This window comes from Symphalangus syndactylus, chromosome 10 (genome assembly GCF_028878055.3).
Source record: "Symphalangus syndactylus isolate Jambi chromosome 10, NHGRI_mSymSyn1-v2.1_pri, whole genome shotgun sequence".
NCBI classification, from domain to species: domain Eukaryota; kingdom Metazoa; phylum Chordata; class Mammalia; order Primates; family Hylobatidae; genus Symphalangus; species Symphalangus syndactylus.
In genome coordinates this window covers 22995865-23122855 of record NC_072432.2, presented here as the reverse complement: position 1 = coordinate 23122855, position 126991 = coordinate 22995865, and the positions used below count along the sequence as shown (strand labels likewise).

Sequence of the window (126991 nt, the reverse complement as noted above, 5' to 3'; positions counted from 1 at the left end):
GGCAACAAAGTAAGACACCTTCTCAAAAAAAAAAAGAAAAACCTACTTGAGCACTTAAACAATGAGCATTTTAGTATGTGTTAAGGTGTGAAGATGAATGAATGACAGCAGTTCCTGTTCTAAAAGTGCTTGAGATCCAATGGAGGAGATAAACTGAGGAACCACAACAAAAAACCAAGGTCAGAAGAGTGTAAACGAAGTGCTACAGGGACACAGGTGAACTTCACCTTGCTTCACCTTGGTGTTGTGGGAAGAGGATGGGCACATAAGCACGGTCAGGATGGATGGGGGCACTGTGGTGTCGGTGACATTTCAGCCACAGCCAAGGAGGCTGCAGGGGTTGGTGAGAATCTAGTGTGGCACAGCAGGAAACAGGAAGAGGCAATGTTAGAAAAATAGTTTGGGGGCCAGGTGGGGTGGCTCATACCTGTAACTCCAGCACTTTAGGAGGTCAAGGTGGGTTGATAGCTTGAGGAGGCCGGGAGCTTGAGACCAGCCTGGGCAACATGGTGAAACCTCTTCTTTACAAACAATACAAAAAATTAGCCAGGCACGGTGTCGCATGCCTATGGTCTCACTTACTCCAGAGGCTGAGGTGAGAGGATTGCTTGAGCCTGGGAGGTTGAGGCTGCAGTGAACTGTGATCGTGCCACAGTACTCCAGCCTGAGCAACAGAGCAAGACCCCATCTCAAAACAAAAACAACAACAACAAAATAGGTTGGGGTAAGAATGTCGTGTCCCATTAAGGATTTGGGGGGGTGTGTGTAGCCGGTAGTGAAAAAGCAAGGTTTTCTGAACACAGCAGTCCTTTGGTCATCTGGAAAGGAGGCTCAATGCTGATGTGGAGGAAGGACAGAGCAGTGTTACCCCAGAGGCAGGAGGCCAGCTGGGAACCACAGAGGAGCCTGGGCTAGAGGTAAGAGCCCCCCCGGCCAACACAGATGGAGCGGGAGTGATGAGGGGGGCATCACACCAGCAGACATTGAGCCCCATCCCTTCTGTGGCTTTCCCTATGCCTGCTGTCACACTGATGCAGACCTGTATTTCTCTAGGCTTCTCTCTCTCAAGGCCTCCGGCAGAAGGGGCCCTGCGCTGCTGGACTTCCAGGGTGCATCGGAAGCTCCTGGTGTGGCCCTGAGGATTAATGCCTTCTGCCCTCCCACTGCCAGACAATTAGTCAGCAGGTTCTTCAAGCCATCTAGTTATTTTATTTGAACTTGGATTTTGAATCCACAGACGTTTAGCAGAAGTTCTTTCAAGCCAAAGAGACGCAGAAGAACAATAATAAAATATGAAAGGATGGGGTGGAGGCCCATCTGAGCAGCAGTTCTGTCGTCAACTACTTTTTTTTTTTTTTTTTTTGAGGCAGAGTCTCACTCTGTCACCCAGACTGGAGTGCAATGGCGCAATCTCAGCTCACTGCAACCTCCGCCTCCCGGGTTCGAGCGATTCTCCTGACTCAGCCTCCTGGGTAGCTGGGATTACAAACACGAGCCAGCACGCCCGGCTAATTTTTGTATTTTTAGTAGAGACGGGGTTTTGCTATGTTGCCCAGGCTGTTCTTGAACTCCTGACCTCAGGTGATCCACCTGCCTCGGCCTCCAAAGTGCTGGGATTACAGGTGTGAGCCACTGCATCCAGTTGTCAACTACTTCTAATAACTTATCATTGACATCAATTGTCAATATCATCCCTGATGAAAATGCCTATTTAAATGATACTGGATATGAATTATATTTTAACCTCCTAACAGTCTGTCTTGAGTCACTACCACTGTTGAATCATAACTTCTGCTACAAATTTTGTGTATGAATAAGAATTATTGAGCATTTGAAGAGAGTTACTGAATAGCTTGATTCTTGAGAAAGAAGTCTCTTACCCAGGTCTATAATTCCATTTCGAATGCTCAATTTTTATTTCCATTTATGAGAATTTAAAACTGACAGTAGCTTTCTATTTCCCACCTGTAACGTTCCTCTGGTTCATAATCTTCCTCCACCTTTATTTTTTAATTGAGACAGAGTCTCGCTCTGTCTCCCAGGCTGGAGCGCAGTGGTGCGATCTCGGCTCACTGCAACCTCTGTCTCCTGGGTTCAAGTGATTCTCCTGCCTCAGCCTCCCTAATAGCTGGGATTACAAGCACCCACCACCACACCTGGCTAATTTTTGTATTTTTAGTAGAGACGAGGTTTCATCCTATTGGCCAGGGTGGTCTCGAACTCCTGGCCTCAAGTGATCCACCCACCTTGGCCTCCCAAAGTGCTGGGATTACAGGTGTGAGCCACTGCTTCCGGTCACCTTTACCTTTAAAGATGACCCCAAGAGTGTTAGCACTCATGTGACGTGACCTGTGACCAGTGTTTTTTACCTCCTGGAATGCTCTGGTCACTGGCTGTGGTTTCTTTAGGAGGAAGGCTGTGATTCTCGCTTTCTGCCCACCATGAGTCCAACTCCATGTAAAGAAACAGTTGAGTGTGTTCACATTGTCCTTTGAACACTTCCTGCATGCAGATCATGGCAGTCCCTGTTAATTCACCACTGCTTAAGGAGATAACACAAGTGCCCCGCAAAGACCCGAGGACGTTGGTGGAGTAAGTACACTGGGCGAGTTAGGGCTGGGAAGGGTGACCTGCCCACAGTCCATCTCCCTTCTCCAGCCACATCTTCTTGAATGAATGGGTCCTGGGCCATAGTGTCCAGCCATCTATGTATAGCCTGGCACAAACCAGGTCAATCGGATTCTCACCCTTAGGAATTTGAACTCAGAAACATGGGGAGAATTTGGTAAGTGGAGCTAAAGAAGGTCATGAGTTTGAGTCAGAATTAGAGCAAGCCAAACTCTACGGGCTGGAACCTCTAGTCCTGGCATGTTGTCAATTCTATCTGATGAATGAACAAATAGAAGCCAGGCGGTGAGGGAATAGAAGAGTGAGTTGAGCAAGGAACCTGGGAGTGAGAAGGCTAGGAAAGATCAACAGGGGGAAGCAAGCGTGGCAAGAAAGACCAGTCTTTACAGGGGTCTGAGTGGTTGAACTTTCCAGCTCACATGTGTCCTTACAAAAGGTGGTCTTTGTTCTTTGCAAGAGAAAGGGCTTGAGAATAACACAAAGGAGTGTGTTTATGAGCAGAGGCCAAATACCATTCAGAACCCCATGGAAAATTACCAGAAAATACAGGGGAAAGGATGGAAAAAACTCAAGAGTTAATTAGAGAAGGCTTCTCAGAGGAGGTAAGCTTTGTATCGATCCTTCTGTTGACTCAAAGCGGTAGCTGTATATTGCTACAGCAATTTTCTCTGTATAGTATAATAATATTTCCTTTGAAAAATTGTTCTGGCTGGGTGCAGTGACTCACATCTGCAATCCCAGCATTTTGGGAGGCCAAGGTGAGAGGATTGCTTGAGGCCAAGAGTTTGAGACAAGCTTGGACAACATGGCAAGACCCTGTCTTTACAAAAAAAAAAAAAAAAATTAAAAATTTAGCCAGGCATTGTGGCACGCACCTGTAGTCCCAGCTATTAGGGAGGCTGAGGTGGGAGGATTGCTTGAGCCCAGGGGTTCGAGGCTGCAGTGCACTTTGATCGCACCTGTGAACAGCAAATACATTCTAGCCTGCAAAACCCTGCCTCTAAAAATAATAATGATTTTTTTCAAGGAAAAATAGTTCTAAGAATGTTCATGATGTAGTAAGACACGGAAGATGGTGGAAGAGAGAAGCAAGTTGCGGATACTATGTCTAACAACATCAATGGTACAATCTTTTTGCTTCCAAATATTGTAGTTGTAGGTTTCTACATAAATTTTAAAATCCAGGAAGATACTTGTCAAACTGTTCACAGTGCTGTCCCTAGAGAATGGGTGAAGTGGGGTGGAGAGAGTTTAATAACAATTTTGTGCCTTTTTTTTTTTTTTTAAATCTTTCCTCCACCAATTTGATTTCCCTTACTTTATAGAAGCCAAATAATCAAACTGCACTTCAATTATCCTTTTAATGTAAGTACCTAAGAACAGTGAAATAGTCAAGAGGCAAGCAGAAGACAGGAGACAGGCTTGAACCACTGTTTTCTGGCTGGGTCTTTGGATGGAATTGGATCATCCTCTCCTGCTTTCACAGGAAAAGGCTGAAAAGGGAAGCTTCATCCTTCTACAGACGCTTGTTTTCTCTTCTGCTCCTCTGTGCAACCTTTTCTTACTCTTCTTTTACAAGCGGAATTAAGTCTTCCCTCCTTTCTCAAAACACTTTTTTTTTTTTTTTTTTTTTTTGAGACATAGTCTTTCTCTGTCACCTTGGTTGAAGTGTAGTGGCGCAATCTTGGCTCACTGCAACCTCCGCCTCCCGGGTTCAAGCGATTCTCCTGCCTCAGCCTCCAGAGTAGCTGAGATTATAGGCATCGGTCACTATGCCCAGCTAATTTTTGTATTTTAGTAGAGATGGGGTTTCGCCATGTTGGCTAGGCTGGTCTCGAGCTCCTGACCTCAAGTGATCCACCCACCTCAGCCTCCCAAAGTGCTGGGATTACAGGTGTGAGTCACTGTGCCCGGGCTCAAAATATCTTTTGGATACTTGTAGGGTAGCATAAATGATAAAAGGTTCTTATACCATTCATTTACACACTTGGTCCCTCACAAAACCGTGAGCTCCTGGAAGGCAGACAGCATCTGCCTCTGCACACAACAGTCCCTTAATACGTATTCCTGGAAAAAAGGAATGCACAAGAGAAGTATAAGAGGAGACGGCCAGGCACAGTGGCTCATGCCTGTAATCCCAGCACTTTGGGAGGCTGAGGTGGGCAGACTGCTTGAGCCCAGGAGTTCGAGACCAACCTGGGCAACATGGCGAAACCCCATCTCTATGAAAAATACAAAAATTATCTGGGCATGGAGGTGTGCACCTGTAGTCCCAGCTACTGAGGAGACTGAAGAGGAAGGATCACTTGAGCCCAGGAGGTTGAGCTATGATTGCGCCACTGCACTCCAAACCTGGGCAACAGAGTGAGACCCTGTCGCCTTCCAACTCAAAAGGAGAGAGAGAAGTGGTGAGTTAGGAATAAAAATTAGAAAAAAAAAATTTAAAGGAACAAGAATATGGCAGAGAAAAAAAAAAGAGAAGTAGGCAGCAGAAGGAATGTGCAGGGATTTGATCATGGTTAACTCTTTTTTTATTCCAAGGGAGAGTCAGCTGTCTCCCATGCTGACGTTTCAGAAGGAGAAATCATGTTCTATGAGTCTCAATTCAATCTACTTACTCAGTCTACAGGCTTCAATGTCCTCGCTCGCTCCTCCTTACCCTTGCAAGGCTTGGCTCCAAATAAAGCTACCAGATCTCTTTCTCCATAGCACGGCTCTTTGGGGTCTCAAGGTAAAAGAGAAAAGACAAAGTCGCTGTGGATTACAGAATTGATTAATCTCATGATGCCTGTTGCAAAACACTATGACCCTTTCCAAGCATTCACCACCACGGCTTCATAGATGTGAATGCTACAATATTTCCCCAGCCTTCTCCAATCTGTGGGTCCTCAGAAAATGCACACGCCCTAATGGGTTTCCACCATTAATGAAGGAGACTGGAGAGGACTGTCTGGTATTTGTCTGACCCCAGGGATGGCCTTCAATTATGTCAGAGTCTTCAGCCCTTTTAAGGTGTCATTCGCCTGAATTTTACAGAAAGGATTAGGAGGCAGCGAAGGTTCCTTCATGAGGGATAGAGCAACTAGCGACCTTGGCAAAGAAAAAGAAAGCTATTATGCCAACACTAAGCTACCGGGAGGAAATAATCCCAGATCCCTGACTTGGAGACAAAGACAATGGGAGATGAAGGAGGGTTTAAGATCATCTACCTACCCTTCGGCTGGGACCCGTTTACTCCAATCCTGATTCCTGCCCTTCTAAGTCCTCTGATGAGTGTGCCATGCAGTTGCACTGTGGTAACTGGAAAGACATGGAAGGGGACACCCAGATTCTTTACTTGGATTAACCCAGTACTGATTCGAGGAACTCTGTGCCTTAGTTTGCTCTTTAATGCTGGGTTTAACAGCTTCCTGGTAGGAAACAGATTTGGGTTTCTGAAGCTGGATCCGTGGTGAAAAGACTGAGCCTTGTGGTTAGAGTTCACTTCCATGTAGGAGTGTTGATGCAGTGCTTTTTATTTTAGTAAGCAGAAGATATCATTCTGTTCAGGGGAACACCTGTTCTCCACACTTCCAACTGTCATTTCCTTCCTGCAGGCAGGAAGTCAAAAATCGAGTCTCTAAAATTGTTAGGAAGATCATTTGTAATCTCAAGGTTTGCTCATTGTTTTCAGCGTAGGGTCTGTGAAACACAATGTACAAACTGCCAGGAATGTTCTGGCATATCTGTGGTTTGTTTCCTGTGATCTTATGATGTGCAAAAAGACAGGAGCTAGTGGCAGTGAAACTGCTCTTGGGATGGAGTTGAATGTACATAGAGCCTAGGGAAGAAGTGAAAGTAGGTTCTGGGGCCTGGTTTACTGATTATTTAAAATTTCCAGAGTTCCTGATCATGATACGCAGGCATGACCAAATAAATCACTTGAAGTGAATTTAGTAAGATGATGTTACTATCTGACATAAGCCCCCTTGACCAATTTTATGCTATCATAGTCCAGATTATGCTAAATATATACTATAGGAAAAAGTATTATTTCATCTGTTTGGCTATCAAATAAGCAACTTTGTAAAAGCAAAGATGACAGCCTATTTACTTTTGTAGACCTTTTATAACTGGTGACTCTGTTGTTGCTTTTTCTTTTTTTTTTTTTGAGACGGACTCCCACTCTGTCTCCCAGGCTGGAGTGCAGTGGTGCGATCTCGGCTCACTGCAAGCTCTGCCTCCCAGGTTCACGCCATTCTCCTGCCTCAGCCTCCTGAGTAGCTGGGACTACAGGCGCCCACCACCAAGCCCAGCTAATTTTTTGTAGTTTTAGTAGAGATGGGGTTTCACCGTGTTACCCAGGATGGTCTCGATCTCCTGACCTCGTGATCTGCCCTCCTCAGCCTCCCAAAGTGCTGGGATTACAGGTGTGAGCCACTGCGCCCAGCCGACTCTGTTCTGGAAATTAACAAAATGTATAGGAAATTCTTACTTAAAAAAAAAAATCACGCTCCCTTAAAATGTCATTCCATTAAAATTTCCCAGATCTTAAAAGAGAAAGAAAGTGAATTAAAATTTCCCACTCCACTATGTAGCCATCACACAAATTGTGTGTGTGGTAATGTGTAAATGAGCTAGAAATTTTTAAAAAACTATATTAAAGGAAAAAAGGAAGTCACTTCACTGTTTGCAACAATTCTCAAATTTTATTTTTCAAGGGACTAAAACAAGTTAGCCTTTTGGTATCCCGGAGTAACAAATTTAAGCAGACAAAAATGTAGGTACAGGCCTAATCAATTAGCATAAATTCATCCCAAAGTTCACAAGGATGCTTTAACCTAAATTTCCCACATCTTCACTGTAGAGGACTTGATAAGTTCGGAACTCTCCAATTCTTCCTTATGTAAGTTAAAATATCTTAAAATAACTATTACTAGTCCTGCCCACCATATATTCACAAAGTAAGCAAAAATGATAATTGTGCAGTTAATCTGATCACTGTAGATAAAAGTTAAAATAAAATTTCTAGCCGGGCACGGTGGCTCATGCCTGTAATTCCAGCATTTTGGGAGGCCAAGGCGGGCGGATCACCTGAGGTCGGCAGTGGTGAGCCAAGATCGTGCCATTGCACTCCAGCCTGGGCAACAAAAGCAAAAATCAAGAAAAAAAAAAAAAAAATTCCACTGATCTGCCTGTATGCAGTGCTTCCTAACTCCACTGGGTGGCGCAGGTTTGGTTTTGTTCTGTTTTCATCACAATTTTTGAGTTGATATCTATATATACGTATGTATTTTTTTGAGACACGGTTTCACTCTGTTGTCCAGACTGGAGTGCAGTGGTACAATCTCAGCTGACTGCAACCTCTGCCTCCGGGATTCAAGCGATTCTCCTGCCTCAACCTCCCGAATAGCTGGGATTATAGGCATGCGCCACCATGACCGACTAATTTTGTATTTTTAGTAGAGACAGGGTTTCACCATGATGGCCAGGCTGGTCTTGAACTCCTGACCTCAGGTGATCTGCCTGCCTCGGCCTCCCAAAGTGCTGGGATTACAGGTGTGAGCCAATGTGCCTGGCCTTGAGTTGGTATTTTAAAAGATATTATAGGTTTGAAATCTTCCAACCTAAATTATTCCTTTTTAAAATGTAGGCTATTAAGTTGTGAGTCTTGTGGAAGATAATACACCGTCTTGAACTATGTAAATTTGGTTCATTTAGTTTGATATTTAGTGAGGTACGTCAGAGCTCATCTCAAAAGCCACTAAGATCAAAGCCCTAGGCTTCATAATTTTCCAGGCCTTCCACGATCTCTCCCCTACCACCTCTCTCTCTGACTAAATTTCCTCTCTCCTTGTCCTCCTCAATATTCTTCAAACACACCAAGCATAAAGACTTCTGTTCGACTTTGCCGTGTTATTCTCTTGGCCTGGAAAACTCCCAGAGATATCCAAAAAGCCAACCGCCTCCTGTTCTTCAGGTCTTTTCTTAAGTGACATTTTCTCATGAGACAACTTATCTAAAATTTCAACACCTCCCCAGCTTCCTATCCCTCCTTCTGCCTCATTTTTATCATTTAACACTATCTAACATAATATTTTACTTTTATGTTAATTGCCTGTCTCCCTCAAACTGAAATGTAAGTTTCTTGACAGCAGCAATTTTTACCAATTTTTTTTTCCTTGTGACAGAGTTTCGTTTTTGTTACCCAGGCTAGAGTGCAATGGCACGGTCTCGGCTCACTGTAACCTCCGCCTCCTGGGTTCAAGCAATTCTCCTGCCTCAGCCTCCCAAGTAGCTGGGATTACAGGCGCCCGCCACCACGCCCAGCTAATTTTTTTGTATTTTTAGAAGAGACAGGGTTTTGCCATGTTAGCCAGGCTGGTCTCGAACTCTTGACCTCAGGTGATCTGCCGCCTCACCCTCCCTAAGTGCTGGGATTACAGATGTGAGCCACTGTGAATGGCCACCAATTTTTTTTGAGACAAGGTCTCACTTCTCACTCTGTTGCCAGGCTGGAGGGTAGTGGTGCAATCCTAGCTCACTGCAGCCTTGAAATCCTGGGCTCAAGTCATCCTCCCACCTCAGCCTCTTAAGTAACTGGGACTTGGGTGGTGCATATCACCACCTTAGCCACCTCCCACCTAATTGTTATTTAGTAGAGATGGGGTCTCGCCATACTGCCCAGGCTGGTCTCAAACTCCTGTCTTCAAGTGATTCTCCCACCTCAACCTCCCAAAATGCTAGGACTATAGGCATCAGTCTAATTTTGTTTGTTTGTTTGTTTTTTAACAGTTTAAGCACAGAGAATGTGCCAGTTGTTATTCAGGAAATTTTACCTGAACCTCCAGGTTGAGCACATGAGTTCAAGACCAGCCTGGGCAACATGGTGAGACTCCATCTCTACAGAATATCAAAAACTGGCCACACGTGGTGGTACACGCCTGTAGCCCAGCTACTCAGGAGGCTGAGGTGGGAGGATTGATTGAGCCCAGGAGGTCAAGGCTGCAGTGAACTATGATCATGCTACTGTATGCCAGTCTGGGCAATAGAGTGAGATCCCATCTCAAAAAAAAATATTACAATAAAATTCATTTAAAAATTCAGCAGACCTTTATTGCAATTCATGAATCAGGACAGCATCTAATTCTATAAAATAGGACAAGAACCTTGATGAGTAGAGCAGAAGAGACTGGCTGTATAGACAGAAAAGGGCTGAAGAAAGCAGAAATAAGAAACGAACGGCAGATTGGTCTTTTAAAAGTTACTTTACAAGTTTACATCAGAAGGGGCTTCCTTAGCATGTTGGCTCAGGTACACTGGGCCCCTTCTGATTGGCTGCTATAAATCTCCAGGTGTTTGGAAAACTTCTCAGAGTTCAATTTGATGACATGGCACTTTCAACTTTCAACTGGTGACTGCATTTGGGTTTAGTCTAATCTGCTGGGAGCCTAGATCAAAATAATGGCCTCCCATAAATTTCATTTAACACTAGTCTAGCTGGATTCTTTCAAAGGTCCTAATCAAAATACACTAAATTTGCTACAAAACACTGAGATAACGGAAGCCTAGATCTAATTATTCAGCTGCAAGCAATATTGGTCCCTATTTCTTCTTATCATACTTACATTCTAACCTTGTGCTGTAGTTTCAAATGCATATTTCTCTTACTCATTTTACTTCCTTAAAGGTGGTGACGGTATCTTGTGTTGGGGGAACCCCAAGACCACCACCCGTTTCAATAAATGTCTACGAATCACAGGAGTCAGATATGACTGTACTCAGGGCTATAATTTTTTACACTGAAAGAACTTGAAGGAAAATCAACAAAGGGAAATGGCACAGGGGGTAAAGTCCATGGGAAACGGGGTACCAGTTTGCACAGGTCCTCTCCCAGTTGAGTCAAACAGGACATGCTGAGTTCCCACGGCAATGGGCCATGACAACACATGAAATGTTGCCACCAGAAAAGCTCCTCAGTGACTCAGCGCCCATGGTTTTTACTGGGTGCTGGCTGCCAAGGCACCTTCTGCCTGGAACCCACCAAAATTCCAGACTCCCAGAAGGAAAGTAGGTGTTCAGCATAAACCACATCATTGATGCAAATTGTTTAGGCACAGTGAGCCACTCTTATCAATTCCGGAAATTGTGGGAACCCTCCCAAAATTTAAGTTCCCAGACGCCAGCCAAGGGCCAACTTTGTAAACAGGCCTTTCAAAAGACAGCAGTCCAGCCTGCTCGGTGAACTGTTTTCTGTCCACTTACTCAGTGTTAGATCCTTCTAGTGCTTAAACATCTGCTCAATTCTATTTTCACCTTTATATCATTGTTAAAATGAAACAATGGGAATTAAATGAAAACATCATACATATCAACAATTAGTTACAGTTTTAAACTGTTTGCATGTATATTTTTTAAAACTGTGTCTTGCCATTTGAGTATATTGTTTGTTCCTATATTATTTAAGCATGGATAAGCCAATTTAATGTAAATACCTAGTCATCATCGTAAGTACAGAAGTAAACAAAATGTAATAGTTTAAATTACCACCACAGAGATAGTGGCCCAGGTATGATTTCTATTTTCAACATTTATGTATGATCTGACTTAAGGTATTTAAATTAATCTATATGACCCTCCTCTGTAATAACAATAATACTCTGAACTTATAGTACAAGGCCAGTATCAGACTGTTGATAGATTGATTCAGGCTAGTAATAAACTTACTAGTCTCAATAATTTAAAATGTTTGGGTGACTGGGAGCTGGGTGTGGTGGTGTGCTCCTATAGGCTCAGCTACTTAAGAGGCTGAGGTGGGAGGATCACTTGAGCCTACGAGTTCAAGACCAGCCTAGGCAACATGGCAAGACCCTGTCTCTTTTAAAAAACAAAAATTTTTTTGAGTGACTGGACAACTCTAATTGCTGGTAGGATCCAAGCCTACTGATACTAACAGATATTTCAGCAAGACTCTGGTGGAGTCTGAAGTAAGCCCCTATGGCTCACCAGGGGGTTGTAAGAATGACTTCTGCTGTGCCATGTCAGGGCCCAAAATGATGCTCTACAAATGAGACACTGTGTCCTTGGGAAGAGAAGAAAGCGAAGTGAGACGTCTGCCTTGGCATATCATCAGTGACTTTTATCATCTTTTTTCTCCCTGGAAGATGCTAATGACCACAATCTACAAAATCCTGCCTACTGCGTTTCCTTAACAGACTCCACTCTATTGCAAAGGCCTCGTATATGCTTAAAGGAAAGCACAGAGGTTCCTTTGATTTTGACTTGGAATATAACTGGTTCCTCTTCACAGCTCCTGGCTATCATGGGAATAATGAGACAAGAGGCTCAACTGGTAGGATGGGGCAAGATTAGGGGATGCCTTGAAATCTAGGCTGGAGAGTTTTAAACCAACTCTAGGATAGAGGTTCATAAGAAAGGCTACAGAAAAGGGTTCTAGGCCAGGTGTGGTGGCTCATGCCTGTAATCCCAGCACTTTGGGAGGCAGGCGGATCACTTGAGGTCAGGAGTTTGAGATCACCCTGGCCAACATGGCAAAACCCCATCTCTACTAAAATTACAAAAAAAAAAGCAAGGCGTGGTGGTGGGCACCTATAACCCCAGCTACTCAGGAGGCTGAGGCAGGAGAATCTCTTGAACCTAGGAGGCAGAGGTTGCAGTGAGCCAAGATCGTGTCACTGCACTCCAGCCTGGGCGATAGAGTGAGAGTCTGTCTAAAAAACAAAAAAAAGAGTTCTAAAGGGTCCCTGAAGCACCTGAAATTATACGTAAAACTCTGGGCAGGAGTGTTTTTCTGGTGAAAGTGTCCCTAGCTTTCTTCAATTTTCAAAGGTGATTCTGACCTCAGAATGTCTGTGAAGCTTTAGACCAAGTAGGTGAAGACACTTGCTGGAAAGGAGGAGGCTGCACAGTATCAGTGTTTCCCAAACTAGTGTGACCTAAGGATTCCTGGGGGTGGGGAAGCACTTGCTAATTATAGCTTTCCAGTCCTATCCCAGATTGACTCAATCGGAATCTGCAGGCAAAAGGCCTGGGAATCTGTATTTTACCAAGTACCCCTCTGATGTCGTTTGGAAAATAGAGGACTTCGGCATCTTTAAAATCCAAATGCCAGGTTAAACATTTCACAACTCCAGGATTTTTATGGGCCTATTTCTATTGGTAAAGGCCTGTAGTACTCTATTTCTTGAGGGTTGCTAGGAAAATGGCCCCTCAGGGGCTCACTTCTGATGTTTTCAGAAGACATGGCTCTGAAGTTCCTTGCATCTAATTCTCTTCTCCAGAAAACTCAAATTGAACCATTTTAAAAATCTTGATCCATATTATAATTCATGATGTGAATCTCTAACAGAAAATTAAGACATAAAATCAACAGCTACCCCTCGTCTAGCATATGGCCTATAGCATGACCATCCTTCTAATTCTGCGGAGAAACATCAGCTCCCGCTCTTTAATTGTTGAGAAAACCCAGAATGGTCCACGTATTAAGGAAATAAAATTGTAAAAATCGGTGCATTCCAGATGTCATGAAAAAAACAGTGAATCATAAATGAACTGTCCTGCAGTGTTATGTTTTTTCCCAAATAATCTGTCTGAAGTCTAGATCATCTTCTGTTAAATGGCTAATTTGGATTTTTCAAGAGTCAATCTCAGCAGCACCACCTACTGATAATTTAAATTCAGTTACTTTATGTAAATTCTTAGCAATGTACACAGCAAACAATTAACTCGAAAGAACCTAGAACATGTTTTGGATTTTCATAAAATAATATGCATGGTAATATAATTGCTAGATGAAAAATTTAATGTTTTTGCAGGCGGTGAGCTAGACAATGCCTGCTTCAATTGAGTATGTCTCCAGCATGCTGGCTCTCCTCCACTTCTCTCTCCCTGTCCTCAATATTTCCCCATCACTCTGTATTCGAGTTGGGTTTGGCCAGTGAGAGGACTGGCAGGAGGCCAATGGGCAGCAGGAGAAGCGAGGGTGTTGATTCCCTTGTCCCTCTTTCCCACTCACTGTGCCAGTTTCAGCTCTGTCAGTCCGTCCTTCCTCCTAGGCCCAGCAATCACTGTACACACTTGCCACTGAATGCTTACTCCTTTGTGCCCAGGGTGGTGACAGTTGAGGGTGTCTGTTCCCTTGGCCTTCAGTAAGTTCTTTCAGAAAAGCCTGTCCCCTGAAGCTCCTGAGTGTGATTCTCCAGGGCTCTGGAGACCCAGCTTGCATATGGTGAAGTGGAACTGGACACTCACTCAACATTTATTAAGTGAATACTGCAAAAATGATTGCTCTTGGCATAATAGCAGATAATAAAGATTCCATTATTTTCTGCGAGAAGCTTAAATTTACACACATGAAGGGCATTAGGGTTGACAAAAACCATTTTTAAGGGATGTGATTCAGCATAACTACTTAAATTTCTATACACAATTGTATCAATCTTAGGTATTGAATAGGTAGAACTTTGGACCAATTATGTCTCTATAGTTCCCCACAAGAGTCTGACCTAGTTTACTACCATCAGATTAGAACCCTAAGGTTTAGTTAAACGATCTTAAATAAGCAAACTAAAAACCTGGAACCAATTCTTTAACCTACACTTAATGTAGACTTCTGCATTCTAATGAGGCATTCTTACAGGCAAATGCTTACTTTGGAGTCCTTCCGTGTGACACGCACACACACACACACACGGAGAGAGAAAAATACAAAATTCCCCATTAGTGCAAGACCCTGGAGAACAAGGACCTGCTTCATTCTCCCCTGTGGCCTCCAGCATTCTCAGGAGGGGCTTCCCAGACAGTGGAGACTGAATCAACTGTTCAATGAAGACTGAACAGCTGGGAGACAGCACAGCATGGCGGACACAAGCACAAAGGTTGCCTAGGTTTGTACCCCAGCTATGCCACCTGCTGGATGACCCTGGGCAGATAATTAATCTCTCTGTACCTCAGTCTCCTCATCTAAGGCAGGGGGATATTAGTATCATCCTAGTTTAAATGAGTTATTTGAAAAGCACTTACACTGGTGCCTGTCCCACAGTAAGGACAAGATAAGAGCTTGTTGAATAAAGTGATGGTATTTTTCACATCACCTGGAGCCACTGTAGCTGGAAGGGCCTTTAAGAGAGATATAATTTTCTCATTTTATTTTATTTTTATTTATTTAAATATTTATTTATTTTTGAGACGGAGTTTCACTCTTGTTGCCCAGGCTGGAGTACAGTGCAATGGCATGATCTTGGCTCACTGCAATCTCCACCTCCCAGGTTCAAGCAATTCTTCTGCCTCAGCCTCCTGAATAGCTGGGATTACAGGCATGCACCACCATGCCTGGCTAATTTTTGTTTGTTTTTTTGTTTTGTTTTGTTTTTTAGTAGAGACAGGGTTTCACCACATTGGCCAGGCTGGTCTTGAACTCCTGACCTCAGGTGATCTGCTGCCTCAGCCTTCCAAAGTGCTGGGATTACAGGCACAAGCCACCATAGCTGGCCAATTTTCTCATTTTAGAGATAAGACTGAGGCCCAGAAAAGGTGAATTCAGTAAGCCACTGCAAAAGGTGTAATCACCTCACTCCTGGGAAGACCTGCTTGTTGATACACATATTTTATAAATCAATGGGAGGAATTTTATCCAACAAAACAAGAATCCCTGCCCCTGACCCTAGGTAATGAAAAATCATGGGCTTCCACCCCTATTCTGGGAAAGGTTTAGTCATAAGTGGATTAACTTCTGTTCCACAAGAAACGACTTTTTGTCTTTATTATTACTATCCAACACAACTATCAAGACCTATGAAGGCAAGCTGAAAAGTCAGCCGGCCACAGTTCCCGGAATGCTGACAGAAGGCACAGAGGCATGGCTCCAAGACAAAGAACTATGCTACTCACAGCGTTAGCAGGAGCCAAAGTATCATTTCCTGTGCCAGTTCCTCAAGCACAGGGGAGACAAGAAGGGCAGGTGACAAGGGCAAAGGCAGTGAGCTGCAGAACAAAACAGGAGCCCTGAGCTAGATCTCAGTCTTTCATCATGGTCAGCCTGCCTGCGCTTTGCTCTAAAGAGAGACACCAACTCCACATTCCAAGGGTGTAAACAAACCTGCCCTTTGCTCCAGAAGGAGACGCTATCTGTATCTCCCAAGGTTGTGTGCTATACAAATATCCTGGAAAAGACGGCCTAGAAAAAGCACTGTCATTTTCTCTGCTTGCAAGAACAATGGAGGATTATCTCCCAACAATTTCTGCCTTTCATTTCTACACCATTAGGTTTCTGGCAAATTTTTCCATGCATACGCCAATCCATCAGCCACTATGATTAATCTGTCTGACAGAGGCTGGGGCCCAATCTGTTCCATGGCACATTTAATTAAAACTACCACCAATACACTGCAAGCAGTAGGATAAGGCCAACTTCAACCACACCCCAGTGGCCTGGACCCAGCCACTTAACTCTCACAAACAATGAGTTTACCTTCAAAAATCAGATGAACCTGAACTCCCCTCCCTGAAGCAGACCAACGTGGGATGAAAGTAACCATCACCAAGGACAGCCAGCTAATCAGCACCAAAGCCGCATCAGTCAGCACCTGAGAAACAGCCTATTCATGGGACCAGGATGCTTAAGTGACACCAACTAAGATTCACTCTCATCAGGAGAGTTCCCTTTTGCTAGATTACCTTTTTTTACCTCCCAACATTTTTTTGTTTTGTTTTGAGATGGAGTCTTGCTCTGCCGCTCATGCTGGAGTACAGTGGTGTGATCTTGGCTCACTGCAACCTCCACCTCCCGAGTTCAAGAGATTCTCCTGCCTTAGCCTCCCAAGTAGCTGGGATTACAGGTGTGCACCACCGTGCCCAGCTAATTTTTGTATTTTTAGTAGAGACGGGGTTTCACCATATTGGCCAAGCTGGTCTTGAAATCCTGGCCTCAGGTGATCCTCCCACTTTGGCCTGCCAAAGTGCTGGGATTCCAGGCGTGAGCCACTGCGCCCAGCCTTCCTCCCAACTATTTTAGGTTCGGGAGTACATACGCAGTTTTGTTACACGGGTAAATTGTGTCAGGGGTTTGGTGTACATTATTTCATCACCTGGGTGGTGAGCACAGTATCTAATGGGTAGTTTTTCGGTCCTCAGCTTCCTCCCATCCTGCACCGTCCTTTTGCTGGATTTCCATAGTTCTCCATGTGCCCCAAACCTTCCAGGCCACGTGTTTTCTATTGCTGCATAACAAATTACTACACATTTAATGGCTTAAAACCACCTACACTGATTATCTCACAGTTTCTGTGGGCCAGGAATCTGGACAGGGCTTAGCTGAGTCCTCTTCAAGGCTGCGATCAAAGTGTTGGCCAGGGCTGGGTTCTCCTCTGGAGGCTCATCTTGGGAAGGGTCTGCTTCCAAGCTCAGCCTGCCGGCAAAACCATGACATAATGTCAGCAAGGAGTGATGGCCCATCACATTTGCCATAGTCTGTTGGTTTTCAGCAAGTCACATGTCCTGCCCATACTCAAAGAAAGGGAATTAAATAAAGGTCTGAACATCACAAGGAAGGGCTCATGGGGACCCACTCCAGAGTCTGTCTGCCGCAGACACATTCTTTAGAATCACGGCCAGGTCCTAGAAGCCACAGTCCAGCACTGTCCAAGTGCAAAAGAATGCGAACCATGTGTGTAATGTTAACTTTTCTAGCACCCATATTAAAAAAAAAGTGAAAAGTACATACACTACAATATTATGCTATGGATGCAATGGTTACTATGAAATAGAGCCCCACCAAAACAGCTTACGAAATAGCTTGCACTGCTGGTTTTTAAGTTTAAATTAATTCAAATGAAATCAAATTTAAAATTCAGTCCCTCAATTGCACCAGCCCATTCCAAGTGCTCAATAGTCCAAATGAACAGTGAGTCTTAGATCCACCCTCTCTTTAAAGCAGGAAGCAATGCTTCAAATAGTCCCTGGGTCAGGCAAAAGAGTGTAGTGGTGACAAGCGCTTTCCTTGACCTCTAAAACCTCTTCTCAGGCTTTGATCTTGGCCACTGTCCTTGTCAGGCCCGCACAACCCAGTTTTAGCAAGAATCCTGCTAAGTCAAAAAGAGAAGCCCTCCTGCCCTTGAGATCTCATCAAATCCCTCGTCCTCCACCCTGGCTAACTGATCACCCTGGCTGGCTCTTAGCAAGAATCTTCTCTATCCCCAAGGTCTCCTCTTAGTGATTTTCCACCCATGAACTACTCCCCATCACCCTTGGCTGTAAGTCCCCATCTATCTTTACTGTATTCCACTGAGCCCAGTTCTGGACGCAAGTCTCTTTTCCCTATTGCAATAGTTTCTGTATAAAATCTCCCAGGCCGGGCGCAGTGGCCCATGCCTGTAATCCCAACACTATGGGAGGCTGAGGCTGGCAGACCACCTGAGGTGGGGAGTTCGAGGCCAGCCTGACGAACATGGAGAAACCCCGCCTCTACTAAAAATACAAAATTAGCTGGACGTGGTGGCGCATGCCTGTAATCCCAGCTACTCAGGAGGCTGAGGCAGGAGAATCGCTTGAACCTGGGAGGCGGAAGTTGCAGTGAGCTGAGATGGTGCCACTGCACTCCAGCCTGGGCAACAAGAGCAAAACTCCATCTCAAAAAAATAATAATAAATGTCTCTTTACTGCTTTGACGAGAGTCCGTCTCTGATTCTCCCCAACAGTTGGGAGGGCTCAGTAGCAAACCGGAGACAGCATGGATAATTCTGGGAACGCAGGCCTCACATTGTTAGAGCTGGGATTTTTCTTTTCTTTTCTTTTTTTTCTTGAGACTGAGTCTCACTCTGTCACCCAGGCAGGAGTGCCGTGGTGTGATCTTGGCTCACTGCAAGCTCCGCCTCCCTGGTTCACGCCTTTCTCCTGCCTCAGCCTCCCGAGTAGCTGGGACTACAGGGGCCTGTCACCATGCCTGACTAATTTTTTGTAGTTTTAGTAGAGACGGGGTTTCACCATGTTAGCCAGGATGGTCTCGATCTCCTGACCTCGTGATCTGCCCGCCTAGGCCTCTTAAAGTGCTGGGATTACAGGCATGAGCCACCGCGCCCGGCCTAGATCTGGGATTTTTCAAGGAGCCGAAAGTCTGTATTTTTGGTGGGAAATCACCTAGACATAAAATATCATCTATTCAAAAAACATTTTTTAACTCTCTGCAAGCCAAATAAAACACGTCACACTGATCTGGCTAAGCCAGCAGCGTTTAACTTCAGCTTTAAGGTACCCATCTCCTACTGTGGTTCCTTCTCTACTATTTTGTCAATTTGAATCACACAGAGTAATCTTATTTCCTGAAAGTTTTGGGGAGCTACAGCACTGCAGTCTTTAAGAAATGACCACACACAGGGAGAATCCCCCAGGACCAAGGCCTCTCCTGGGCGGTGGGCCTTCCTCTTCCCCAGCCTGTCGCATGCCATCCCACCTACCGTTGCTTCCCATTTGACTCAAGGGACAGTTTGACAGGGAAGCAGGAAAGCAGAAGATCTCTTTTCTCATCAGACTCTTTCCCAACTCATAAATGTCCAGAAGAAAACAAAACATATTTTCCTGATTAGTTATACTCATTCTTTTCTATATTTGCGTTTTCCCCCAGTTAAGAATGACAAGCAAGACAGGGCAAAGGTTTACCTAGTTTACCTTGGCGCTTCCTACAGCAGAATTAAGATAAAACACGCCATAAAATTGATGGAATCATAAGGAAATGAAAATCATAATGAAATGAACGTTGACTTTCAAACCCTGAGAGAGCATTACAATGAAAAGATTGTTTAATGAGGCATTTAGGGGTGCGAAAAATGACCGCCTTCCTTTCCCCTGTCCCCCTCCCCACCAAGGGCCCTGCTCCAGTAACTGGTTGCTCAACTGCCTCTAAGGATGGGTGTTGGGCTTCAGATTCCTCAGGTGGATATACAAGGTGTAGCCTCTCAGAAAAAATAATAATAATAATAAATTTAAGGATTATCATGATAAACAGGTATCAAATTAGCCTGCCTAGGGCCTCTATCTGTTACAGTTCAGCCTTCAACCCACTGGAAAACCACAAAGAGTTGCTTCAGGGAGAGAAAAGGAGGAGCTGAGAAATTGTCTTTAGTCTCTCCATGGATCAGGTAAAGCTGTCAAAGTGGAAAGAAGGCAGGTAGATTTATCTCTGGGACTCCCAAAAAAGGATGACAGTGCACTGGCCTAGACCAGGTATTCTGAGGGTAGCGATGAGAAGCCCCACAGCTTCTGAGGAGGTGGAGGAGCCTCAGAACCCACGGATGGCCACCAGGAGATGTGCCCCTGGCAATCTCCCTTGGACTTGGTGTGCCTTCCTATAAAGCACTCACGGGGTATGAGCCAGACATATCAGTAACACTACGCTACATTCTGGCTATATCATAAATTAACTGGGGTTTGGACCCCAGCCCGGCATCCCAGTCACCAAATTCAGCACTCTTCTAAATGTTTCCTAGAACTTACTATGTTACAAATGAGCTTGTGGAACATGTAAATGAGGGAAGGCTTGTGCAAAAGACCTTCTAACATACAGTGTAACAATTAAATTTTAACACTAGAGTGTGCTCATTGCTATGTTTCCTTATTGTTCATTTTTCAGTAAGTTTACATGTCGATATCAAAATGAACTTGTAAAAAGTCCTGGATTCAAGTTTTCTGATTTCTAAAGGTACTTAAATATTTAAATAAATGCCTGCCATATTTAGTGCGATGAAATGTAAAACTTAAGAAGGCAGTTAGTGTATCTTGAAAATAGTGTAAACACTTAAGCAAATGAAGACCAAACCATCAACAGTTAATAAACAAAAATAAATTAAGGGCATAATGGCTGTGACCACTTATCTTAAAAAGTGATATTTATCCTTAATTTTCTTTTCTTTCCCTGTTTTTTTGGGAGAGGCAGGATTGTAGGGCATATAATTTCTCACAGGCTTTATGTGTTTTGTGTTTTCTTACCGGGTTTACAGGGCATTCAATTTCCCATGGATTTTAAGCATTTTAAGCAAAACACATAAAATAATTATTTGAATCTAAATGTGTTTACATGTTCAGTTGGGATCATTTCTGATCTGGTAAGGGGGAAGAAAGAGTTTTGTATCTTAGATGTTGTCCACAATTCTTATTCATTTAGAAATACCAAGAGTATTTTTCTGGGTAGAAATAAATGGTAAATAGCCACTCATTCTCCACCACAAAATATCTTTTAAAGTCAATATTGATATCACATTTGTTTGGAAAACACAAACTTGTTCCAGGAAATTACTAAGGAATATGAGCAGAACTACAAGGAATATGAGCAGAACGCAAATTTCACGATTTGCTTATGCATGTTTCATCTAGGAGCAACTGTAGGTGAAATGTGGAAAATGACACCCAGCATCGGAACACACAGAACACGAGTGAGCAGCCTCCATTCACTGCAAGTACTGAGTCACACTTACCCACTCCCGGGATCAGAACTCACCCTCTGATTCCAGCTGACTCTCCTTCCACAGCTTCACCCTAATTCACCAGCTGCAACCCTTCCTATGCCCACTTCTACAGGCACACTTCAGGTCTTTTCCAAGGTAAAGTGCCGTATTTATTAACCATTTAACATGTGTCAAACTGTGCTGCTCTTATTAGATTCTTATCTTTATTCTTGGGTATGTCACTGTTCAAGTTTTGGGGTGTTGAGCCTCTAACCCAGTTTTCCCCATATATCCTAAGGCCTCTTTATTGTGCAATTTTGCCGAGCATTCCAATTTTTAGAAGGCAAGTGTGCATTAACAACAGGATTCACTGCATTCTATTGTGAGCATCATTTCATCAAAATTATAGCAATTAAAGTCCAATATCCAAGAGGTATCTGCTGGAAACCACCCCCAATGTTCAGAGTTCTCTTGATTTTAAGCATTCTGTATAGCATTTTACATTTCTCAAAAGACAGCTCTTGGAATAAACATCTAGAAACAAATGAGTTATAAACAGCATTTGATTAATAAGCCATGAATATTTAGAAATGTATTTTCAAAAGACATTAAACAGTAATTTAGATCATGCTACTCAATTTTAATTTAGTGGTGTTTACCACTTGGTCTAAAACGAGCACTAGCACTTCAAAGTTTTAATCTTAAATTTACTTGTGACAAAACTACTAAGACATATTACCTAAACACTGCTCCTTTAGCTTTTAATACCACTATCTTCGTTTAAACTTTGAAGAAAATCCCCTGAGACCATTTTAAATTACTACGTACATAAAACAAACATTTAGCATAAACCAGGCACTTATTCAATTTTAAGTTTTCCCCACTGCAAGCATAAACAAAATCATGTTTCAACAAATATGCTCTGACAAATAAAAATCTGGAGGCTTTTTTTTTTGCCTTTAAAATATACAACTTAGCACAGTTAAATATCTACAAATGTTGGCGAAAAGTTAAAATAAAAATGTAATTTGCTTCCATCATGCTAAAAACCTTAAGTATTCTTTTTCAAATACAAGAGAGGTATGAAGAAAAGTAGAAATACTCTACTACTTGGCTTAATGAAGGAAGCAAAAGCACAGTAATTTAACTCATAGCCTAATGTAATTCTAGTCTAGCCACTAGGTCTTTCCACATGGAATGCTTATTTAACTTAACCTGAAGAGAATCCACTTGACTGCCCCACACCCCATGTAAATTAATATTCGGCAACCAGCTGAATGAAATGAGACTGTTCTGATGTTTTGATATTAAAATACTTCACTAAAATCTATTAGAATCTAAGTGGCTTTTTTTAAAAAGAAAGAAAAAGGCATTAATTGTATAAACACAGAATTGGCATTTACTATAAGAATTCTTTTTTTCTTGTTTTTTGGTGGAGCCCGACCAATATTCCTTTCTGTGACCATTCTTATAAAACATTAGCAAAAAATAGCAAAAAAGATTTTAAAAGGTACCTGTTTACAAAGGGAGACAACACACAATATGATAAACAACCGGAAAAGTTTGTCTTTCCCCCACAACAAGTATAAAAGCCTTATCCAGTTTACTTAGTACTTGAAGTAAGCCCCAACTTCTTCATCAGATTCCATTAAATAATATAAACTTTTAGGAAAGCTTTTTAGATGCCAGCATGGTATCTAATCTTCTAAAGTGCAAATAGGAAAACTAAAAACAAGTATTCTTTATTCTTGGAATTGTTTTATAAAATATATAAAATAATAGATAAACGTAACTGACAACACCAGAAAAAAGCCGATTTTAAAAAGAAATCAACCTTCCTTGAATTTAATGTCTACTTTAATACTTATTTATATTAATAACTTGTAACTAAGCAGTATATAATGGCATTTTTCTAGGCCAAATATTTGTGATGCAAAAAAAAAAAATCACTGCTGATTTTGCACCTTACTTGGTAGACAATTTTAGCCAGCACAAAAGATGGAAACTACTAGTTTCCATAGTACTCTAGCATCTCAGCAATACAACAGCTAAAGAACGGCAAGTGTAGTATACTGGTGACACTATCATTTTCAGTTCACCAAGACCAAGATGCCACTTTGCATACAAGAACATCAAGAATAAAATTTCATGTAGTCTGATGCTACTTATCTCCTTTAGTTTGAGGCAGTATACAAATACAGTATCTGTCCCAGAGCTGCAACTATTTATTTTTATTTTTTCAAATCAACACCAATGAAAGTTATAGTACTATGGCTGAAGTGCTTCTACTTGGAATGCAGATGTTCCTGGTAAAATCACTCAGAACAAAAGGCTCACCAGATACTAACGGAGATAAAGTACCCCCAGGTTACGTTCAGAAAGTACACTGGTATAACAACATGCTAGAAATCATGCACCCAAGTTTCAGTACCATGGTACCCAGGTCCATTCAGTGTCATAGGTGAACTATTCAGGCTGAATGGCAGGGATATTTAAGGTAGGCAGAGGTACATGGTATGAAACAGAAAATTTATACAAGCTACAAAAGATCATGATACATTAGCCCTACAACGCATAAATAAGTAGACGACCCACAAAGACACATGGAGCTGCCCCAAATCACATATCTACCGAGATATTCTTTCGACAAAAGATATATCTGGATTAAAATCTAGTTCTCTGAATTCCTAGAGCCATGAGCTGAAATTTCCACTTAATAGCAGAATGGATGAGTAAATTCCTACAACTTAATTTCGTTCTTATTCTTATCTTCAACCCCAAATACCATCAGCACTATCCACCCCTTTCTTTAAAAGAAATCCATGTATTCACAAAGTATGATACATTTACAATACAAATTAATAAAACCATTTCTTCATGCGCCATCCACCTTTCATAGAAATGAACTTGTTATAATGGTTCTTCTAAGTGAATTTACCTGTATTCCTGATTACAACTTCTTCAGTCATTTTCAGCCACTCCTTTACAGCATATTATGTTTTTAAATTACAGAATATCAAAGATACTTATATCAAACCCTTCTTTTCTCTGGAGAAACAGAAACAAATTCTGAAACAGTAAACAGATTTTTTTTTCTGTTTTTGGTTCAGAGAAAAATAACCATACATGGATGTCTCACATACATTTTCCTATTTGGCATCTTACCTGGCTAACAGACAATATCACCTATAATTAACCGAAAACATTCTTAACTGTTTATACAGCGTATCTTTTTCTAAAGTAACAAGATAATGTGAGCACCCTGCAGTTAAGAAACTTGATGAATCCTGCCATAGAAACAACTGATTACAAACAGTTAATCTTTTTAAATGCCATTAACCAACTGAAACAAGTCCAAAACTAGCTCTTTAATAAGCTGATGGCATATGTTACTGTAATGTGCGTGTGTTTCAAAATTGACTGTGTCTATATATTTTATTCAGTCTGCTTCCAATTTAGTTATCAACTTGAGGAAAATAAGTAACAATAGTAACTTTTAAAAAGAAAGGACTTTCCCTCCCCTTCAGTGATTTTCGTATTTTAACAGAAGGTTATGACTAGGGTCATGAGAAGTCTTTTAAAACAAACGTACCAAAATGTTTGCATCTAAAAACACAGAACTCTATTTGCTGGTTACATTTCTAGAGTTACCTAAAAGCCATCCAAAGTGAATAAGGTGGGTATTGAATAAATGGAGAAAAGCTGACTTGGGTTTGAATAGGGAAAGGGCACAAATTTTCTTCAGCTTCTCTGAATGCAATTCAAGATGAAGAACACAAAACTGTACTGAGCTACGGCAGCATCAATGGCCTGAGGATACAGGCTATCACACAGCAGCTACATGTTAGGGTTAACGACGTTCCTTTATGTGTGCAGCTTTCGATGCAAGCCTGAAAAATTTAATTTCATTACCTCTAACCAGAACTCATATGGTTCTGATTGTAATTCTTTTAGGAATAAGTAATTGAGTCGAGGCAATGAGAATAGAGCATCAAGTTAGAAATCCAGAATGTAAGAAATTCTACGAGACAACTGGCAGGGGTGTTTAAAAAGTCAATGTCATGGAGCATCAGGGGGAGATGACAAGATTAACCCAGATTAGTAGAGAATCAAAGGACATTAGAAGTATGGTTATATATTCCTGGAATGGATCCTGGATTTAAAATACATACATATCTATAAAAGACAGTTTGAGGGACATTTAATAACAATATATTACAGAATTACTGTTAATTTTCTTAGATGTGAAAATGGTTTAGGTTATGTGGGAAACTGTCTAAATCCTTATAAGACGCAAGATGAAGAACTTAGAAATATGGTTTACAATGTTTATAACGTGTCAGTTCACACAATAAAGTATGTGTGTATATACATATGACCACGCCTATATATATATACACACACACACACGTGCATATATAAACATATACAAGGAGATAAAACAAACGTGGCAAATTTTTAATGATTAGCAAATCTAGATGAATAGTAATTAGATGTTCAGTGTTATCACTCTTCCAATCTTTCTGTAAGTATGAAAATTCCCCAACAATTTTTTGAGAAAGTACCACTTATAGTAACAGATACTTACTTCAAGGGACCAACTTAGTAACATTCTACATCCCCTGCCTGTTTAATCTTAGCCTCTCAACCAAGTGGTCTCCAAATCAGGTTCATACATCCTAGGGCACAGAGAAAGCAAACCACTAAGATATAGAAAGAAAATATTTAAATTTCTATTAATAACTTTTTATCTCACCCTTTTAAGATTTCTATTTTTTGGTGTGTTTCATAATGTACAATATGCATTAATACAGTAGAACTTGTAAAATTTGTGAATAAATACATATACATATTTTTAAGGCTACACGCTCAAAAAATTTGTTACTCATTGGGGTATCTAATCAGAAAATGTGGATACTACTCTTCTATAAAACAGACATGACTTTTTGTTTTTAAGTCTCTGACCACCAAAAGACCATTAAAATCAGTCCCTTTTGCTTTTATCGAGGGGTTTACTGACTCTTAATAATTTATTATCAGAAATTCTAGGTCTAAAAGCAGCAGCAAGAAGACAGTAATGACAGTGGTAAGTGTTAGCAGAAGCCAGGGAATCAGAGAATTGGCAAAGTGCAGTTTGGCCACAAGTTAGCACCAATAAAATGTTCAATTTTCTTCATCAAGGAAATCTAGAATTTTAAATACTGAGATTTAAAGTGTTCTAGAATGTCATAGGGAAGAGCATTTTTGAAGCCTGGAAATCTTCAGAAAAAGATACTATCAAGTACTAAGTAATTTCGAAAGAAGACCATTCTAAGGAAGAATACATATAATACAATGAAGGCAGCTTTGCTTAAAAACCTGGGGGTATGGGGGGCATGTCAGTATAAAGAATACAGAAAACAGTCTAGGTACTTGACAAGAACACTTAATGGAATCAGGATTATAAAATAAAAGATAATTGAATATAAGGCCTTTGAGAAATATTAGGTAAGTTTCTTCCATAAATTTTATTCTAAGGGGTACAAGCAGTTAATCCAAAAAAAAGAAAAAAAAAGGAAAATGATACAAGTGAAAAATTTAAACTATAGCTTTGTTATTAAATATTTTAAAAATGATGTAACAGAAGGCAAGCTATAATTATTAGAACTGGAAAGTAAACCAAGAAAATAGATGACAAAAGAAAATAGTGACTTCAATGTATATTAAACAGATGAAAATTTGAGCAATTATACCAATAAATCTCATTTTGGAAAATAATTTCCATAATTTTTATAGTTGCATAGTTTATCATGTAGGGTGCTAATTTGTCTCATATCAACTTGAAGCTTTGGAAAAAAGATGTCTTCAAACTGAATTATATATATATATCGCATAGGAAAGCTGTATCTATCAGAGAAAAAAGATACTGGTCTATTAAGCATTTTAAATACAAAAACTATGAGGTATAGAAACAAAATGCCAGAAGTACATGAAAAAAGGAATCTTAGGCACATAAAAAGGTCCCTCGCTGCATAGGGAAGATAGGTAACAGTGAAGGCGAAAGACGGAGTTAGAAGAGGCTGTAAAGTCACATTAGGTATGCAATAGAAATCCTCTTACAGGTTCAGGGCACTGGCATAACATCACAGGCCATGGGCCTGTTGCCTATATATGCTAGATTGTAACTGGATTAGATTTTTTCCATTTACGTGTCACTATTTTACGGAAAACCAACCTCAAATTTTATTTTTAAAAAAAGAGAAATAAAATTTGCTTCACAGAAGTTTACGTTACAGTTATTTATTTCTCACTCTGTCTCCCAGGCTGGAATGCAGTGGCGTGATCTCCTCTCACTGCAACCTCTGTCTCCCAGGTTCAAGCAATTCTCGCGCCTCAGCCTCCTGAGTAGCTGGGATTACAGGTGCCTGCCACCACGCCCAGCTAATTTTTGTAGTTTTGTAAAGACGGGGTTTCACCATGTTGGTCAGGCTGGTCTCGAACTCCTGATCTCAAACGATCTGCCTGCCACGGCCTCCCAAAGTGCTGGGATTACAGGTGTGAGACACCACGTCTGGCCTATGTTACAGCTAGTTCATTTTATAAATTATTCTATTCTTTCAAAATAAGGACAGTTATTAATGAAAGATTTCTTGAAAGTGTAAGACCTGCAGGTTTCAGAACTTAAAAGTCATTCATGATCCTAACTGGCACCCTCCTATTTCTACCCTCGTCATGTCATTTGAAAGACAAGCCAGTGCTTCACTTTCATTGGAGTTTCTCCCCCCAGTATTTTCATTTTTAACAACGGGAAGGCATAAACTAATACAGTAAGTTTTAAAGTACTCATCATTTAAACCTTTATAAGCCTAGTAATGTAATAGGTAAAGAAAAATGTATATGGGTTGTAATAAGGGTAGTTTTTTCTATTCACTGTCATTTGACTTTTATAGGGCAAAAATCATACTAGAGACTATGTCATTGATTTTCAGCATGAAAGATATCAAAATTAAAGTGGGAAAATGACACATTTAACATTGGTAAACAGGAATTTATCAAAAGACAAAGAAAAATTGGGGAAAAGTATATCAGTTAAACCATAATACTCAAATTGGAGTGGAAAAGATTATAATCTGATTGATGTTTATCGAAAAGTAACATAGTATTTAAAATGTGAAATTTGACTTCAGGGCACGGCAACATATTTTAAACACAGGAAATCACAACACAACACTTGAGCGAAAACACTTAAGTTACCCTTAAGTAATCTTACAGGTGACTAATTTCACAGGCTCAGATTTAAAACTACGGCGCTTTAAATCGGAGTCTGTGAAATTAGTCACCCTTAAGATTACTGGCCAAAGATTTAATCTTCTCTCAAAAAGAAAATAAACAAGCTACCTGATTACAACAGTCTAGAAAATCAAAATCAAAATCAAAAATAAATAAATAAAAATAAAATTTTCATTTATAGTAAGAAACCTGTTACATCAATTCATTAAATATGATGTTCACCTCAACTTTTCAGTTGTTTAAATAGTGTTAAAATAATAGTATAGCCCAAACAGCGAAATCGTAAATATTTAAGATTACAATGTCAGTGGAAAACATTTTTCGCATGAATTAAAAGAAAAGCATTCATTCGAAAATATTCCCAAGTAAGAAGCCAAAATAATTCCACTAGAATTTTAAAAGGCCAGAAAGAGCAACCCAAAAATCCAGTTTGAAAGATAACAATAAATATATAAACTGTTAAGCAAAGCCAGGAATATAGATTACTTTGAAACATCTACTTATTTTCATTTTAATGAAGAATTAAAGGATACAATGTGTTAAAGACATATTTAAAAGACTAGCAAGGGATTAGACAGACGAATCAAATTTTGTTGATATCCCAAATAATTACAAGAGACTTTGAAAATGTAGTGTAATTCAGGTTTTCTTTCCAGTTTAAAAATTTCTATCCATTGCCTCTATCTTTGGTGTCACTGCCACCAATAAACACAGTATACAGCTTAGAAACCTAATTACTATCTTCAACTAGGAAAAGGTAAACCAACATCATTTCCTTAAAAATAAGAAATAAAGAACATGATCGTACTTAATCTTGTCTCATGGTCCCACAGTACTCTGAAATGTCATGCCAAAATGTAAAAGTTCAAAGGGGAACATTATCATTTGCTATAATTGCACCAAAAATTTAGCTACTGTACGCTGGTGTGATGACAGCTAGTAGTATGCAGAGGCTACAGAAAGACATGTAGAGATATACATATATATATATAGATATACATATCTATATATATCTCTTTTTAGCTCACAATTAGTAAAAGGTTCAGTTTAATACGAAACTGAAACACACAACAACATAATGCGCCTTCGTGTAAATACGCTACAACTTTGTTTTCTTGCAGTTTAAAAGGATACTATAATTACCTTACATTTACACAAAACATTAAGAAACATGGTAGTTGTTTATGATTAAAATAAAATAGCAATGTAAATTAATTTAACACAGTGTTAAATATATTCACATGATCACCACTGTGATTCAAAATGGCCACTAATGCAGTTACATATCAATATATGTACATAACATTTGCCACAACAGTTTTTGTAAGTTTGATTTTCTGCAGACCAGGTTTACCAGGTTTACGAGACAAATAGCCTTGTATCAATTCTTTCATATTATGAAAGGAATTAAATGTTGTAAGTAGTTTCATTCCTGGGGGGGAGGGGGGAAGAACCTCTAAAAAGTCAGTGTAAATTGAGGAGAGTTCTACCTTCTTGAATATTTGAACTTGTTGACCTGGAAAGATTCCTATAAGCTGAGGATAAACACATCTTAAGATAGTAATGAATCTCATAACACTGTCAGTGGCATTTAGCAGGTATCTGCCACCAAGAGGAACACCGGGTCCTATAGCAGAGCCTTCTGAGAATATGGTTGCTGTGGCTGAGGTGGCTGTTGGCTGCCTCCAGGCTGAGGCAGAGTTGATGATGTTAAGTTATAGTTTGGCACCTGGGACATATTAGGTCCTGCATTCTGGTATAGAGTGACATCGGCAGTTGCAGCAGCAGCAGTAGCGGCAGGAGGAGGACTATATACTGGCGCCTGGCTGGGATACGTGTTTCCTTGAATGGAACTGACCATTGTACTGCAGAGGAAGAAAAACACTCAATTAGATCAATACTGATTTATAGAACAAGTACAGATAAATGGAAAAGCTACTAATTAAGCATTCATTCATACAGTCAATTCATTTAATAACCTGTTACTAAATATCTATAATGTACCAAACAAACATTGTTATTTTAGGCATTGTGATATCAGGCATCGCATTAAAAAAATGTGTTATTTAAGCATTGTGTAAAAAAAAGGTGGTGAGGGGGTTGTGGAAGTAAGTCTATACCACCATGGAGCGTCTGTTCTAGTGGTAGAAAAGGATAACAAACACATGTATCGTGTGTCAACTGGTTCTAACTGCTAAGAAAAAAAACAAAGCACAATACGGAGGACCAAGAGCAGCTGGGGCAAGGGATTCTAGTTTATGGGAGGGGGCCTGTCCAATAAGGCAATTATTTAAGCAAAGATGTGGAAAAAGTAAGCGAGTGAGCCAGATAGATTCCCTAGGAAAGTACATTTCAGGCAAACAGACAGAAGACTTTGAGGAGAGAAAAAACCCTGCACGTTCAAGGAACAGCAGGAGGCCACGAGGGCTGCGGCAGAGGGGGCCGCAGAGGGGGCCGAGCGGAGAGCAGCTAAGATCACCCGGCAGGACTGGGGTGGTGGGGAGGCGGCTGGAGAACACACAGCACCCGATGGCCACAATAAGGGCTGTGGCTTACACTCTGAGTGAGACAGAAAGACACTGGCTGGTTCTGAGCAGAAGGGTGATAAGATTCCACAGGGTTTAACGGGCTCCCTCTGGACCAGGATAGCTGACTGCAGGCTATTACAATCGACCAGGAGAGAGCCGACCGGCAGCAGAGCCACGGCGGTAATGGTGGAGATGGGAGAAAGGGTCAGAGTCTAGATAGATTTTGAAGATAATGCCTTCAAAATATGATAATGAACAGAAGAGTCCAGAATGCCTGAGGTTTGGAACCTAAAAACGTAGAAATAACTGGTAGAGTCGCCATTCACTGATTTTCAGAATGCTATGATGGGACTATAGTAGACTCGGGGGTGGGAAGGGTGTGGGGAAGATCAAAGTAATAATCTTGGATCTGTCAAGTTTGATGTCCAAAAAACAGACAAGCAAAGAGAATGCATAGGCAGTCAGGTATTCAAGCCTGTTGTCCTGCATAGGCAGTCAGCTATTCAAGCCTGCTGTCCTGTAGGGAAGTGCGGAGGAGAAATATGCATCTGGGAATCCTCGGCAGATCCACGGCATTCAGAATCACTGGGCTGCATGAGATCCCCTAGGGAGCGGCCGCAAACAGAGAAAAAGGCAGTCCATCTGCTGAGCACTGGACCTTGAGGTCCAGAAGATAAAGAGGCAAGAGGCAAATGAGACTGAGAAGAAGTGGCAGTGAAGCAGAAGGGAAAAGAGAATGGTCACTGGCAAGTGAAGAAAGCATTTCAGAAAAGAGGAGGGAATCACGGACTGTCAAATGGAGGAGGAGGAGAATGCTGAACCGACCGGGAGTCTGGCAATATGGGCATCACCAGGGTCCTTGACAAGAACAGTCCCAGAGGACTAGTGGAAGGGAAGGCCTCACAACCTCATTTCTCTTATTTCCGTGAAAATACAGAAGCACACGCTCCAACACCACACTGATCAACTCTCTGCAGCTGCACCCCCTCACGTACTGAGCTTGCCTCCCGCTCCCACCGCTCCGCTGCCAGTACTCCCGTTTCAAGGCCCTGCACTTGTGCACTGCTCCGATTAGAAAAAAAATCCTTCAAAGGGTTGTCTTTATCCACTGCCTCTACTTCCTGTCTTCCTGTTTCCAACCGAATACATGCGTTTCCACTGTAAGACACCAGGTTTGCTATGTGAAGAGAAGTACTAAGATGCTGAGAATTCCCCCTACATTTGTATTAAAAATGTAAAACAAGCGATATAAAAAGCAACTGCCAAATTTTGAAAATATGGCCTATTTCTAAACTTTCCTCCAATATTATTTATAAATCTATTGTTGGTAAATTCAATGCTCTTGTACTCGGCACAAATTCATTATTTGATGGTAATTTATTATAAGAGATGGTAATTTAATGCTACATTTCACCAACTAATGTGGTGACCTAAGGCATTATTTGTCATCACTCCATATGTGTGAGATATAAAGTTGATTAGAAGATGTCAAATTTCATACTATTATTTACAATGGTACGGGCTATAATATTGCCATAATATAGAGTCTATGTGCTGGGTTCTGGAGTCAGAATGTCTGGTTTAGAATCTTAGCCAAGTGGGACTTTGGATCTGTCTCCAGGTCTCAGCTTCCCCATCTATAAAATGGGGGTAATAGTTTACCAACTTCACAGGTTATTATGAGGAATAAGTTACTTTGTGTAAAGCATACAGCACAGTGCTTGGAACATACTAAATACCCCTTAAATGTTAGCATTATTGTAATCATTCTCAATTTACAGTTCCAGCATCCACTGCCTAGGGCAAAACCACGCAATTCACCAATACTTCTTTCTCTTATCTCTGCGCTACACTATCTCCCAACCATGTCACCCAATGTGTAATTATTTGCTAATCTCCTAAATAACTCTTTCCAATTAATAGCACTGTATCTTGCCAACAAATACTCATCATTTCTTGCCTAATATCCACGGTCTCCCAGCTTCTAATCTTGCCCCTATGAATCCATCTACACTACTGCCATTCAAAGCCCTTTCTGAACTTTTTCATTATCCCTAAGATGGTATCTAGAACAAGCATTCTTCGACCTTGGCAGTGTCTTCAAGTATGTCTCTCACTGCTCCCCCACATGCTTACATCCCTTGGTAAGTGTGCTGCTGGAATGCCGATACGTACCACGCCTTTCACACCTCCCATCTTTGCTCACTCCACGGGTACCATGCCATTCCAGACTACTGCATCTTTGACATGACAGAACATCTTCCTCACTTTTTTTCTACTGGCTAAGAATAACCCTCTTGGAAAAGTTCCTCAAACCCTCAGGCTCCTAAAGCACAAGGCATATATCTTTCTTTATTTATAAACCATGTTGTATAAAATTATATGTTTTTTATGCGTTTGCCCCTACTACTCAGTAAGCACCTTGAAGCTAAAGAAGACTCTCAAGTGTCTAACACAGTGCCTGGCACATGCTAACTGTAGTGAACTAAAATCAGAGACAAATAAATACATAAGCTTCAGTGGTCTCAAAATACTAACAGTAATTGTCACTTATTATCACCTTATAATACTACCATCGCTACAGGTAGCTTTAGAAAACTGTCATCAGTGACACCTTCCCCAACAGTAACACTGTCCTAGGATGACAGAAGTATGAGAAACGGTGAGCTTTAACACCAAAATTTTATGTAACAAGAGATAGCCTCTCAGAAATATATAAACTGAGGAGTGCTAAAAAACCTGCCTACCAAAAACAACAACAATCCTCACTGACCTTGATTTGCCACTAGAAAGCTCGAGTCAAATACGGAGGACACCTCTAGTGAGGAGACTTCTAACCCTGGCCCTCGCTCCTTCCGATTTCCTCATCCTACATTTGCTCTACCAGCAATTCCTCATCTCCCCGTTGAAACACACAAACACTCATCTGTTTTTATATATCGATAAACAGATATTACACATTGTACCTTTCTATAGAGATATTTAAATGGTCTCTACGTCTCTGTGAAGCCTTTGCAAGGAATTTTTAAAAAATACACCTAACTGGTCTCATATAGCACTTGAAATTGTCATTAACACTAAAACACGTATTTATAAAATATTTACTGCGTTCCTAGCCAGTGTAAAACTGTGTGCTACGTAGGATGGCTATAGAGGTGAAAGAGACAGTGCCAACTCTCAAGATATTGTCTTCAGTGGGTATACAAGCAAGTAAAATGGCAACTACCAGCCAGAAAACAGAAGTACACACACAGTCCTCTGACAGCACACAGGAGGAACAGTGCTGAGAGGTGGAAAAGCAAGGAAGATGTCCCAGTAAAAATGCAGCTAAGCTAACAACTAAGGAATATACGGGAATGAGCCAGGACGAGAGGGCTAAATATTTCAAGAAAATGTTCTTCAAAAGACACCTGTTGAAATAAACATGAGTTCCTTGAGAGGTGACATTAACAGCTACACTCTATGGGTAGGGTTGGGCCCATGCCAGGGATTTCACATCCCGAATGCAGAAGCAGAGTCACTCACAGAGAACAGCAGCAGGGTGCCACAGCGCTACAGAACTTCACTGTTAAAGCAACAGGTTATCTCATTCATAAGGATAACTTCCCAAGGCCCCGACCTTGAAGAATGAGTCTCAAGTAATCTCTAGTAACAAGGAAGGTAGAGCAGCACGTGACATAGTCAAACAGAGGACTAGCAGGGGAAAGGTGGCAATTCCGGCTAAAACTAAAATAGCTGAAGGGTCCTATTAAGTCAGGAACCCTAGTGTCTTCTCAACAATTCCTACCTTCTACCCACTTTGTATCTAGTTGTAAAGCAACATGCTACTCTAAGAACAGCTACTTATTTTCCATAAGTGTGTTCATTTCCACCAGATTTCAACTTAAAAAAAAAAATCCTGCAAGAGTGCAAGCTACACTTAACACTTTTTTTTAAGATACATAACCCACTAGGGAATGCCCTGTTTTCTGACACTAGGCCTTGCCATCATCCCCCTTAAGGTCACTTCGGGATACTAGATCTGACAACCAAATAGTGCTTGAAAATCCCCAAGCATCTCTAACACGTAACTCTTTGAGGATGAATAGTGCAAGACAGGGCAGTACAGGAGCATTCCTGGGCAATCCTGACACTGCTGGAAAGGTTTCTAGTTGTACCCGTGCTACCCAGAAACTTCTGTTGCCAGCTAGAATATCGTAACTTCTAGAATACATGTTGGTAAAATCTTAAAAGCCTATCCTTCATTTGCTTCAAGGAAAAGATTTCAGCTTAGAGTCCCATTAAAGCAGAAAAAAACACATAATAATCATTTAACTACATGACAGAGAGCACTGTAAGTAAATGGCAAAGTAAATGGGCATCTGTCATCACATATTCAGCCATCTGCCTCCTGAGAAACAAGGGTGCTTATCTTCTTGTATCTTCTTGTTTCAAATAGGGTACCTTGCTATAATATAAACTAAGTTCCAAAACAGGGCAAAAATAAGAAAATAATTGTCTTAAAGAGACAGCTCAGAACTATATATTTTAAAATAACAGAATTTAGATTTTATACAAAATGTGTGGGAAAATGAAAAATTATAGTCACTAAACGTAAATTTCATTAAAGACATTATCAAATATCAGAGATGCAAATAAAAACAATAAAAACTTATGGTAAGAGTAGTAGTAAAAATATAGGGCTGAAACCAGATTACATGAGTTGAGCGAGTCGGGAGCAGAGGACCAGCTTGCTGGCTGGTACTGGAATACCACAGAGGCTCCACCACTCATTAGCGCGAATGGTCCAGCCGCATGACGCTGACCACAGATATTTATTAGCCAGATTTTATAGTTATAGATAACTGGGAGCACTTAAACAGCTGTAACAGCATTAAGTCCAAACAAGAATCAACAGTAAAATTACTTTGGGTAAGCGGCCGGAGTCTGCTGACTAGGAAGGGCTGGGTTTGCAGATGGCGGGACCACTGCCTGGCTGAGAGAAGACAGCTGCTCCGGCGGAAGACTGTAGCTCTGGAGGTGGCTCATCTGCGCGTTCCCTGCAACCAGGTAGGCACCACTTGGAGGAGGCCCTGCATACACCTGGGACGGTTAAAGAGAAATCATATTCAATTCTAAAATTTTAATAAGCATACTGAACTTTCTCTGTAGAGGTATTCAGTTACAAAAACAAGAAAAATTACCACTCTGGAATCCTTTTTTCAAAGTTATTTCTGTCAACAGGCATTTTGAAAAACACTTTTCAATGAAATAGGCTGTTGATGGTTTTCATTTTTAGTTAAACATATGCTAAACTCATGTTATCTCCATAATGAAGCATTAAAGAAACTTACCCTGAAACTTTATACTAATCTCCCCTTACATTAAATATATTTTAATATTCTGCATGTTGGTATTTTTTAAGGAATCCCAAAGGATATTTAGAAAGTGTATTTGAACTCATTGTTTTGTAGCCATAGACTGCAATGGATACAAGTCACATTTCCTAAACTGCAGTTTACTGAACAATAGAGCAAGCTAACTTTCTAAAGCAGGGGTCAGCAAACTTTTTTGTAAAGGGCCTGACAGTAAATATTTTAAGTTTTGTGGACCATGTAGTCTCTGACACAACTACTCGGGTCTGTCAGTAAATCAGAGTGGCTGTGTTCTGATAAAAGTTTATTTAAAGCCGCCGGGCGTGGTGGCTCATGCCTGTAATCCCAGCACTTTGGGAGGCCAAGGCAGGCAGATCACGAGGTCAGGAGATCGAGACCATCCTGGCTAACACAGTGAAATCCCATCTCTATTAAAAATGCAACAAATTAGCTGGGTGTGGTGGCGGGCACCTGCAGCCCCAGCTACTCGGGAGGCTGAGGCGGGAGAATGACGTGAACCCAGGAGGCAGAGCTGGCAGTGAGCCAAGATCGCGCCACTGCACTCCAGCCTGGGTGAAAGAGCAAGACTCCGTCTCAAAAAGAAAGTTTGTTAAAAAAAAAAAAAATGCAACAGGCTGGATTTGTCTACTTCTGTATTTAAAAATGCATTTTTAATCTAAAGAGATTGAAGTCTTAACTACCCAAAGTCTAAAACATACAATGTCCTAATTTTCTGTAGTATTCATTAGATCCTTCCATTTAGTACTTCTGTTAAACGACAGACCCACACATGGATCCAAAGGGTCTTCATTATAAACACAGCTATACCAGTCCTCATAACTGTATTCTGTCATTCTTAGAAAATTGAACATGAAGGTTTTTTGCTTCTTTGTCTCAAACTGGTGATCGAGACTCTAAAGCAGGTGCCCTCTAGCCCCAAGTTTCTTGGGCCTAGCTGTTCATCTACAGGGTGCTGGCCCCTCAATTCTGCTAAACGTTAATCTGAACACAGTCCGTGCCCACTCTGCATGGAAAAAATGGAGTATTTGGCTAGTTTTATTTTTATTTATTATTATTATTTTTTATTATTATTACTATTATTTTTGAGATGGAGTCTTGCTCTGTCGCCCAGGCTGGAGTGCAATGGCAGGATCTCAGCTCACTGCAACCTCCGCCTCCCGGGTTCATGCCATTCTCCTGCCTCAGCCTCCCAAGTAGCTGGGACTACAGGCACCCACCACCACTCCAGGCTAATTTTTTTTGTACTTTGAGCAGAGACGGGGTTTCACCGTGTTAGCCAGGATGGTCTCCATTTCCTGACCTTGTGATCCACCCGCCTCAGCCTCCCAAAGTGCTGGGATTACAGGTGTGAGCCACTGCACCCGGCCAGTATCTGGCTAGTTATTCCCTGTAACCTCACCTCACCATGATGAGTTTGTGAAAAGGGGGCCCTTGAAATAGTTGCTTGGGGTGAAAAGACAGCAAAGGGCTCTACACTGTATTGCATGCATTCTCACGTAAAGGAGGGAAAATTCCAGATTAAAGCAGTTTTTAAATTATGGAAATATATTTTGTTGGTTTGTAATAATAAAAACAGGTTTTTACCTCATTTTTTTTTCACTGCATTTAAGTTTTCCTTTTAAGGATAACTAGAAGTTCATTAGATGTTTAAGAGAGTTTTCTTAGCTCTAAAGCATTTTGTGTTTTTTACGAAACTACTTTACTGAGATATGTCTGACCTGCAAAAGGCTATACATATTGAGTGTACACAACTTGATGAAGAACTAAGGTTCTTAAGCAAATAATTACATATGCGCTTTTAAAATATGGGCCTCGGCCAGTCACGATGGCTCACGCCTGTAATCCCAGCACTTTGGGAGGCTGAGGCGGGTGGATCATGAGGTCAGGAGATCAAGGCCACCCTGGCTAACACGGTGAAACCCCGTCTCTACTAAAAATACAAAAAAAATTAGCCTGGCGTGGTGACGGGTGCCTGTAGTCCCAGCTACTTGGGAGGCTGAGGCAGGAGAATGGCAAGAACCCGGAAGGCAGAGCTTGCAGTGAGCCGAGATTGCAGCACTGCACTCCAGCCTGGGTGACAGAGTGAGACTCCGCTTCAAAAAAAAAAAAAAGGGGGGGGGGGGCCTCAACCCTGAGGATTCTGATTCAATAGGTCTGGAGTGGGACGGATATATCTGTAATTTTTTTAAAAAGTGTGATGGCTGATTCTGCTGCATACCCCTGTATAAAAGCAATTTCCTTTAAACAACAACAACAAAAAACTATTAGTATAATTAGTATATTATATACTGTAATTGCCAAGTAAAAAAATTCTGCTAAATTTTAATTCTAAACATTAGTTTTAGAAAGTTTCAAACGGCTATTCCAAATAATCTCAAATGCATTTGAGAATTTCTTTCTTTATTTATGTATTTTATAGACAGGGTGTCGCTGTTGCCCAGGCTAGAGTGCAGTGGTGTGAACATGGCTCACTGCAGCCTCGACCTTCTAGGCTCAAGCTATCCTCCCACCTCAGTCTTTCAAGAGCAGGGACCAGGGAACATGCCCCAGCCTGGCTAATTTTTTTTTTTTTTTTTTTTGGTAGAGACAGGGTCTCACTATGTTGCCCAGGCTGGTCTTAAAACTCCTGGTCTCAAGCAATCCTCTTACCTTGGCCTCCCAAATTGCTGAGATTACAGGCGTGAGCTACCACACCTGACTGTGCATTTGAGAATTTAAAACAACATGGGCTTCTAAAAGCTTACCTGAGAACCAGAAACACCAGACGACTGCATATAATACGGCTGATTCTGTAACTTTGCATACATGGAATACATCGGATCTTCGTTCATTAACTTGGTATATAAGGAAAGGGCCTCCATCACTTTCACATTAAGTTCTGAGAGTTCTGAATGTTTTCTGAAAATGACACAATAATTTGAAGCATAGCTCTTACTAAAATGATATAATGTTCTAAATAATGATACATCCAAATATCAAAAATAGCAAAAAGTAGTACTAGTAGACATTATTAAAATTTCACTTACAACAAAAATATCCTGCATTTTAGCCCTGAAGCAACTCAAACTGTTTAAGGTTTACGTGCTGTGCTGAGGGAACTCCAGTTTATTGGACCTGACTGTACCAGAAATATCTTGGTTTCCCTAGTTACTAACATATGGGTCATTTGTGAGCTCTGGTAATGCCACTTCAGCAAAGAGGATTACACAGCTAGCCCTTGTTTTTAAAAAGACCTATCTATGCTGGTCCTTTTGACTATATTGTAAAGGTCGATCAAATCCTCACTTTAAAAAAAGGACAAATGAGTCTAATTCTCCACATCTAGCACAAGATACGTGAATGAGAGTTGGTTCCTCCACAATATTTTTCTTTTTTAAAAGGCAGTTATAGCCCACTTTGCAGTTTATAGTGATAGCTTCAGGAAAGAAGGTACACAACATAAATGCACCCATTTTCTTTTACCTATCAATATCTTCCAGCTTTTCATCAATGAGAGGTCCCATCTGGTGACACATTGCTAAAATGACAAGATGTGAAGAAATATAAGAAAGTACAAGAAAAAAAATGTGAACCTTTGAGAGATATTTGTATAATTTAAGGAATAAAAGATTTAATTTGGAGTAATAAAAATATACATTCGTTAACCTTAGTCTACAGAACCCAAAATTGATTTTCTTAAAGTTATAATGGTGACAACTTAATCTAAAATATTAATCTCGAAACCTTAAAGTGCCATTTTTCATTTTACCAGATTCTAAAATGTTGAACAGAACACTTAGTTTGGATAGAAAATTATAAGAATTCAAATTCTGGCCGGGCGCGGTGGTTCACACCTGTAATCCCAGCACTTTGGGAGGCTGAGGCAGGCGGATCACGAGGTCAGGAGATCGAGACCATGGTGAAATCCCGTCTCTACTAAAAATACAAAAAATTAGCCGGGCGTGATGGCGGGCGCCTGTAGTCCCAGCTACTCGGAGAGGCTGAGGCAGGAAAATGGCGTGAACCTGGGAGGGGGAGCTTGCAGTGAGCCGAGATAGCGCCACTGCACTCCAGCCTGGGCAACAGAGTGAGACCCTGTCTCAAAAAAAAAAGAATTCAAATTCTACCCAAGGTTTCAACTGCATATGAGAGTGAGCCTGGGTCAAGGAGAAATGAGAAATGTTCCATTTTTAATATTATCCTCAAAACCCATTCTTTAACAGGACACCAGTTATTAACCTCTAATTATTCTTTATTTGCAAGGTAAATAGAAAAGTTTTACCTTCAAGATGAAGTAGCTCTGGTAGGTCTGGCTGATCATCACTGGGGTCTGTACTTTGCAGCATCTGTAGCAACTGGTCCATTTTATCCTACAGGAATGAAGTAGTTAATATAAAAAGCTACCAACCTTTATGCAACTTTATGTTTTCACTTTATTAACTAGACAAACTTTCGAAATTCATAGTTATGGAGACTCCAATTTTGCTTTTATGTTTTCAGTGTCCCATGTATTTATTTTCTCTAGTATCGCATGAAGTCAGAGCCTTGAAAGTGCTTCCTATATATTTTTGAGACTGCTCAGGAGGCTGAGGTGGGAGAATCACTTGAGCCCAGGAGGTCAAGGCTGCAGTGGGCTATGATCTCGCCACTGCACTTCAGTCTGGACAACAGCGCAAGACCCCGTTTAAATAAATAAATCAACCAACCAATCAACTGCTAACAGAGATTCTCTTAAGCGAGAAGAAATCAAGCCACATTTAAACCTACAATGCCTGAGTTCTTCCACCTCTTATGTCAGGCTAGAGGATTTTTCTTTGTTTCGGAGCAGCTTTAGCTTAGCCATGCCAACAAGTGTACCATCCATCTCAAGATGGCATTGCTTATGACTAACAACTTGTCATTCCTTCTTGCCCATGGTGAATACAGCAGCTGTTTCAGTAAGGCAGAGCTCAGCTGTATCACAGCTGCTCTTCTAAGTGGGACTCTTAGGGTTTATTCTACATTTTCTTTCTACCAGTGTTTCAGTTAGTCCTAAAAGGAAGGAGGAAGACTAGTAGTTTCTCTATTTTCCTATGTGGAAAAGGCTGGAAGGTACCTCAAATCAGTGACACAGATCTATTTCAGAATCTTTTGTTGTACAGACCAATGGAATGAATGAAACCATCATTACATACACACGTCTATACGATATATAAGTATATATGTATTTATGTTTCTTAAAAAATCCAAACAGATCTACTCTACCATGACTACTACTAAAATAATTACAAACCTTTCTCCATGCATGGTTTTTACATGGTTATGCTACTATATACAGGTACGTAGGGCAAATAAAGACTACTAATTCTAAGCAAAGTAATTATTTAAAATTTAAAAACTACGTTCTGTGTAAAAGGAAAATAGCTTGAGAAACGAATTAATCATCAGAGAGTGAAAGTGACATAAGTATGCTAAAAAAAACTCTTCCCAAGTCAAAATAATTCTGTTTTTTTTGAAATGGATACCAATTTTCAATGTAAATTATTCACAATTTTCATTTTAAGCAGTCTTAAAAAACAAAAGCACATGTCAAGAAAGTTTGCCTACCACACACAAAAAAAGGTCAAATGAAAGTGAGAGTCCATTAACACACAGATGGTTTCCGGTTTGTTTGCTTACAGAATACTATACGATATTTAAAATTATTTAGTGTCAAAGAAGTAGGGTTTCTAGATAGATGACTAGTCTGCTTCTGCAAGTATTTTCTTTTTCTTCTTTTTTTTTTTTTTTTTGAGATGGAGTCTTACTCTGTCTCCCAGGCTGGAATGCAGGGAGTGCAGTGGCATGATCTTGGCTCACTATGACCCTCCACCTCCCAGATTCAAGCAATTCTCCTGCCTCAGCCTCCCAAGTAGCTACGATTACAAGTGCGCACCACCATGTCCAGCGAATCTTTGTATTTTTAGTAGAGACGGGGTTTCACCAAGTTGGCCAGGATGGTCTCCATCTCCTGACCTCGTGATCTGCCCCCCTCGGCCTCCGGAACTGCTGGGATTACAGGCGAGAGCCACTGCGCCCGGGCAACATTTTCTTATATAATGCAATCAGCCAAACATCACTTCTCCTAGCCCAGGTGGATTCCTCGCCCTTAGCACAGTCTTCCACAGTCTGTTTCACTCTTCAAATTTTGTTTCTGCCTCCCATAAAAGATTGCTAAAAGCCCATAAACCCCTTTACATATTTCAAAGATAACATCTCATTTCTCATACGTTTAAAATGTTACAAAGGATAAGATTTCCAGGACATTAAGTGTTCACATTTTAAAATAAAACAGTCAAAAATTCCTTTAAATATAGCCAAAGGAATTTAAACACCAGAGCAATCTGCACTCACCATTACCATTCAAACAAAGTCTCTGTCATGTATTTCAAATTGTTTTTCTCCTTGAACTTATCATATTTCCACTCAATTTCCCCTCCAAAATTTTATCCGAATATACTTGAAAGTTTTCTACTGATGACCATATGGGATTTCTTTGCACTAAAAGTATGTAAACTGATAATACTCTCAGTGTTAGATTCATTCATATGTATAAGGTAATGATTATTATTATTAATATATAAAGGGTCAAAACAACATTAACTATATTTCAAGTTTTGAAAAGTAAAATGAGCCAGGATTCAGCACCAGTTCTATTCCTATTTTTCGTTTTTATAGTTTAAAGTGAGGAGAAATTTTATTCATATAATCAAGCTGTTATAGCAATTTCATTAAGTTCTTTCGGTATCTTCTGAAAGATGGAATGGAATGACAGTGGTCTGTCATTAAAAATTATTTTTAATAATCTACTAGCTGAAAATTCATTTAGGTCCTATTTTTTAAAAACAAAAAATATGGAACCATCTCAGCTGTGTTAACTAGAGCCATTACTTTCTTAATACCAAAACCAATATATGGAATCATCCCTGGTATTTCTTATACTCTGAGGCAATGTACCACAGTAATCTTCACTACAGGCAAGCGGTAAGCCTTTCTTCCGTAAAGTGGGAGAGAAGAATTGAAAAAGGAGAGGAGGGGGGTAAAAATGAAAAATGGTAGGAGAGAATGTTCTTGGGCAGATCAGTTTAGGAAAGAATGCTATGGTAACTGAGGATCTGAAAAGATTCTCTTTAAATTATCTATACCAGGGGCCAAGCAAACTTTTTCTGTAATGGCCAGCCAGTAAATATTTCAGGCTTTGCTGGCCACATGATCTCTGTTGCTACTACTCAATTCTTCCACTGCAGCACAAAAGCAGCCAAACAATATATACACAAATTTATCTGTGTTCCAGTAAACAGGCAACAGGCTAAATTTGGCCTGAGAGTTTGCCAACTCCTGATCTATACAATGTGACACTTAAAAAATCCTTAATGGTTTGCTAGGTGCATAATTTAATGTATTATTAAGTTAACTCAACAGTTATGTTAATGTTATTTTTAAAACAAGGCAATAAGTTTGAGTAGAAAAAGACAACCACAAACATACTTTTTATTTTTTCACAAACACGCTTAAAGATGAAAAAGGTAGCCAGTTTTAATCTTTTCTTTACATGCAGTAACAGCAGATATTTCTATAAAACTTAACTAAATAGGAGTGATTAACTTAATCCAATAAATCTCAAATTTAAATCCCAGTAATACCAATTTGGATACCATTATGTGGCTCCAAAAAGTGTGGTGTGTCACCAAGTTGATATCACATTTTTGAGCATAATTACTAAAAATATACTTTGTTTCAGGTATGACAATGACATATGAAGACATTTAATATAAAATTAGCATAAGCTTTTCCTCAAATACTAGAATGTGTTCAATACAAGGAGGAACCATGAATCATCTCCAATGATATTCAATATATTAGCACTGCTTTTATGCAGTGATTTATGTAGAAGCAATTTAATGACAATTTTATTTTTACAACAGTAATTTATTTGTTTCACTAGACAGTCAGTGAGTGTCCCTTCCTCAGTAATGCGCAATCTTAATATCCTTGTTGAGTATGCCGGGAAACAGGAGTTCTCGCATGATATGAATAGGAGTGTAAAAACCTGTTGTGCTCAACAATTTGACAGTATCTATTAAAATGGAAAACACACAAATCCTTCAACTTGATAGTTTCACTCCTGAATATCTACCCTAAAGAAACACAAAGATACATGTTCAAAAACAAAAATCTCACTACAACACTGTAAAAACTGTAAACAACCTAGGAATTCAACAATAGATTAAATAAATCATGGTAAGGCCACTCTACAGAATATTCAGCAGGAATTTAAAATAATGAGGCTCTGGCATGGCAAACAAAGGACTGGAGAGGAAGTTTCAAAAACAACCTGCATCGTCTATATTGCTTGAATTTTTATAAAAAAATACAAAAATTTTTACAACAAAAAAACTCAATCAATTTTTTCTTAAAGCAAAACCATTTAAATTTCAATACAAAGTACCAACTCCTATCACCATGGAAACCACTTACTTCATCAATAAAGGCTGGTTCCGGCTCTGGTTCTATTGTCTCCACCTGAACATCATCACTAAATTGTACCGTCTTCTTCTCTGTTTTAACTGTAAGATATGTAAAAGTTATCTTTTTTTTATAATACATTTAAAATTCTACTTTAAAGCACTTTAACTTCCAAGAGAGATTTGGGGATTTTTCTTATACTCCCAGCAAGCTAAAAGGCGCAATTTAAGAAATAACTGAGTTGCAGATTTTGGCAGTAATAACAGAACATTACTTTATGAAATTGGATTTCTTAATTTTCTCTTGTAAACATTTTACATTTTCCATAAAAAGAGATTTCACTAATAATAAGAGTTGTATTTCTGAAAAAAGGTTAATCACCTATTACACATCAGAGTTTAGTAAGCTGGAGGACAAAAGCAAAGTTTTACAATGGCCTAAGTGAATTCTGCACTTTAAAATAAACTCTCTTTTTAAATTACCAATCCTTCAAGAAAAAATCTCATTTGGTAGAAAAAAAAAAATCTGGTTTGATAAAAAATCCACACTACTCCAATGTAATGAATGCGAAAATCAGCTATATATTATCTGGCATGCCACTTAGGCGTTTAGAGAATGACATCCATGCCAGTGGAGAACTTTACAAGTGGCCTTGGCAGGGATCTCAGTCTTCCAACAAATCAGCCTATATTTTCTAGTTATATAATATTATCATTTGACATTAAAAAGTGGTCATTGAGGGATCAACAATTCATTGGCCAGAAGCACATATTTCTCCTACTCACCAAAGCAATCTTTAAAAACAATTTAACATAACAGTAGCTATATAACAACCTCCAAATACTACCGAAAGGCATATATGACTCTACTAAACAAACTTCCTTTCTATATTTTTAATTCTTACATCAATGTGGTCAATCAATTCATAAAAATATTAAGAATCATGATGGAAAGGAAGATAGGAGGGGGCAATTTAAGGAAGGGAAATAATGTTTATTAAACTATTGAATATGCTTGATGGAATATTACATTTCCTCCAATGAATCTCCAAAACAATCTTACGAGATATGCCCTTTTTATAAATAAGGTAGTTTGGAAAGATTAAAAACTCTTACAAAAGAGAAAGCTAATAAATGATAAAGCCTGGATTTGAATGCCAATCTATCTTGCTCTACTAGCCCATACTACTGAAATCTGGCCTGTGCCAGTGATTTTACCCCGAGAACATGAAGCCCAATCACTTGGGTACTGTGTTGTGTGCTTCTGTATAACACAGAAATAGCTTAATTTCCAACCAAAGAAATATAATCATTCCATTCAAGTCACCAAAAGCAAAATTCTACAGCTGATTCATTTTCCTATAAAGGAAAAGAAACATCTGCTGCAGACATTTTGCTTTTTCTATCTTGAGCTATTACAAGTAGAAAGCTGGGATAGCACTGCATTGGCCATTACCCATAAGAAAACACATGGCAGACTTCATATTCTAACAGCTCTTGACACACAAGTTTGCAGCCCCTTTTCTCATAGGAACTAATACTATGTGTGCGTAAAAAAATATATTATTTATATACAATATATAACAAAGGGATTTCACAATATTTTACTGTATCTCCAAACCAAAAGCAAGCTAAATAGGGCAGCTATTTCTCTTTGACAGGCTAAGTGAAATAGACTTCTATATCCTCAAAAGAATGATGCTCTGCGATCATGCTAGCACCTGCTCTCCACGCTTGAGAACTACAACCCCATTACATAGGCTCTGATGCTTCAGTTTCTCTTTTAGATCGTCCAGAGTGAAAAATATGAGAAAAACTAGAAAACTCATATTGAAGCTGCATTGCTATATGACTAAAAAAAAAAAAAAGATGAAATGGCTCCAGGATCTACATGAGATCCTTGACCTTATCTTGAACAGAACTCCAAGCAATTCTATCCTCTCCAGGAACTGATTCAGGACAAAAAAAAAAAAAAAAGTCCAAAAACAAACAAAACATCATTACCAGCCCAGGTTATTAAAAAGTCAGCACACTATGCAATGCCATTTAAACAAGGTTGACATGTTTTTGAAATCTCACAGACATAGAAAACATCATTGAAAGACTGGGTCTCACTAATCTGTCTCTATAAAAATGACACCAGACACCCTGGCAATAACTATGACAGCGCATCATTTTCTTAAAGATCTGTAATTTCTGGTTTGCTGTTCAAGCCTTCTCTTGAAAGAGAAGTGAAGTATCTCTTTATTGTTAACATATATATTTCTGTATCATTTATTCTATAAATACATAGTATGTATTATAAGATTCACTATTAGGAGCTGCTGGAAACAAAAAGATGACCAGGACAAAGATTTTTTTTCTAAAAATTCTTATAAACTAAAAAACACCTAAGCATCTTGTGGTTTGTAATTTTCTTTGATCCCTTCTATCTAGCATTAAAAAACAATAATGAGATATTTTGCCAAATAACTGTAGCATATCAACCTATATACATAAGCTCCTTAAAAATTTTAAACATTTTATTACAAACACAAATTTTTCTAGATTTGAATATATTTTTCTGTCTTCCTAAATAGAGGGGAGATTATGACTTAAACTTTGCTTGATGACTAAACTCATCATTATGAAGATTCATTAAAGCACAATATTATGTAGAAATATAGTAAACTGTCTCTCACTACTTAGACCGACTATGTAGCTATGTCTCCTGAAACTGTTAAGCCTGCCACTAGTATCACTTTTTCTCCACGGCCCCACTTTCTAGTTTATTATCCTACTCAGCAGGGTTTGCAAATCAAACAAAAAACTTTTATATGATTAGTAAAAATGGCTCCTTCTGAATATCTGACATGTTGCTTGGAGACCACTGCTTTCAAGTCTGAGACTACACACTAGAGAAATGGTCCCAACCTTTGAACAGGAAAAATCCTTCCTGAGGTTATACTGTACTTGTCACACTGTAATCAACTGGTAAGAAAAATATGTAATGTATAAATTCTGTAAGACTCCTTAATGAATTTGCATTTTAACAATGACCTCTACATAGATACATATGAAAAAGAAAAGTCAGGCCAGGTGCAATGGCTCATGCCTGTTATCCCACCACTTTGGGAGACTGAGGCGGGTGGATCACCTGAGGTCAGGAGTTCAAGACCAGCCTGGCCAACATGGTGAAACCCTGTCTCTACTAAAAATACATACACATACAAAAATAGCTGGACGTGGCGGCGGGTGCCTGTAATCCCAGCTACTCAGGAGGCCGAGGCAGGAGAATCACCTGAACCCAGGAGGCGGAGGTTGCAATGATCCGAGCTCGCACCATTGCACTCCAGCCTGGACAACACTGCTCTAAAAAGTTCAGTTTACTCAACTTCCATTAAGAAAAGGATTAGAAAACATCATTTATTGGCAGGCTGGAAAATACTTACTCATTTCTGGTTCAGCAGTGAGATCTGCAGTCACAAAATTAGAAGGAAATAACCCTATGCCTTGATGGGTTTCACCTTTCCACCAGTTAGGATCACTATGACAAACAAAAAACAATGCTTTACCATAACAAATGTATTTATTTCTGTAAATCTTTATCTTTTGTAGTATTTAACTTACACTACTACAAAATTTGAATCTCACAATAACCCACTGAAAAAGCCAATGAATCTTCCTTTATTACAAAAGAAGAAGAAGTCTCAGAAAAGGTAAGAAGCTATTAAACACACGGTTGCTTATCTTTTTGACTGCCAATGCATGCTTTGCAGTTATGGACTCTCTCCCAAAAAAGAGGCACCCATACGAAAAAACTGTCAGCTTCAGGTGGTTCACAGGCTCCAGAGTAAGAAGTCTTTGTAATGAGCTATAAAGACAGGCTCTTACTTTCAGTCTCCATTCCTAAATCATTGCTCTTTCTAGTACACAGGAGCAAGGTTTTTTCTTTTCTCCCAGCAGAACAAATATGAAAGATGACACTGTTCACAGCGCACAACATTCACAAAGAGTACACTCCTAGGTGTAAACTCTGGTATATGGAAAGCTAGCAAGCACTCAATACATGTTTTTGAAAGAACAGATGTAAGGTTTTGTGCAATTTCCAGCTAACCAGCTCAAACTTTATTTTCTTCCATTCAAAAAAAAAAAAACGTTAAAATATGTCTTAATGTTTGTGTCTTCCCAAAATTCACAGGGTGAAATCCTAACCCCCAAAGCAATGGTATCAGAAGGTGGGGCCTTTGGAAAGCAATTAAGTCATGAATGAGATTAGCGACCTTATAAAAGAGACCCCAGAGAGCTCATTTGCCCCTGCTGCCATGGGAGGACACAGCAAAATGACAGCCTTCTACAAACCAGAAAGTGGGCCTTCAACACACAGTCAATCTGTTGGGTCCTTGATCACAGACTTATACTCCAGAACTGTGAGAAATAAATTCCTGTTGTTTATAAACCAGTTAGTCTATGGTAGTTTGTTACAGCAGCCCAAATGGACTAAGGCAGTAAGTAAGAGAGACACTACAGGAAGAACTTTAAATCAATTTGAACTGATTTTTAAAAAACACCTGCAAATTTTATTACTTCATTATCAGTAACAAGCATCAGTAACAATTCATTTTCAAGTGAAACATCAGAAAGCTATAGTAAAAAAAAAAAACTGATACACTGTATCACCTCCTGAATAAATGTGTAATTCCATATAAAATAAATTTGTTCCATATGGATATACTGTTCTGTGTAAAAAAACTCAATAGATTATATATTTCTTACAAATTCCATTAAGTACATATACATACTCAGTGTTTTTCTAAAACTGTAACTTTTTAAATAATCTAACAATCTATATTATTAGGTGGAACCAAAAATGAATAGATTAAACTAGGCCTCCAAAACAAATTATAAACTAAGTAATAAATAAGAAAAAAATTAAACAACAAAATAAGAATCCACCCAGTATAACACAAGCAAATCAGCCAACTGTCATACAGAGAAGCATCTAGGTCAATATTTATTATTGTATTTGGTAACTGCAATCAACAGGAATAATATGAAACACAGAAACCATACATACTTTCATACAAATTTTAAATGTAATATTAACATTACCTGTCGTCAAGAACTGTAATAATTTCTCCGGCTTTAAAAGTAAGTTCATTATCTTCAGCAGCTTCAAAGTCATATATAGCACGAACTTTTCGGCCTTCATGTTGGTGGTTAGTTAAGAGATTGGATGTGCTTGGATACAAAGTGGAAAGGGTGGTTGACTGCTGCCTTTGTTCCTTGAGAGACAACTCAATGGCTAGAAAACAATGAGTTTTAAAGACCCAAAATGTTATTATATCCAACAATCCGAAGAAGTAGAAAAAGACATCAAGATAAAAGGTATTCTTCCTTCAATAGTATAGTTAGAAACTAGAACATATCCTGATATACTGAACAAAAATCATTTTGTCAGTTTCATTCATTCATTCACAACTGAAAGTTTAAAAATAAATTAACAAAATTGGAACAGCATAACTCCTATTTTTACTGAACAAATATAATGTAAATTATTCTGGGTAATAAAAAATACAAACTCTTAGATCTACTTTTGTTTTTTAGCTGCAGATATTTTCCTTGACCTTTTTTTCAAAATAATCATCAAAATTGCCTGGAAAGTCAAGAACATCAAGCTTCACTGCAGACTTACTAAATCAAAGCCTTAAAGGCAATCTTGGAGAATCCAGATTTTATTGCTCCAAGGGTAATTCTTATCAGTCTAAAGACTCAACCTAACAAATCCTCCAAAACAGATCTCAAATGTGTCTCTATCTCCACCACTACTTCCCAAGTGCAGACCATCACCATATGTCACTCAGACTTTGAAATGTAATATCAGTGCATTGATTATCCTGCTTTCAATTCAACCCAGAACCCTTTCTGCTCTTCCGCTCTTGTTTTAGAGTAATAAAAGAACCAATACGAAAACAAAACTTTAAAGCTACTAAAAGTCAATACAGAAAACTATCTTTTAGGACGTTGAGGTAGGGAAAAATATTGTTTTAAAGCCATTAAAAAGTAAAAATCATAACAAAAGAGCAAACAACACTGGCCTTCTCAAAACTTAAAATTTCTACTTGATAAAATACACCATTACCAAATTTAAGGTCAAAAACGAGGAGGAGATCTCTATAATAATTACAACAGATAACAAATTAATATTTCAAATAAAGACTTCTACACATCATTATTTTATTTAACAAAAGACAATTTACCCAAGAGAAAAACATAATGACCAGTGAATATACAAAAAAAGAACTCAGTCTCACTAGCAATCAAAAAAATTAAAATTAAAATAACAGGACATCATTTTAAACCTACCAGATTCACAAAAGTTAAACTCTTAAGACTACCAAGTGTTGTCAGATTAATAATAATAGCTTTCATACACTGCTAATGGAAAAAGAAATCATAGAACCATTTAACAAAACTGAAGATGTACCAATGCCATGATCCAACAATATTGCTTTTAGTCACACATAATAGAGAAAGTCACATATATGTGCACAGAGAATATGTACAAGAATACTCACTGCAGCTTAATTTTAGTAAAAAAAAAAAAAAAATCAGAAATAATCCACAGGTCCATCAGTAGGAAGACAGAAAAATATGGTACCCTCATTAGTACACTGGATAGAACAGTTAATGGATATGCCACATGAATAGATCTCAAACATAACGCTGCATGAGAAAAGCAAGCGGCAAATGGCACTTCGAGTGTACTATCTACAAAAAACAAATTTGTTAGACACAAAAAAGCACTTGATATTGTTTTTGGATACACAGTATAGTAAAAAACTGTCATAAAAACAGACTGAAAGGATACATGTGACAGTAATTGCCTCTCAAGAGGAAAGGAAAGAATACTGAGGAGGGCAAAACAGCAGATTTCAGCTTTTGCCATAAAGTTCTATTTATTTTACCTTTAAATATCTCAGAGAAAAAATAAAGGCTTATGTTATTCCCACCATCAGGGACTTAAAAACGCACCTTTTGCTAAATCTTCTTCTTCTTTTTTGTTAGCCACAGTACCAGGATCCTTGGCTACAAGAGCTGGGCTTGCTTTTGCTTGTTCTGCAGCCTAACAAAAAAGAGGAACACAGTACTTGAGGATTGTTATCAAATTCTCCTCCTCTTATCTACCCTAAGAATTTGCAAAACCTTTCTCATCAATCTAGCGCAGATTTCTGAAAGAAGAAATCCCAACTGCAGCAGCTTCCACCTTAAAAGGGAGAGGGAAATGAATCAGAACCGGAGGACACAGAGAGCAACTGGACACTTAGAGGAGGCAGCCTAGGCACACCCTCCCAGGTTTGTGCCAAGAGGTTCAACTAAAAGCATATGGTACACAAGTCAGAGAAGACAGACTACAGAAGATTTCAACGTGTTTAAAAAAACTCCAAAACCAGAAAAGGGGCTGGGAGACAGAAAGAGATAACTACTTTAAACATAAATAGTTAAAAAAAAATGTAATATCTATTAATAGTTAGATTTATCATTTCCTTTTGGATCAAGTGTCAGGATGTTATCTTCAGGAACTCAGATAGATATAGATATATATATATTGTTATATATATAACAATATAAATGTTCAAAAATCCTATTTTGTAAACCACATTACAAGTAGTTAATTCTGAGAGTATATCACTGCCTCTATTAAATTGTGTAAATAAGGGAATGCACAACAAACATATAAATCAATGCACACTTCTGGAATTACAAGCTTCTAAGCCTATGGGCTCTGTGGCCTCTCAGTTTTTGCCTACCATTCAAGGCAAATCAGAATTTAGCCTATCTTACCAACCTCATTTCCAACCATTCTACCAGTTACCAGAAACTGCTAGCAGTTCCTGAGCAGCCTCTATACCGGTACTTTACAGGTCTCACACTCATTTGCTTCTACTTACAACGTTCTCCCCCTTTGCTCCATTCACTTTTTCCCTTTTGAGTTTGAACACATCAGTCAGTAATCAGCTAAAATATCACTGTCAGTGAAGCACCCTTAACCTGTTAATTACACATTCTCTTGTTTGTTCTTATGATAACACCTTTAAACAAGGTACTGTGATATGACTGGTTAAGAATGTAAGTTGTGAAGTCAGACAGACATGAGTTCAAATCCCAGATCTACCACTTTCTAGCTGGATGACACTGGGCAAATTAGCCTCTTGGTGCCTCAAATTCCTCATCAATAAAATGAGTACAATATTAGCACCTACACCTCATGGGCACCTCACAGCCTATTTAAAGTATTAAATTAACACATGTGATTCCAAAATCAGATGAGATGGGTTCATTCAGGGTTTAAAACAAAAAGTATGTAACACTACCTCCGGGGCTTATAAGGTATGTGGAGGTAATACACATGACAACTACAGCGTAAATAGAGCTCTACAGATGCAAAGTTGCTATATTTTACATCAAATATTAACTCAAAGTAGATCACGAAAAGTTATGAATGTATATTGTCATTCCTGGGACAAACAATTTAAAAATGAAATTCCAAAAAACATTCAAATTGCCACATGTACAGCACTTAGAACACTGACTGGAACATTGTAACAGGCAATAATCTCAGCTTTTGTTATAATTGTCTGATTACATGTCTGTCTCCACAACCAGACTGTATGTTCCCTGAGGGAATGTGCCTAAATATTACAAGCAGTCAATCAACGTTTGTTGAGGGTATGAAAGGAAAAATATTCGACATTATAATAAAATACAGTTCTACATTCCTCACTTACTGGATTTCGTATTGTCAAACAAATGCACAGGCATTTATTTATTTATTTATGAGACGGAGTCTCGCTCTGTCGCCCAGGCTGGAGTATAGTGGCACGATCTTGGCTCACTGCAAGCTCCGCCTCCCAGGTTCACGCCATTCTCTTTCCTCAGCCTCCTGAGTAGCTGGGACTACAGGCACCCACCACTACGCCTGGCTAATTTTTTGTATTTTTAGTGGAGACGGGGTTTCACCATGTTAGCCAGGATGGTCTCGATCTCCTGACCTCGTGATCCTCCCGCCTCAGCCTCCCAAAGTGCTAGGATTACAGGCTTGAGCTACCGCGCCCGGCCAGTCATTTATTTTTAGAAGAGCTGAGAAGAAAAAAACTTTTTGGTGTTCACGGAATACAACTTTAAACACTCTCAATTCTGACCTATCTCTAGTTGTAATTTTCTTTAGATAATGTTTTAATTATCAGACATTTCTGAAAACTACAGGTATGCCTGGTCAGAAATAACTTTTATGGTTTATATAAATTTTTGTTCACAATTTGGCAAACTTCACAATTAGATAGATTTGAACTTCTATGGTGTGTGAAGAAATCTCTACCAGTCGAGAAGTGCAGAAATAAGCTATGTGAAGCCGTATGTTTCTGAACTGCACTTTTTATTCAAAGTTCCTTTCTATCATCAGGTTCTAAATGTAACGATAACACTTGTCTTATTAAGCAGCCAACTACGGTAGCAGTGCTGCTAGCCTACTTCTATCTTTACATCAAAAGTTAGTGCTAACAGAACTGCATCAGCAGGAGTCTGGTGACTACCACTTTTCTTAATATTTTTACATTATTTTCTTCTGTACTCAGATGAAAAAAATATACTTAGAAAAATATATCTTCAGAGGTTTTTGTTAAGTATGCCCTAACAAAAATCTACCCTGATGAAAACACAGTAATAACTCAAGTAACTAAGTGGCTTTAAAATCTACAGGGAGTTCTGCAGTTGAACTTAGATGATTTATTTTTTTCATTTAATGTGAAGCTCTTTACATGTAGGGTTTCTAATAAGCTTTTCAGAAACCACTAAAAAAATCATTCTACCTCATCATATTTTACTTTATATATATATTTCTTGTAGGTGAAATACAGCCACTATGATAAGATTAGCTGTTACATACTTTATAACATCTAGATCAAAGGATGAAAATTAAGTCCTATCTTTACTATTGCTCTTCTATGTCCTGAATCTCTTGAACAAGAGAATAAGCTAGTTTCTCCACCAATCAAGACATAATGCTCTTGCCAGTGTTCACTCCACTGTAAGCCTGGTCTAGACAGACACATATTCACTAACCTCTCTATCAAAGAAGGCAGACTCGGGCAGTGAAAAGAACACTGGACTGAGAATCAGCATGCCTGTGTTCTAGTTCCAGCTGTCAACTATGAGTTGTGTCCCTGGGCAAGTCACTTAACCATTCTGAGTCTCAGTTTCCTCATCTGTAAAAATGAGCGGATTAGATTAGAGGCTCCCTAAAACTGTTTCCGTGGCTAAGATTCTAGATTAACCAAACAAAGGTACATACAGCACAATCATTAATTCTTCCTTTTCTTACAAGATAAGTCCCTTTGTGGACTGAAATGCAGTTTTCACTTGCACTGAAGGCTGTCCTCTAGAGCAGCAGTGCTTCTCAGACCTCAACGTGCATATAAATCCTCTGAAGATCTTGTTAAAATGGAGATAATGAACCCATAGGTCTGGAGTGGGTTCAACCATGCTGCATTTCTAACAAGCTTCCAGATAATGCCAGTGATGCTGGTCAAACCACGTTTTGAGTTAACAAGAACCAAAGACTCTAGATACTTAGTGGGCTTGCATTTTCTCTACCTATTGTAGGTGGGTTCTCTGCAGTGAGTCTACTCTTTGATAAACAAACATTGTTTTTGTTGTCAAGGAATGTATAATGTCTTGCATTATTCTGCTTCAGATTTTTCCTTAATTATACAGATTCTAGAAACTATACTGTGTAGTAAAAACCAGCTATCAGTTATAAATGACTATATTTTCAAAGACATAATTTATCATTGTAAAGCCAATCATAAACCAAAATTTTTTTAAGAAGAAAAATGTCCTTTGCTTCCTTCCTCTCCCAGATACACTTTTGAGTCTTCACATCTCAAGAGTGCTCAGATAAACTGGAAATGCCTTGGAAAGAAAGCACATGTAGGTCTGGATGAATGTAGATAAGCTACATGACTCCCTGAAGTGGTCAAAACATAAGCCCTCCACACTCACAGATTTCTGTTCATGGTTTCACATCGCTCATTACAGTCTGTCCCAGTCAATAAACTGGAGAAAGACAGTGTAGTAAATCAGCACATATTTTAAGCCTCTTGATTAGTTGGGCATCCTAAAGGAAGGTTACCCAAAATAGAAATAGGAATAAAAAAGACATTTCTTGATTTTTTTTCTACATGACATAAAATAGAGACTGAATTCTTTTGGCACGAGGGCGGACAGGAGAGGAAAGTTAAGCTATTTAGCCACACCCACTGGGGAAAGGAAGACTTATGTACTGGTCGGCTCTTACTAAGTAGAAAATGCTTCAGGTGCTTCTCTTCCCATTTACCCCTTCTAGAGTCCTCTCATTGTTAATACAGGAATTCATAAATTTCCTCATCAATAGAATCTCTCAAGTCATCCCTAACTTTTAAGGATATCCTGATTTCTGAGCTGTCATTCTTTGTAGAAAACTATAGCATTAAGAGCATTTAAAAAGACAATGTTACCTAATTAATAAAGCTATTTTGTGTATATTATTAAAACTGTACTGGCCAGGCCCGGTGGCTCACACCTATAATCCCAGCACTTTGGGAGGCCAAGGCGGGCAGAACACCTGAGGTCAGGAGTTCGAAACCAGCCTGGCCAACATGTTGAAACCCACCTCTATTAAAAAAAAAAAAAAAAAAATTTCCAGGTGTGGCTGTGCGTGCCTGTAGTCCCAGCTACTCAGGAGGCTGAGGCAAGAGAATCGCTTGAACCCAAGAGGCAGAGGTTGCAGTGAGCCGAGATCACGCCACTGCACTCCATCCAAGGCGGCAATGAGCCGACATCACGCCACTGCACTCCATCCAGGGAGACAGAGTGAGACTCCATCTCAAAAACAAACAAAAGCTATACCAAAAAATTTCAAAACCTGCAAAATGTTAAACCAATTCATTTATAAAGAAGTAGAGAGGTTGGAGCACATTAATATTCCATTGTAATACTTTTCTGGCACCTTTGAATGCCAGAAAACTAGTATCACTAACTAGCAATACAACTAGTTACTAATACAATTAGTATTAATAATGAAAATTCCTCTGAAGTAGTAAAAATTACCTGGGAATGAAGACAAAAATTCAAATAAATATATCTGTTTAAGAGAAACAAACTGTAGCACACACACAACTTCATTCCCAAAATACCTGAGAGCCAATAGCTGGGAACGTAACTCCTTGTTCCTTAAGGTTCTTAATCATTGCTGATATTAGACTAAGCTGTGGATCATTCTTAAATTCATCTGTCCATTCAACCATAAGAGCCTTTAATTTTTCACATACTTTAGGATGACCCTGTAAAATAGAAAAAGAAATAAAAGAGCATCGATTTCCCAGCCAATGATTTAATACAGACATTTTAAATAGTAAAGTTATAAAGTGATATTTTTTGAATCACAAGTTATGCATAGCTATAGACAAATAAGAAAATATAGTTATTGGAAATAAAACTAATGTTCACACTATGAAAAAACCCATCATGTATATGTCACTTCAAAATTAAAGCATTAAATAGGTAATAACATTTTGGAGATCTGAAAGGACTTTTCAGAATATTTTACAACGAAGCAAGGTTTGTACATCAGTAAGACAAGGAAAAGTGTTAGCTTTTTGCAAAGCAATAAAAAAGTTGGAAGGAGAGAATAAATGATACAGTTCCTTTATTCCGAATTCCTGACTTCTTAATGTTCATAACTATGCATTTTTTCCATGATGCTTAATTATCTGGGGCCTAATTTGAGGTACATTGCATGTTAATCATCTTAAAAATTTAATTTCTTCAAAATAACCTCTTTTTATTCTTTTTTTTTTTTTTTTTTGGTTCGTTTTTTGAGACAGAGTCTTACCCTGTGGCAGAGGCTGGAGTGCAGTGGCTCGATCTCAGCACACTGCAACCTCTGCCTCCCAGAGGGGGGTGGGGGGTGGGGGTTCAAGCGATTTTCCTGTGTCAACCTCCCGAGTAGGATTACAGGCGCGCACCACCATGCCCAGCTAATTCTTGTACTTTTAGTACAGGCAGAGTTTCACCATGTTGGCCAGGCTGGTCTTGAACTCCTGACCCCAAGTGATTCGCCCGCCTCAGCCTCCCAAAGTCCTGCGATTACAGGCATGAGCCACCACACTCAGCCCAAAATAACATAACTCTTTATGGTTGACGTATAACAAAGATTCAAGTTAGTCTAAGGCAGGTGTACAGGGCATTATTCTTCTGTATTAAAGAAAGAGATAAATGTAGTGAGTTTTCAAAATAAATTATTTTACTCATTGCTTATTAAGGAAAAAAACCTGGCCAGTTCATTAAAATACTGACGTATCTTCATAGTGGCAATAATTTGAAGTCTTGCTATTTGATGTAATAGATATAAAGAAACCTTCACAGATACCAGAGAAGAAATAACTCCTCTATGAAATGTCATGAATGCATTTCAAATCAATACTTACTAAATAATTGGCTAAAGCTTTTAAAAATGGAGGTTAGACTTTTAGATTACTCTATTAGACGAAAAAGAATTCTTCCTAAGTGCACATGTAATCTGTATTTTGATCAGGGAGCATATAGTGGATTTGTAAATGCTTTATTGAGACTATGCATGAACTTAATTTGTTTAATAAAAGGAAATTTTTAAAAAGGGCAGGATGTTGGCTGGGCGCGGTGGCTCATGCCTGTAATCCCAGCACTTTGGGAGGCCGAGGTGGGCAATCACGAGGTCAGGAGTTCGAGACGAGCCTGACCAACATGGTAAAACCCTGTCTCTGCTAAAGCTACAAAAACCAGCCAGGCGTGGTGGCGCATGCCTGTAATCCCAGCTACTCAGGAGGCTGAGGCAGGAGAATCACTTGAACCCGGGAGGCGGAGGTTGCAGTGAGCTAAGATCACTGTACTCCAGCCTGGGTGACAAAGAGAGACACTGTCTCAAAAAAAAAAAAAGAAGGCGGGATGTTATTAAGCACAAAACCAATATGTTCACTGTAAAACATTCAGAAAATAAAGAGAAGTCCTCTTGCCTATAGGTAGTCGTTTTTGGAAATGGCTGTTTGCACTACTACACACAGGTAAGTATACCACATTTTTCACCTACATCACAAAAAACATGGTATTAGAATCTCTTCATGAACAGTTGTAATCTCGATGGACATTCAGGACATTAAAAGACATAATGTTTATTAATTAGGAGAAAATAAATATTAACTGCATAAAGCAGGAAAGGGAAAGAATTATCACTTAAACATGATGTTTGAAAAGTACAGAATTTTATATTCTTACTATATTTCTATACTGCTTTTTTTCTACTGTAACCTGGAACTACTCATTTTTCCCAAAAACATGAGGCATTTTCCATTTTAACATACAAAAACTTTTTCTTGATTTACAATACTCCCCCTAAAAGAGCCAAAAATAATTACCTTTAGAATGCACAAATTTTTACTGGGGAAACTCACATATTACTAAGTGAAAATTTAAAAATGTCCTGAATTGTGTGACTGGAATTCTACAGTTGAGTGGGCAGTTGTAGGGTCCCCAGTTCTCCCTGCTTTCTTTCTGTGTCCCAGTAGAAAAATAGAGTGCCTTGTCCCGCTCTGTGACCCAGCCAGCTGCATGTTTTCCACCATAGGTTTGGACCCAAACTGGGGCCTTGAACATTCTCAGGCACTGATACAGTTGTTCAGGTTGTGGCCCGAAACACTAAAAGATCAAATATGTTGCTAAACACGTAGAAACCAGCCCCGACCCTGAGCCAAATTCCTTAAAACCTCCTATAAACTGCAGCCCTACTGTGTAAGTTCCCCTAATAAATGCTTTAGACTGATCACCCTGGCATTTAGTGCCTCCTTTTTTGGACTCTCATCTGGCCCTATCTGGAACAGTTTAGGGTAGTCCCTTGTGGGAACTCCCCCCGCCACCACTTTTGAGGCAACTCCAGCTGTGGGTTCGGCCAGTAAGAACAGCAGTATAGTATTAAAATCCTGTGATGGGGCCGGGCACAGTGGCTAACGCTTGTAATCCCAGCACTTTGGGAGGCCGAGGCGGGCGGATCACAAGGTCAGGAGATCGAGACCACGGTGAAACCCCGTCTCTACTAAAAATACAAAAAAATTAGCCAGATATGGTGGCAGGCGCCTGTAGTCCCAGCTACTCGGAGAGGCTGAGGCAGGAGAATGGCGTGAACCCGGGAGGGGGAGCTTGCAGTGAGCCGAGATTGCGCCACTGCACTCAAGCCTGGGCGACAGAGCGAAACTCCGCCTCAAAAAAAAAAAAAAAAAAAAATCCTGTGATGGCCAGGAAGTGGCCTTATTGATAAAGATAAAAACTCAACGGGGCCATAGACTTTTGGCAGTATTTCTGAAAGGTTTTCCATTAGGAAAATACCTTGTGCCTACAAAAACAGTACCTAAAATAGACTGATATTATTTAATTAGATATAGAAATACCTGTTTTCTTATCAGATGAAAGTATGATGGAAAAGAACAGGTTAAAAATACTCTAATATGGCTTGAAAAAACTAACTCAAAGTTACATGAATCCGCAGTCTCTTCAACGAAACATAATATTTATTTATATACTGGATAGACACAGCCTAGAAAGGATTTCTTAAAAAGCACAGAATAGTCCTTTGTGAAGATTTAAACAATAAAATATGTGAAGAAAGAAGACTGCCTTAATTTCTGGAAATAATGCTCCTTACCTTATTTAATACGTTGCTTACTTCACTAGCAAAATCTCTTGAACATACTTCTAAATGAAAAATTTTGCCACAGTTTGATACACACGCTCCTAGAAGCTAAAAGCACAAAATCAGAAGTTAAAGAGGCTCAACTGTGGCAGATAATTTTGTGGTACAGGTTAAAACAAAACCACTCACAGTCAAAGCTTGCATAGCAACGTGAGGATCTTTGTGGTTCACTCTTCTCATAATAGACCGAAGACAATCCTTAGGTCTAAAAAATAAGAAAAGTAAAAATTACTTAATAATACATCTGGCTTCCCCCTGCCCCTTAACTGTTATAGACCAAAGACTACGATAAAAAGGGAGACTACGATAAAGTAGACAAATTTAATTTTCATCAATAACATGGTTGAAAAACTGTAAACTAGTTCCTTTAAATTTTTCAAACAAAATTAACAGGCTCTCTTATTAGTAATCGTAGATGAGGCATTTCAGGCTAATTCTGGGTAGGAAAAAAAAAGCGTTGAAAATAAAATGGTAGGCCATGACTTCCACTGCCAACCAGGGTGGAAAAACAGACCAGACTTACACTCCCATTGTAAACAATTAGAAAACTGGAAAAATAGATTTAAAATACACACCGAGGTTAACTTTTTAAAGACATGAGGCCATAGGCAGTACTGAATGATAATCCCTAAGAAGGAAAATGAATTAGATAAGCCAGAAGTTTGCCTCAACTTTCTGCCTAGAGGCACTTTCCAAGTATCAGTGAAGACTTTCTGAAAAACCCACTCATGCACAGGTAAAAAAAACTCCATGAAACTGGTCAAAAAGTGATGAGGGCGATATGCTAAAGAGATCCAAAGCTCACACAGTTGTCATAGATGAGACCACAGTGAAGCATCTACTGAAAATCCAGAGCATTCAGTGGATATACAGGGGAGTTTAGACCCTAGCAACGCAGCTCAACCATACCTACATACCGCCTAACAACATAAGCCACAGACAAATGTAACAACTTCTGAAAAAATAAAGTCCAATACTCCTTAACAGGAATACAACACCTGATGCTCAACAATGTAAAATTCAAAATATTAAGGATTCAATAAAATGATATGATGACATGATATGAAGAAGAAAACTACCATACACAACTAGCAGAAAATTCAGTCAACTGAGAATGTAGAAATAACAAAGATGATGAAATTAGCAGTCAAGGACTTTATATAAGCTATTATATATATTTATAAATATATATTTATATAAGCTATTATAAGTATGCTGGAAATCATCCACATAATGATGAAGAAATGATATATTAAAAAGGGCCCAGAAAAAAGTCTAGAGACAAAAAATATGTAAAATTAAAAAGTAGATGGAATTAATCAGGTAAGAATGAAAGATCAGTAAATTTGAAAATATGCTGAAAGTATCCCAACTGAAGTACAGAGAGAAAAAAAACGAAAAAATTTAACAGAGAGCCACCATTACAAATACTTTTAAGAGAGAAATGAAAATAAAATAGCTTGGGTGCAGTAGCTCACACCTATAATCCTAGCATTTTGAGAGGCCGAGGCGGGCAGATGGCTTGAGTCCGGAAGTTCAAGATCAGCCTGGGCAACATTGTGAAACCCCATCTCTACAAAAAATAATACAAAAATTAGCCAGAAATGGTCCCAGCTCCTAGGGGCACAGTGAATGGCCTGAGGTGGGAGGTACACTTGAGCCCCAGAGGTCAAGGATGCAGTGAGCTGTGATGGCACCACTGTACTCCATCCTGAGAGAAAGAGTGAGACCCTGTCTCAAAAAAAATGTTTTAAATTAAAAAAAAAACATAAAAACTATTTGATTGATACACAAAAGACAGAAAGAGAAAACAGAAGAAACATAACCAATCATCTAGAAAAATGGCAGATTAAGATTGTAAACCAACTACACTTGTATCAATTCACTACTGTTAGCAGTTTTCACAACAAGGAATACTAACAGGGATAAAGAGAGACAGCACATAATAACAAAACGGTTAAGTCCCCCAAGAAAACATAATTCTAAATGTGCATGAACACAAAAATAGAACTTCAAAATATATAAAGGAAACATCGATAGAGCTGAAAGGAAAAACAGACAAATCTACTGGAAACTTCAACATGGCCCCTCAATGACTTGATAACACAAGAAAAAAAAGTACTGATATGGAATACCTGAATGACACTATCATGCAACTTGACCTGACTGGCATTACACAACAATCCACCCACTCATGGAACTATACCCATTTTTTCTCATGTGCATGGAAAATTCAACAAAATGGACTACATTCTGTCCTATAAAACAAACACTGATAAATTTAAAAGGACTAAAGTCATACAAAGCACATTCTTTGACCATAACAAAATTAAACTACAAATTGATAACAAAATGATAGCATAAAAATACCCAAATATTTGGAAATCAAATAACAAGTATCTAAGGCTTACATCAAATGAAATCACAGAACCATAATCTCCCTTAAGGACATGAAAATGAAAGCATACTATCCAGTACTCTTTATAAGAATGTTCACAGAGGCTCTGTTCATAGAGTCAAAACCTGGATACTATCCAAATGCCCATGAACAGATGAATGGATAAATTGTAATATATTAACACAATACCTCTTCCCCAAAAAACAGGAATATTGATACATACAAAAATTTGAATTCATCTTAGAAACATACTTAGTGCTAGTCACAGGAGTACTGACAATACCATTTCATTTTATGAAATTCTAGAAAAGGAAATTTACTCTATAGTGACAATGCATATTAGTAATTGCATAAGTGGAAGGAACTTTTGGGAGTGATTAAATGCTATCTTGGTTGGGATGATACTTATATAGGTGTATATATTTGTCAGAACTCATCAAACTATCAAACCATACACGTACAAGGGATGCTTTTTGTTGTAGATAAATCATAGGTCAGTAAAACAGATCTATTTAAATGACAGGCCAAGCACGTAGCAAACATGCATTTCATGGGCATGCTTTACGGTAATTAACGATAATAGTAAAGCAGAGTAATCATCCATATAACCTATGAAACATCATGTGCTTAGGCTCTCAAAAATTATAATAAGCAAAGGACTCATTCAGTGTTCAAAACATTCACAGCAAACCAAGTCCTCCATTTACTGAAGTTCAGTTCCTTGCCCATGATGCCAGTTACCGGGCAGTAATAGGCACTAACAAGATTCATACCTGTCACTTAAACATGCTATGTTCTGGCCACAGAGATGCCTCCCAATAAATTCAGATAACATAAACAGGGAGTTCTTTATGTAAGTCAAAAGGATAGCCTCAAAATATTAAATCATCAGATGAAAACGACATATATTTTCCTCTAATAACACAATACATTATCAACATCTATAAATTATTTCAACTAAAAATAATACAATATATTATTCTCAAGGGCATATGGATATTACCCAGGATAAACAATGTTAAGCCATAAAACAAGTCTCTACAGATTTGAAAAGATAAAAATCATAGAAAGCATGTTCTCCAAAGACAGTAGAATAAAATTTGAAAGAACAAAAAAATGTAGAAAATTAAAATATGTGAAAATCAACATCCTCCTAAATAGCCAATGAGTCAAAGAAAAAAAAATCACAGGGGAAATTAGAAAATACTTTGAGATTAATGAAAAGGAAAACATAACCCAAGAAAACTTAAGGGTGCAATAAAACAGTGAGAGGAAAATTCATACCTATAAGCACCTACATTTAAAAAAAAAAAAAAAAAAGACGATCTCAATACCACCTCACACCTATCAGGATGGCTATTATAAAGAAAAACAGAAAAAATGATAAATGTTGACAAAGATGTGGAGAAACTGAAACACTTGTGCACTGTTGGTGGGAATATAAAACTCTACAGGTGCTGTGTAAAACAGTATAATGGTTCCTCAAATAATTAAAAATAGAATTACCATATGCTCTAGCAATTCCCCTTCTGGGTATATACTCCAAAGGACTTAAAGCAGGCAGGGTCTGGAGGAGATAGTGGTATACCCGTGTTCATAGCAGCATTATTCACAATAGCTAAAAGGTGGAAGCAACCCAAAGTGTCCACAGACACATAAATGGATAAGCAAAATGTGGTACATACATACATGGAATACTATCCATCCTTTATAAAAACGAAATTCTGCCATATGCTACAACAGGGATGAACTTTAAAGCCATTACGCTAAGTGAAATAAGCTGGTCACAACAGAGCAAATGCTGTATGATGCCCCTTAAATGAGGTACTAAGAGTAGTCAAAATCAAGGCCGGGCACAGTGGCTTGCACCTGTAATTCCAGCACTTTGGGAGATGAAGGTGGAAGGATTGCTCCAGCCTAGGAGTGAGACCAGCCTGGGCAATATAGTGGGACCTTGTCTCTACAAGAAATTTTTTAAATTAGCCAGGCATGGTGGCACACACTTGTAGTCCCAGCTATTCGAGAGGCTGAGGTGGAAGGATCACTTGCTGCGGTGAGCCATGATTGCGCCACTGCACTCCAGCCTGGGTGACAGAGTGAGACCATATCTTCAAAAACAGAAAAAAAAAAGAGTAGTAAAAATCATTGACAGAAAGTAGAATGGTGGTTGCCAGGGGGCCTGGGGAGCAGGGAATGGGGAGTTATTGTTTAATTGTTTAATGGGTATACAGTTGCAGTTTTAAAGAGTTCTGGAGGTAGGTAGGGACTATAGTTCACAACATTATGCAGGTATTTAATACTATTAAGATGGTAAATTGTATGCTATGTTTATTTTGCTACAATCTAAAGAATTGGTGAAAAAGATCTCAAATCAATAACCTAAGATTATACCTTAAGAAACGAGGAAAAAGAGCAAGTAAACCCAAAGCAAGCAAAGCAGAAGGAGGGAAACAATAAAGAGAGGCAATAAATGAAACAGACAACAGAAACACAACTGAGAAAATCCAATGAAAACAAGTTGTTTCTTTTTTTTAAAGGATCAACAAAACTGAAAAACCTTTGGTTAGACTGGCTAAGAAAGAAAGGTGACTCAATTTATTAGGATCAGAAAATAAAGAGGCAACATTACTCTCAACCTCACTGAAATAAAAAGGATTTTAAAAAACACTATGAACAACTTTATGCCAACGAATTGGATAACCTAGTTAAAATGGACAAATTCCCACAAAGACAGGAAACTATTGAAACTAACTCTATGATATGCTTAGGTGTTCAAAGAAAAAAAGAAAAAATAAAAGAAACTGACTTAAGAAGAAACAGAAAATATGAATAGACCTATGTAACAAGTAAAAAGACCAAATTACTGATTAAGAAAAGCTCCCATAAAGAAAATCTCCCAAAATCTCCTTAAGCTGATTAGCAACTTCAGCAGTCTCAGGATACAAAATTAATGTACAAAAATCACAAGCATTCTTGTACACCAATAACAAAGAAACAGAGAGCCAAATCATGAGTGAACTCCCATTCACAATTGCTTCAAAGAGAATAAAATACCTAGGAATCCAACTTACAAGGGATGTGAAGGACCTCTTCAAGGAGAACTACAAACCACTGCTCAATGAAATAAAAGAGGATGCAAACAAATGGAAGAACATTCCATGCTCATGGGTTGGAAGAATCAATATTGTGAAAATGGCCATACTGCCCAAGGTAATTTATAGATTCAATGCCATCCCCATCAAGCTACCAATGACTTTCTTCACAGAATTGGAAAAAACTACTTTAAAGTTCATATGGAACCAAAAAAGAGCCCGCATCGCCAAGTCAATCCTAAGCCAAAAGAACAAAGCTGGAGGCATCACGCTACCTGACTTTAAACTATACTACAAGGCTACAGTAACCAAAACAGCATGGTACTGGTACCACAACAGAGACATAGATCAATGGAACAGAACAGAGCCCTCAGAAATGATGCCACATAGCTACAACTATCTGATCTTTGACAAACCTGACAAAAACAAGAAATGGGGAAAGGATTCCCTATTTAATAAATGGTGCTGGGAAAACTGGCTAGCCATATGTAGAAAGCTGCAACTGGATCCCTTCCTTACACCTTATACAAAAATTAATTCAAGATGGATTAAAGACTTATATGTTAGACCTAAAACCATTAAAATCCTAGAAGAAAACCTAGGCAATACCATTCAGGACATAGGCGTGGGCAAGGACTTCATGTCTAAAACACCAAAAGCAATGGCAACAAAAGCCAAAATCGACAAATGGGATCTCATTAAACTAAAGAGCTTCTGCACAGCAAAAGAAACTATCATCAGAGTGAACAGGCAACCTACACAATGGGAGAAAATTTTTGCAACCTACTCATCTGACAAAGGGCTAATATCCAGAATCTACAATGAACTCAAACAAATTTACAAGAAAAAAACAAACAACCCCATCAAAAAGTGGGCAGAGGACATGAACAGACACTTCTCAAAAGAAGACATTTATGCAGCCAAAAAACACATGAAGAAATGCCCATCATCACTGGCCATCAGAGAAATGCAAATCAAAACCACAACGAGATACTATCTCACACCAGTTAGAATGGCCATCATTAAAAAATCAGGAAACAACAGGTGCTGGAGAGGATGTGGAGAAATAGGAACACTTTTACACTGTTGGTGGGACTGTAAACTAGTTCAACCATTGTGGAAGTCAGTGTGGCGATTCCTCAGGGATCTAGAACTAGAAATACCATTTGACCCAGCCATCCCATTACTGGGTATATACCCAAAGGACTATAAATCATGCTGCTATAAAGACACATGCACACGTATGTTTATTGCGGCACTATTCACAATAGCAAAGACTTGGAACCAACCCAAATGTCCAACAACGATAGACTGGATTAAGAAAATGTGCCACATATACACCATGGAATACTATGCAGCCATAAAAAATGATGAGTTCGTGTCCTTTGTAGGGACATGGATGAAACTGGAAAACATCATTCTCAGTAAACTATCGCAAGGACAAAAAACCAAACACCGCATGTTCTCACTCATAGGTGGGAATTGAACAATGAGAACTCATGGACACAGGAAGGGGAACATCACGCTCCGGGGACTGTTGTGGGGTGGGGGGAGGGGGGAGGGACAGCATTAGGAGATACACCTAATGCTAAATGACGAGTTAATGGGTGCAGGAAATCAACATGGCACATGGATACATATGTAACAAACCTGCACATTGTGCACATGTACCCTAAAACCCTAAAGTATAATAAAAAAAAAAAAAAAGAAAAAAAAAAAAAGAAAATCTCAGAAACAGAAAGCTTCACTGGTGAATTCTACCAAATGTTTAAAAATTAACATCAACTCTTCATTAAAAAAATAATACACATACAAATTAAACACCAAAATTAAAAGTTTTGTGCGTTAAGGGATACCATCAATAAAGAAAAGTCAAACCACAGAACGGGAGAAAATATTTCCAAATCATATATATGACAAGGAATTAACAGCCACAATATATAAAGAACTCCTACATCTCAACAACAAGCAACAACCCAATTCAAAAATGGGCAAAGGACTTGAATAGACATTTCTCCAAGTAAGATACACAAATGGCCAATAAGCACATAAAAAGATGCTCAACATCACTAGTCATTAGGGAGATGCAAATCAAAACCACATTGAGATGCCACTTCACACTCACTAGGCTGGCTATTTTTTTAAGAAAGGAAAGATACCAACTATTGGAGGGGATGTAGTGAAATTAGAACCCTTGTACATCCCTGGTGGGAATGTAAAATGGTGTAGCTACTGTGAAGTGTGGTAGTTCCTCAAAAAATTAAGCATAACCACATATAATCCAGCTGAGACTCTAACCAATATCCGTACACTCATGTTCAGAGTAGTATTAATAGTATTCACAACAGCCAAATGTCCATCAACAAAAGAATGGATAAACAAAATGTGATATACAATGGAATAGTATTCAGCCTTAAGGAAATTCTGACACATGCTATATACAACATGGATGGACCTTGAAAACATTATGCTAAGTGAAATAAGCCTGACACAAAAGCACAAAAAATTCTATGTTTCCACTTCCATGAGGTATCTAGAATAGTCAAATTCATAAAGATAGAACACAGAAAAAAGTAACTAGTGGCTAGGAGGGGAAATGGAGAGCCATTATTTCAAAGGTGTAGAGTTTCCACTTGGGATGATGAAAAAGTTCTGAAAATGGATAGTGGTGTTGGTTGCATAATACTGTGAATGTACTAAATGCCACTGAATTATACACTTAAAAAGGATTTAAATGGTAAATTTTATGTTAAATATATTTTACGAAAATAAAATCAGTACTAATACAAGCTACAACGTAAATGAACCTCAAAAGAATTACACTTACATGAGGTCGGGCACGGTGACTCACGCCTATAATCCCAGCACTTTGGGAGGCCGAGGCAGGCGGATCACCTGAGGTCAGGAGTTTGAGACCAGCCTGGCCAACATGGTGAAACCTCGTCTCTACTAAAAATACAAAAACTTAGCCAGGCACAGTGGCATGTACCCAATCCCAGCTACTCAAGAGGCTGAGGCAGGAGAATCGCTTGAACCTGGGAGGTGGAGGTTACAGTGAACTGAGATTGTGCCACTGCATTCCAGCCTGGGCAACACAGCGAGACTCCGTCTCCCAAAAAAAAAAAAATTAAACCACATGAAGAAAGTTGGTCACAAAAGAACATGTATTGCAGAGCTCCATTTACATGAAATGTCTACAACAGGCAAATCCATACAGACGGAAAGTAGATTAGTGGTTTCCAGGAATGAGGAGAGGTGGGAATGGGAGTGACTGCTAATGAGTACAGCTTTCTTTTTGGGATGATGATTGTTCAGGAATTAGATACTGTTGAACAAACTTATGAACATATTAAAACCCACTGAATTGAATATTCTAAAATGGTAAATTTGATGGTATGTGAAATATATACACATTTATAAAAGTAAAAACATTTATCGGGCAATTTGAACTCCAATGAGCCCTGGAAAGTAAAGCGATATGCTTAAGGATAATTAGTTAGCACTGTAATAAATACAAAAAAATCCATTTTAATAATTATATAGAAAAATTAGGATACAAGGTAGGATTCCTGATTTTAAGGATGCTCAACTGCCTGTGAGGCTGCTTCCACCTAAAGAGCATGGTGAAGGGAGAAACAACACACAAAACAACTAATAGTGACAGAATGTCTATTACGTGCCAAGCATTCAATTTTTTTATCCTAAAACTTTTTTCTTCTACTTTACTGATTTTGTAAGATATTAAAATTTTTGGATAGCAGCATCATTAAACTGAAGAAATTATGTACTTTAACACTATTATTTAGATTTGCCTTTTTCACAGTTGGACTTATTTTAGGAGCCAGGGTCCGTGACCCCATACTGACTTGCAGTTGTGAATACCATGCTGACATAAAAACACAAAACAATCATTTCAAGGCATGGTAAAGGCCAGATATAAAGAATTATTTGAATACTAAAATTAAAATCAGTATAAAATAATCTAAAGATGATTCAGCTCAATATTTTAGAAAATAATCCTGTATACTTTCTTTACCAAATGTTAAATAAAATTGATTATGTATTTTGTTTATAAACCACTTCTTTTTTAAGGTAAGAAACCTAAACTGTGACTTTTGGAAAGGATGGTGGGGAAAGGGGTGTTGAAATGAAACTATTCCTTTTTATTTTAGACATTCCTATGTCGTTTTACCACAGCCAATTGTAAAAACCAAAGCAAAGATATCTCTGGCACCAAAATAAAACTGGCTACTGAACCACTAAAAGGACAGAGCTGCAAAGCCAGTAAGAATGAAGTGCTGATGAATACCTTGTTTGTGCAAACACAGCAGTATCTTTTTACACACTAGCTTAAAATCCCTTCAGAATTGTCTACAAAACAGAACTTACCCACTATTATGAACTGTCTCATTCTGTCCCAGGCATTTTTAATTCACTTTTTAGTATTTCCACCAGATAGATAATACTGAACTTTTATATATATATGTATAATTATTAAATCTTACCAAGTAATTAAAAGTATGGTTAAAACACTATTTTTTTAAAAGGTTCGGGGATTATAAGTGAATTTAACGTGAGTATACTTCTGGCTATTATCCTTCCAATGACAAATGAAAGTTGATTACAAGCATGGCGTCTATATAACTCATTCTCTACAGCAGTACCCTTTTGAGAGTGAAAGGTGGTGCTAACTGGACATAACAGAGGAACAGCAGGCATAAACTACAATTGTCCAAGGCAAATTGGATGTTATGGTCACAACAGCCAAAACTATGTTCATCCACAAAATCATCTTTTTATGAATAGATCTGGGTCATATAGTTCATAAGAGGGTAAAGGAAAAGTGGGCAGTATTTCTATACCGTTGCAGCTTCCAATGTCTTTTTCTCAAATCACAGACCAGACAGAAAACAGACTTTACAGGAATGTACATAACTGCCTACACAGCATATGTCAGCTGATGAACTGAAAGCATCAAATTCAATTTCATTATTTACCAGTATTACTCCTGTCTCAACAAACTGCACTGTCAGATTCAAAGAAAGCAGATTTAAGATGGAGCTCCTCTCTATCACATCCTCCCTACACCCACTCCTGCCCCATCATACCACTCTCAACCATTCAGTTTCTATGTGAAGTCATAACTATTAAAAACAAGTCAGCTCACGCCTGGAAGTAAATGAAAATTAAGGCGTGAACCTTCCTTAATCAATCAATCTTCACACACAAATATCCAAACTGTGCTACTGTGCTTTCTTTTGCAATAGACCTTTCTAATTTCCCAAACAAAACACAAACTCTGCAGAACTTGAAACTCTTAAGGCAAATGTGCAAAGGACAGATTTTTTTTTTTAATGAATTCTATCAGCAGTCACTTCTCTGATCTAATGGCAAATTAAGAAAACTTCTCATTTTTGCCCATTCATCGTGTTGGAAGTACTCAGATAATCTGATTCCACCACATGGAGTGCTATTTGTATATATCAATGCGAAAGGACACCAGCCCTTTGGATTAATCTCATTAGGAAAGCAAGACTTTCAGGGTGAATCACCTCCATAAAAATTAGAGAGGCACTGTTTAAAAAAAATTCAATAGGTACCAAAGAACTCTGTTAATAATGCTTTCCATAACTAATGTTCATTAATTACCTTCTAGGTGACAAGTATTATGCAAGGCTTTAGGAATAAAGTAGTGAACAAGAGGAGACTGATCCTGCTTCATGAAGTTCATAGTCTAGCCCAGTGTCTTTTTCTAAAACTTAAGTGAATCCCTGTATAAGTTAAAACTGTGACATAAACATAGTTGTCCAAACTTTATATAAACTACAATATCATGTTTAAAACCATCAACTTCAGAAAATGCTACTATCTTCTTTTTTTTTTTTTTTGAGACAGAGTCTCACTCTGTCTCCCAGCCTGGAATGCAGTGGTGCGATCTCAGTTCACTGCAACCTCCACTTCTTGGGTTCAAGCAATTCTCCCACCTCAGCCTCCCAAGTAGCTGAGATAACAGGCGGGCACTACCATACTCAGCTAATTTTTTTATTTTTAATGGAGACAGGGTTTCACCACATTGGCCAGGCTGGTCTCGAACTCCTGACCTCAGGTGATCCACCCACCTTGGCCTCCCAAAGGGCTGGAATTACAGGCGTAAGCCACCGTGCCCAGCCGAAAAATGCTATTATCTTTAATTTGGCTTTTATGAATTTTCATAAACTAAAATCTTTATCAGGCCATGTGTCTAAAACCAAGCCATGAACAGGCACCATGAAAGAAAATCTTCATGACTACCTAATCAGTTAAGATTCCCTGTCAGCTGTTCATATTTATAAATACACACAAATGGGTACATCTTTCAACACAGAACAATTTTCTCCATGTCAAAAGTCATAATTGTTAGATTTAAAAATGAAGAAACCCTTGTATCACATTTTGTCATTCCATTCTTAAGGATTGAGTGTCTCAAGTATCAAAAGTGGAATCTATAATTTTGTTTATTAGAAATTTTTTTCTAATGGTATTTTTCATTGTTTTGCTAAGTTCAAAGTTCTGATTCAACACTTATGGAACTAACAGGCCTTAGGCAAATTATGTATTCCGAAGATAACTATGATAATAATTCCCTTGACATGAACTTACCATTTCCCATCAAGAGATGACATCTAACCACCCTCCCCTTGAATCTGGACTGACTTCAGTGACTTGCTTGACCAATAAAATATAGTGGAAGTGACATTCTGAGACTCATAACTTACAAGAAGCCATGTGGAGTACATTTGGGTCTCCTGGAGCACTGGCTCTTAGGATGCTCCAACTGGGAACCCACCAGCATTCTGTGAGAAGCTCAAGCCACAAGCAGAGGCCTTGGGTAAGAGTTTCAACTGATAGCCAGGTGAGGTCCCAGGTGATGGTCGACCATCACTGCTCACCATACTAAGCATCCATCCCAGTGAAGCCTTCAGATGACCCTAGTCCCAGGCACTATGTGACTACAACTTCATGAGAGACCCCATGCAAGAACTGCCCAGCTGTTAACCCACATAACTTTGAGATATAATAAACTGCTTTTTTAAGCTAAGTGTCAGGACGGTTACGACTAAGAGTTGTGTAGTAAGAGATAACTAGAACAGCCTCTAACAAAGGAAGCTGATGGCTGATAGTTTGAATAGTACTAAGTCATATTATTTAGAATTGTTTGGGTCTTCTTTTAATCTCTGTTTAAAACATAACTTAAACATAATACGTATTTAAATAAAGTCACTTCAAGTTTATAAAGCCTAAATTAGGTCAGGCTTACAAAAGCCACTCATGAATCTCATCTCTGGATCACTTCTCAAAACCACCCTGCTCTCTTGGACCTCCAGTCCCTCATGAGGACTCTCCCGCCCTGCTGTTCTTAGTCAATGCTTACTCATCCTACAGATCAGAGCTTACACATCTCTTAAACTGAGGAACTTAGGCCCTTGATAGCTCCCCACATCAAGCTGTGCTTGGAATGTTAGGTATTCCACCTGCAAACTCAAATATTGAACTAAATCTGTCAGATAATAGTTGTAATACTAATAGTTAACACTTAGGGAGTGCCTGCTTTGTGTTAGATGCTGTGCTAAGAACCTTACAAGCAGACAATCTGACTCCAGAGTCTGTGCTCTTCACCACCACATGATAAAGCTTTGGTATTTAACACCTCTCTTTTGTTGGGTTGGTTTGTGGGGTTTTTCTCCTTAACTATTTATCTCCCCATCATGAGGGCCGCTGAAGGCAGGGCCCAGGGTTACACAGCTCATCCTTGGCATGCCACTCCTTAACCATGCCCTCTGGCACATAATAAATTCTCAATTGAAATTTGAGAAAATGAAAATAAGAATTATTTAGCAACTGCTGTTGCTCTCCCGTGACTGAAGTTAAAACACTGTCATTGTGAATGGGGCCTAGAATTGTGCCTTTGACATGGCTGAGGCTCAAAAAAAAGTCACTGAGCAAAACACGAAAAATACTACTTTTCACTATTGTACAACTAATATTTAGAATAAGTCATCTTCCTTATAAAGCTCTATTTATTACCAAGTTCTGTGTATCTTCCACTGAGTTCGCTAAGTGGAAAACGTACATCCTTTCATAAAATGTAGTTAATAGAACTATAATAAAACCATAAGGGGGAAAACGCACAATAAGTAGTGCTGGGAGGAAGAAAGGATGTCAGAAAAGAGATGGGTGGCAATAAACACAAAATATTTTGTAAAAATACAAGGTAAGAGAAAATCTGCACGTGCACTTAGAAGAGTCTACCAAAGGTTTCCATCACCTACCTGTTTAAAGGGTGGGCAAATCCTCATCTCTCTCAAAAAGCTTCTTAAAACCCCATTTTGGTATTTTAAAACCTTTTGTAAGACACATCCTCTCTTTTCCTTATCTTGAGATGGGAAAAGAAAAAGATAGGGGTCAGGGACAGCGACAAAGAACAGGGAAAGGAGAATTATCTCTCACCTTTCCCAGTTTTCCACCTAAAAATACCTACTTCTCTTATCATTTGATAAATGACCATAACATAAATCACACTGCTGTAAGATGTCACAGAAGAGCAACATTCTTAAGGTCAGTTTCCAAAGTCAAGGTGTAAGGCCAAACTGCAGTTAATCCATTTTCTTTGATTAGGGATTTAACTATTGGAGAACTCATGAACCGTCTCTCAAATGTGTCCAATACAGCCAACTTTTCCTCAATTACTAAAGCAAAACTGTTACTTTGAGCAACAGTTGAAGAAGCTGGCTTGCATACAGGACTATGTTAAATAAAATATGCATGCTCCGAGCAAGAATGGCCCTCAGCACAGCGAGGTATTGATGCTATGAGAAAACTGGGAATTGTAATTGTGAGACAGCGCATATAAGCTCACTAAATGAATTGGCAGGCACTAGTTTTTTGGGAGAAAATCTGAGGAGGCTGGAAAAGAATACAGTAAAATTTAGTAGGTTAAACATGTATATGATACAGCTCAATACTACAGTCAGAGGATCAAGGAAAACTAAAAGCAATTTTGCATTCTTGCAATTCTCTTTTCCACGAAAAGTGAAATTTCAAAAGTCTTTGGCCCACAGTAAGTTTTCAACAATGTCACTATATAATTTACAAATGTCTATCTACTTAAAGGTATACTGCTGTGCAGTCATGAGAGAACTATAGCTCAACGTTAGACGCAGTCACCAGTTAGTGAGATTACCTGAAAAGGTATTCCCAATACTATATAGGAGGAAGCCAAGAATATTTAAAGCTATTGTTGGAAAAAGAGTCAAGATTTGTGACATCCTATGCTGTATAAAACTTTGGAAAGTCTCTTATTTCAAATAGCTCTATATCTCAGTTGAAAAGTACTCTTTAGTATCATAAAAACCATATGCTGAGCAGTGACAGGAAGATTTTATATTCTTAAGGAAATTATTGTCATTGAAAAGACAGTAAATTTAAATTCTAATTCCTGTATATATTACTAAACTAATAAATGATTTTTAGACCAATCAACTTTTCAAAATGAGGCTATCACCTCTTCATTATCCCTCTCTCAGGACATAACAAAATAACAGGGTATTTGCCTAAAAGTATTGCAAATATAAAAGAAAAACGATCAAAACAAAAATTATCAATAGCAATAATAAAAAACATGGTTAACAAATATGTTTGCATGGTTAACCTCTAATAACCTATTAAGTCAGACTAAAAACATACAAGGACACTAGTGAAAGACTATCCGGCATGTTGCATCCCTGATCCCTGCTAGTTACTACATCAGTAACATCAGTAGTAATCCCCCTGTCATGGGACACCTGAAACCATCCCTAATGGAGCAATACCACCCAGGCTGAAAACCATTACTAAACAAAAGAAGCATTGTGATACAGTAGAAAAACAATTTGAAGCTTTGACAGACCTCATCTGTAAAAGAGGAGATGTCTAATATCTCCTTATCAGAATGTTAATACAAAACTCCTAGACTCATGCCAGGGATTTAGAGACTCTCAACAATGTTCTTGAAAGCACAAAAATGTCTCATTCTTTATCTTCACTTTTACAACTGTAGCTTTCAAAGTTATTTTAGAGTGATTTAAACTTTACATCTTCATCTAAAATGCTACGAAAAAAGCTTTACTGTGGTTTACCATTCAAGGACATATGTATGTCTATACTGGAGGAAGGAGGAGTATGTGCATGCATAGCTTTTTTTTATTATTATTATTATTTTTATTATTATACTTTAGGTTTTAGGGTACATGTGCACAATGTGCAGGTTTGTTACATATGTATCCATGTGCCATGTTGTTTTGCTGCACCCATTAACTCGTCATTTAGCATTAGGTATATCTCCTAATGCTGTCCCTCCCCTCTCCTCCCATCTCACAACAGTCCCCGGAGTGTGATGTTCCCCTTCCCGTGTCCATGAGTTCTCATTGTTCAATTCCCACCTATGAGTGAGAACATGCGGTGTTTGGTGCTACACCATGGAATACTATGCAGCCATAAAAAATGATGAGTTCATGTCCTTTGTAGGGACATGGATGAAACTGGAAAACATCATTCTCAGTAAACTATCGCAAGGCATGCATAGCTTTTATAGGACTTAGTATACCAGGACCTAGCAGGCACGTAGGAACTAAAAGACATGGGAACTCAAATCTTTGCTGAATGAACTAAATATTTTTAGAAATTAACAGATAATATAAATGCTCCTTGAATATTGAGTAAAGCCTTATTTAGATGCCTTTCATAAGCATGAAGGCATGTCACAGACTGTAAGAGAATTCTAATATAAAAATACGAAAGAAATCACAACAGAAATAATGCAGTCTTTATATACTGAACATATTCAAAATGCAAATTTGATTTGTAACATACATTACATAAAACATAATCCAGACAACATATAAAAAGGGGCAAAATACAGAGTACAAATATCAAATTATTCCCTTAATGTTAAGCTTATTAAGTAGGCATTTCTTATGAGATAATGGAACATGAATATAGATAAATATATATAGTGATGTTATTTGACTATTATTTAACAAACATGTTCATGTAAGTCGCAAAGGACTTCATTAGAAAAGGAGGTAAACTAAACTTCTACATGCTGAACTAAAATATTGAGGATTAAGTTCAATATGATGATATTTTGAGTTTCCCAGACCATATAACACTAAGGTATATTTCAGTCAAACAAAACACAATGTAACATAACATATGGGGAGAGAGGAATCACCAAAAACTTTAACGTAAGATTGGTAAGTCTTGATTTGTAATTTTAACCTTCAAATATAACTGCTCATACAAGCACTTAAGCACACAGCACAGTGAAGGTAGAAAAAAACAAAATGGGAAGTAAAGAAATCTGACTTCTAATTTTGCCTCTGTTCACTCCTTTTAGACAAGTCACATTAATATCTCAGGGCTTTACTTTTCTCATCTGCAAAACAAGTGCAACAGTCATTAGAATTCTACAAGTCTCATTCTATAAAATATATGGTGTTTTTAAGAGTTAGTAAAATAAAAAAGTAGAATCATTGTCTAGGCAAGTAAAGACTGAAAAATCAGCTCATGTTGGATCCCATTCCCTAGTCAACAACTTGATTTGTGTTGTTATCCCGATTCTCTCCTGAATCATCATCTCAATTTCCCCCTCACAGTGCATCATTCTCTTCCAGATACACAGATGCTATAATCTTGACTACCCTTTAAGAAGGGAAATTCCCAGCTAGGCGCAGTGGCTCACGCCTGTAATCCGGGCACTTTGGGAGGCCAAGACAGGCGGATCACGAAGTCAGCAGATCGAGACCATCCTGGCTAACACGGTGAAACCCCGTGTCTACTAAAAATACAAAAAAAAAAAAAAAAAAAAAGAATTAGCCGGGCATGGGGGCGGGTGCCTGTAGTCCCAGCTACTGGGGAGGCTGAGGCAAGAGAATGGTGTGAACCTGGGAGGCGGGGTTTGTGGTAAGCTGAGATTGCACCACTGCACTACAGCCTGGGTGACAGAGCCAGACTCCATCTCAGGAAAAAAAAAAAAAAGAAAAAGAAGGGAAATTCCCAGTCAGTGAAAGAAAACCCCCACTGAAATAGCAGCAAAAAGGACAAAATACCTCATAAGAAACATTACAAAAAATGTACAAGACTTTTAAGAGGAAAACTTAAAAATACTACTAAAGGTTATAAACAAAAGGAGATGCTATGTTCTTGGATAGGAAGATTTAGAATCATAAAGACATAAATTTTTTAATTTAAAACTAAGCCAATTTAAACAGAAAGTTTTGTTTTTAAACCAGTCAACTCAATTTGAAAGTTTATCTAAGGAGAACAGGAAGGGGAAAGAATATCTAAAAAAACACTTCAAGCAAAAAAAAAAACCTCAAGACCATGTCCTACCAAATGTCAAAACATATTAATAATTAAAACCACGTGGTAGCAGAATGTGTTTAGACACATACCAACGGGTCATAAGAGAAAAACAGACTTAAATACATATGCAAATATAATATATAAAAGAAGTATTTCAAATCAGATGGAAAAAAAGATGGACTAGTCAGTAAATGGTCTTGGGATATTTGGTAGCCAAATAGAAAAGAATAAAGTTAGAACCCTACTTCATACTGCCTAACAGGATAAATTCCAAATAGATCAAAGACTTGAATGTAAAAAATAAACCATACTGAGACTGTGGGGACAGTCTGGTGGCTTCTAACAAAGATAAACAGTCTTACTATATGATCCAGCAATCATGTTCTCACATATTTACCCAACTGAACTGAAAATGATGTCAACACAAAAGCCTGCAATTAATGTTTATAGAAGCTTTATTAAAAATCACCAAAACTGGGAACCATCAAGATGTCCTTCTGTAGGTTAATAAACCGTAGAACATCCATATAATGGAAGAGTATTCAGCAATAAGAAGAAATGAACTATTGAGCCACGAAAAGGCACGTAGGAACCTTAAATGCATATTTCAGATGCCAGTCTGAAAAGGCTATATAGTCTATGATCCCAATTATACAACATTTGGAAAAGATGAAGTTGTAAACAGTAAAGAGATCAGCGGCTGTTTAAAGTTCAAAGAGGAAGGAAAGCAATGAATAGATGGAGCACAGGTCATTTTAAGATGATAAAACTAATCTGCATGGTACTGTAATGACAGATTCGTGTCATTACATAACGGTAGATACATGTAATTATATACACTGTCAAAACCCACTGACCTATACAAAACAAAGTGTACCTTAATGTAAACTATGGACTTTAGTTAATAGTAATGTATCAATATTGGTTCATATCTTGTAACAAATATATACACTAATGAAAAATGTGAATAATTGGGGAAATTGTGCTGGGGTTGACTTCTGAACTATCTGTTCAATATGCATTATGCTAAGCAATGTGCATTCGTTTCCCTTGCTTCTTCCAAACCACTCTCCCTCTTTCCTAAAACTGCCCAGCTCTAATCACGTCAGTCCCCTCATGTTGCAGTTTATTTAAAAATCTCAAATGCCCCTTCACTTGTCAATTATTTTAGCTACTGGATCACTGCCTCTCTCTCCAACATCACTCCTGTCCTAATTGTTGGAGTGTAAGTGATGCTTTCAACACCCTGGCTTTTCAACTTCTATCACATCTTATTAACTCCGACGGACCTTGGAATCATTAGACCTTGTCATTATCAATAATTGAAAACCCTCTATAGTCTTAATTTAAAGCATCCTACATTCCAACCATCATCTTCTATTTTTCTAACTCACTCTGAAACCCAACTCTGCCCTCATTCAGGGCAACTGACTTCTGCTCCAGCTACTCTGTAACTTTCAAGTTCTTAGAAGGCATCAAGTTTTCTCTACCTTGCAGCATTCAGCATTCACCTACAGGCTATTGCTTCTTTCTGGGATGCAGTGCTTTGAACTCTTTGTCTCTTTTCAACATTAAAATTACAGCATAAATGTAACCCCCTCATACCAGTCTACCCTTTTATTTTCCATTATAGCACTCTGGTTACTAGCTTCTTAGCTATTGACCATCATCTGTTTATCTGTTTATTTCACATCTTCCACCATCAGAATATCAGCACCATTGATGGCAAAGGCTATGCCTGCTTTATTCACCACTGTATAGCCAAAGCATGATACTCGGCATTCAGTGTTTGACAAATAAAAGAAAAAATGACTAATGCAAAGAGAATGAAACGAATTAAAGAAATTCTGCCATGTTACGAAACTGAGCGAAACATGGAAATCAAGATCATGTTTTAAAAAAAAATTCTATGGGCTGGATGCGGTGGCTCACGCCTGTAATCCCAGCACTTCAGGAGGCCGAGGAGGGCACATCACAAGGTCAGGGGTTCGAGGCCAGCCTGGCCAATACGCTGAAACCCCATGTCTACTAAAAATACAAAATAGCCGGGCATGGTGGCGTGCACCTGTAATCCCAGCTACTTAGGAGGCTGAGACAGGAGAATCGTTTGAACTCGGGAGGCAGAAGTTTCAATGAGCCGAGATTGCACCATTGCACTCCAGCCTGGGCAACAAGAGTGAAACTCTGTCTCAAAAAAAAATAAAACAAAAAAAATTATTTAATTCTGCTGGAACACTTCACCTATTTTAAGTTACATAACAGAATACTAAATATCAGTTAGATTTCTTACTTGAAAAGTTGAGAGAATCTACAGTACCTAGAACTGCTGTGATAATCAAAATGTTCACAGGACACTGTAACAGGGTCTGGCAAACAATAAGTAGTCAATAAGTGATGATTATTCTTAAAAGAGCATTTAAAAGACTTTGAAGATAAAGTCCTGTAAAATGAGGATATGATCATAGGAAGAAAAAAAGACTTGAAAGAGGTCTGTTTCTGTACTGATGCTGCCCTTTCAACTCTAGGATATCCAGCTCAGAGATTATTTTTCCCTTACAAAAATCAGGAAATATTCTTTCAACTTCCTACTGAAGGCCGGAAATAGTCACAGTCCAGTCCAGGACAAAGCAATACAAAGCCAAAGGGCGGGCAGGGTGGCTCACGCCTGTAGTCCCAGCACTTTGGGAGGCCAGGGCGGGCAGATCACAAGGTCAGGAGATCGAGACCAACCTGGCTAACACGGTGAAACCCCGTCTTTATTAAAAATACAAAAAAAAATTAGCTGGGCATGGTGGCAGGTGCCTGTAGTCCCAGCTACTGGGGAGGCTGAGGCAGCAGAATGGCGTGAATCCAGCAGGCGGAGCTTGCAGTGAGCTGAGATCGCACCACTGCACTCCAGCCTGGGCGACAGAGCAAGATTCAGTCTCAAAAAATAAAAAAAATTAAAAAAATAAAATACAAAGCCAAGGAAAAACATTTTTAACAAACACCTTCCCAAAGGCTTACATTAGTATTTTTCACAAAACACCAGTAATGACTATCATATGATCTTTCTCATTCTGTTAGAATAAATTTAGTACCAAAATATATCCATTAGTCGGGTAAAGCAAAAGTTACATGATGTTTTCCACCTTCAGTCAACTATATCTTTGGCTAAAGCTAAGCAAAGACAGTTAACATATAAAATAATAGCAAAAATTAAGCTAGAGGTCAATTACAGAACTTTAATTTTAACTTGTTATTGCAGATAATCAGTATCTATCCTCACGTCTATGTTTACATATGATAATATAAACCAATCAATACTAACACAGAAAAATTATTTATGTGAAGACATGTTAAAGAAAACTGCTATTATCATTGTGAAAGTTCTCTTGATTTCTAAACAAATGAAGGCTGTTCAGCCCATCATATGACCTAATTGGCTGAGCATTCTTCACTAGTTACTCATACACTGGAAATCGCACACTAAAAATCATGTGAATATCTTGAGACGTTAGAAAAAAATTTCAGAATGTTTGTTAAAGTTTTAGGTTTGGCATAATCAAATATTTCAAGATTAAAAAAACTACAATCTAAATGAAGTTAACAGGGATTACATCTAGTAGGTTTTCTGAAATTGAGATAATTACTAAAAATTACTAATTTTTATTCAGTAATTATGTATATGTATTAGATATTCTACATGCCACTAACCAAAATTAATGTTAAACTAGAAAATAATTTCTAAATTTGTCCAATACTAATAGACTTAAAAGAAATACATTTCTAAGACTGACAGGATACAATAAGTAGTCAATAGGTGATGATAAGTAATTAAGTAATAAATGCAGAAGAACATATACAATATGCTTATTACATGCAAATGGGGGAAATGTATTCACGTTTGTGTAAAAGAATAATGGAAAGATACAAAATATACGGAAGTGGTAACCTATAGAAGATCACAGCGGTGAAACAGAGATAGGAATTAGACTTGTCAATGTCCATCTTTTTAAATTGTTTTAACATTTGAGCCATGTGAATACATACTTATTTTTAAAAGAAGTAAATACTTTATATAAGCATGTGTATCTCTTTAAATCAACATAAATATATATGCATATGTATATATGAGTTTAAAGAACAGAAAATTGGTTTGTCTGTTTTTTTTCTTTTTAAGAGAAAGAATTAAGAAAAATTTTTCACAACACCACTGAGAGCCATGTTTCCAGGTCACAGTTCTGACTAAATGAAACTTCACAATAATAGCTCTTTTCTCCCCCTTTAAAACCCAAGAATACTTTTCAAACTACCATAATTCTAAGACAGATGACTTTAAAAAAAGAAACCAAAAGAGAAAAAAAGGTTAAAATAATATGAACTATTTCATTTTATTTATCCTCTAAATAATTCTACTATATATTACTAGTTACAAATCATTTTGATTTAAAAAATATAGTATTACTGAAAGTGAAATGCTCCTCCTAAAGTCCTTCCACCATCTCTGAATCTGTCCTCTTAAAAAGATCGCTGCACTTTACAAAATTTCAGGCTAACACCAAATAGCAATAATAATTTCTTTTCTAAATCTAGATTGTTGCCTGAAACACAAATCACTTCTGAACTGCATTCCAATCTACAACATCCCTCTGCTTCAAAAGACTCTATCTGAAGTTGTCTCTGGAAAACTCATGTCCTCTTTCCCCTCTCATCCCACTTACACGTTATAGTCTTCTCTAAAGCACATCACGTATTTAGAATACCTCAATGGCAGCCTGTAATACTGTTCAACATTCTTATGCTACCATCAGCAACCCATACCCAATCACAGGTTCCTACAAAACATAAACCAGATTTCTATAAGTTGTCCATATATACTAATTATAAAATGATTTAAAATATTAAAGACAAATTATAAATGTTTAAGACAAGCTGGAGGAAAGGGGAATGAGTTACCGTTTAATGGACACAGGGTTTCAGTTTGGGATGATGGATAAGTTCTGGAGACAGACATCGGGCATGTGAGTGTACTTAATGCTACTAAAGTGAACACTTTAAAATAGTTAATTTTATTTTATATATATTTTACCACAAAAATAAAAACAAATGACATATTAGGAATGCCACCATAAGTATCCCACAGTTTAGTGCTCACCTGAAAGAAACCTAACAATTTTCTATTACTAAGTTGATCTGTGAATATATAACTCAATTCTGTAAATGCTTATGCATTAGGCATGTAGGCACAGGGCCTATGACTCACTATAATTTTAGAAGTACATGTAAATGTTTTCATTTCTTTTAAAATAAGAAGAAAAAAGTGAACTTTTTTTTCAAAGAAAATGTTTTAATATTTAATACTAATATATTTTTCCTTAAAACAATGTAGTCATAAAATATTTTCACTTTTTTTTAATAGAAAGAGGGGCCCAAGAAGGCAAAAGTGCCTAGGGCCCATGAATGTCCTAATATGACCCTTATGTTTACCATTTCCTAGTATGAGATTATCAAGCGAGAACAAGAAAGAAAAAACACAACTGCAGATGTATGTTAAACAGTATTATTGAAAGAAACTACATACATGAGCAATTATTGAAGGCCTGACATTTTTTTAAAACCTCAATAATATTAGAATGGTATCTCAATTATTGTTTAATCCTTTTCAAACAACTCTTTATTAACAAGAGGTAAAACAAGATATCCCATTTATGCACACAATAAATGCTTGAAGATTAACCTAATGGGGATTTAAAAGAACCAGAGAGCAGTAACTACTAAAGGAGTCAAAAGTAAGTGAATAAGTGGGAAGAAAAAAGAAGAAAAAGGAGGGAAGGAAGAAGAAAAGGAAAAAACACTGACTAAAAGAACAAACAGATCCACCTTCTTTATCGAATTCGAATTCACTGAAGTTGAAAATATTTCCTAAGTAAATTCATAGGCTTAGTATAATGTCAATTAAAATCCCCAATTGACAATTCAAATATTGAGGAATATACTGAGAGAAAGTATGCAGTTTAAAAATAAATTTGAAAAACTAAAAAAAATGAGCATCTATCTAAACCTATTGATACTAGATAAAAACAAAAAGACAAAAAAATTGTTAAAGCTATAAATTAGTAAATTTCAAATATGAAAGGAAATAAAATAGGGAAAAGAATAATAAACATTTCTGGCAGAATAATGTTAACATGAAGAAAAACAAATTGATCTCTACAGCTTTGTGCTACAACATACAGAATTTCAGATGCATTACAAATTGATTTTTTAACTGGAAAAACATGGAATATTTATAGTTGTAAAAGGGGGTTTGTCTTTTGACAAACAACTTCAAGCAACTGACCCAATTATTACAGAAAGTATCTACAAAATGAAAAACACCAAAGTAAAGATAAAAAGGAAACCAACAAAGTGAAGAGAGAGAGGAGGGGCTTTGCAGCTGTAATGCTAGATAAAACTTTTATCTCCAAAATACACACGAAGTGGTCTAGCTTGGTGCCCACTCTTCAACAGAAACTGTCACAAAATATGACTTCAATCAAAAGCGGGCAGAGTTGCACTCATTCAGCCATGTGTCAGGTACTGTTATAAACACTTGATACAACTAATCTCAAAGTCACAACAACTCCCCTATGAAGATGATACTATTATTATTCTTAGGTGGTAAACTGGAAAAGTAAGGCCCAGAAAGATAAGTTACTTACCCAGTATGACATAGCTAAATGGCTAGAGCCAAGATTTGAACTCAGGCAATCTCCCTCTAGAGTACATGATCTCCAACACTAAGCTATTTACTTCTTTCCCATGCGCAACAAAAGTTCATGGACCATTCATTCTACAAATCTACTAGATTTATATCTAAGAAACTTTTCATTAGATATAAGTTACTAAAATGCAGGAAAAAACACAAATAAGAATAGTTTTGATAGAGTGCTTTGAGGATTCAGAGGATCATACCATTGTCAGTAAAGGGGATAAGGAAAGGCTTTATGGAAGAAGTGGTATCTACATTGGGTATGAAAGGATATGAGATACAGAGATGGGAAATTAAAGAGGAAAACACTCCATACTCAAGAAACAAAAGGACCAAAAGCATCAAACTAAGATAGAAAAAAAGCACTGGAACTCAAATAATTGAGCTGAAATGAATGTTATACAGGAGGGAAAAAAATGAAAATGAATGATTCAGAAGACTCAGGAGTTTAAACTGAAATCTGTATGGAAGGTAGGGGAGTAACATGAACACAGCTTTTATAAGGCAACTGGATATAAGAATTAGAAAAGAGATAGAAACAGAAAAAAAATGCCAGTGGGTTAATACGCTAGCCTGGGCAAGGTAAGGAATGTCCAAAGTAAAGTAGGGCAAATAAAAATGGAGAAAAGAGAACATGATATGTAATACACAGTAGTTAAGAATTTTAAATTAAATTAATGAACCAGGTCAGAATATATTAAAATGTAAATACAACAAAAGGGATGGATGGGACCACATTTGGGAGTTTCTTTGGGAACCTCATAGTGGGAGGACATTAGGGGCCAAAAAAAGCTAGAGTGGAAGGTAGACAGCCCCTGAAGAAAACTGCCTCTGCACCATTTGGCCATGCTCAAAAACTTGATTAAGGAGACTTTAAAACATCAACATTTTGAGAGAGATTATGAAGGCAGATGGACAGAATTGAGTAATAAATGTGGAGGTGACTCAAGTTTTAGTGCAATGAAAGAATGATCCTGTCATTAACAGAAATGGAAAAACTGAAGGAAAGTAGGTTTAAAGCAAAAAGAGACAGGAGTTCTGGTTTCTAGATGGTGAGATGAAGGCTTATATAGGACAACATCCAGAAATAATGCAGTGTCCACAAGACTAGTGCTTGAATAAGAAGAGCTGAAAATACAGATGCCATCTACATAAAGACAGCTGGAAGTTGTGAGACCAAAAGAAAAAATCTTAGAAATAAAAAATGAATAAGGGAAAGTTTCAGGAACGTCTATATTTAGGGGTGAAGGAAGAAGAGGCAAAGAAGACACTGGCAAAGGCTTAATATTACCACTGCAAATATCAAGTATAATGCAGCAGCACTTCCTAATCTTTTTAACATGAAAGTGCACAAATAAGATAATACCATTTGTGTGGCATAAAGCAGTAATCGAAACTGCTAAAGGCTAGTGCTGTTAGCCCAGGAGCTGAAGAAATCACCCATATCCACACCAATTAATCCAATTATTGTACTGTTTGGAAAGCTCTGTAATACATGACAAAAAGTTTAAGATTCTATTCCCCTAATCTTTCAATAGAAAGAAAAAATTTCTTTTCAATTCCACCTAACTGATTCATTAGGTGGAATGTTGCAAATCTGACAAAGGAGAAAAGAACTCAGAAATAACCATGAAACTTGGTAACTGAGAAATCACTAATAACTCTAAAATCAGTGGAAAAAAATGAGATTCCAGAAGAAAATATGAAGGAGGGTGATTAAAGTAACAACTTTTTACCAGTCATGTTACCCTAACTGGTTAAAAGGTATATAACCTAAATGGGATGATTCTTCAAATCTTTTTAATAAAAATATTCTCTTTTTAAACTAAATTTAATGGTAATATATTTTACCTCCTGATCCTTCGTTTTTAAGAGACAGGGTCTCACTATGTTGCCCTGACTGGAGTACATTGGCTGTTCGTGGGTGTAACTATCACACACTGCAGCCTCTAACTCCTGGGCTCAAGCGATCCTCCCACCTCATCCTACCAAGGGGCTGGGCCTACAGGTGCAAGCCACTGCACCTGGCCTTTCATTTTTTTTAAAAAAGGAAGAATAAAAATCCTTTGAAACGCTAAATACTTACCCAGTGCGAGACTGACCAACTTTATCACAGATATCCAAAATGAGGCCCCAGTCCTCAGCAGTATTCATCTCGCTGGTTGCTTTCTCTGTAGATTGTAAAAGGGATTGCAGAAACATTATTTTTTAAATCTTTAAAAGATATATAATCACATTTAAATCACAAAACTATAGTATAATCAAGTCTTAACAACAAGTCAGAATAGTTGCCAGCATTCTAGTTATTTTCATGGCCATCTTGAAAAGACGTACCCTCATTATCTCTTGCAATTATTTTCCCTATTCACAATGCAATTGCTTCTTTACTTAGTATAAAATCAAAGGCATTGATTTTTCTTTATAAAAGGTTATATATAGGTCTACCACCATCTGCAAATAGAAAGACTAAAATAAGAAATATTATTTTCATTAGCAAAAGATTATTTACTTGCTAGTAAATCTTTATAAAAATGTTTCAGGTAATTAATTATTTAGCTAGTTTTGTTGATTATATTTTTGATAATATGGAGAGGGGACTGAAGGAAAGAAAACCAAGTTTTGACTGAATGTATTTCCTTAAATAAAAACTTACTTAAGTGTTCAGAGAAAATAACTGCCTGTTATTTATCCTAAGAAATTATTCTTCAAAAGTGAAGAGGAAATAAACACTTTCTCAACAAAAATTGAGGGAATCTACTGCAACTACACCTGCCTTGAAAGCAATGTTAGCAGAACTTCTTCACAAACAAGAAAAATTATGTAAGTCAGAAACTTGTATCTACATAAAGAAAAAAACAGCATTAGAGGCTGGGCAAGGTGGCTCATGCCTGTAATCCCAGCATTGTGGGAGGCTGAGGTGGGAGGTTCACTTGAGGATGGGAATTGGAGACCAGTCTGGGCAGCAGAGCAAGACCTCATCTTTAAAAAAATAATTAGCTGGGCCTGGTGGCATGCACCTGTATTCCCAGCTACCCAGAAGGCTGAAGTGGGAGGATCACTTGCGCCCAGGAGGTTGAGCCTGAAGTTGGCTATGATCGTACCACTGCACTCCAGCTAGGCAACAGAACAAGAATCTCCCTTTTTAAAAAAAAAAAAAAAAAGAGGAAGAGAATAGAGATGGAATACCTAAAGGTAAAAATAAAAATAATAACTTTATTTTTATTTTTCTTCTTACTCTAACAGAAAATAGTTTATTCTAAATAATAACATCAACAATGTATTCATTACCTATGATTTTATATATATTCTGATATTCTTATGTATGCTTCCATGTAAGTAGAATGAATGACAGCAATGATGCAAGGGATGGGAAGGAGGAATTCATAATATTTTTATTTATTATAAGGTACCTGCATTACACATGAAGTGGTACAGTGTTATCTGAAAGCAGACTTGGATTAGTTGTGAACGTGCATTGAAAACTCTTGGGCTCTTGGGCAATTACTTAAAAAAAAAGTTTTTAAAAAAGTATAACTGCTATGCTAAGAAAGGAGATAAAATGGAATCATGTAAACTGCTTAATTAAAATCACAAAAGCCAAAAAAAGAGTGAAATAGAAAATGGGAACAAAGAACAAGGGCAATGAATAGAAAATAGTAACAAATATGGTAAATATTAACACGAGTATATTAATAGTCACTTTACATGTCAATGGTCTATATACTACACCAATTAAAAGGCAGAAATTGTCAGAGTGAATCAAAAAATAACACACAACTATATGTTGTCTATAAGAAACTCACTTTCGACATAAACACATAGAGATTAAAAGTAAAAGGATGAGGCCAGGCACAGTGGCTTTTGCCTGTAATCTCAACACTTTGGGAGGCCGACGTGGGCAGATCACTTGAGCCTAAGAGTTCAAGACCAGCCTGGGCAACATGATGAAACCTCTTCTCTACAAAAAAATACAAAAATTAGCTGAGCATACTCAGGAGGCTGAGATGGGAGGGTCACTCGAACCCAGGAGGTGGAGGTTGCAGTGAGCCAAGATTGCATCACTGCACTCCAGCCTGGGTGACAGAGCCAGACCCTGTCTGGAAAAAAAAAAAAAAAAAAAAAGTAAAAAGATGGAGAAAGATGCATCATGCTAAAACTAGTAAAAAGAAAACACTATATTATTTTCAGACAGATTAGACTTCAGAGCAATTAAAGCTATCAGAGATAAAGAGGAACACTATATAGTAAGGGTTCAATTCTCCAGAAAAACAAAACAATCCTTAATGAGTACGTGCCTATCAAAAGAATGCCAAAGTACATGTGGCAAAAATTGATATAACCGCAAGGAGAAACAGAGAAGCCATTATTCTACATGGACACTTCAACATTCCTCCATCAGAAATAGACAGGTCAGGCTGGGCACAGTGGCTCATGCTTGTAATCCCAGTACTTTCAGAAGCCGAGGCGGGTGGATCACGAGGTCAGGAGTTCAAAGACCAGCCTGGCCAATATGGTGAAACCTCATCTCTACTAAAAATAGAAAAATTAGCCAGGTGTGGTGGCAAGCAACCGTAGTCCCAGCTACTTGGGAGGCTGAGGCAGAAAAATTGCTTGAACCCAGGTGGCGGAGGTTGCAGTGAGCCAAGATTGTGCCACTGCACTCCAGCCTGGGTGACAGAGCGAGACAAAAAAAAAAAAAAAAAAGAAATGGACAGGTCAGGTAGGCAGAAAATCAGAAAGGACATAGTTGAACTCAACAACACCATCAACCAACTGTATATAATTGATAATTGACATCTATAGACTACTTCATCCAAAAACAACAGAATACACATTCTTCCCAAGCTCTCATGCAGCATCCACCAAGACAGACCACCTTCTGGGCCATAAAACAAACCAAGACAAATCTAAAAAAATAGAAATCACATAGTGGTTATAATGGAATAAACTAGAAATCAATAACAGAAAGATAGCTGGAAAATCCCAAAGTATATGGAGATTAACACACTTCTAAATAAGAGTTAAAAAAAAAAACTTAAAAGAAATTTTAAAATATTTTGAACTAAGTGAAAATACAACTTCTCAAAATCTGTGGGATGCAACAAAAGCGGTGGTTAGAGGGAAATTTATAGCATTGAATACATATTTTTAAAAAGAATCAAGATCTAAAATCAATAAGCTTCTACCTTAGGAAACTAGAAGAGCAAATTAAATCCAAACTAAGCAAGCAGAAGAAAACAAACAACAAAAATTAGAGCAGAAACCAATGAAACTGAACATAAGACCAATACAGAAAATCAGCATAACCAAAAGCTGATTATTTTAAAAGATCAATAAAACCGATATGCTGCTAGCCAAGCTAAACTATGGAAAAAAAAAAAAAAAAGAGAGAGAGAGAAAACACCAAATACTAATATCAGAAATGAAAGAAGGGACATCACTACAGACCACATGGATATTAAAAAGAAAAGGAAGGAATATTATGAACAACTCTATGCCCATAAAATTGATAACCTAGATGAAATGGACCAATGCCTTGAAAGACATAATCTGCTGAAATACATACAAGAAATAGACAATCTAAATGGCCCCCATCTATTTAAAAAATTGAATCAATAATTAATAATCTTCTACAACAGGAAGCACAGGCCCAGATGGATTCACTAGTGAATTTTACCAAACATTTAAGGAAGAAATTATACTAATTCTGTGTAATCTCTTGCAGTATATAGAAGCAGAGGGGATACTTCCTAACTCATTCTGTGAGGCCAGCATTACTCTAATACCAAAACCAGACAAAAACATTACAAGACAACTATAGGCCAATATCTCTCATGAACATAAATGCAAAAATCCTCAACAAAATGTTACAGGTAGTAAGACAGGTATGAGCAGGGCAGGAGAGGGTTCTCCCACACCCACTAGGAGTGTTGGGTGATTCAGCAACTATCACATTGCCTCTCTAAAAGTGATAAATTGGCAGCCTGCACCAGGGAGAGAGAAGCTCCTAACAGTCCACAAGTGTTAAACATTAAAGTGTTAATTGAATGCAGGCACCAGGGAGAAGCAAAAAAGGGGGCTCCAATAAGATCTCAGGCACTGGGTGAGTGAGCCTAGGCATGTGCATTAAGAGACAAAATGGTAGTATATGACCTTCCTGGGGCACTCCACCGGAAAAGGGAAGAAAGCGTCCGATGGGCATGCATACAACTTTCTAAACACACTGTGCATGCTCACCTCCCAAGTATAAGGAGGGCACTGCGCATGTGGGCCGCCCACCCTAAGAGAAGAATCACAGGAAAGGGGCCAACCTATAGAGTCCTGGGATCAAAGTTAAACGCCGCACTTACTCTTCAAGTCGCCCACTTGGATTTCTTCCAACTGCACTTTCCTTTCTTTCCTGCTGTAAAGCTTTTTAATAAACTTCCACTCCTGCTCTGAAACCTGCCTCATCTCTTTTTCTGCCTTACGCCCCTAAGATGAATTCTTTCTTCTGAGGAGGCAAGAATTGAGATTGCTGCAGACCCATACAGACTCACTGCCAGTAACTCAGATACCTTCCACCGATAACAAAAATATCAGCAAATTGAATCCAACAATGTATAAAAAGAATTATATACGCCATGACCAATTAAGATTCATCCCAGGTATGCAAGGCTGATTCAACATTTGAACCGTTACCCTCCAAGAAATTAGAAGACTCTTTTCTGGGGGCTCTATGTCAGCCCAAGAGGAAAGACCTAAAGATAGTAATTATTGCAGGGGGAGGAGTGAAGAGGCAGAATTCCACAGTCAGTGGCCCACCAGACCAACCTACAGTGAAGTTAAAAGTCAATGAGACCTAACCATACGATCAGAACTTCCAATGTGCTTTTGATTTCTCCAGTATTAGCCATGGGCAAACAAGCAAGCTATTTGAAACTATCTTTTTTTTTTTTTTTGAGACAGAGTCTCGCTCTGTTGCCCAGGCTGGAGTGCAGTGGTGCAATCTCGGCTCACTGAAACCTCCACCTCCGAGGTTCAAGCGATTCTCCTGCCTCAGCCTCCCGAGTAGCTGGGACTACAGACGCGTGCCACAACGCCCAGCTAATTTTTTTATATTTTTAGTAGAGACGGGGTTTCACCATGTTAGCCAGGATGGTCTCAATCTCCTGACCTGGTGATCCACTTACCTCGGCCTCCCAAAGTGCTGGGATTAAAGGCGTGAGGAAACTATCTTCTAATGTGGAAGATAAAGACCAAAAAAAGAAAAAGAAAAAAGCAACTTAAGAGAAAAAGAATATGCGTAGGAGGAAAAAAAAAAAAACTTTAAAAAAATCATTATATTTCAAAACAACAGCTGTACAGAAGCAGAGGGTAACCAGTCTTGACTGGAACACTGCAATTCAAAGAGCAGATATGCTGAAAGATAACATCACCAAGATCTTCAATAGCAGTCTCCATTTTTTAAACACAGATGGGTTGGGGGGAGGGTGGAAATGACTCATACCAAGATTCTTATCTGTAATGGTTCGTCTTGACCATGTGATAATGAAATTCTTGTTTCCATACTCTCCTCCATGCCCTGCTGCCTAGATCAATAGAGTACACTTATTTCCTCATTTTGACCTACTACTGAGAGCGGAAGTAGGTCAAGTGAGTTTAATTGCAGAAAATAGAAAGCAGTCAACTCTGACCAAATATTTTACAGGTGTATAATACCTGCTATATATCACAGCATCACCTGCTAGTTAGTCACTACCACTGGACAACTAAAATAAGCATCTAGTAAAGACCAAGTGGATAATAACCAATGGGTATTGGTTAGGTAGGGTACCTACCTAGCTACCCTACAATCTTCTAACATAGAAGATAGCAAAAGCAGATTATTCACACAAATTAATTCCTTGCATAAGAATTAATACAAAGATCCAAACAATTCGTAATCTCAATAAAGCGATTTACTTGCAGGCAATTATAAAATTTGAACACATATTCAGCAAAATGGAATAACCTTCTAGTCCATGCCATACCCTGCCAGAAGTAGCTTACAATCTAAGAAAGGAAATGAAACCAGCAGATAGATTTAAATTTAAGACTGAAAGGGTTTCAAATAATGCAAAGCCCAAAGCAAATTGAAAGAAAGGTAAAGAGCCTGGAGAGAGAGAAGAGGAGAATCAAGAAGGGCTTCCTGATGTATTTAGAAAATAAGAGGACAGAATAATGAATTCATCTGTTTCTAATTAAGTGAATAAAGTAAAAAGTAAAGTCATCAAAACAGAAAAGAAGTATAATAATCTAGGCTGGCTGAAATACAGACTACTTTGTGAAAGTTTGGAATAATAAGAGAACAACATTAAGACCTAAAATACTAGCTCAGGTGTTTGTACTGCTTCGAGAAACATCAGAATGCCAAGAGTTCTAAATAAGGAAATAAAACAAGAACTAGACTTTTTTGAAAAACATTAATCACCAATATGTAAAAGTGGTTTGGAAGAGAGAAAAGAGAAGAACTAGCTCAAATTTACCTATCATTGTTCAAGTTTTGGTAATATATTGTAAATCCCTTGAAAATAATAAGGTTTACTTCGGGGAATTATTTCAATAACCATGCTCTCAGTCTAAGTGCTCAAAAAAAATGATGACTACTCATGTATCTGCAATATGAAGCCACAAAAAGTCATAGTAACACATTGACCTTAAATAATATCTGGTTTAGCCGGGCGTGGTGACTCACTCCTGTAATCCCAGCACTTTGGGAGGCCGAGGCAGGTGGATCACAAGGTCAGGAGATCGAGACCATCCTGGCTAACACAGTGAAACCCCATCTCTACTAAAAATACAAAAAATTAGCCAGGTGTGGTGATGGGCGCATATAGTCCCAGCTACCTGGGATGCTGAGGCAGGAGAATGGCGTGAACCCGGCACAAGGTGGAGCTTGCAGTGAGCTGAGATCATGCCACTGCACTCCAGCCTGGGTGACAGAGCAAGACTCCGTCTCAAAAACAAACAAACAAACAAAAAATAATAACAATAATAATAATAATAATACCTGGTTCAATGGTTTTCAAACTGAACTTTCAAATGCAGAAACCCTCTACAATGCACTGCTAACTACCCAGAGGGCCAGCATACTTCTGATGCTAACTACCCAGTCAGCAAAGACTTCACAGGTTGACGACACAGCTCTCCATAAGACTCCCTTCACTTCAAACCTCAGACACAAACTCTGGGGTCCCCAGGCACTTCTGACCAACTGGATACAAACTGGGAGTTCCCACTATACTTCAGGATTGATAATTCACCATAGCAACTCACATAACTCAGAAAGTACTACACTTACAATTAGAGTTTTATCATAAAAAACACAAAGCAGGACCAGCCAATCGAGATACACAGTTGTCTCTTGGTATATATGGGGGATTGGTTCCAGGATCTTCCACAGATACCAAAATGTATGGATGCTCAAGTCCCTAATATAAAATGGCATTGAATTTGCATAAAGCCTGTGCACATCCTCCTATATACTTTAAATTCTCTAGATTACTTATCATGCCTAATTCAATGTAAATGTTATGTAAATAATTATATTGTATAGGGCATAATGACAAGAAAAATGTCTCTATGTGTTCAGTAGAGACATGATATTTTTTCCTCTACAAGTTTTGATCCACTGTTGTTTGAATCCATGAATGCAGACCCCCAGATACAAACAACCACCTGTATACAGCTAGATCTAGGAGGGTCCCAAACATAAAGCTTCTGTGCTAGGAAGCTTCATCACCCTCCGAGTACATCAGTGTGTATCACCACAATGTGTATCACCTACCAGAATGCTCAACTGAGCTTCAGTGTTCAGAGTTTTTATCCTGTTTTACCAAAACAAATGTTTAACTCTGTGAGATGAATCCACACAACACAAAGCATTTTCACAAATCGCTTGTTTCTAGCTTTTATCGCGGAATATTTGGTTTTTCAGTGTAGGTTTCAATGGACTGGGAAATGTACCTTCATGGATTCTACAATTGGGGTTTCATTATATAGGTATGATTTATGAAACCTGACCACATAGTGGAACTCAATCTCCAGGTCCCTATCCTTCCCAGGAGGTCCTGTGACTCAAAGACCAAATCCTTTAATCACATAGTCCTTCTGGAGTGGCCAGCCCCCAGACCGAGTCATCTTATTAGCATAAACTAAGCCTTTATCCCAGGGGCCCACCGTAAATAACAAAGATGCTCCTATCACTCAGAAAATTCCAAGGATTTAGAGGCTCTCTCCTAGGCAACAAAGACTAGTCAAATTATTTATCATTCAACACTCTATAAGAGAATTTTTTCTTAAAAGAAACCCAATATATATGGCAAACCCGAGTGGAAGTGCTCTGATTGAGGAGTCCCAGAGCTCCCTAGGTACTCAACCCCTCTAAAGCCCAAGAATATTGAGTGAGTCATTCTGAACAATATCACTTACTTCATCTTAGAAAAGGAAAGCATGTTATTACTTTGGTCTGGTAGTCCATTTTAATAGTTAATTTATCATTCTTACTGACTGGTAGCCAAGCAGGCTTTTTTTTTTTAAAGTGCATTTTTTAAAAGAACACACTTAAATTCTACAACCTGCCACCTTATTTAAAACATAATAGCTAAGTATATTAAAGCTTATTAAAAAGTTAACAGTTTATCTGATCAAATGTAAATTGCCTACTATCATAGTTGAGTGCTATCTTACAGTTCTTGAATTAACGATATACGCAGGAACACATGATAGTTATCAGCAGATATTATGTTGAACACTCATGAACTACTTTATTACTTTCCTACACATAAATAGAATCAGCATCTGACTCATATTTGTATGGATGGATCAGAAACACAACCCACTTCAAAAATCTAAAATTGTTCACATCATTTATTGAGGCTGCCTCAAAATCATCAAAATCAGTGGCACAATTCTTCTCAGTTATAAAAGAACAAGTTTTTTTTTTAATCAGAAGGATATAAACTACCTACAACATGGTTCTGTGAATAGCAAATGAAGTCAAAACTATTTATTTTCTAAGACAAAAACAGGGTTTGTGGGAAAAGGAAAAGCGACAAAAATAACAGACTTGCTTCTAAAGAATTCAAAGCTTCATAATGATCTCATTTTATCCTGAGATTATCCTTACACTAATACTCAAAAAGAAGAGATTGAGAAATCTGCCCAGCAGTACCCAGAAAAAACACACACAGAGCCTCATTTGAATTTCAATAGTCTTTTCAAAAGATTAGAGAACTTTTTTCTGATAAGCAGCTACTTTTGATTTTTCTCAAAATTTATGACTGTCAAACATCTAGGGAGGTAAGAAATGCTGACAGGATGACTTCACATCACATTTAGGCTGTGAGGAAAGGACTGTCATTCAGTCAGCCCGAAGATGTAACAGTTCATTAAAAATGGCCAATGGAAAAATAAGTCTGAAAGAAATTATCCAATTTGCAAATCAATTCTTCAAAAATCTTTCATCTAATGTCCCTGATCCTCCTGGAAACTGTATCTGCAAAGAAAAGTAATCTGACGCTCTGCTAACCAGAAAAAGAAGTAGGTATCAAAAGAATAGCATGGAAGCATTTCAGGGAGGAACATAAAACAGAAATGATAACCTAAAGGCATTAGAAAAAATAGCTTAGAGGAGAGGTAAAATAGGGACAGAAGAACCAAAGAATACAAGCTCTTAATCCAGTGGATATCAGGGTTAACATACTTGTATTCTGAATTTTCACATTTATCTCCTATGTTTGACAGTAACTGATTGCACACCTTAGAATCCAATAGTCCCCACATCTATTTCTAACTTGATCATAAAAGGAGCTAAAACGTATCCATTGGTTACTACATGCCAGGTGCTATGCTAAGTGCTTTACATGCATCATCTCCTCAAAACAAACCTACTGAGGATTAATGAACAAATGGGCATGTCAAGCCAGAGGATCCACATCTGAAGAGCACAGTGGCATAAAACCAACAAGGAGTGAAATACACCTGTAAGAAAAAAGTGGAAGGTGAGGCTGAAGAGTTACAAAGAAGCCAAATGTAAGAGGCCTTACATGCCCTGCTGAAAAGTTCAAAGTACTGTCAAAGCTGTAGATTCTCTAGAAATTTTTTTTTTTTTTTTTTTTTTTTTTTTTTTGAGATGGAGTCTCGGTCTGTCACCCAGGCTGGAGTGCAGTGGTGTGATCCTGGCTCACCGCAAGCTCCGCCTCCCAGGTTCAGGCCATTCTCCTGCCTCAGCCTCCCAAGTAGCTGGGACTACAGGCGCCCACCACTACGCCTGGCTAATTTTTTGTATTTTTAGTAGAGATGGGGTTTCACCATGTTAGCCAGGATGGTCTCGATCTCCTGACCTCATAATCCGCCCGCCTCGGCCTCCCAAAGTGCTGGGATTACGGGAGTGAGCCACCACGCCCAGCCCTCTCTAGAAATATTTTAAACAGAGGGGCCACACGTACATTTACATTTTAAAAATATCACCATCAGCCATCTGGAAAATAAATTGGGAAAAACTGGAGGCAAGGAAGAACAGCTGGAAGCTACTGTACTAATCTGAGAGAGTGGTGATCTAAACCTGGAATTCTTGAGGGCATATTCGGTACCAGGGTATCTGGCACAGGGTAGACAGGATACATTTGTTGTTTAGAATGTAGAAAATTACAACTACAGAAGTCAAGAATTACTCCCAAGCTCTTGACTTGTATGACTAAGTAAACTAAGGTACCAACTATCAAAACAGACAAAAAGCGTAATTGAGAAGAAAAATTTCAAATGGTTTTGAACATGCTGAACTTGAGATATCTGAAGCCTATTCAATTCTGGTAAAGAGTCAGAATGTCATGTGTTTTCAGAAGTAATCCTCATAGCATCCGCATGACGTATAATGGATATTTCTATCCCTATTTACCAAAGTAGAAAGTGAATTCAAAGGGGTCCTATACCTATCCAACTATATATTGTGTCCATTTACTAAGAGTAAATGCTGCAGGTGCAATTTAAGCCCAAAGCCCAAGGTCTTTCTATAATACCACACGACAGGAGAATGTGACATTAACATTTAAGATTCATCTGGCTTATGATTTATGAGGCTGAATGGACTAAGCAAAGCAGACTAAAACAACGTCCAAGTATGTAGGACGTGGACCGGCCCAAAGCAGTCTGACTGGGAACACAAATACTCTATTATAGAAACAAACACATATGATGATTTAGCAGAGGCAGGGAAATGATTCAAAGATGCCTCTTGGGTTTCAAGTCAAGATAACTACAACACCAAAATATTACCAAATTGGCTGGGCCCGGGTGCCTCACATCTGTAATCCCAGCACTTTGGGAGGCTGACGCAGGCAGATCACTTGAGGCTAGGAGTTCGAGACCAGCCTGGCCAACATGGCAAAACCCCATCTACATTAACGTAAAAAAGATTTAAAAACAAAAATGTTACCAAATAATGAATGAAGAGCCAGACTGAGAAAGATAACTTCAGTTTTCTGACAGACGAATTTGTTTTGGAGGGAAAAAAGAACACCAAATAGAAATACAAGACTAATGTTCTAGAAAAATACCAATAATTCACTATTTGATAAATAATTCTTGAGTGCTTTCTATGTACCAGACACTATGCCTAAAGTATTAGGGGAAAAAAATGAAAAGTTCTCATCTTGATGGAGTTTACATTCCACACAAAAGATAATCAATCAATTAATGTCAGGTCACTATGTACTATAAAGAAAAAAAAGGAACAAAGAAACAGAGTGAGAGGGTAAAGATGCTTTTTTTTTTATTTATTTATTTTTTTAAAGACAGGGTCTCACCCTCTTGCCCAGGCAAGAGTGCAGTCATAGCTCACTGCAGCCTTGACCTCCCGAGCTCAACCAATCCTCTGGATTCAGCATCCCGAGTAACTGGGACTACAGGCATACCAACATGCCAGCTAACTTTTTTATTGTTTGTAGAGACAGGGTCTCATTATGTTGCCCAGACTGGTCTCCAATTCCTGGCCTCAAGGAATCCTCCTGCCTCAGCCTCCCAAAGTGTAGGGGTTATGGGCATGAGCCACTGCATTCAGCCCAAGAAGGATATTTTTTACAGAAGATTATTAGGGAAAGCCTCTCTTAGAAAATGACGTTTGAACAGTCCTGAATGGGTGTGATAAACATCCAGACCTTCAAATAACTGGGTGAGGAGTATCCCAGGCAAAGAGTACCATATAGCTACAGAGGCAGGAATGAGCTTGGAGCGTTCAGATTTAAGAAGCCTGGAATTCAAGAGAGTGAGTTTGGAGATCATAATCATATCAGACACACAGGAAGGTGCCATATTGTGAGCCACAATAAAAAAATTTGCATTTCCCTTTAAGTAGGATAGGAAGCTACCAGAGACCTCTGAGCAGGTAACATTTTTAAAAGATCACTGACCTTTGTAAATGAGAACTGATTGTAGAGGCAAGAGTGGTGACAAAGAAACCTACCAGAAGGCTCTTGCCACTGACTATGAGAGACAACAATGACTGAAGTAAGGTAAGAATGGTGAGACAGAAAAAGGTGATGATGTGTACAGAGTTTGTTCCCTCTGGTCGGTTTGTGGTCTCGCTGACTTCAAGAATGAAGCTACGGACCTTTGTGGTGAGTGTTACAGCTCTTAAAGGTGGCACGGACCCAAAGAGTGAGCAGCAGCAAAATTTATTATGCAGAGTGAAGGAACAAAGCTTCCACAGCATGGAAGGGGACCCAAACTGGTTGCTGCTCCTGGCTGGGGTGGCCAACTTTTATTCCTTTATTTGTCCCTGCCCATGGCCCGCTGAATGGTTCATTTTACAGAGTGCTAATTGGTCCATTTTACAAACCTCTAGCTAGCTACAGAGCACTGATTGGTGCATTTTACAAACCTCTAGCTAGCTACAGAGCACTGATTGGTGCGTTTTTACAGAGCACTGATTGGTGCATTTTACAATCCCCTTGTAAGACCAAAAAGTTCTCCAAGTCCCCACTTGACCCAGGAAGTCCAGCTAGTTTCACCTCTCAATGAGATTCTGGATATGTTTTTAAAGTATAACCAAAATATCTTGCTGATAGGATGAATGTGAAGTGTGAAGAAATAAGAAGAATCAATGATACAGCTAGACATTAGAGCCCAGTGACAGGAAACAGTAATCACATTGTCTACTGAGAAGAGCAAGGATGAAGGAATGAGCAGGTTTGGGCAAAGAACTAAGAATTGAGTTTTTGAATGCTTGTTTTTAGACTCTAAGCAGAATCCAAATGTAGATGCTCAGTAAGAAGATGGATATCTAGGTCGAGAGCTCAGGCAAGAGGCTGAGAGTAAGAACATAAATCCAGGAGTCACCAGAAAACGCTAGGTATTTAAAGCTAAGAAATTAGATGAGGTTCTTTTTAAAATCTTACTAAATAAAAAGTACAGAAATTTTTCTAAGTGCTTTACAAATATTAACTCAACCCTCTTAACAACTCTCTAAGGTAAGAACTATTATTACTCTTATGTTCCATATTAAAGATAAGGAAACTGAGACACAGAGTAACTAAGCAACTAGCCCAAAAATCACACTGCCGGTAAGCAGCAAACCTGGGATTGAATCCAAGCAGTGTGGCCCCAGAGTCTGAATTCTTAACACTAAGCTAAATTGCTTCCTAATACTCTAAGGGAAAAAAAAAAAAGTGGAAGGAGAGAAGAGGCTCCGGAACTGAGCCCCAGGGCACTCAACTTTTAGAAGCTGCAAAAAGGAGAAGCAAAAAAACTTAAAAGGAGCTAAGTAGAAAATGAGAAAAAGTTTGGTGTCCTGAAATCCCATGAATAAAGGACTGTATATCAAAGAGGAATGCTTAAGAGATCAGCAAAGAAATGGACTAGAAAGTGACCATTGGATTTGGCAAGGTGGAAGTCACTAGAGACTCTGAAATAAAAACTTGATGAAATTAAGTTATCTTATGTTTCTTCTAAATTCAACTCTTGAATAATAATGTCCAAAATGAGATTCATTTATTCCATAAATGTTTACTGAAAGTTCTTTACCATGCCAAACACTGGTCTGCAGCTAGGGATACAGCAGTGAACAAATCAAATAAAAATCCCTGTCCTCAGAGCTCACATTCTAGTAACATCTTTCGGTGTTTCTTCCAAGGGAAAAGCTATCAACAGCATTGTGTCTCTTTATAAAAAGTTATATTATATAAATCAGTCAGTGAATTTCTGATTCAGCTTCAGATTAAGACAATTTTGAAGACGTGCAAATGTATACAAGTGTTAAGTGATAAATAACTGTATCAAATGAGTTACTTTAATGTTATGACATACTTATTGGTAGATATGGTGAAAGAAAAAATTGTTAAGTGTATTCTATACACTGTATTCTATATGTTATACTATTAAAAAATAATATAGCAGTCTACTGGACTCTGTGCAAGGATTACGTACTGGGAATCTCTGAGGGGTCTTCTTAGATAAACCTTTTGTAATATTTCAATACAAGGATTGTGAGAAGAGAATTGGTCCAATACCAAAACCTGAGCAACTTTAAAAAGTAAGCTTTTCTGGAGCAAAACAATGTTGCTACATTGAAGAAGTATACTGTCTAGCAGGCTCAACTGACACATTCTCAACTCAACATTTATTAAACACCTCCTATGTAGCAACCACTCAATAAGGAGGAAAATATAAATAATTTGGTAAAGGCAAAAATGCTAAAACAAGTTAGAGAATTTTCTAAGAAGGTGGAAATTAGACTGGACTAGTGCAGCGGTTCTGAACTGGGAGGTATTTTGTCCTTCCAGGGGGCATTTAGCAATGTCCTGAGACTTCTAAAATCATGAGTGGGGGCTGGGTGTCACTGGCATCTAGTGGATAAAGGCCAGGGATATGGCTGAACACCTATCGCACCGGACAAACTCCTATGACAAAGATATTTATCTGGTCCAAACCGTCAATAACGTTGCTACTGAGAAACCCTTTGTTACAGTAATCAGGAAATGATTCAGGTATAACGAGTTGGATTCTGAGTTGGCCTTAACACATAAGGATATGTTGAAAGATAAAAGAAAGCGTAAGCATAGGACAAAAGCATAAAGGCAAGAAGGTGCCTGTGTTTGAACTGGGTGGTACAGGTACTAGGAACGGGTTTGACATTAAGAAATTTACCTGAATCCAGTGCAAATACGTGTTCACAAAGTCAGTAGACTATAAAGATGACTGGGTAGTTGCTAGCTAAATTATACAGGACCAAGAAAACTAGACAAAGGTGCTGTAAACAGAAGAAGCAAGTATTAAGAAGCTGTTTTAAGTATTTCCCCTAGAGATTCATGTAGTGAGATGTAAAACTGCTTGATAGCAGCAACTAGGCCTTGCTCATCACTGTATCTCTTATGTCACTGAGCCGCTGTGTCCTTTAGTGTGTGCTAACTGCTTATTAAATTAAATGTAATTTTCCAATTCATTAAGCATAATCGGTGATCTCCAAGGTTCCGTCCACTGCTAAGATTCAGGACACTCATTTGAGGTGCAACAAAAAAGGTAGCACCTAGTAAGTGCCTACCACACTGTAGCAGGCCCTCTAGACATATCACTTAACTGCGGAACGGAATGATATGTTTTCCCCTCTTTAAAGACAACAACACTGGAACTCAAAGAATTTAACTTGCCTATGATTTCACTGTGAGCTGAGAAGTGGTGGAGGTAAGGAATGAAGCCTTTTCTACTCTTACATAAACCTCCAAGTTTCAGTGACCTGCTTTTAGGAAGAGTTAAGCAAAATTCAACATCCACCTTTCATAATTAAAATACACAAAGACGTATAAGGTAACTTCATGAGGTTGTCCTTATTCACAGTAATGATTACATTCTGCCATAAGGGTTTTGGAAATGCTGTTTGTCTTGCTTTCATTCCACACTTGTGTGCCAAGGTAGTTCCTACGTACGTTCAAATTAAAGCAAAATTCTCTCCCCGGAAACTCAAATACCCATAATTATTACCTTCAAGTCAGAAAAAAATAAAATAAAATAAAAAACAAGCAAATCTATTGAATTGACATGATCAGTGTCTAACACCAGTGATTCAGAAAACAACAAAAATGTAGCATTTAAAACTCTTTCCAGATTCAACAACTTCTTCCACACTTCTTTACACCTTTTAAAGTGCAGAGACCTCGCCTAAGAGAGACATCCCAGAGGCTCAGGTCCTCAATTCAGTTTCAGTTGTTGCCAAGTATTTCATCTTCATCGCTCCCCACATTTTTAAGAGTCTACCCTTAACCAGAGCTCCCTCCTTCAGTTTCCGTTATAAAAGATTTTAAAATCCTCTAAGGAACCTTACCTAAAACATTCTGCCAGTTCCAGACGCTCAACATTTATTTGTCTAGGCAAGCACTTTTGGCGTAGGGTTTACAATCCTAATCTAGCCAACATACGCCTTAAGCCCTTCGCTGTTCTTCCAGAAGCACAGTCCCTGCACCAGATGCTACACCAGCTGCTCCTCCCAGGCCCTTTACACCAACCCCTTCAGCAGTTCTTTGGCAACCTACAGTCCTAGCTCAAGGCCCATTTCACAGGATGAGTCCCATTTCTTTCAGAGGATGCGCCAAGCCCTCAACCTCCTCCCAGCTCTGAAGGAAGGAACCTCAGGAAAGGGGAAGAGCGAACTCTTCCTCGGCCCTGGCCCGAGGGTCCTGAATGCAGGCAGGGGCTGGCAGAGAGTGAGCGTGCAGTCCGGTGAGGAATGGGCAGGGAGAGGCAAAAACACTTACCAACATCCTGATCGAAGGGATTGGTGGCAAAGAGAGGCATCTCCACTGCGTGCCGAGGTGTCCGCGGGGACTCCCCCTCGACAGCACGGGAGTCACGGCTCGACGTAGGAAGGAAGACTCCTCAGGGAAAAAGAGCAACAGAGACTGACTCTACAGGGTCCGCGACAGCTCCTCCTCTCACCCAACCCCAGCAACAGCGGCAGCAGCGGCGGCGGCGGCGGCGGCGGCGGCCACAGCAAGGAACCGAGGAAGCCCCCGCGGGGAGCTTGTCGGGAATCTGGGCGACCTCGGCGCTGCCTGTCTCAAAGCTGCCCCGAGCCTGCCCCGTCGGTAAAGACTGAAGAAGGAGTCCCCTCTGCCTGACTCCTCTTTTAATTAGTCACACAGAAGAGTGGAATTAGTACTTGTGTCTTCTGCTTTTCCCTTGGCTAGGAGTCTCCGGAGGACAGGGTCCTTCAGGCGTGCTGAAGCCTACTAACAACCCCAGGAGTGACTGGGAGACCCAGGAGAAAGAAAGCAGGTTGAGTTTGGGTCGAGCTGTGCCCCTTTTTTCCTCTCGCTCTCTCGGTTATCATAACCTTTTATCCCCTCTGGAAGGAAATGGAAATTCCTTTGGATCATCTTCTAGGTAAACAGTTTAATTCGCTGTGTGAGGTGACAAACTTGCTCGGATGAAGTCATGGGAGCTGAACGGATTGGCCTGAATCCCAAGAGGGGAGTGTTCAGGGCGCGCGGCTCCCTCGGAGAGGCTGAGGTAACGCTGGCTCCTTCCCGGGAGTCCCTGAACGCCCGGCTTCGGAATCTGCAGACAGCTCTTCTAGTAGGGCGTTGGCACCTACTGACTAACCGTGCAGTCACTCAGCAGCTGTGATGGTTGGTGACATGTCTTTCACAGCCCAAGATAGCCTCCCTAGACTGAGCAAAAAAAAGAAAACAGAAAAAAACTGGAGCTAGAAGTTCATCAGTGAGTGATTCCTAGCAACCCAAAATGTTGATTTAATTATTTTACTTATAAGTTTAGTTAACCAATAAAAATTATTCTCTGTGTCATGGAGAAGTTTTAAGGAGCAGCTACTAGAGATTTTGCGTCCCACTTGGAACAAATTTAGTAAGCTCATCTTGTACATAATTTGAAATTATGGAAATTATCCCCCAAATTACGGCACCTCCAAATGTACCATGGAAACTAATATTGACATGTCAACACAGGATTAATACATAGTAATCAAAGAGTGCTTTAAAAATTGATTAAAAATGAAGTCCCACCTCTGAAAGTGAAATGTTCTAATTAAAGTAGCAGTTAGATAATGTTTTGTCTTTTAGGTAAAAATTACAAAGAATCGGCCGGGCGCGGTGGCTCACGCCTGTAATCCCAGCACTCTGGGAGGCCGAGGCGGGTTGATCACCTGAGGTCAGGAGTTCAAGACCAGCCTGGCCATGGTGAAACCCCGTCTCTACTAAAAATAACAAAAAATTAACCGGGCGTGGTGGTGCGCGCTTGTAATCCCAGCTACTCGGGAGGCTGAGGCTGGGAATCGCTTGAACCCAGGAGCGAAACTCCGTCTCAAAAAAAAAAAAAATTGCAAAGAGTCAGGGATGTGAGGAATCAGACATTCACATACTGTTGGATGAAGTGTAAATACTGTATAATCTTTCTAAGGGAAATATTTGTAGGCATGTAACAAACTTTTTAAAACCTTGGGACCCAGCAATTCCATTTCGGCAAATTAATCCTAAAGACATTCTTTTAAAACATGAACAAAGGTATACGTGGCAACATTGTCTGAAGGATCAAAGCATTGCCAACCACTAAAATGTCCCACGTTAAGTGATTGGACAAATTGCTTCACCTCTTGGTGTCTCAGTTTCCTCATCCGTAAGAAACAGGAATAAGAGGGTTGTGAGGATCAAATGAATTAGTACAAGCAAAACGCTTATTGCAGTGCCTGGCATAGAGTAAGCACTAAATAAGTGTAACTGATCATTGTAATTTATATTGGTCAATTAAATCATAGTACACAAGATGTGAAAACTACACAGCCATTTAAGGTGCATAATACAGATTGATATTTGCATAGACATCTGAATACATAAGTTTTCAGAAGGAAGTTACAAACCTTATAAAATTACAAATGCCCACAATTTTAAAACTCTGAAAGGAAATACATGAGAATATTATGACGTGATTGTCTCTGAGTGGCAAGATTCTAGACAATGTTTTTGTTCTTTATGCATTTTATTAGTCAAAATATTTTGATGAGCATGTATTTCTTTCAAAAGCAGAAAAAATGTTAAAACACAACAATGTAAACAATGATATGTTGGTACCACGAGTTTCTTAGTATTTTGAGGGGCCAATACCAAAAGCGTGCTTGTGTTTCATTATGACAAGTATAGAATTATTCGGAAATATCACGACTGATACGGAAGTCAGAACATTGCCTCTCGAAAATGTGCTTTGATTGCTGGGCTGACAGAATTAGGTGACAACTTGTTTACCTTAAGATCCTGAGCAGTGCCTTGGGCCATTATCATAAGTGCCTGAGCCAGATATTGGTGGCTCAGACTGGCTGTATCAGAGCCAGATATTGATGAAAATGCATTTGGACGTGCTCTGTACTCCGGACTGAATTACTCTGTTGCCAGCAATAAGCCAGGGCACAAACTGTTCAAGCCTTGATTATCAATATGTGTGCACTGGGTATAATACATACTAGTATTGAGAGCAGTATCCGTGTATTCTGACCTAGAATGACTTTAGCTATGGGGGCAGGGGGGTCTCGATGATTAATGTGCTGTATAAATAATGAATATTTTTTAAATATAAAATTTTTAATATTTAACTTAAAAGACAAACATAAGTGAAATGCTTTGTATTTTGTGGTTAACATCCCTTATTATCCCTTTAAAATACTGAAATACTATGAGTTTCACTTTTAGTATTACCATAGTTTTTAAAACGTTTTGAAGACTACATATCAATGTCATATTAAAATGTTTCTGTAATGTTGTATGTTTAATAAATTCTGTGGTTGTTTGTTAAATGTTATATCCCTTTATTCTCAGTTTGATTTTGAAAATTCATCTACATTAAAAACAAAAATACTGGCCAAGTGTGGTGGCTCACGGCTGTAATCCTAGCACTTTGGGAGGCTGAGGCAGGTGGATCATCTGAGGTCAGGAGTTTGAGACCAGCCTGGCCAACATGGCGAAACTCGGTCTCTACTAAAAATACAAAAACTTAGCTGGGCGTGGTGGCGGGCACCTGTAATCCCAGCTACTCAGGAGGCTGAGGCAGGAGAATCGCTTGAACCTGGGGGATGGAGGTTGCAGTGAGCTGAGATCGGGCTACTTCACTCCAGCCTGGGCGACAGAGAGAGACTCTGTCTCAAAAAAAAAACAAACAAAAAAAACGGATATGCAAATAGAGTTACTACAGGAAAAAGTCTTAATTTTCGAGTTCAGGAAAAGAAGTATCCTAGGAAGGCTTTTAACAGTTTAATAATTCCAACCCAAGTAGGAATGATTACTATTTCTCAGTCTTTCCTCTTCCACTGCATTGTCACTACTTTAGTTTATTCCTTCATCTCTTAGGCAAGTTATTACATTCACCTCCTGCTGTCTTTTCTCCTTTCCTACAGGTGTGGACTGAATTGTAGCCTCAAAAATACAAATGCTGAAGCCCTTATGCCCAATGTGATGGTATTTGGAGACAAAATCTTTGGGAGATAATTAGAGTTAGATGAGGTCATGAGGCTGGGGCCTTGCTAATGGGATTAGTGCCCTTATAAGAAGGACACTGGATTGCTTGCTGTCTCTCCCTCTCTGCCACGTGAGGATATAGCGAGAAGGCAGCTGTCTGCAGGCCAGTAAGAGAGCCCTCGCCAGAAACCGACCATGCTGGTACCCTGATCTCAGACTTCCAACCTTTAGAATGGCGAGAAAATTAATTTCTGTTGTATAAGTCACTCACTCTGGTATTTTGTTATGGCAGCCCAAGCTAGCTAATACAGCTATTACCTCTAAACCATTCTCTGTCTTACTGCCAGAATGATTTTTCTAATAGACAAATCTGATTATATATCATTTCCTTAAAATTCTTACAGGGTTTCTTCAGTTACTCAGTCATTCAGTAAATGTTTATTAACTCTCATGTGTGCCAGGTAACATTTTAGATGCTGGAATTATAGGGATAAAAGCTCAGTGAGATTTAGCCTTTTTGGAGTACAGCCTATGGGGAAGATAGTCATTAAATAAAAAATTACTTGTATGATTACAAGTGTGCAGAGTAGCCTTACCTTCAGGATTAAACCCCCATTCTTTAGCATTACCTCCTTGATGAACTGGCCTCTCAGTAACTCATCTCTTCACAGTTTTTTTCTCCTACCCTCTAAGTTAGCCTTTCTGAACTAGTGGCATTTACCCCCATGCTTTTTATATCTTCGAACAAGCAACTCTATCTGCTTTTCCTGCTCTTACTCTATTTAGGTCCTAGATCTCCTCTAAACTTCCGCTTCGATTTTGCTTCTTAAAAGCCTTTCCTGACTCAGTACCTGACTAGTAATAGGCACATAATAAATATGTGTTAATCCATTTGTTAATTGACTACCTCTATTATAGCACTTAATGGTATGGTATGTGTTACAGGTGTCTATTATACCTGGGCACAGTGGCTCACGTCTGTAATCCCAGCACTTTGGGAGGCTGAGGTGGGCAGATCACCTGAGGTCGGGAGTTCAAAACCAGCCTGACCAACATGGAGAAACTCTGTCTCTACTAAAAATACAAAATTAGCTGGGCATGGTGGCGCATACCTGTAATCTCAGCTACTGGGGAGGCTGAGGCAGGAGAATCGCTTGAACATGGGAGGTGGAGGTTGCGGTGAGCCGAGATCACACCATTGCACTCCAGCCTGGGCAACAAGAGCAAAACTCCATCTCAAAAAAAAAAAAACAAAACACTGCAAATTGCAAATTTAGTATCTTAGGGCAACAACAATCATTTCTTTTGCTTACAAACAGAAATTTGGTTAGAACTTAGCCGGGACCACACAGTCTCAGCAGGGGTAGCTCAGAGGCTGGAATGACTACAGCCAGGGCTACAATCATTTCAAAGTTTGCTCAGTTATATGTCTGGCAGTTGGTCCTGGCAGTTGGCTGAGTCATTGGGGTTACCAACCAGAACAACTACATGGGAGCTCCTACGTATCTGCTTGGTTCCTCTCAGTGTGTTGGATGGGCATACGACTGAGTATTGCAAGAGCAGGGAAACTGCCAGTTTCTTAAGACCTGGGCTAGGAAATAAGCACAGCCTCATTTCAGTCATATTCTTTTGGACAGGCAGTCACAGCATCTACACTTAAGGGAAGAGGAAATAAAATTTACCTCTTGGTGGAAAGAGTGTCAAAGAATTTTGGGGTCGTACTTAAAAGCTACCACAATATTGTAACTTTTTAATTGTATAAGCATTAGTCTGAATCATTTTTCCCTGTTTTTGGGCTCTTCACGGTAGACATTCCATAAATGTTTGTTAAATGCAGCAAATAAATAAAATTTATTATGATTAAAATGGCAAACCTCCATCACTGGCCATGAAAGAATAACAGGATCCAAACTTATCTTTTTACAATAAGCAAATAGGACATTGGACAAAATATATGGAATGATTTCAAACATGGGACAACAGGCAGCACTGGACTATGATTTCAAGAAGAAAGGAAGCATATGCAGTGAGCCCAATGATTACGATAGCATTCTGCCTGGAATCAGTTTCTAGGCTGTGGCACAGGGAGGTGGGACCCCAAAAGAACCCAAAGGTCTTATTGCATTGAAGAGACAAAAATCAAAGTTTGAGGAGGCCAAGAGACTAGAATTTGGAGGGCAGTATATTAGGAGGGTGCTATGCAGGGAAGAGCTTCAGAAATCTGCACAAGGGGCCGGGTGTTGTGGCTCACGCCTGTAATCCCAGCACTTTGGGAGGCCGAGGCAGGTGAATTGCCTGAGATCAGGAGTTCGAGACCAGCCTGGCCAACGTAGTGAAGCCCCGTCTTTACTAAAAATAAAATAAATTAGCTGGGCGTGGTGGCAGTTGACTGTAATCCCAGCTACTTGGGAGGCTGAGGCAGGAGAATTGCTTGAACCCGGGAGGCAGAGGTTGCAGTGAGCCAAGATCGTGCCATTGCACCCCAGCCTGAGCAACAAGAGCGAAACTCCATCTCAAAAAAAAAGAAAGAAATCTGCACAAGCGTTCCCCTTGGGGCTTTGAATGCTAATCTGGTCATGGGTACGGTAAAGCTCTACAAGTTTGGGCAAAGCACTTTTAGGCAAAGACCTATTACCAGGGAAGCAAATTGTGAAAAATCCCAAGAGTTCATACAAGTCAGGGAATCATTTCGGTTCTCAAAGCCAGAAGGAAGAAAATTAGTTGAATACACTGAGTGTTAAGTAAATACCCAAAAGGCTAATGTCTTAGTAGTGGGGAGTGGCCTGACGTGGAAGTCTACCTCTACCTTTGCTCTAAAAAAGCTTAAAGAGTAACTCCTGAAAAGTAAGCTGGGCAACATAAATTAGGGGCAGAACAAAGTATGAAACTCTTAACAGGAATGCGTATATTTATCCACTCAAAAATATAAAATTCTTCAATGGCCAGACTCCAATAAAATACTACTGAACACATAAATGAGCAGGAAAATGTGGCTAATAACCAGTAGGGCAATCAGTCCATGGAAACAGACCCGGAAATTAAAGAGATGATTGAATTAACATAAGAATGTTTAAAGAGTTCTAACTGTGATCAATATGCTCAAGGGCTTACAAAAAGATGGATATAATGGGGAGAGAAATAAAAGGCATCAAAAAAGAAGCAAATGGCAATTCTAGAGATTAAAATTACACTATCTGACATAAAACTTCCACTAGATAGAATTAATAGGAGTTTAGCCGGGCGCGGTGGCTCAAGTCTGTAATCCCAGCACTTTGGGAGGCCGAGGCAGGTGGATCACAAGGTCAGGAGATCGAGACCATCCTGGCTAACACAGTGAAACCCCGTCTCTACAAAAAATACAAAAAAAAAAAAAAAAAAAAAAAAATTAGCCGAGTGCGGTGGCGGGCGCCTGTAGTCCCAGCTACTCAGGAGGCTGAGGCATGAGAATGGCGTAAACCTAGGAGATGGAGCTTGCAGTGAGCCGAGATCATGCCACTGCACTCCAGCCTGGGTGGCAGAGTGAGACTCCGTCTCAAAAATAAAAAATAAAAAATAAAAATAAAAATAATTTTAAAAAAAGAATTAATAAGAGTTTAGACACTACAGTAGAAAAAATAAGTGAATCTGAAGACAGAGCAACAGAAACTACAAAAGTGAAGCACATAGAAGAAAAAGACTGAAAAATAAAAAATCTCCATGACCTATAGAAAAATATAAAGCAGTATAGCACATGGGTAATTGGAGTTCTATTGAAAGTAACAAAGAGAGGTGGGGAGGGCTGGGCGCGGTGGCTCACACGTGTAATCCCAGCACTTTGAGAGGCCAAGACGGGCGGATCACCTGAGGTTGGGAGTTCGATACCAGCCTGACCAACATGGAGAAACCTCGTCTCCACTAAAAATACAAAATTAGCCTGGCATAGTGGCACATGCCTGTGATTGCAGCTACTCGGGAGGCTGAGGCAGGAGAATCGCTTGAACCCTGGAAGGCAGAGTTTACGGGGAGCTGAGATCCTGCCAAGCCGAGATCGCGCCATTGCACTCCAGCCTGGGCAACAAGAGTGAAACTCTGCCTCAAAAAAAAAACCAAATTTTCTCAAATTTAATGAAAACTATATTCTTACAAATCTGAGACTGTAAGTGAACCCCAGTCATAATAAATAACAACAAAAATGGCACTAAGGCACAGCATGATCAAATTACTGAAAATCAGTGATAATGATAAAATTGTAAAAGCATCCAGAAAACAAAAAGCCACATTATATATAGAGGAATAAAGATAAGAATTACTGTAGACTCCTAATAAAATTGCAAATTTTTTTTTTTTTGAGACGGAGTCTCGCTCTGTCGCCCAGGCTGGAGTGCAGTGGCGCGATCTCGGCTCACTGCAAGCTCCGCCTCCCGGGTTCACGCCATTCTCCTGCCTCAGCCTCTCCGAGTGGCTGGGACTACAGGCGCCCGCCACCACGCCCGGCTATTTTTTTTATATATATTTTTAGTAGAGACGGGGTTTCACCGTGGTCTTGATCTCCTGACCTCATGATGCGCCCGCCTCGGCCTCCCAAAGTGCTGGGATTACAAGCGTGAGCCACCGCGTCTGGCCCTGCAATGTTTTTTTAAAAGATAGTGGATAGTACCTTTAAAGTCCTGAAATTTAAAAATTGTCAATGTAGAATTTTATACCAGCAAAAATCTTTTTCAAAATGAAGTTGAAATAAAGTGACTTGAGCATCTGTATATTTTGGTATCCGCATGGGGGTCCTGGGGCTACATCCCCTGCATACAAAAAAAGCTGAAAGAACTCATCATCAGCAAAACCTACACGATAAGAAACGTTCAAACAAACAAACAAAAATCCAAAATTCTTCAGGCAATAGAAATATGGTGTCACTTGGAGATTTGAATCTAAAAAACAAAATGAAAATCCTCCGAATGGTCGTGTGAGAGTAAATATAACAGACACTTCTTTCTCATTTTAAAATGTATTTAAAAACAAAAATAATTGTATTATGGGGTTTATAGCATAGGCAAAAGTAAAATACATCAAAATAATATCACAAAAGATAGAAGGAGACAAATAGAAATATAATACTTGAAGAGTTCTTACATTATACATGCAGTGGTATAAATATTATTTAAAAGTAGACTATGATAAGTTAAAAATGCATACTCTAAGCTCTAGAGCAATGCCCCCCAAAAGAAAATCAAACAAAAAGATATAGAGAGACAATGGTGGAAATACACAAAAATTTTTAAAATTCACATAATTCAAAAAAAGGCAGCAAATGAGGACAAGAAGAAAAAAGAACAGAAGAGACAAATAGAAAACAAAAGTAAGATGATAGATTTTGACCTAGTCATTAATAATTATATTAAATACAAAAGATCTAAACTGCAGTTAAAGGGCAGGAATTGTCAGTCTATTTTTTAAAAACAAGACCCAACTATATGGCGTGTATAAGAAAGTTACTTTAAAAATAAAAACAGAGAATATAACAATTTTATACATTTTTGCATATAATAACAGAGCTTCAAAGTACATGAAACAAAAACTGATGAATTTCAAGGAAAAATAAACAACTACATCATATAGTTGAAATTTTAACTTCCCTGTCTCAATATTGACAGGACAAGTAGAGGAAAATCAGTAAGGCTATAGAGACAACCAGTACTAACAACAAACTTGATTTAATTGAACTTGTTAGAACACTACATCCAATAAAGGCTGCATATACATTATTTTCCAGTGTACATGAGGTATTTATTAAGACAGATTATAGTCTGGGATATAAAACAAATCTCAATAAATCTAAAAACATTCAAGTCATACAAAGTATGTTCTCTGACTAAAATGGAGTTAAATTAAAAGTATGCAGCAAAAGGCTAGTTGAAAGTCCCCAAATATTTGGAAACGAATTAACATACTAATTAACATTTGGAAACTAAATAACAACTAATTTACTATTCCAGGGTCAAAGAGAAATAAAAATGAAAATTGAAAAGTATTTTAAATAGAATACAAATGAAAACACAGCATATCAAAATTTGTGGAAAGCAATTAAAGCAGTATTTACCGAGATATTTATAGTATAAAATAGCACTTACATTAGAAAAGAAGAAAAGTCTCAAATCAATGATCTCAGCTTTTACCTTAAAAAACTAGAAAAAGTAGCAAATGAAACCCAAAGTACACAGAAGAAAGGCACTAATAAACATCAGAATGGAAATCAATGAGAAATAAGACACAAATAGAGAAAATAAAAGAAACTAAAGCCAGTTTTTTGAGGAGGTTAATAAAATTGATAAAACTATAACCAGACTAGTTAGGGGGGAAAAAAGAAAAGTCACAAACTATCAACTTCCAGAATGAGAGAAGTGGCATCACTACAGATGCTATAGATGTTAACAGGATAATAAGAAAATATTATGACTAATTTTAGACCCACAAACTGGACAACACGGAAGAAATGGCAAATCCTTTCAGTGGCACAAACTAATAAATCTCACTGAAGAAATATTTATTTATTTGTATCTTTTTTTTTTTTTGTAGAGATGGGGTCTCGCTGTGTTGCAGGCTGGTCTCAAACTCCTGGTCTCAAACGATTCTCTTTCCTTGGCCTCCCAAAGTCCTGGGATTACAGGCGTGAGCCACCATGCCCAGTCCCAAGAAATATTTAATGTGAAAAGCTCTATTTGAATTTCTTGTTAAAATTTTTCAGCAAAGTTAACACCAGGCCTACATGGCTTCACTGGAAATTTTTTAAAGAGATAGGGTATTTTGGGGAGGGGAAAAGGGTGGGAAGGGGTAACACTCTATCTTCATTATTTTGACTGTAGTAATGCTTTCATTACTACATTTTCAACATATATTGGTATATATGCCAATATTTATTTTTAAATATGCACGGATACTGTATTTGAATTACGCCTAAATAAAGCTGTTAAAATTCACCAGAAATTATCTTTTGCAACTGTTTAGAGTTATGATTTTAAAAAAAAAACTGTAGATCACTTAAAAATATGAGAGAAGGTATATGTTTCAAAAAAGCAAAAATGTTTGAAAACCACAGCATCAGTCAGACCCTTTCCCCGCAACTAGACTGCAGGTCTGTCCCCACCCCTGTCGCTCTTTTGTTCCTAATGGATATTCTGGAACAGCTGCTCTATCATAGTCTGACATCTCTTATTTGGAGAAGTTTGAACCAATCTATATAATGCCAGGGTCTATAAATAACCTTTTCATAACAAATGATGGTATGATATAAACTCATCCAATTCATCATAATTCAATTTATGACTTCTTCCACTTTTGCCTTTCACTATTATAAAGATCATGTCTTTTTCTTTTATGAACACCTAGTAACTACCACACACCAGGTAACTAGATTAGCAACACTTACCAGCTGGTCTGGGTTGATGCTGATTCTGCTGACTCAGCAGCTGATACATCTTAAGGATCTTCGAAACTGAAGACCTCACAAAGGAATCTATTCCTTCCCATCATTTACCATTCAAAGATTTTTCGAATAGATGACTCCAGTTTTGAAGGCAATTCAACATTTAGCACAGTGAAAAATGCATATGCTTACTCTATATACATATACATATTTACAAAATGAAATTTACATATTTACAAAAGGAAAAAAGGTATTTTCATTCTAAAATTCCCTGGACTACATCTGTGCCAATGTAGAAAATATTCCCCAAAGGAGCATTTAAAATACTACTTTTTATATTGTTTTTAGTCTTACATAATTAATATTCATAATTGCATATGTGTATGTTTTGTTTTATTTTCATAATCAATTTTGTAAGGTATGAAATTGTTCTTTAAGAATGAAGTTCTTATTTACAATAATATACCTACAGAGCAGAAGGATTTTACTTACAAAGTCTTGACTTTCAGCTGTCAGCCTAGAACCAAATTTGCACGATTGATTCTGTTCTAAAGAAGATTATAGATAAGCTCTAAAGGAACTTCCTTGTCTCTCAGTTTTCACATCAATACAAAAAAATAAGGAGATTGGGTTAAATGAATTCCAATATTCCTTCCAAACCACAATGCGCAACTTATCATTTCCCAGATCAGTCCTCTGTGTTCAGAGGTTTCTTGCTCTTCATGTTTCAGTTCTCATTCCCTTTCTTTGTATTTGTTTCCACTACAGCTCACTTCTGCTACTTTTTTTTTTTTTTTTTTAATTTGAGACTCAATCTTGCTCTATTGCCCAGAGTGGAGTGCAGTAGGGCAATCTCGGCTCACTGAAATCTCTGCCTCCCAGTTTCAAGCAATTCTCCTGCCTCAGCCTCCTGAGCAGCTGGGACTACAGGCGCCTGCCACCACGCCCGGCTAATTTTTGTGTTTTTAGTAGAGACGGGGTTTCGCCATATTGGCCAGGCTGGGCACGAACTCCTGACCTCAAATGATCCACCCACCTCGGCCTCCCAAAGTGCTGGGATTACAGGCGTGAGCCACGGCGCCTGGCCATCTGCTACATTTCACAAGTGTTCTCCCAAATGCACCAGCTTTCTTCCTCACATTCCTTCCTATCGTGATGCCTACAAATAGAAAAATTGGTGAAATTTTAGTGTTTCTTTTCCTCTGAAATTAATGCTATCACTTCTCTCTAGTGGTATCATTGCTCTCATCCTGTTGAAGTAACCACACCATGCCTAGTCAAATTCTGTCATGATGTGCTAAGAACATATACATTACAGATTACTAACATCATTAACCCTGTCACTGTCACAAACACAAATCACAACTTGATTTCAAGATTTGTTATAAAGCTATGGCAATCAAGACAATACGGTACTGGCATAAAGACAGACAAGAAGATCAATGGAACAGAATAGACCTAACAGAAATATATTCATATGTAAATGGACAACTGATTTTTGACAAGGTACAGAAGCAATTCAGCAGAGAAAAGATAGGTTTTCAACAAATGGCCCTGGAACACTTGGATATTTATAAGCAAAAATATGAACCTCATTTCATACCTCATATCATATGCAAAAATTAACTCAAAATGGATCATAGACCCAAATATAAAACCTCAAATATTAAATTTCCAGAAGAAAATAGGACAAAACCTTTGTTACCTTGGGTTAGGCAATAATTTCCTAGATATAACAGTAAAAACTCAATCCTTCAAAGAAAAAAATTGATAAACAGAACTTCATCAAAATTAATAACTTCTGCCCTTTGAAAGTTACAGTGAAGAAAATTCTCCCACTGGCTTATGCCTGGAATCACAGCACTTTAGTGGGAGGATTGCTTGAGCTCAGGAATTCAAGACTGGCCTGGGCAACACAGTGAGATTCTGTCTCTAAAAAAAAAAAAAAGAATAAAATTCTCCCATGAACTGGAAAAAAATATTTGGAAACCATGTATCTGATAAAGGATTTTTACCTAGAAAATATATAGTAGTCTCAAAACTTAATAATTAAATAAAGCAATTAATGCACCACAAAATTCAGCAACAGGCCAAGTGTGGTGGCTCACTCCTGTGAATCCCAGCGCTTTGGGAGGCCAAGGTGGGCGGATCATGAGGTCAGGAGTTCGAGACCAGCCTGGCCAACATGGCGAAACCCCATATCTACTAAAAATACAAAAAAATTAGCCAGGTGTGGTAGCAGGTACCTGTAATCCCAGCTACTTGGAAGGCTGAGACAGGAGAATCGCTTGAACCCGGGAGGCAGAGGTTGCAATGAGCCGAGACCACACCACTGCACTCCAGCCTGAGCAACAGAGTGAGACTCTGTCTCAAAAAAAAAAAAAAATTTAGCTGGGTATGGTGGCTTGCACCTGTAATCCCAGCTACTTGGGAGGCTGAGACACGAGAATCACTTGAACCAGGGAGATGGAGCTGAGATCGTGCCACTGCACTCCAGCCTGGGTGACAGAGTGAGACCCTGCCTTAAAAAAAAAAAAAAAAAAGAAAGAAAGAAAAAAAATTGGCCAACAGATTTGAACAGTAACTATACCAAGGAAAATATACAACTGACAAATAAGCACATGAAAAGCAACAGCATAATTAGTCATTAGGGAAGTGAAAATTAAAACCACAGTGAAATAATACATCTATTAGAATGTCTAAAATTTCGAAGACTAACTACACCAAGTGTTGGCTAGGATGTGGAGCAACTGAAACTCTCCTGCACGGCTGATGGGAATGTAAAATGGTGCAACCACTTTAGAAAAACTGGAAAAATTTGAAAGGTGCATGTATGTGCTAGCTGTTTCCTTTCACCTCTTACTCTTAAGGGCAAGATGGGTCTCCAGCAGCTATACTAGAGCCACCTGTGAAATTGGCCAGGGTTCTTGTTCAAACCAGCATGATGTGATCCAAAAATACAGCCTCAATGTGTTCCCCAGTATGCAAGGGATATAGGTTTCATTAAGTTGGACTAAGTGAACTTCCTTGAATGGATTATCCAGGTCATCCATCCCATGAAAGAAGCCATGCTGACTCTTTGTGCAAAAAGTAAAAAATTTGTAAATCTGTTTAAAAAATTAGAAAACAGGCCAGGCACAGTGGCTCATGCCTGTAATCCCAGCACTTTGGGAGGCCGAGGCAGGTGGATCATGAGGTCAGGAGATCGAGACCATCCTGGCTAACATGGCGAAACCCCATCTCTACTAAAAATACAAAAAATTAGCCAGGCGTGGTTGCGGGTGCCTGTAATCCCAGCTACTCGGGAGGCTGAGGCAGAACAACGGCGTGAACCTGGAAAACGGAGCTTGCAGTGAGCAGAGATCACACCACTGCACTCCAGCCTGGATGACAGAGTGAGACTCCGTCTAAAAAAAAAAAAAAAGTTAGAAAACAGTGTGGTTTCTTAAAAAGTTAGACCTACACTTACTATGTTCTCAGTCATTCTGTGTTTCAGTATTTACCTAAAAGAAATGAAGGCGTATCTTTTGTTTTTGCTTTTTTTTTTAAGATAGGGTATTGCTATGTTGCCCAGCCTGGCCTCAAATTCCTGGCCTCAAGCTATCCTCTAACCCTAGCCTCTCAAAGTACTGGGATTATATGCATGAGCCGCTATGCCCAGCTTGAAAGCATATCTTTATATAGGCTTATACACAAATGTTCATGGATCCTTTATTTGTAACTGGAAAAAAACCCAAATGCTTTTGGTAAATGAATGGATAAACAAATTGTAGGATATCCATACGATGGAACAACTGCTCAGCAATAAAACAAAATAAACTGTTAATCTATACACACATATGGATGAATCTCTATTTCAGGATCAGCAACATGATGTGTGGGGCCCAGTGCAAAAGGAAAATGTAGGTCTTCCTGTTCACAAAGTATAAAGAACTTCAAAAAGAATGACAGTGGAGCATTCAAACAACCACGGAGCCTTTCTCTTTTTTTCCTGAGACGGAGTCTCACTCTGATACCCAGTCTGGAGTGCAGTGGTGCTATCTAGGCTCACTTGAAGCTCCACCTCCTGGGTTGAAGCAATTCTCCTGCCTCAGCCTCCAGTGTAGCTGGGACTACAGGCGTGTGCCACCACACCCGGCTAATTTTTTGTATTTTTAGTAAAGACGGGGTTTCATCGTGTTAGCCAGGATGGTCTCGATCTCCTGATCTCGTGATCTTCCTGCCTCGGCCTCCCAAAGTGCTGGGATTACAGTCATGAGGCACTGTGCCCAGCCCAAACAAGCACAGAGCCCTTCTAAGTACAAGACTCTATGGACTACACAGATCACATGCCCATGGGCCAGCCATGGACCAGCTCAAAGTAATTACCCCAAGTGAACAAAAAAACAAAGTCAACAAAGAGTACGTCATGTATGATTCTATTTATACAACTTTCTTGCAAATGCAAACTACTCTGCAGTGATAGAAAGCAGATGAGTGGTTGCCAGGGGAGGAGGTGGGGATTACAAAAGGGCAGGAGGACACTTTTCGAGGTGATGGATATGTTCTCTGCCTTGATTGTGATGAAAGTTTCACAGAGGACACATTTGTTAAACCTTATTAAATGGTATACTTTAAATATATACAGTTTGCTCTATGTCATTTATAACTCCACAAAGCTGTTCAAAATTGCAAAACACTAATGGGTTTTTGAAAAGGATTTTTAAAAATGTAGTTTGTGATCTCTCATATGCATTTCTTCTTCATAGACAAAACATACACAAGTGTAAATTAAGGAAAAGCAGAAAATGATATATAATTAAATGCCAAAAGAAACGACACATTATCACCACAAACTATTGGTATCACTACAAACTATTTGTGACCCTACAAACTGTCGGAAAAGCAGAAAATGATATACAGTGAAATGCCAAAAGAAACGACACATTATCACTACAAACTATTGGAGAATTTAATGTACATTGAAGTGGTCAGGGAAAGACACTTAAAAGAATAAGTATTGAAAACATCTTTGAAGAATGAATGAGATTTTCAAAACATTCTTATTTGTATAAGGGAAAACGGCAGCTTGGGGAGCAGTTGGGAAGGGAAAACAACAGGTTGGGGAGGGTGAACAGAAAGGAGATTTGGATTAAAGTCTCTCTAGGTCACTTTTTGGACAAGGAACAGACCTGCCTGGCTGGATCAGAGGATTTCAATGGCATGGACTAGGAGGTAATATTCCATTGGCCCCTATGGGCTCAGGTTATAATAGAGAGTTCTAAATGCCTTTATTCTAAAGGCAAGGGCTATTCCTTAGACTGGGAAAATAATACGATGTTTTGAGAAATAAAATAAAGTTGTACATAAGGCGCCATTCCAAATCTTATTTGCCCTCAGGACACCTTACTCTCAGTGGAACTACTTATCTCAACTTTCTTTTCCCTACTTTAAAATATCTGTATCTCCATTTTCTTTATTCCTGTCTGAGAAAGAAGGATTTTTTTCTCTTTCTGAAATCGAATCCAGCCAGGCATGGTGGCTCATGCCTGTAATCCCAACACTTTGGGAGGGCGAGGCAGGTGGATCACCTGAGATCAGGAATTTGAGACCAGTCTGGCCAACATGGCAAAAACCCGTTTCTACTAAAAATACAAAAATTAGTTGTACGTGGTGGCGGGCGCCTGTAATCCCAGCTGATCGGGAGAATCGCTGGACCCCGGGAGGCGGATGTTGCAGTGAGCCGAGATCGTGCCACTGCACTCCAGCCTTGGAGACAGAGCTAGACTTCGTGTCAAAAATAAATAAATAAATAAATAAATAAATAAATAAATAAATAAATAAATAAAAATAAAAATAAATTTAAAAAAACCTAATCTTTCCATCCATCTTCTTAATCCCTCATCTTTCCACTGTCAGAGACATCTTGCTTCATAAAATAGCCCATTCCAAATAGGTAATCAATCTCTCCCTCTTTCATGACACCTTCGGCAAATAAAAAACAACAAATAAAAATCTTATTTTGATTCTCTTGTTATCTCAATATATCTCCTTATTCATGTCTTTTGCAGCAACTTGGATGGAACTGGAGGCCATTATTCTAAGTGAAGCAACTCAGGAATAGAAAACCAAATACCATATATTCTCTCTCATCATTGGGAGCTAAGCTATGGGTATGCGAAGGCACACAGAGTGGTGTAGTGAACACTGGAGACTCAGAAGCAGGGAGGGTGCGAGGGCTTTGAGGGATAGAAAAACTACATATTGGGTACAACGTACACTACTCAGGTGACAGGTGCACGGAAATCTCAGACTTCACCACTATACACTTCATTCACGAAACCAGAAACCACTTGTACCCCAAAAGCTAATTTTATTTTATTTTAATTAATTAATTAATTTTTGAGACAGAGTCTCGCTTTGTCACCCAGTCTCAGCTCACTGCAAGCTCCGCCTCCCAGGTTCACACCATTCTCCTGCCTCAGCCTCCCGAGTAGCTGGGACTACAGGCGCCCGCCACCACGCCCGGCTAATTTTTTGTATTTTTAGTAGAGAGAGGGTTTCACCGTGTTAGCCAGGATGGTCTCGATCTCCTGACCTCGTGATCTGCCCGCCTCGGCCTCCCAAAGTGCTGGGATTACAGGCGTGAGCCACTGCGCCTGGCCCTTTATTTTATTTTTTAAGATATCTCCTTATTCATCCTCCTCTTCAGCTGAAACTGAAGTTCTCTTCACCATCCACTTTCCAACGACTATTGCCACCAACCCAATTCTGGTCTTTCTTACTTATCTCCTAGACTACAGCTGTCATTTCTTGCATCCCCTCATACCAATTTATTTGATACACTGCTGCAAAATTAATTGTTTTTTTTGAGACAGAGTCTCCCTCTGTCGCCCAGGCTGGAGCTCAGTGGTGCCATCTCCACTCACTGCAACCTCCCCCTCCTAGATTCAAGCAATTCTCCCACCTCAGCCTCCTGAGTAGCTGGGATTATAGGTGCACGCCATCACGCCTCGCTAATTTTTGTATTTTTAGTAAAGACTGGGTTTCCCTTGTTGGCCAGGCTGGTCTTGAATCCCTGACCTCAGGTGATCTGCCCACCTCAGCCTCCCAAAGTGCTGAGATTATAGGGGTGAGCCACAGAGCCTGGCCCAAATTAATGTTTGAGAATGGAGTTTCTTCACTGTGGTTTTCATACTGAAAATCTTTAGAAGCTCATACTGCCTTTTAAAATAGAGTGGTTCTCAGTATGTATCTATTTTATCCTTCTCCTCTAATACCTCTAACATTTCTTTAATCTGCAAAACTCACTTCTCAAACTTGTTTGTTCTTCCCGCCCCGTGTCCATGATCAGCTCTCAGACTGCAATACCCTCTGTGATTTGTGGAAATCATACTCATTCTTCAAGTATTTAAAAGTGATTTCTTGCATGTTCTGATTCTCCAGAAAAGTTACATTTTTCGACAGCTCTTTAGCTCCCAAAACACTTTGTAATTTATTATACTCTGCAATTTATTATATTTATTTACTTTTAATATATTTATTATACTCTGCAATTCATAATAGAACATGGGCTTTGGAGTCACTGGTCCCTCAAAATCACTGCCCATTGGCTGACAAGCTTGGGCAAGTTTCTTAACTTCTCCAGGCTTCAATGAGCTCATTTGTAAATGTGGATAGAAATATGTACCTGAAAAAACTGTGTGGATTAAATCAGCTGAAGTGTCCGGCACATGAGAAGTGACATGTTAATAACATATCTTAGAATATATTAATTTGTATGATTTTCTTATCCATTTTATAACAATTGTTAGCTTCATGAAAACGGGCTCCATTTTTCATTCATTTTGGTATCACCTATTTCTACATAGTACATGGTAAATTCACATTTTATAGGGACGATTTTACAAATCTGTTGAAATATTATTTATTCCTAGGGCATTTAAAAGTTTATTTTTCAAAATGTTATTATATTGAACTTTGTACCATGCATAACTGTTGTGAAAATGAGTTATATCTTGTGGCAGATTCGATGCTTTAAAGGAATATTTGGTAGGGAAACTATTAACTGCAAAATACAAAGGCATTCTGCCACAATATTTGGGTTTCATGTTAAACATATCAATATTATAAATTTTATACGTTAAAATATGTAGTGTTCATGGCATTTATAAATCAATTCTAATAATTTACACTCAACGAAATGAATCTATTTTATGTGTTCAGTATGGTGAGGTTTTTTTTTTTTTTTTGAAACCGAGTCTCTGTTACCCAGACTAGAGTTCAGTGGCATGATCTCAGCTCACTGCAACCTCCGCCTGCAGGTTCAAGCCATTCTCATCCCTCAGCCTCCCGAGTAGCTGGGACTACAGACGTGCACCACCACGCCTGGCTAATTTTTGTATTTTAGTAGAGACGGTGTTTCACCATGTTTGCCATGCTGGTCTCGAACTCTTGACTTCAGATGATCTGCCTGCCTCAGCCTCCCAAAGTGCTGGTATTACAGGCATGAACCACTGTACCCGGCCAGTATGATGAGTTGTAACAAATATGTAAAGCTGTGTAACCACCACGATCAACATGGTGAACATTCATACTACTGCAAAAGGTTTCCTGTATTTATTCTTAGTCTATTCTCCCTACAGGCATCCCCAACTTCAGGAAACAACCTTTTTTGTTTTCTGTCCCTTTAGATTAGATTTTTGCTTTTCTAGAGTTTTATATAAAAGTAATCATATACTATATAATATTTTGTGTCTGGCTGCTTTTGCTCAGCACAAAGTTAATGAGATTCATTCATGTGACATGTACAATAGTATGTTCCTTTTTATTACTGAGTAATATTCCATTGTGTGAATAACTACAGTTTGTTTATTCATTCACACATTGATGGACACATGAGTTATTTTCAATTTGGAGTTACTATGACTAAAGCTGCTATGAACATTTGGTATCAAGACTTAGTGTAGACATATGTTTTTATTTCTCTTGGTTAAATACCAAGAGTGAAATTACTGGATCATATGCTAAGTAAGTGTATATTGATGAAAGAAATTGCCAAATTATTTTCCAAAGCAGTATTCTTTTTAGCCTTGTATGAGAATGCCAATCCTTCCTAACATTTTAATATATTAGCCACTTGAGTGGTTGTGTGGTGCTATCTCATTGTGGATTTAATTTGCATTTCCCAAATGACTACTAAGATTGAGCACTTTTGCATGCGCTACTGGCCATTTCTTTTTTACTTTTTTTTTTATTGAGATGGAGTTTTGCTTTTGTAGCCCAGGCTGGAGTGCAGTGGCACCATCTCGGCTCACTGCAACCTCCGCCTCCCAGGTTCAAGTGATTCTCCTACCTCAGACTCCCGAGTAGCTGGGATTACAGGGGCATGCCACCACGCCCAGCTAATTTTTGTATTTTTAGTAGAGACGGGGTTTTGCCATGTTGGCCAAGGTGGTCTCGAACTCCTGTCCTCAGGTGATCTGCCTGCCTCAGCCTCCCAAAATGCTGAGATTACAGGCGTGAGCCACAGTGCCCAGCTGGCTGTTGGCCATTTCTATATCGTTGTGAAGTGTGTATTCAAATCTTTTGCTCATTTCAAAAAATTGAATGGTTTTATTAAGTTGTAAGCTTTCATTATATGTTCTATATACAAATTCCTTGTTAGAGACATCTGTTGTGCATATTTTCACTTTTTTAATGTTGTCTTGAAAACACAGATATTTCCCATTTTGATGAAGTTCAATCTGTCTTTTATTTCCTTTTTATGATTACTGCTTTTTTCTACCTCGAAAATCTTCACCTTCCCCAAAGTCACAAAGATTGTTCTATATTTTCTTAGAAATTATGTAATTATAGCTTCATGATTAGGTCTGTCATTCATTTCCACTTAATATTAGTCTATGGTGTGAGGTAAGGGTCAAGATTTATTTTTTGATATGGGTATCCAGTCATTTCATTTATTGAAAAAATTATATTTTCCACATGGAAATTACCTTAGCTTCTTATGAAAATCAATTGACCATATACATATGGGTCTATCCCTGGACTCGATTCTGTTTCACTGATCTATATGTCTCACCTTATGTGTACCACAGCGTGTTGAAAACTAGTTTTATAGTAAGTCTTTAAACCAGATGTATATGTGCTCCAACTTTCTTCTTCCTATGCACCTCTGTATGAATTTTATAGTTAGCTTGTCAAGTTAAAAGAAAGTCTGCTGGGATTTGGAGATAATTGACATTTTAACAGTATAGAGTCTTTCAATTCATGAACAGGGAACAGCTATTTATTTAGATCTTTCATTTCTCTCAGCAGAGATTTATGGTTTTGCGCAATGATTTATAATTTTCAGTGTACACGTCTCACACATATTTTGTGAAATTTATCCCTTTATAGTTCATGTTTTTGGATGCTGATTAACATTGTATGGTTTATTTTAAATTTCATTTTCCAGTTGTTCTGTGTACATATGTAGAAAAACAATTGATTTTTGTTATGTTGATCTTGTATCCTGCCACTAGTTCACAGTTCCAGTAGGTTTTTTTTTTTAGGATTCCTCGAGATTCCTGGGATTTTCTAGGAAACACATTGCTCTCATTTGCAAAAAGTTTTACTTCTTTCTTCCCTTTATTTTATTTTTATTCTTTTTTGAAATGAAGTCTCGCTCTGTCACCCAGGCTGGAGTGCAATGGGGCGATCTCAGCTCACTGCAACCTGTGCCTCCTGGGTTCAAGAGATTCTCCTGCCTCAACTCCCGAGTAGCTGGGATTACAGGCGCCCATCACCACACCCCGCTAATTTTTGTATTTTTAGTAGAGACGGGGTTTCACTATGTTAGTCAGGCTGACCTCAAATTCCTGACCTCAAGTGATCTGCCTGCCTCGGCCTCCCAAAGTGCTGGGATTACAGGGGTGAGCCACCACACCCAGCCTTCCTTTCCTTTTTATTTTATTTTTTTGAGACAGAGTCTCACTCTGTCGTCCAGGCTGGAGTGCAATGGCCGATCTCTGCTCACGATTTTTAAAAATTGTTTCCACTAAGGAAACTGAGGCATGGATAGGTTACGTTGTCCAAGTTCACACAGCTAATAAAACGGGAGGAGTCAGGAATTTGGGGGTTGTATCTCAGTAGAAGGAATTTCAAAAGGTAATGTCATCAGTTAAGGCAGGAACCAGCCATTTTCACTTCTTTAATGATTCTTCAGTTACTTTGGGCCAGCTGGATGTATACATGCAGGTCACGGGATATAATGGCTTAGCTTGGGCTCAGAGGCCTGACACTTGGTAAATAGACACACACACACACACACACGCTCCGGTAAAATTCACACAAGTGAGGCCGGGTGCGGTGGCTCACGCCTGTAATCCCAGCACTTTGGGAAGCCAAGCCGGGTGGATCACTTGAGGCCAGGAGTTCGGGACCAGCCTGGCAAACATGGTGAAACCGTCTCTACTAAAAATAACAAAAATTAGCCGGGCGTGGTGGTGCGTGACTGTAGTTTCAGCTACTTCGGAGGCTGAGGCAGGAGAATCTCTTGAATCAGGGAGGCGGAGGTTGCAGTGAGCCGAGATCACACCATTGCACTCCAGACTCTAAAAAAGAAAAAAAAAAAAAGAGAGAGAAAAAGGAAAAAAAAAATCACTCGAGTGGGACGGTCTTCTCACTGTTGGAAGACCTGTTGGACTTGCTGGTAAATGGGAAACAGGGCGAAATGGGCGTTTCTTCCCCAGAAGCTTTTAAGAATGAATGAATGTTTGGCCCAGCGCTGTGGCTCAGGCTTGTAATCACAGAGCTTTGGGAGGCAGAGGTGGGAAGATTGCTTGAGCCCACGAAGTTGCAGTGAGCTATGTTCGCGTCACTGCCCTCCAGCCTAGGAGACAGACTGAGACCGTGTCTCTAAAAAGAAAAGAAAAGAATGAGTGGCGGGAAGATCCCGCTTCCTGCCTGCACATCGAGAAACTGCCTTACAGAAGGCCAGGCAGAGCAGAGCCACGCCAAGTTTAGGCGCGTTCCCTGCGTCCCCACTAAATGCACTCGCAGGGTGTGCATCGCCAG

At 38.7% G+C, this 126991-nt stretch overlaps 1 protein-coding gene across 5 annotated transcripts; it reads right to left on the bottom strand.

The window, feature by feature from the left end:
* Positions 1–28810: 28810 nt before the first annotated feature.
* STAM (signal transducing adaptor molecule) lies at positions 28811–106898 on the bottom strand. 5 transcript variants are annotated; one of them, XM_055296688.2, is made up of 14 exons: positions 103858–106898; positions 87180–87264; positions 60619–60694; positions 60442–60537; positions 56906–57052; positions 51708–51798; positions 49785–49977; positions 48125–48219; positions 44707–44795; positions 40493–40580; positions 39694–39748; positions 38976–39129; positions 35763–35938; positions 28811–30193 (listed from the first exon to the last, which is right to left on the bottom strand). In XM_055296688.2, the coding sequence occupies exons 1-14, from the start codon at positions 103895–103897 to the stop codon at positions 29956–29958; spliced, it is 1623 nt and encodes a 540-aa protein (XP_055152663.1). In that variant the 5' UTR covers positions 103898–106898; the 3' UTR covers positions 28811–29955. The 5 variants fall into 5 exon arrangements, with proteins under 5 accessions (XP_055152663.1, XP_055152665.1, XP_055152664.1 ...); XM_055296690.2 differs by lacking the exon at positions 103858–106898 and adding an exon at positions 74289–74392 and having other exon boundaries at positions 87180–87265; XM_055296689.2 differs by lacking the exon at positions 60442–60537 and having other exon boundaries at positions 103858–104102.
* Positions 106899–126991: the final 20093 nt, after the last annotated feature.

Coding starts and splice junctions, on each gene's coding strand:
- STAM (XM_055296688.2), bottom strand. CDS start 103,897: ATGCCTCTCTTTGCCACCAATCCCTTCGATCAGGATGTTG. Junction 48,220..49,784: donor ATTACAGTTCTTGACGACAG/GTAATGTTAATA, acceptor TGTTTGTCATAG/TGATCCTAACTGGTGGAAAG. Junction 44,796..48,124: donor CACTGCTGAACCAGAAATGA/GTAAGTATTTTC, acceptor CATATCTTACAG/TTAAAACAGAGAAGAAGACG.